Here is a 126610-nt window from a genome sequence, read left to right as displayed (position 1 = left end):
CGGCCTCCCGCGTCGGAGGCGGCAGTGGCGGCCGCGCCCTCTCCTCTGCCAGATCCGGCGGGAGGGGAGGCGGCGGAGGCGGCAGCGGTGAAAACAACGGCAGTCGCCGACCATGGGATCCCGCGGCTGGCCGGCGGAGGCGGCTGGAGGGGAGGCTGCAGCGGCGTGCGGGGGATCAAGTTTCATTTTCATCGACTGGGTTGGGTAGCAGGCAATCGTAGCTGCCACTGTCCTCCGTCCTCAAGCCGTCGGCCCCGTTGCTAAGAGGTTCCCCTCTCCCCTCCCCTTAGCAAACTCTTATTGTGAATGAAATCTGATTCATAAAATCGGAAAATAACGCTATGATGAAATCTGATAAATCTGATTCATGAAATCGGAAAATAATGCTATGATGAAATCTGATCATTGTGCTGTGATAAGTAGGACATATAGCGATAAATTCTGAAATTCCAAAACATGCTATTGTGAAACCATGGGTGGTTTTAGTTCTTTGTGATGGGAAATTGACAAGTACTGGAAGTGCAAGAAATGTGTGCGTGGACTAACATTGGTCAGGTTGCGACATCTGTGCCAAGACAACGGTTGTTTGGTTCATGTGTGTGCAGGTGATCGGAGTCAATCTTAGTCAACGGCGGATCGGGACTAGACTCAGGGAGGAGTTGAGGTCCAGAACGATCAAGGATGCCGGGTGACAAGATTGGACACAAGGTTGCACACGGTGGGCGGATACCGTGTAAGGAGGTCTTTGCAACGGGCTTCACAAGGTCAAGTGTGCAAGCATCGGATTCGCGAAGAAAATTGGAAGGAGAAGAGGACTGTGCAAGGACATGAAGACTGAGTGCATTGCTGCTACAGTAATTCGGCTTACTGTAGCTAGCATGTATCATGTGCACGTGTGCTGCCATGATTGAATGGCACGGAGACCAACAGGAGCTGGCCACTAGGCTTGTGGGCTGGCAGTTCGGTTGGCAGGAAGGCCGAACCAACCCGGCCCAAGCACGTTGCTGACTCAAGATGGTGAAGGCCAGGCCGAGCAGGCCCTAGACATGACGCGCGCGGAAGCGGGAGATCGTACGGCATCTGGAGGCGTGGTGGCCTTCTGTTCGTCAAGGAAGCGACCGGGTCCCACGCGGTTTTTTTTCGCATGGAGCGCGTGGGAACATGGTTTTCGCGAGCGCGCGCAGAAGCGGCTCGGCGGGAGGAATGGCGACGTGGCGGCTTCGGACTGATGGCGCGCAGGCGCGAGAGGAGCGGGCACACGCTCTCTGGGACGCGTGGCGCGGATGCGTTGGCTTGGAGGAGCACGACACGGATCGGTGCACGCTGATTGGCTTGGAGTGGAATCACGCGGATCACACGAGGGTGCGCGACGTGGAGAGCTCGGATCATCGACGTGGCGACTATCCAGGAGGCTTCCTTCGGATCTAAGGAACAATGGACAGCCAGGATTACATCAAGGCTAGGGTTTCACCCTAGGGGTATTTGAGACAATGTCTTAGGAGTCTTAGGCTATAAATAGAGAGATGGATGCAAGGGTGGAGGTGCTCCTTTTGTAATCCTTTTTAGATGCTCGGTGAGAGATTTTCGGTGTGAGTTTGGAATGTGTTAGCCGAGAGGCTTTTGTATTAGGATTAGTTTGGAGTGTGTTTGTCCGAGAGATTTTATGTTTGTGTTAATGTTCCTCTGAAGGTGTATGTTTGCTCCTAGTTGAGCGGTTATTTTGCATCACCTATGAATGAAATGATTTGAAGGATTTCGTTTTTGCTTTGTTCATTTAAATTCCGCAATTTAAATTCCCTTGCATTTTGAACTTTGCGATGATGAGTTTTGCTATCTCCTCCTCACCTCTCTTCTAGTTTTGGGAATTCATTCTCTCTTCTTTTCTAGATCCGACTTCTCTAATAACCGCCGTTCTAGTAAGGATTTTGAGAAATCAGGCTTGATGAGTATTTTTGGGGGCAAGATTTGAATTGCTATATTCACCCCCCCTCTAAAGCTGTTCCTGGTCTTTCAGCTATGTAAATTAATTTCATTAACAAATGTTTATTTTTGCTGGGCATTTAGAGAAGTTTTAATACCAGTCCTCTGGGTCCCATTTTAAAGTGATTGAATACTGGAATGCATAAAATTAGCTAGCTAGCCATGCATCAATTTGAAGATATAAATAGGAATACTTGTTATTTTGCAACAATTAACATAGATCAAAATGCACACGCTCACACAGTACTGTTTCAGGCAGGCATGCGTTAGACCACTAAATACACATTTGTATTTACGTAGATATATTTGATCCTAAGGAACAATGTAGTATTCAGCCGTGGATTCGGTTCGAAGCTGAGTTATCAAGATGGATGTGTAAATATTTTTAGAGCATGTACAATAGCAGACTATAAGTCAGCTATAAACACATATCAAAAAGATAAATGAGAAGAAAGAGGAGCAATGGTTTACAGATTTATAGTCAGCTGCATGTGTGCATGACAGATGAGACCAAATATTACTAGTGTAGTATATGTTTATATAAATTGGCTATTAAATTGACTATAGTTAAATTTAAAGATAGCAGTTGACTATATTATTAAACTCTCTTAGTATTCCTTTCTCGTTATTCGGGAAAGGTGTTGGTTGTGTTTTTATGTTTTCCACAACAACTTTGCCCCTTGCTAATATGTTATTCTTTTATCTTAATAAAGTTTTGTCCCGCTTTCGTCAGGCCGGTGAAAAGAAAGACTCAAACGAACCTGATTAGTCAGGTTTTCTTGCAAGGGAATTAAAATGCCTTTCCTGACCTCATTAATTGAGAGGCCTATGCGGGCATCCATATATTATACTCCCTTCGTCCTTGGATATTTGACGCTGTTGACTTTTTTAACATGTTTAACCGTTCGTCTTATTTAAAAACTTTTATAAAATATGTAAAACCGTATGCATACATAAAAATATATTTAACAATGAATCGATTGATAGGAAAAGAATTACTTAGATCAATATACATAAAGCCTCGCCTTTTTGCTTATGTTTGTCACCTAAAATTTAAATTTTTAACTTTAAATTTGAAGTTGATTTTAGGGTTTTTTTTATCGTAGTTTATTTTTTAGTCTTTGCTTTTAGATCACAAAAAGTACTTATATAAAAGTTTTATTCATAAATTATTTTTCTTTTACAAATATGTTGTTTGGTTTATAAGCCAAACGATAAAGCTGATAATAAAGAGAGATATGCATCTATAAATGATGTCCCTTTGGCAACGACATTCATGCAGCTACTCACAGACTCACAGCCTCCATATATAGTCCATATATGATGGATGCTCTTCCTATCGATTAATTATTATAGCGGGTATATATACATCGGCCTATATACTTTTTTTTTCAAAGTATAGCAACCTTTATCTAGATTTACAATACTCCATCCGTCCTAAAATATAAGCATTTTAAGAATAGTGACAAATCAAAAATTTTTGGTTTTAACTATTAATAAAAAAATAAAAAATAAATTATGTAAAATTGATGTTACTAAATTTATCAATAAACAAATATCATAATATGTAACTATTTTATTTAAAACATCTTATTTTTATAGATATTTTTAGTCAAAGTAACATCTCGGATGCTATGTTAGAGTAAAATTGATGTTACATGGTATGTTTAATATGCGATCTTATGTTGTTATGATTTGATACTAAAGTAGAAGCTTAGGCCTAACTTTTTACACATCGATGTGTACCCATTGAGACGATGACACCAGCCAGCATCAGCATATATACGGTCCCTACCAATAATAATGTAACTGGTATATGCGTTTGTTCATCACCACCACCCTTGACCAAATGTTTTCCACTTCTTCTCTTGCATGTATTACTGGTGGCAGCTGACAAAGCATATATATGCTTCTTGCATGTATATCGTATCAAATACAATCAATACAAGTATATACTTATATATAGAGATAGGAAAGTGTATAATTTTAAGGTTTGGCAGGCTCCAACTATTAAATTTAACTCCAACAGCTAAGATCTGTAGTTGGAGTTGTGGAGCAGACCGAACCCTCCGCTCTACATCTCTAATTTATTTTGTAAGAGCATATATTCTAGTCCGCTTCATTTATTTTTAGGTGGAGTTGAAACATTTGGTTAGGCTTCAATGGCAGGAGATTTTTATTTTTTTTGCCGAAATTATTTTCGCATGCAGTCGGCTTAGGTGACCACGTGCAAAAATCTTGTTTTCATGTGTGGTTGGGCTACAGACACATCTACATCTTACTGATATTTATAGATGACAATCTGAATATATGTTAACTCCCCGTGCACGATATATAGGAATACATTTGTGCATGGTCGGTTGATGCATATATTGAAGATCGATTAAAAGACCAGGGCTTTAGCTAAGTCTGAAGAAGAATTAAGATCGAAGACCACCTGTGTATGTACGTACAAACTACACACATATGGAATCATGTTTGATGACGATGAATCCAGTGACTTGGATCAATTTGCCCTTGATGATATATAAATAGAGAGATCCTCCCATGTATATGCACCAATAAGATTGCAGATAGCCGGCCCCACGTACATATATATGGGGGCACTAATATGTACTAGTCTGTCAAAAAAAAGCTAAACTCTAGCTATGAATTTGGACACGCGTCGTAGTTAGGATTAGACTTTTTTTGGACGGAGGGGGTATATCGTTTCTTCATAGCTAGCTTTAATTTAACCTTTTAGTGCAAAGTTGCGGTGCATTGGGCATTAGCATTAGTGTCATGTCATGGTAAAGTCACTTGCAGTTGCAGGATCCATTCATCGTCCATCACTTTGAGACTTTTGCTGCCTGCCTGCCATTCAAAAGGCCACGTATATAAAAAAGGCACCTGCTGTTTCCTTCGTTGCCATTATCATTCGAATCCATACTCGATCGATCTTCAGGTTAATTATATTAGTTTTTCTTTCTTTTCCCTCCACTTTCCATTGATTTGTGATGTATGCAAAGCTGCCAAACCGCATGACATAGCTATATTACTATGTGGTTGCGAAAATAGATGAAAATGGTAAGGCCCAGTCAAGAGAAGAAAACTTAATCAACAGTGACTGCTAAAAACTAGGGAAGAAAAAGGTCACGTATAATAATATAGTACTACCTCCGTCCCAAAATATAGCTATTTTTGGCTATGGATCTGGACACATAGTTATCCAGATTTATAGCTAAAAATAGTTATATTTTGGGATGGAGACAGTAGAACTCTTGTGATGAACGTGCATGCATAAGTACGAACCAAGATACGTATATATGCATGTGTGCGCGTCGCATGGACTTTGTTTTAGACTTAAAAATATATTGGAGATTAACCACATTAAAAGAGAATTGGAATTCTCCCGGTACACATAGGATTGATATTTCCACTAAATATACACATGTTAACCCCCGGTAAAATCCCCGGTGTAAATTAACTTGCTCGATTAAGGCGGCTCGTCGCCGCCGCCACCGCCGAGATGCAGCCGGCCAGGCGGCAGCGGCCCTAAGCCTGCACCGGACGCCGCTCCGACCCCGGTTGCCACCGCAGCCGCCCGCGTTGGTCGCCCCATGGCTCTCTGCTCTGTCGTTGTTGTTCCCGTCCTGGCGGGCGCCACCAGCGACGAGGTGGCGGAGCGGCCAGACAGCGTGGCCCGGGTCGAGCTCTCGCCATCCCTCTCTCTCCTCAACGTCTCCCTCTCCCCTTCACCCTCGCCCTCTCCCTCCTACCTAGAGGTGGCACGACGGTCGCCGCCGGCACGGCCACCCTCCCTGCCCCCGGTCGCCCCACTGCGACGTGCTCCTTTGCCACCACGCTGTGGCCCTCCACTTGCGCCGAGTCGCGACGCAGTCCGTCTCTGTCGGCTTGTCAGCCGCCGCCTCTGCGCCAGTCGTCCACCTCGCCGGCTCGACAACTACCCCTGTCGGTTGAAATCTTTGAGGGGCTCTTGGGGGCTGCGCCCCCAGCTCTGGAGGGGTGGCATCCGGGCGGCCGCCGCTGCCGGCCATGTCCTTCCTTGCCACTGGCGCAGCTAGGAGCTCACGGCATCCCGCCGGACCTTCTCGACCGGTGTTTTAACTGTCTCTCCACCTTGCACCAGGTTGCCTCGTGCCGTCTCCTGGTGCGTTGCTGCCACTACCGGGGCTTCCAACATCTGGCTCGCGACTGCAAGCGCCGAGCAGCCACGAAAGCCTTCGTTGCCCCCCGTCTAACTCTGTCGCCCGTCTAGAAAAAATGTTTTTTTACTAGTGGTGCCACTACCTAAATGTTGCTGTCAAGGAGACCGTCAAATAGAGGCGTTGGTTCCCGACCTTCACCGCAGAGACCATCGATTGGGGTCGTCGGCTCCTGACTGTTGTCACTGCCGAGACCGTCGATTCGGGGTGCCAGCTTCTGGCCGCCGCCTCCAAGACCGTCGATTCGGGGCACTGGCTCCCGACCACCTCTGACAACCACCGCCACTAGATTCACCACCTGCATGCCTAGCCTCCATGACCAAGACACCGACCAACTAGAAAAGCAAAAAGGCCAACCTACGAGAGGACTCGACTATGGGGAGACCCATAGAATATCATAACAGAGCTAAATTATCTAAAGGAACCACATACACGGAAACAAAGCTAATTAGATGTGGTAGGTTGTGAGAGGATGAGTTTTTCCAATTTAAAATCTTGCATTCACCATCGTTATAGTACATTACTGATTCAGCTATACAAGTATTGTTGGGATGGCTATAAGGAGCTAGCCATCCAATAGAATTAAGATAGGAAGAGCCACATATTTCTGGCCCTTCATTTAATCTAGGCGGAAGGTAAGGAGTTCAGGAATCGAACCCTGGCTGCAACGTTCACAAACGCTTGTGCCAAATCTCAAAGATGTAAACTATGACATTCCATGCATCGATCAGTGTTTATGCAACTCCATTTCTCCGAAAAGGAGCGCAGTATTTAAAAATTAAGCCCAGGGGTACAAATTGTGCCTCAAAGTCTAATATAGCTTTTGCTTGTGAGGAAGACTAGATAGTTACTGTTACTGCTGTAGCATCAGTGCATCACCAAAAAAAAAAAAAAGCTTTCTACAGAACTACAGACCATTTTGAAACCAAATCAACTTTATGACTTTCTTAAATTTGGTTGTTAAACTGGGTTGCATGAAAATTAAAAAGAAAGGATGCAGCGTGGAACTATCTTAGAAATTGCACTTCAGTAGAGGAAAAATTAATATGACTCGCCCTACATTATCATCACACTACTCTTAACACCTGAACTATAGAACATCTAAATAATTGTGTGGAACTTAAAAAGTCACAAACAGTAACCATTAGGTTCCTTTATGTAAGGAGGCATTCAACCCAATCCCTTCAGTCCAACACCTGAACTATTGGGACTTAATTCATTTTCCAGACCAACAGTCCAAAGAGCTTGGGCCATGTCCACACTATGCAAGCAAGCACAAATTGCTTTTATTCGGAAATTTCGCACTTCTTTCTTCACCCTGTATAGCTAAGTAGCAGTGAGCAAATCAAATTTACGTAAAAAAGGAACCTCATGTCAGATACTACTTGTGCCTTAATCTGAAGAACAATTAATTACATAACACTCTAAGAGTGATGTAACACAGAACATCACTCAAAGATTGGACTCACTTGAACAGCTTATTGTGCACAAAATGTGATTCCCAGATCTTCTTTGCATCTCACAATATATAATCATATATTACATACATGCCATGTCGCCAACCTTTACTTTGGTGATCATCATCTTTATTCTTGTTCAAACAGGTCTCTACCCATCAACAACTAATTATACAGGTTATTTCCTTCAATGTTTCTTTTGAATAATTAATTGTATATGGTCTTTGTAGGAAAGATTGTTAATGAACCAGAGAGACAGGTACGCAGCATTTGCCCTTAATCACCCCATGAACGCGGCAGCTCAGACGCAAAAACCCAAAACAAACCCAACATCGGCAATCGGATTCGTGAAATTCCACCCCCAAAATACGCAAACCATCACAAGCCAAATCAAACAGGGGCGATACCCAAATAGCCATATTAGCTAGTTTTTTTTATAAGATTAATTGGAACTATATGTGTCTCAAATATATATATGATTGTCTGAATGGATATACTAGCTAGCATGATAGAAATTTGGAATGGCAGCGATCGAAATGGGTAAGTTAGAAATAGCCAACAGGGGGAAGCCTATCGACCAGAGACCAAGCAACAGAGATTTGAAGCTTACATGGGCCTCCTCCTCCTCCTCCTCCTAGTTGTAGCTCACACGTCTCCACACTCAATGAAGCTTCCTTAGGATCAAAAACAATCTCGTGTTTTGCAACAATCTCATCCTTCTTGTTGTCGTTGTCATTGTCAACTACTTGCTGCTGCTGCTGGGAATTGAAAGCCAGCACTTGAACTATGAGTTGGCCAGCCAGTTCTACCGAAACAACACGCCTTGAAAGCTGAATGAAGCCGTCATCATCGATAGGCATTTTTCCATCTTGTTGTTTTTGAGAATCAAGTAGCACGATTTCTTGATGAATTGTGCTGGCCGTACGGGAAATAAGCCTTCCTTGGAGATGATCCGGCCATGACGATTGCGAACTCGACCGATCAAGCACTGAGATTGCGAGCTCGACCTCACTTCGCTTGCCGATGCAATGACTCGTTGGGCCCGGAAGATAGCCAGAATTCACCACTCCAAAGTTAACAATTTGATCTTGGTCAGGATGATCATGCAGGGTGTTGTTATTGGACTTTGCTTTGAGCTGAACCTCAAATTGAACAGGATTTGGCAGTTGTCTCTAGTGCGATTAAAGAGAAGGTTGCGCCTAGGATCAAGAGAGTCCCTGGTAGCGACGAGGCCATAGACATGAAGTGGCCACTGGAGCTGATGGTCTGTTGTGCTGGTGTTGCGGAGGAGGAGTTTGATTGAGAAGATCTGCAATCTGCTGTCGCAGCCAACAAAACTTGATTTTGGGATGTGTCCAAACGTGTAACGCATGGCCGGATAAGCTGCATATAGGATCCATTACTGTTAACTATATATAAGTCTGATAAGGATTATTAATCGCTAGAATAGAAATTAATTAATCTAGGGTTTTGGAGGAGGAAGATGTAGATACTGACTGGTATCGTCGAAGGAGCCAAAGTTACGACCGTGCCATCTCGGCGGAACATCACAATCTCATAATCCTCCTCCTCTTGGGATTCTTCTTCTTCCACCTCTCCTCGTTGCCATGCAACAATTAATAATCCACAAGCATATATATCAGATCGATCGATCTCAGGGAAGCCGCCGCGCGGGCGGAAACACTTTATTTTTTTGGATGAAATTTGACACAGCCTAAGTCCCTCTCCACCTCTCTCTCAGATCGGATCGGATCGGAAATCTCTCTCTCGCCTCGGACTCCATCACCACCGAACGGAACGGACGTAATTAAAAAGAAACGAGCCCTAACCACATCTACTGGGCCAAGCAACGCTCTCCGTCCAACTTTTTAGAAAATGTCTACTTTACATCCCTCATCTTTTAAACCAGGCACAGTATTGAGGGTGGTTTTGTCGACTTCATCTTCATCCCATGTTGTGTCAACGTGGTGATTACACGACACTCCAATCAGTAAAAAGTGGGAAAGTGATTTCATCCCTCAAGGAGATATCGCCTCGTTTCGTGCATCTCACCTAAATAGTCTTCAACAAATTTCAAAAAATTTGGCAAGATAGATTAATATGAAATATATCACTTCACAAACATGCAAGTTAAAATTCAACTTCTACAAATTGTAACAAAAATAACAAATATAAATGTGAATGTACGATAAGTCGATAACTATTTTTAGTTTAATTTGTTCTTTTTGTTACGTCCTCCGTTCCACAATGTAAGAATTTCTAGCATTACCCAAATTCATAAAGATGTTAATAAATCTAGACACATATAGAAAATATATACATTCATCAATGTATGAATCTAGGTAAGTCCAAAAAAATATTACAATATGAAACGGAGGGAGTACAATCTATGTTGTCAATTTTTTTTTGATAACTATTTAAATGACATGCAAACAACAAGCGGATATCCCCTCGAGGGATGAAAATCCATATCCAAAAAATAGATAGTGTACCCCACAGGTCAGTGGCATTTAATCCCTCACTTGTCTATCTCCCCCCTCCCCTCTAGCCCTTCCCCTTCCAATCTTGTCGACCACCCCTCCCCAATCGGCGAGTCGGTGAGAGATAAGGCTCAACAGTGAAGGAGAAGAGGACAACGTCCACCCCTAGCATGAGCTCATCGTCAAGCATCTACAGGAAGGTGGTTGTTGGCCCCGCTGCCTTGCACCCGTCTCTCCGTTGTTGTGGCTCCCTCGGCTGTGTCGCTACCGTCAGATCTAGACGCCCAACAGGAACGATAGTTTTATGCGGGCGGAGGCCCTCAATGGTCTACAATGCGGCAGCCGACGGGAAAAAAAATCCAATCCTCCAAAGATTTTATGGCAATCCTCCAATTCAAAAGGACCCTTATTCTTTGTTCGCTCCCCATCTCTAGGATTCCCTCTCCTCGTCTTCTTCATTACCATGCTAACTATTAAGGTTTATTTCTTAACATATACTTCCACCATTCAAAAGTGTTAGACTTATTTTATATTTTGGTTTTCCTAAATAAGTTGATCGTATTTGTAATCTTCATGTATATAAGACTTAAATGAAAAGATAAATTAAATATTTGATCGAAATCCGAGAAATCATTTTAATACTTATCTGTCATATGCATACATACACTCTTTGAAATTTTTTTATGTATGAAAGATGAGTTAATTTCTTCTTAGTCTCGATGAAAGTTATAAATTTGAGGCATCTGACCATGAGGATAACATATGAAATTGCTAAACACTTTATGCAAATCATCGCTTAAAGTTTATTTAGTGATAAATCAAACTAGGACAAAAACAAATTTACTTATTTTTTTTAATAAGACGAATCATCAAACATGACGTAAAAAGTCAACGACATCATATATTTAAAACGGTCATGTGTGTATTCTATGTATGTATTCTAGGAGTTGCACCAGCAGTCCATCTTTTAATTTTTTTAAAAAATTTCAATCAAGACATAACATAGGCTGTGTTTAGTTGGATTCAAAGTTTGGATTTTGGTTGAAATTGGAGATGATGTGACTGAAAAGTTGTGTGTGTATGACAGATTAATGTGATAGAAAAGGACTGAAGTTTGGATCTAAACACAGCCATAGCAACCTGCAGCTAGTACAAGCCACAAAGCCCACAACTAACAACAATTCACAGGTAACAAAATAACAATAAAAGAAGATCGATCATGTTCTTTCAAACCATCTATGCTAGCTGGTGTGGTTGCCTCGTATATTTGAATATATGATGAGCAATTGAGCTTAACCAGCAAGGCAGACCACATTCCATGCACCCGACCATTTAAATAGATAGCTGCCAGCAACATGTACCAAATTTACTAATCCATACATAAATATACATTACTTTGTCTCACGTTCCAAAACTCAAGGTAGGCTAAACATGTAGTAGTAAACAAGTCGATAAGATTAGTCAGGTCTAGTTCTAGCATATAAAACCCTGCTCATTTGCCAGGGAAGCGGTAAGGGACCAAGCAACGGTTATTTCCAACTTACAGAAGCCTAAATCACATATCCCACAGCTGGTTGAAGCCCTTTTAGGTGTGAAACTGACCTTATCTGCAGCAGCAACATCCAATAAGCCACCCTTGCTACCATCAACAAGCTGTTTATTATGTAAAGCCAGTACATCAACTTCCAGACCTCCTGCTAGTTCCACAGAAACAACACGCCTTGAAAGCTTAATCACACCATCATCAGGGCAGATGGGCACTCTACCACCATGTGCAGATCGAGAATCAAGTAGCTTGATGGCCTCATCACTTATACTGGCCGTGCGGGCAGCAACCTGTACTCCCAAATCATCCGGCCATGACGACCCATCAACAACCTGGACACTCAACTGACCGAACAAGCAGTGCTAATGCAAACTCAAGCTCACTTCTCTTGCAGCGGCGACGCCTCCGAACTATGAACGGAGGATCTGCCAAAGAATAATCATGGTGATAGACAAGGACTCTGAAATTGAGCACTTTGTCTTCAGACTCACTTGTGCCCTTCGCTTTTAGTTGGATTTCGAATTTCACAGGATCAATTAGCACAACAGCACGAGTTGGCCCTGTTAGCAGCAAAAATGGATCCTGCAACCATCACAATTTAATCAATCAGGTAACATCTGGTTTCTAACAAAATAACAAGGAAGCAGGCCAAAATATTTTTCTTAGTAGATATAGGGCCTGTTTAGATCCCCGACAAAATTTTACACCCTGTCACATCGAATGTTTGGACACATGTATATGGAGTATTAAATATAAACGGAAAAAATAACTAATTGCACAGATTATATGTAAATTGTGAGATGAATCTTTTAAGCCTAATTGCGCCATGATTTGACAATGTGGTGATACAGTAAACATGTGCTAATGACAGATTAATTAGGCTTAATAAATTCGTCTCGCGGTTTACAGCCGAATTCTATAATTTGTTTTGTTATTAGATTATGTTTAATACTTCAAATGTGTGTCCGTATATTCGATGTGACACTGCAAAACTTTACACCCCTTGATCTAAACATAGCCATACTGATAGATGTGGATTAATTAAAACGCATTGGAAAAGGTCCAAATATCCCCTGAACTACTAGTAAATTGATGAGTAGTGTACCTGTTGGGTGAGGATTTGACAGTTATCCCTGGTGCGGTTGAAAAGAAGATTGCGCCTAGGATCAAGCGAGTCCCTGGTGACGATCAGTGGCCAGTGGAGCCCCTCTTCCTCTTCCTCGTTGAGGAGGAGTTGGTTGACTTTGACAGAGAAGATCTGCAGACCGTAGTTGCAGTCGGCGTGCTTTAGGATGGGTTAATGTGTATAGCGCATTGGGGCGAAAGCTACCAATTGAATTGAATTGAGTTAATTCACATTGTTGGAATTAGAAGCTGCATGCTACTTCAGTAGTACAAGAGATGGGATGGGATTATAGAAGAATAATTGACTGACTGGTTGCATCGAAGGATCGGTGTGGATGGGAGTAGAGGGATTCCCAGCCGCGGCGGAAACGGATGATTTCGTGGCCCTCCTCCGACGGCGTCTCGTCGGACAATCGACCCTTGTCCCTCATCCTCATCCTCGCGCTCTCCTCAATTCCGCGCCGCTGCTTGGTTTTCTCCGCTGCCATCGATCCGAGAGAGACGAACCCTATGGTGTGGTTTTCCGATCCGATTGTAAACTCTTCTTCTTTCCTTTTTTTTTCCTTTCCAACTCAAGCATGCCTATTTACATAGTATAGTACGTGTAGCCCAAATCATGAAGTCTTAATTAACCTCTCTACAATAATTACTTATTACTTCACTCTTTTCACGTACGCTAGCTGGTGTGGTTGCTTCATGATGAGCGATTGAACTTAACCAACAACAAGGCAGAACACACACCATATATGCAACCGACTATTTAATTTTAAATAGATGGCCAGCCAGCCAGCAACATGTACGTACCTGTTTTACTAATCGATATACATACATAAGAGCAGGTACAATAGCAGACTATGCCAACTATAAACACATATCGAAAAGATAAAAGATGAGAGAGAAGAGCAGCGAGCTACAGATTTATACCGTAGCACGGTCTCTAAGACACAATGTGTTTATGACATGTGGGACTATATATTAATAGTGTATGACAAAAGGAAGAAGAAATACAAAACGACAATGCCTATAGCAGGTCTTTATAATAGTCTCGACCTCCCCCGAATCTCCCAACAGTAGCGCTCGCCCTTCTTTGACCCCTCTTCCTCTTCCTCCTCCTCCTCTTCAGTTGTTCTCCGTCAGCAGAGGGTGGAAGAGAGGTCGTACGCCATAGTTATAGTAGTAGTTATCGTTGCTTTAGTCGGGTTCTCTTGTTTGTCTGGGCTTTTCCAGTTGCTTTTGCTCTTGTGGTTCTTGAGCTAGTCATCAGTATTGTAATCGTGAACTTCGTTGTGGGATTCAATCCCGCAGGTGAGTCACTACGCCGACAGCGTCCTTCCTGCTAGTTGGGGTGCCTCCAGATCTGCATGAGAGATTGCGTCTTCGGCGAGCTCGTTCCAAGGGTGGAGGCCTTCTTCATCTCCGGCAAAAATTCTTCATGAGGTGGCTAATGGTGTCGAATCAAACCGAGTTGACCTCAACCTCCTATGCATGGAGGCCCCTTTTGGGTATGGTCTTCGGGTTCTTATGAAGTTTCCTATACTTCTTTACATATTTTGCCGGTGCTATGGATCTAGGTTTGATTTTTGGAACTGTTGTTGTTGCGTATTTCTTTGGCATATGCTTCGGTGGAAATCTTCTGTGGTATGGTTGAATTTTATATTTCTATGCTATCGCTTGAACCCCAGATGTGTGAGGCCCCTTTGGGACTATGCAGTGGATCAATCATATGCAGCTCACCTTGTTTCAAGTTTTGCCGGAATAAAACTTGAAGTTGACGTTGCAAGCAGTTGAAGAAGAAGGACACGAGTGCTTTTTTCAATTCTTTCTAAGTCCTTCTCTGCAAAATGTATCTTAAAAGTGTAATTTGCCCATTGTTAAGGGGCTTCTTTACAAAACTAGATGTATCCATGTCTAGATCTTTGCTCGATGCATTGCAACCACTCATGTACTCCAACTTAGCTACATCAATAAATGCATGAGTTTTCAAAACAGAAATACTACAGGACGGGTTACCGTCAGGACGGGATAACTGAAAATATATGTAGTGCCCTATAAACTACCAGTACCCCCTCTACTCTCTCTCTTATCTAGTCCACGTATTCAATCTTATCCTCTTCTTTATCTCTTCCCCTTCCCCTCCACTCCCTCCTCGCTCTCTCTCTCTCTGACTACCACCCCCATGAACACGGAGGCGATGGCAGTGGCTGACCGTGTGGGTGGTGCGTCTGGCGCGGCTATAGCTCGTGGTGCGTCGGGCGTGGAAGGAGCTACCGTCATCATCCCCGCTGGTGGTGGTGTGGTGGTGGCGTGGGTGGAGTGGAGGAGGAGAGTGTGAAGTAGTTTGTGGGGCACGTGCCCAAGCAAATAATGGAGATGGAACTGCTCGCCATGTTCTAGGAGGTGGTCATCATCGACGAAGTCACCGTCATCAAGGACAAGGCCTCTCGAGGTGCGGATCCGTACGCCCAGATCTGGGCTCACGACCCCTAGCTCCTGTGTTGGTTTATTCTTGGGGTTCGATTTGGGGTGTTCTACATGTTATATGGGTGTTTCTTGCAATAATACTTTAGTGGTATCATAATGCTTTGGTACCTATAAATATCGGGCCTGGTACCTATAATTATCAACCTGGTACCCAGGTAACATGTCAGTATGGTACTTGGTACCACGTATTTATACGGTGACATTAGTATTAACATGGTACATACAGGGTATCAGGCCTGATACTCAGATATTATGTTCGCTATTAATAGGTGTCATACATGGTACCGGATAATATATAGTAACATCAACAATGATGTCAGTAACTTAAAAGTATCCCGTCCGAACGACATACCGTTCTCTAGCATTTATATTATATCTCTACTATTATAAAAATTGAAGATGTTTTTGCCGGTATTTTGGTACGTCATCTTTGTATGAGTCGGTTTTTAAGTTCGTTTGCTTTTGAAAATATATATCCGTATTTGAGTCGGTGTTTTAGATCGTTCACTTTTGGTAATACAAAAGGAATCATATAAGAAATCTATTTAAAAAACTCGCATGCTAACTTGAAATGACTAGACTCCTAACTGCAGCTCATGATCTTCTAAAACTATTATAAAAATTGAAGATGTTTCCGCGGTCCGTCATGCATGTTTGAGTCGGTTTTAATTTTATGTTTTGGTTTTAATCTATATATCTTCTCTATCTCTACTATTATAAAAAATTGAAGATGTTTTTGCCGGTATTTTGGTATGTCATCCGTGTATGAGTCGGTTTTTAAGTTTGTTTGCTTTTGGAAATACATATCCGTATTTGAGTTGGTTTTTAAGATCGTTCACTTTTGGTAATACAGAAGGAATCATATAAGAAATTTGTTTAAAAAAACTCGCATGTTAACTTGAGATGATTGGACTCCTAACTGCAGCTCATGATTTTCTAAAAATATATATGTCCAAGAGAACTTGCACAGTGAATTTCATCTTAACTAAACTATATACCAATAATAAGATTAAAATAGACTTCACCCGTTGCAACGCATGAGCATTTTTTCTAGTGTGTATATATATATATATATAAATACGTATAATGCTTATAGTAGATTACTATATGAGATCACCCCTTCTCTATAGATGGCCATAAGGCCTGAGGCCCAACAACATAGCCCACGGCACGACACGACTGGTGTCGGGCCCGTGCTGGCCCGACCTGACAATTGGGCTGTGCTTGGGCCGATGCTTTGGCGTGGTGGGCCGGCCCGGCACGGCACAGTCCAATGAGCAGGGAAGAAAAATAAGTGAGGGACCATAAATAGACTTAATTCGGCCATACAAGGCACAACCAAAATAGATTTATTGCAGCCACATACAACTATAAGACATGGCCTAAAGAGATAGGGAGGGGAAATAGACTCATTCCATGAAGAAGCACAATAGGTTGTGCTTTCGGACCAGCCCAACACGACCCGAATCTTATTAACACGTGCGTGGGTCATTGGTACAACCCATGGGCAGGCTCGGCCCAACGTGTAGGTCGGGTCATGCCGACCCGACTAATCTTGACCCTGGCCCAGTCATGCCTGCGCCGTGCTGGTCCGGGCGGCCCATTTAGCCATTTATACCCTTCTCGTGGAAATGGTTAAAGAGAAGTGATGACAAGATAGAGAGAAGGTGTGGGTGTATGACTGGGCAGTGGGCCCTCCTCTCCTCACTCTCTCTCCCTTGGTGAGTACTACTACGGAGCTCGCTAGCGAGATCCATAGTACTACTAGTCGTCGTCGTCGTCGTCGTCTTCGTCTCCCTCTCTTCCAGTTCCACCCAAATCGCCATGGCTCGCTCCTCCTCCCAGTCCCAGTCCTCCGTCGGCGCCGCTGCCGGGGCCGCCCGCCCGGCCACCGTTGGCCCCCGCGGCACGGCCGCTGCGGCCGCCGGCATGCGCCGCCGCCGCGCCTCCACCGCCGGCGGCTCCGGGGGCTTCTCCGGTGGCGGCGGGAGCAACATGCTGCGATTCTACACCGACGAGGCGCCCGGCCTCCGCCTCTCGCCCACCATGGTGCTCGTCATGTCCCTCTGCTTCATAGGCTTCGTCACCGCCCTCCACGTCTTCGGCAAGCTCTACCGCTCCCGCACCGCCGCCTCAGCCTCCGCCTGATCCATCCGCCCGCGCCCTTTCTCTTGTGCCCTACTTTCTCTCAGATCAGATCAGATCGGATCAGATTACATGTTTTTTTGTGTATGAAGAAAGACAAACCTAAGCTTAGTGGAGTAGTAGCTTTTATTGAGGGATGTATTTGCTTGCTGAGTTCTTGCTAGATCTGCCAACCAATTATACCCTACCCTAGTGCAAGTTTACTCTTGTTTCTTCTTACCTTGTTTCAAACAATTGTGGCTAATTTATTACTCCTACTTGGGCTTGCAAAATGTGCCTCTTGGTGATTTCGATTGCTACAGTGTTACTGTTACTGAAGATGCATCTCAATTCTACTAGTGGAGTACTACCCTTGCTACCTCATCTACTGCTGCTAGTACATTTATTACTTACTGCTTCTGAATGCTAATTTGCAATATTTATTACTATTAAGGAAACAAAATGATATCACTAATTTGCATTTTTTAATTGTGTAAGTCTTCCTGTCTACTTATTAGCTTCATATTAATTTTAGCTCAGGCTTTGCTCCAGTACTAGAGTTCTCTATGTAGCGATTGTTTACTTCTTTTTAATGGGTTTTGTGATGATTTACAACTTGTAGCTAGGTTGGTGCTCTTCCATCTACTAACTGCATCCTTGATAATATCATGGTCCAAAACTACACGTTAAAACCAAGCTGACCAGGTATTCATCCTCACATGACCATAAACATGAGGTAATAGCTTAGAGGATGTTGCTGAAGGATTTGTGCTCCGCGTATGTTTGGTTGACCATTCACTATGCTTTGATTAGGACTTATTAGTAGCTAATCTGTGATGCAATAATTGTCTGCACTGTTTTTTTTTTGGCCTTAGAATAATAGTTGATCTATAAGCATCATGGTATCTAATTGCTGCCTATGTTATTCACGTGTTCTGTTATCTATCTTAAGGCACGCTTGGATAGAGTTCTTTTCCGTTAATCCTTATGGTTTCAGTCAAATTTTAACTAATTTCTGAAGCAATTAGCAATATTCTCTAGTGCAAGTTCATGATTCCCTTACTGTCTCTTCTTACCATCTTTTGAACAACTGTTGCTCATTAATTACTTAGGCTTGCAAAATGTGCCTCTTTGGGATGGATTGCTGGTGTTACTATATTTTTTTTCTTGAGGATGCTTCTCAATCCTAACACTACTTTCATTGATGCATCTTTCTAGCTCATCTATTCCAACTAGTACATTTATCACTTACTGCATCTGTATGCTACTAGTTTGCATCATTCAAGTGAGTAATTGAGTGTCCCTGTCTGCTGATTGGCTTCATAATAATTATAGCTCAGGCTTTGTTCTTGTACTAGAGTTCTTCCTCTATTTGTGGTTATGTAATCTATATCTTGCAGTTTATCTCTTTTCACCTGCTGATTTAGAAATTGTAGCTATTTTGGTGCTCTTTCATGTAATAACTGCATGCTGATCATATCAACATGTATGTGATCTAATTACAAGTTAAAACCAAGCAGACCAGGTATTCATTGTCACATGACCGTAAACCTGAGCTAATAGCTTATATGAATGAATCTTTTCGAGGATGTTGCTGAAGGATTTGTGCTCCATGTATTTTTTTTGTTTGAGCATTCACAATGTTTTGCATAGGAGCTATTAGTAGCTAGTCTGAATGAATATTCTTGGGGATGTTGCTGAATGATTTGTGCTCCACATAACTTTGGTTAAGCAATCACAATGTTTTGCATAGGAACTATTAGTAGGTACTCTGTGATGCAATAATTATATGTGCTGTATTTTTTGCCTTAGAATACTAGTTGACCTACAAGCATCATGGTATTTTAATTGTTGCCCGAGTTATTCACATTGGATAGAGTTCTTCTCCACTAATTCTTCCTTTTTCATTTAAAATTGAACTGAATCGTGAAGCAATTCCCCATCCTACTTGCCTACTGGTCTATGATGCTTAGCTTGTTTGTCAAATTTGTGCAAACTTTTCTTGGTATCAGCTCGAAGTTACAACTGGGTGCTCTTCCAGGTTATATCAACTGTCAAGACCCTGTAGTTTGCGCAATCTGGATTATGTGGTTGATTAGAATCAAGGATAAGAAGTTCTGGACTTTGTGTCCCATGTTCTATTTTTTGGGGAAAAAAAGGGTACTTCAAGATGAAGGCTTGGTATATTATCAAGATTGATATTTGATGATAACAAGGGGGACATGCCCCTCCCAGATGCTAGGAAGTTATCCTCTCATTTTGAATCTTGCTGGTTGCATCCATCTGTTAGTTGGCAACTTTGTATTGATGAACTAGAACCAGTTGCTTCTTGATTGGGATTAGCTGCAGTAGTAGAATTTACATGTATATAGTGATTTCATTGCTTGAACTGATTTATGAAGCAATCCGCCATTGAAATATGGCAGATTGAAATGATGTTTTTTAAAAATATCTGATTGTTGACATTAGGTTCAATCACAATGGTACTGTGAGCAAAGTGGCTTGCTCAAATTGTGGTGACTTGCCTACTGGTCTGAGGCTTGAATTTGTTTTGTTGAATTTGTTCAATATGTTCTTGTTATCAGCTCAAAGTTATTAGGAGCTCTTCCGTGTTATATAACTGTCAAGAACCTGTAGGTCGCACAGTCTGGATTACACCGTTGATTAGTATCACAATGGATGAGAGAAGTTGTGGGCTTATGATCTCGTATGTTTTGTGTTGTGTTCTGTTATGGGGAAAAAAGAGATACTTCAAAATGAAGGCTTGATATATTTAACTGTAACAAAGGTGGCACGTCGCAGATGCTGAAGGATTTGTGCTGCACGTATTTTTGGTTTAGCATTCACTATTTTTTTTATATACATAGGAGTTATTAGTAGCTAATCTGTGTTGCAGTAATTATCTGCACTGAATTTTTTGCCTTGTATAATAGTTGATCTACAAGCGCCATGGTATCTAATTGCTGCCTGAGTTATTCACATCTTGTGTTATCTATCTTAAGGCATGTTTGGATAGAGTTCTTATCCACTAATTCTTATGGTTCCATTCAAATTTGAACTGATTTGTGAAGCAATATACCCTAGTGCAAGTTTATGGTGCCCTTACTGTTTCTTACCTTTCAAACGATTGTGGCCAATTAATTACTTGGGCTTGCAAAATGCGACTCTTTGGGATAAATGGCTAGTGTTACTAGCTTATCTATTCCTATTAGTACACTTGTTACTTACTGCATCTGTATGCTACTAGTTTGCATCATTTAACTGAGTAATTGAGTGGTCTTGTCTGCTGATTGGCTTCATAATAATTCTACCTCAGGCTTTGCTCTTGTACTAGAGTTCTTCCTCTATGTACGATTGTATAATCTATATCTTGCATTTTACTTCTTTTCACCTGTTCATGTGATGATTTAGAATTGTAGCTAGGCTGGTGCTCTTTCATCTAATAAATGCATTCTCATTGTATCAACATATATATGGCCTAGTTACATGTTAAAACTCAGCAGACCAGGCATTCCTTCTCACATGACCATAAACCTAAGCTTGTACGAATAAACTCAGCTGAAGGATTTGTGCTCCACATATTTTTGGTTAAGCGATCCGTGTGTTTGCATAGGAGCTGTTACTAGCTAATCTGTGATGCAATAATTGTCTGCACTGTATTTTTGCCTTGGAATAATAGTTGACCTACAAGCATCATGGTATTTTAATTTGTACAATCTGGCTTGTGTTGTTAAATGTGTAGAGTCTGTTCTGGGTGTCAGCTCAAAGTTACATAGGTCAACTGTCAAGAGCCTGTAGTTTGCGCAATCAGGATTACGTGCGTACTTGATTAGTATGACCATGGATGATAAGTTGTTCTTTTTGTTGTTGTTGTTTTTTATTGAGTGGGAAGACACCCCTATTTCCATTAACGGAAACCAGATAGTTTCTTACAGATAAAGAAAGCAAAAAGGAGCAAATAAAGCTCTCTACATCACATTCAGAGGATTAATTAAGCATCATCTCCCAGGTTGGAGCAGAAAATTAAGAGTCTCAGAATAGCGTTGAAGCCTAAATAAACGAAGTATCTGCTGCTAGCAAAACAAGTGCACGCACCAAAACTCTGCTCCAATTAATCCTCCGATGAACCCCAGCTAGCCGCGGCCCTCACCCATCGACTAAACGGCATGTTGATGTTGCTGATGGTGCCATTGCCGCAGCTGCCGTAGCCGCTGCTGCAGCAGCAGCCGCCGCAGTTGCTGCTTCTGCTGCCGCGGCGGCAGCGGGTACTGCTGCTGCTGGCGCATGATGAGCGGAAGAACATAGCCATCGCTGTACTTCAACACCCACAGGCCATAGTCTACCACCACCTGGGCTGAAGTTGGAGCTGGAGCTGCTGGAGCTGGAGCGACGCCATGGGGATGGGGATGGGGATGGGGATGGCGATCAGCAGCAGATTCGCGTCGGTGGCTCTCCACGCCCCAATCGTGAATCAGTCCATCAAGATGAGCAATGCTTTTAGCTTGCTCATTTTCATCAATGTTCTCAACGACCTCTCTCTGCATCTGCATAAATCGCTGCGTCTCGGCCAACATAAGGCAGCAGACCATTAGTGCTCTCCTCCTCTGCGCAGTTGGATACTTAGCATTTGCAGGAGTGTACTGACGCAAGCAGTAGTAGATGTCCCTTAGGCAGCCAGTGCCGACGCGGTACCTGGGACTGAGTACATGTAAGTAAGAGTAATTAGATACTACTCCACTCCAGATCGATCTTACTAGTAGTATAACAGAAGAAGCATGCAGCAGCATATAGGAGTACTAGGATAGTAGTAGGAGTATACTACTAGTATAAACATGCATGAATGAGCTAGCTAGTCACAATTAATTATTCATGCATGACATGACAGGACAGGACGTACACATCACTGTAGCCATAGCTGTAGTAGATCTCATGAGAATTGAGGAACGATGGGATGATTGCTTCTTCTTCTTCTTCTTCTTCCTTCTTGAAATGAAACCAACCATCTGCGCTGTTTGGGGGTTTATCCTTATTCCGATCAAGCGGTCGGAAGGCGACCAAGTATAAGTCTGTCTCGCGGAAGAGGAGCTGAACGCACACAGAATCGCCAGGGTTCTCCAGCTCTACAATGTGGTATGTTTGACTCTCCTCGGGACGATCTTCAACTCCGTCGACCTCCAGTTTAGGTGGCGTCACAGGCATGCCGTCAACGGTAGTGGAGCAGATGTCCAACATTCTTCCCTGCCTCTTCATCATCAGCCTTTGGAATTCTTCCTTCCCCGCGTTGATTGATATCCGATAGCGATGCTTGTTAATGTCCTGCATCACGTACCATGCATTAACTTTATTTGTATTGTACGTAAACAACGATCAATTAATATAATGCATCGGATTTTACATTAATTATTATTACATACAGTAAGTAACCAAAGTAATCGAAAACTGTAAAATTAATTAATTTACATACAGATACAGTACGTGTGCTCAATCTAATAGTATATGCATGTCTACCTCTTTGTGTTGGCAAAGCAAATCACAAACACACAAATTAAACAGAGATGGTTGTGCCAAGCTAGGAAAGGGCACGTGCTCCTTGGGCCGTACGTGCCCTTGGTCCAACCAGCCCACCAACCTGCTCACGGTGTGTGATTGAAAGGAAAAGGAACAATCGGCCCAATACAAGCAAGCAGCAGCGGATCGCGTAGCTCCAACATGTCCGTACGTCCATGGCGGATTCTCAGTGGAATCCCGGCTGAGAACGAACAATAACAGAGATGGATACAGTAGCGCGCATGCACAAACATACGGAATTAAAAGGTTGCGCTTTTTTTCCTTTTCAATTCCAAAACGAAAATACCGATGCAATGCAAGATTGTGGCTAGACATGTATATGCATGCAACTGATAATGTTCAACACAAACCACTCGTGCGGCGCGGCGCGGCGCAGGCGAAAAAGGTTGTCGAAAATCCTGTCTCAAAAACGAAGATCCTGTTCCATAAGAAAAAAAAGTTCCATCAAAAAGAAAAAAAAACGAAGATCCTGGCTATGCCGGACGTAAATGTTGGATCTTTGGCTTTGGAGGGGCTCAAAATCGAAGCATCGACGCCAGCAGAAACACGAAGAGGTACGGGAGGAGGAAGAAGAAAACCCTTGAAACGAGGAGGAGAAGAAGAAGAAGAAGAAGAAGAAGAAGAAAAGAAGAGGAGGAGGAGGAGATGGAGTCGAGAACCCTTACACTCATGCTCCGCTGCAGGTGCAACCGCACCCGTTGCTCTGCCATCATCCGCGCCTGCTCCAGCTCCTCCTGGTCCGCCATGGCCTCGCGATCGATCGATCGGAGAAGGAGATGGAACTGAACTGGTGACCGCAGAGAGAGAGAGAGAGAGAGAGAGAGAGAGAGAAGAGGAAAGGAAAGGAAAACCCCTGCCAAAACCCCTGCTTTGCGCTGCTCTTCCTCTGCTCTCCTCTGCTGTGGGTGGGTGGGTGGTTTGCCTCGGAAACCAGAAAAATTGAGAGCGAAAGCATGTGCGGACAACACAACAAAACAACATATGACGGGCCGCGGGCCGTGATACGGCCCATTATATCATTTCCAAGCCCACCTCCTGGCCGGGGATCTCTATTAGAATAAGTTCATTCTAGCTCTCTCAATTTGTCTGAAATCCATCCCTAAACCAAAATACCACTTCTTTTTCTTCGAATAGTTGGACCGTTACCGACGTTTTATATTAAGAAGAAGGTGTCTCATTTTAAGAAGCAAACGGGACCAAATCTTACAGTGTCCAGTTAATTAGGGAAAACTGAACGAAAACCACAACTACAACACCACACTAACTAACCTAACCTAAACTATCATGACGGAGCCCAACACAAGGCATCGGCCAAGCTTGTTATAGTAGTGACATAGCAACCCACACATGTTATCGTTGCCGAGCTTGCCGCCCAAGCGACACAGCAGCTTCGACTTCACTGCGATGCTACCCTAACACCAAAAGAACAAGCATAAACGATACCCATGAAGAACATCAGCCCACACAACCAAGGAGCCACTTCCTACACACAGCTAGCATCAACAAACCTTATAAAGAGATTGCAGTATGTCATCGTTGCCAAGCATTGTCACCTCCGACTCTACCCAGTAGAAACCAAATAAGAATGATGAACACCCGCCGTAGAGTAAGAAACAGAACCAAAACAGTGAAGACCTCATCAAACACCATAGGCTTGTAGAGCTTCAAGGCAATGCAGAAGTCTACCAATGGCTATCGTTGCACGGGGAAGATTCTTGGTGCCAGGAGAGGTCAACGCCAAAACGACGCCTCCAAGAAGGTGAACAACGCCTAATGGCGTCGTTGTCGTCATGCCGGCCCATGGCCAGGCAAGGCTTCGCCAGCAATTCCAATCAAAGCTCCACACAACCATCCTGCACAACGGCCATCACCGGACTACCACACCATCCCCTTTGGCGTCCAAGCCCAATCCATGACTGTCGTCGGTCACCACCACGGCTACATGCCCCGCCACTGGCCACAACCATTCCCGCTGCCGCCGGCGTCACCCGCGCCGCACTTGCCAACCAACTAGCGAGGAGGGTTCCGCGACTGCAAAGGAGAGGACGGAGACGAGGGAGCCGACGAGCTCGGGCTCACCATTCTGTCGGCAGTAAGGCGACTGTGGCGGGAGATGGTTGGCGAGGAGGAGGTCGCGGTGGTCCACGGCAGGTGGAAGCCGATGAGGAGAGGACGGAGGCGAGGGAGAGCGGAGGGGAGCCAGCGAGCTTGAGCTCTCCATTCCTCCTGCCATCTTTCTCTTCCGCTCGCCATCGTGCCTGATGACTACTTCTCTTCCTCTTCCCTCACTTCCCCTATACAAGCTCGGAAGCAGCACAACAGCGGGTCGAGGGCATAGGGAACACCAGCGTCAGCGCTGCGCACCCTAGAGTTAGTCGTCCGCTGTCGAGGTCGGTGCCGCCCCGAGGAGCCCCTTGAAGATGAGCGCTGGTGATGGCGCTCGTGGCCTAGGACGGGCCGCCACCCAGGCCAAGGGAAGCAACGGCGGCGTGGGGGCGTGCTGGCCGTAGACCACCTTATGATAGGACGGCTGCGGGGAGATGGAGGGGCCAGAAGAGAGGAGGGAAGGCGACGGGGAGAGGCTGACCTGAGACGATGAGGGGCTATCATCGAACCACGTCCACTCCATCATAGTGCGTGGGAAGCGGCCTTCACGGCCGACAACGACGAGGAGGCGTGGCGACATGGGAAAGAGGAAGGAGCAGGAGGAGACGGAGGTTCACTGTAATTCTTTTTTATTTTTAACTGAACATTCACTGACACGTGGGTCTATGGTTTTTTCTGACTTTAAGTGTCATGTCAACATCACGTAGACGTTACGTCAACCAAAACTACCATCCAAACCACCTTGGGACTTTATTTCCACTGGTTTTAGGAGTTGAAAGACATACCATATCTGGTATTTGTTAGAGTGCGTAGCCCGGCCCACCAACTGTGGGCCACCCAGGTCACATTGGCTAGTCTTTTGTAGGTCCAAGATCTAAAGTTGTGACTCCGGTTGGGCCTGTGGTGGAGCAGGCCCAATGTGACCTGGGTGACCCACGGTTGGTGGGCCGGGCTGCGCACTCTAACACCCCCAACATCTTTGCATTTAGATGTTTACTGTCAGAAAAGATCTTCCCAGGTACGAGAACATGCTGTCAACAAACTTGCATCTATCTTCTTTACATTACGGAGTATTTACATCATGTACAACAGATCTAAAATTTGCAAAAAAATACCTCTCCACCAACAGATCAAAACTGGCTCTTCTCAGGAAGCAGGGGAGGAAATCCTTCTGATCAGCATCGATGACAACAAGGTGGCATTGTAAGCACAAGCCTACTAGTCCTAGCAATGGAATGCAACACGTCCAATACATATTGCAAATTTTGATCAGAGTTAAGGTTCAACCATGACTGATCTGTGTGCAAAAACAAGTACTACTACTACTCTTCTTGACAACAGATCAAAAAAGCAGGGGCTACTGCTCCTCATCTTCTTCTTGACACCCGACAACAGATCAACAATTGAAAAAAAAAAAAGCAATTCCCAGTTGCTACTGCTCCTCTTATTGACAGCAGTGGATCGATCGATCCAAAGAGAGGAGATATCCTCCCTTTCTCTCTTTGGACTTTGGATCTGACAGGTGGGATTAGGGGTAAAAAATCTAAAATATTGTGAAAATAAATAAAATGAAATGATAAAAAAAAATCAGAAATTCATTAGAAGTGAGAAAAGTGTTACTACCAAATATAAAAATTCGCTGTCCCGGTTGTATATTAGAGAAGACATATAGATTATGTGGTAAACAAATTAATGGATTAGGTGATAAATAAATCAAGACACGTGAATTTAGATGGTAAATAGTCAAAATTCTCAAGTGGCTTAGGAAAACTAAAGTCTTTATATGATAACTCAAGTAGGAGCAGAGAGGCAGCCGCGGTTACTATATAATAAGATGCTTTAGTGGCAGGCTGCACATAAGATCAACCTTCATTTCCGAACGAGTACTAGTATTAAGCTTCTCTCCTACTTTCATCGCACGCAGCAACTCGCTCCAATTAATCAGGGGATCTCAAGCTAAGACAGAATAACATATCAGGCTATCAGCTCCCTCATAACATGCTGCTATAAATGCCAACCAAAAGGAAGAAAACACCCTTGGGAATATTCAGACAGAATAACATACTAGCTGCAACTCGACTACTTATCCATACACAGATTCACCGTCTTAATACAATTAGGCAGAAATTATAGGCAAATAGATGACAGCATAGTTCAATGTCTTGCAATCATGTACTACTAGTGTCGATCAACGACCAGAGCGCATTTGCTGCTCGATTTGTTGCCAGGAGCGAATGTCTAAGGGTTGCCCGAGAGCATTTGCCTAAGGGTTGCGAGGAGCGACCAGCAAACAGTAGCTTTCACCTTACAAAACCCAAGATTGAGTACACCACTGCTCCTCCCAGCCTTGTCAGGTGTAAAAACAACCTTGTCTCTGGAGATGATATCTGAACTCTCGTTGGCTTGCGCCACCACAACAACACTCAGCTCTCCCCTTAATTCCACAGAAACCACACGCCTTGAAAGCTCAACGGCACCATCACAATTGATAGGCATTCTTCCATCCCGAGAATCAAGCAGCACAATATCCCCTCCCTCTACACTGGCAGTTCGGCAAAAGACTACTCCTCGCAGATGATCTGGCCATGACCCCTCAGTAACTTGGATACTCTCCATAGTGGCTTCAACTGTTCTAACAAGTGCAGCAGATTTCAACTCAAGCTCGCCATGTTTGCTTGACAAACATCTGCGGATCATGCGAGTATTCTTTGTATATGGGTAAACCGTGTGGTGCATAAAGACCTTCAGGATCAACACTTTATCCTCAGCCTTTGTTGTTCCCCTTACTTTTAGTTCAACTTCAAACGTTACTGGATCAATTACCACAACTGCACGAGATGGCCCTGTTAACAGCAGGTATGAATCCTGCAGGCATCACAACCAGTTGATTATTATTGAAACTTGGTTCCTTCCGCATAACAAGGAACCAGTATGCAACCAATCCATATGAAAGAAACAGTCATTTCCTATGAGGCCATACTAAGGTCAGTTGAAGAGCATATAATCCATCAACTAGGTAAATGCAAGAGCTTTGCTACCAATAAAAGAAAGTATGCCATAATATTGCCTAGAATAAACAAACCTAATTTATGTTTTGCATGCCATATGCTATTCGTTTATTTGCAACAGGGAGTACTCATCTTGGTTATATAATGTGGCAATCCTGTTATGTTTGGCTGTTGGTAATATTAACTAGCATCAGAGGTCAATTTATAGAAAACTGCAGTAGGAAGAGGTGACAAACACCATGAACGGATTATTTCAAAAGGAGTATAGGTATATGTCATAGTGGTTCCAATTCTATCAACTCAGTTTGTACCAATGAATTCTGTGCAAACATGCCTTCAATTGAAAATTTAGGTGCAACCAGCCTACGTATGCACTACTAACTCCAAAAAGACAACACATTTATACAAACAAGTGTACAGAACAGTTAAATCTACTAGTTGAATAGGTTGAGCACTTCAAGCTCCAAGAAAAATGAGAAAACAGCAAAAGGTACAAGGAAATTACAGGATATATACCTCTGGTGTGAGAATCTGACAATTATCCCTTGTGCGCTTGAAAAGAAGATTGCGCCTTTGATCTACAGAGTCCCTGGTGGCAACCAAGCCATACACATGTAGCGGCCAGTCAAGACCATCTTTTGCTTCTTTCACTTGGAGAGAGAAGATCTGCAAGGCATCATGACAAAAAGCATATCCTGGGATAGGTCCCTCCGTATAGCGCATGGAACATACAGTTGCTGCAAGCAAGTAGTAGTAATATTTATTACCAAATAATAGCAGTGTGGATGCTGATTGCACCATGTCCATTATATACTGTTATGTCCCATGTTCGACTCATAAATCCAATTTTAGTTAAATGATTTAAGTGATGATGTGGAGTAAGGTAAACACACATATAGACATTAATCTTGCTGAGAAGGAGTAAGATAAACAGACATGAAATTAGGGGCTATTGCTCAGACAAGTAGCAGCAAGAAAAGCAAAGCAAAGAAAAGCAAGAAATGAAGAAAAAGAAAAGACCGTTAAGTTGATAATCCACTTTAATTTTGGCAGAGTTCATTCATGGTGCTAAGTGAAGAAAAAAACAAATTGGTTCCTACTGATACGGATTATTTGACATGCTTTTGTGCCGACATATATAAGAAATAGAACTGGTAGATCTTATCAAGAGGGCACCTTTTTTTTAGATAACGGATAGCAATCCAGACTCTATATCCAAAAGTGGATTGTGTACAGCCAAAGGTTACACGAGTCCATACACTCCACATCTCATAACCGAGATACACAGAAAAACAAACCAAAAAGAAAATGTTAGAAGACTAGCTTCAAATTTTTCCATGTTACTTGAAACATCGGAGGATGCAGAGATAGCCCACCTTTCCACCTACAAGCCCTCTCATTGACACTAGCAACCACAAAAGCTCCTCCCTCCATCATGAGCAAAGGAAGGGGACAAAACTAGTTCGCCTTGTCGTCGCCAAGCACTGGCCTCATGCCACCCAGACAATCTATACCCCTCAGCGTGAACGCGTCATCAAGAGGGCACATAGTCAGATAATCTATTGGGTCTGGTCCAAATTTGTTTTTTTTTCCTAGTACCATGTTGTGGTTAACAGGATTTGTGCTGTAATGGTTTATTGAGTGTAATTAGGAAACGCTAACACTTGTTTCACATACTAAAAGTCAATCTGTTGACCCCAAAATAAAAGAAAACACAATGTTTTTAGATCTAGTTGTTAATAGAACACGAACCGGCCAGAATTCGAGCTAATGGTGTATATAATATAATGGCGATACGGAACATGATTAAAGGGCATAGATAGATAGATAGATAGATAGATAGATAGATAGATAGATAGATAGATAGATTTGCAGAAACAATCCCTAGTATTTGTTAGATTGCGGAGGAAGAAGTTGAAAGGAAATTAAAGGGCTTATTACTTACTGGTGTCGTGGAAGGAATAGCGAGGGCTAAAGCGATTTTCCCAGCTAACACGGAAGTTTTGCACCGTTATCTGCTCAGCCAACTCTTCATCTTCAACCTCCTCTTCATCTTCCAACTCCAACACCACTGCACGCTGCTCCCCGATCCCCTCATCCAAAAGAAAACTGCCGCAGATCGTCACCGCTTCCTCCAACTTTTTCCCCAGCAAGTGCTCCTCCCCATCCACCAAAGGAAGCTTGATGCTGCTGGCCATCTTCCTCGCCGACTCCTAATTCTTTTCCACCGCCGCCACAGGATCGGAGCAGGATTAGGGTTCCTCCGCTCCCAAATCCCAATCCGCACCCACCCCTCTCCTCTCCTCTTATTATTATTATTTGCTCTGCAAAAAGTACTCCAGGTGGTACAAATTTCATAAAAAAACCCCTCCCTTTTGCGTGCATAGGAGAGAGGTCCCTCTTCCGAACACAACACCCAAAGCCGTTTTTTTCTTTTTTACAAATTGACCTTTTTATAAAACTTATTTAAAGAATAACCCATGTCAAAAAACTAATCCTATATATCTATAAAGTTTATCCCCACTAAGTGTAGTTAATGCTAATTCTTTCTTCTCTCATGAAGCCACATCACCTTAATTATTTTTAGCATTTGGATTATTCATCAAGGGTGTAAATTGCATCTCTTCACATCACCTCAACTGTTTTTAGCTTTTGGATGATTCATCAACGAGTGTAAATTGCATCTCTTCACATCACCTCAAATGTTTTTAGCTTTTGAATGATTTATCAAGAGTGTAAATTGCATCTCTTCACATCACCTCAGTTGTTTTTAGCTTTTGGATGATTCATCAAAAGTGTAAATTGCATCTCTTCCCCCAAAAGGCACACCATACAATCTAATCATTTATAGCCTTTGGATAATTGATAAATGTAAAAAAAAATATATAAACATATGAAAAAAATAGGTAAGAAAGAAAATTTTAGAACTCATATTTATTATATTATCACATAATTCTCCCGCAGCAATGCGGGTATGTTCTTAAAAAAGGCCGTGACAAAAGATTTTTGTGACCTCTATTCACGAATATAATGCGCAGAATAAAAAGACAGCGAAGTACCACTAGCCTGCTGGTACATTGCATTTCCTCTCGCGTGAAGTTACTGAGTTCGAATCACAGTTCCCAGTTCCTAAAGTTGTATGATACAGTTAATTCCTTTCTTTTTTTTCTTTGTCTCTACCTTGTTCTATTGTTTTTCTTTTGAAATATCACAAGTTTTGTTATTTTACTTTAATTTGGGCAAACAAATTGAGAACTTATATTATGATATTAATCATAATTTAGCTCAATAGCTACAAATTTGCAAATTTTTTTAACTTGAAAGGACCACACATTTGCCTTTATTTTTTAAAAAAAATGATAATAAATAGTTTGATAATAATAAGTTTGTATATTTTCAGTCTTAATTTAAAAATAAGACGAATTAAGAATGCACTTGAACTTTCACAAGAAAATTAAAAATTAACTTGGAAGGACCAAATTTGACTACTTCTATCATATAACATATGCCTTAATTTATTAATAATAATAAGTTTGATAATAACAAATTTGCATATTTTCGGCCTTAATTTAAAAATAAAACGAATTTAGAATACACTTGAACTACGTGAAAAAACAATTCATAAGGACTCGAAACCACGACCACAGACATGCATGTCTTAGAAAAAAACCACTAGGCTAAGCATGACTCGTTGTCATAAATCTCTTCCGCTCTTTATCTATCCTATGATAGGTCAGTGCCAGCCAAATTGGCAATTTCGTGCCAGCTCGAAAACGACCTCAGCGCTAATACTTTTGGCAGCGCCATCGTGCTTGGCGCTGATGTCACAGTTTATTTTTATTAGTTTTTGACCTGGGTTATTTTGAAAATAAGTTTTATACAAGGTTAATTTGTCAAAAAAAAAACGGCACCCAAAGAACCTTCTCAGCGAATACAAGTAGTCCATGTGTGTAAATTACGAGCATTTCATGTAAATTTACCTTCTCTTATATGTTTTTTCTCCTTTGAAATCTAGTTGGTTTATAACAAGTTGTTACAAAATCCGAAGCTATGTGTGCCGGTGTCAAAGATCCTTTTGAGAACTAATCTTTATCTCTACTATTATAAAAAATTAAAGATTTTTCTGTCTGAATTTTAATACATCAACCATGTTTGGATCGGTTTTAATTTTATGTTTCCGTCAAATCCTTTCATTTTTCTTACATCAGTGTGCCCCTCTTATATTATTCGAAATGCACGCGAATTAATTTGGGCCCGCACCTTTTCACGCGCCCCTTGCCTCACGCAGTGATCAGGCTCGCGCTTGAGTCCATTTTCCACATGCGCCTTTGCGGGGCCGCCATGATTGGGCTCGCAACGTCCTCGCGCACGTTATTTTCCGCATGCCAAATTGGGCCCCCGACGCACTCGCACGCGCGATTTGCCCTCGCCGCATGTTTAATTGGGAAAAACTAAAAAAAAATGTATGTTTTTTTCATTTAGTGTTTTTGGTAGCCGTTTTTTTAATATCATCCTGGTTTTCTTATCTCATCCTATCCGTTGCACGCCGCCGCTAGCGAACAAAACCCTAGCACCTCCGCTACTTTGATATGTCTCCCGGTGCGTTTTCTCCTCTAATTGATTGCAAAAAATCAATTCCCCACTCTTCCCTCGTCATTTTTCTCACAATTTCCCCTTTCAATTCGGCAATTTCCCCTTTCAATTCGGCTTTAGTTAACGAGATTTAATCTCTGTCGCTGATGATGGCCGACTGGCCTTCTTTATCCTGAATTTTGCATATTCGTTCCGATTTTAGAAAAAAAGGAAAGAGGAGATCAAAATGATCAAAAGCCCTCAACCAATTTTGAGAGACCAAAACAGAATCGACCGGATTTGATGGGGATGATCGGCTCCGGCATACGGGCACAGGACTATCTAGAGGTTGAAGATGGCAGTCGACTGTGCGAGCTGGGCCTGTAGCTCCACCAGTAGGCTGGATCGAAGATAGGCAGGCCGAGCAGAGGGAGAGGTAGCGGACTGGGTTGGGACTGAAAAGGAAGGATAGAATGGGCTTTAGGCCCAAAACCAAGGAATTTTCATTAACTTTTTCAATTATAATGTATAACAATCCTAGTGTTTCAATTCATTGCTTAACTCCTAATAGCAGTTGTATCACTGAAAAACGTTCTTATCCGTTGCAACGCACGCATATTTTTTGTAGTCTTTTAAAAAAGAGTAAAATACATTGTTGAAAACTTGAGCAGATCCATCACTTAAATATGTAAACCTGTAAACTGCATATTCAGATCCATCATCTTGTTTAATGAACTATGGCAGATCCAAACCTCGTTTGACTAGAGATGATCGCCAACGTGGCGCTCCACATAGCATTTTTACATCCAACCTCCTCTACATCATTTTGATGGTAATTTTTCATCCGGCCCCCTCCTCATTCAGCACTACCCCAAGTCTGCCCAAAATCCCCCAAATACCTCAAATCCAGATAAATGCTAGAGCACAAGAAAAAGTGGCGGTACTTACGATACACATGCGTCGGTTCATCTTATCCTCTGAAGTTAATGTCCATCGTGGTTGTCGTGTTGATGATGGAGTCACACTGCACACCTCATATTGAGCACCACCACTCGAGCACCCCGAATTGATGCCTGAATAATCTTGCAACACCGATGATTGTCAGCGTCACCTACCCACTCACCGCTCTCCCTCGGAACCATTGTAGTGGGGAGAATCGGGGTGATTTGGGGGGATTTGGAGTAGTATTGAATGTGGAGGGGTTGGATACAAATTTACCGCCACGTTGTGACGTGGAGGGGGCAAGATGCAAAATTGTTATTGTCGGAGGGTGAATTCCTCAAGCGGGGGACTGTGAGGCCCCCCTTTTTTAGTTCGGCCGGGGCAGTGGGTGAGAATTGAGGATTTGGATGAAAGGTGCACTGTAGAGGGGGTCGAGCCCCTCGAGAATGATGAAACAAAAGGGGTTTATACAGGTTCAGGCCGCTGAGAAGCGTAACACCCCTATTCCTGTGTGAGGTTTATTGGATGAGGGTTACAAGTGCTTGGATCGGATCCAAGCTTGTGCCAGGCTAGAGTTCAACCGAGCCGATCAGGGTTCAATCCCCCCTCTCACTAGGCCTGGACCTCCTTTTATACCTCAAGGGGTTACCACATGGGCCCAAAAGGCTACCTAGGGAAAAGAGAAAACATTCTTTTCATTAAAAACATGTCTTGTGGCATGACTCGGAGGCCACACGCACGTTGGCAGCAGTATGAGGTCCATCAAATCAAGCCGGCTGACTCGGGGGACGCCCGTGTCATTCACCATTTAATGAATGGCGACTTCTCGGTCGCGGGAAACGTATATCCGGGTACGACCGGAGTAGTTGGGCCTGCTCCAGATTGGATGAGAGGCTGAAAAGCCCTTCATCATTACGATAGAACGGGGCATAACCTGTTTCACGCCATCTAACACACGCTCAGGGCGTGAGCGTGCAGCCGTCGTCCCATCAGTCATTCAACCGGTCACGGACCGGTCACAGACCAGTCAGGTGCTCGGCATGCCGCATTAAATGCAGCGTGGAGCGCCCGCTGCAGCCACCTTAAATGCGGTTAGGTGGACGCTGAGGGGCGCCCACCTAACCTCACTCACGTGGCGGCTGCGTGGAGGGGTCGGGGGTAGCCCGACCCCTTGGGTTTGGAGGGGGCGGACGCCGCCCATCCTCGGGCCCGACCCAAGGGGGAGTGCCACGTGGACGCTGGGGGCAGCCTCCTCCCTCTAATCTTAGTACCCCAGGCCCATATATATCACCGATAGTTACCTACGTTTCTTTTATCGTTCATCCTCATTATTTTTTTTCAAGTTTAGATAATAGAAAAAAAATATGACCTCTATATTTACAATAACAAATAAAGGTTAAAGAAATAGTCTCATAAATAAGAAACAACAAAAGGAAAAAAAGAATACGAAAAGACTAGAAGACTAAGCTTTGGCCTTTTGCACCAATTCCACACAGATTTAATAATAAAGTTATCACAAAACTACAAACTACATACTTTATAATTTTAAAGGATTTCATTCCTATAGGATTTTCCCCAAATCATTGGAATTTTCAAGGATAGAAAAATCTGTCATTTTGTGATAATTTTATTACTAAAATATGTAGTTTTACTATACTTCACCTTAAATCTATAGTTATGCGAGAAATTTAGTGTTAGTTTTGTGATATATCGTCCTTAATCTGTAGTTTTGTGAGCCAAAATATTTGTAGTTTCGTGAAATTTATTTATTATTATTTTTGGGTAGGGTAGATTGGATTATTATTATTATTATTATTATTATTATTATTATTATTATTATTATTATTATTATTATTATTATTATAATAGTATATACTCATTTTGAGTTCTGGTTATTATTGAGTAGGAGTATATAGGAGTATAGTGTTTCCTTTTTCTCATTTATTATTATTGGTGGTGTTGATGGGGTCGCCGCTTCTCCACCTCCCATACTCCTCATTTCCTTGTTGCTCGCTTCTTCTTCTTCCTCCCCTCCGCCGCAAATCCTCCTCCTCCTATATGGAGTAGCTTAGCATAGCAGTAGGCCAGTAGCAGTAGCAATGCCGCGACAGATCCTCTCCTCCTCCTCCTCAATCGTCAAATCCGGCCTCTAGCTTGGGTTTGATTGACGAGCATGTCCGGCTCCGACCACCTGTTGGACGCCCTCCTCGCCGCCGCTCGCGCCGCTCTTTTCCCACCTCCACCTTCCCTTTACCGGATCTAATCCCAATCCCAATCCCAAGCCCTACTACTCTGACCTCCATCTTCTTGGAGTTGGAGTAGCTCATTTCATCCACAGATCCGCCCCCTTCACAACGACTACTCCTACATGGAGATGCATCCAACACCCCAAACACCCACCACCGCACCACCTCCTTCTCTGCATTGGCATTGCCTTCCATATATAACCTGCTGGACAACCATGCATCATCTCCACCAATTCCACACCCTACTCAGTCTCATCCATGCAAACAAGCATGCCTTCCTCTCCAACCTGCCTTTTGCCAAGCTTAAGGTTGCCCCACCACCGTCTGCGTCTGTCTCCCCTGCAACTCCAACTCCAGCTCAAACTGGGGACAAGACACTGACACTGCTGCTAATCACTCTCCACGGTAGACACTGCCTGTTCGCCTGGACCGCCTACGCTCCACACTTTCCACGCTTTCACTCACCGACTTCGACTTGATTGACCTGGTTGCCAGGTCCTTGTGTAGAAAATATCTTGTTCATTTTGCATCTTGCTACTTGCATCCATCCATATGTTAGTTGGCGTTAAGGAACTGAACCGGTTGCTTCTTGGTCGGGATTGGTTTAGCTGCAGTGCAGTAGTAAAATTCTACTACATATGTATATGCATATGTAACAATGCATGTATGTGGTTGCTTCCATTACTTGACGCTATATATGAATCGACTATGTAATTGAGGTGGTGATGTGAGATGCAAATTGAGGTGATTGGATGAGATTGGATTTGGCGATATGGAATGGATGGATTCCTCTTCGATCGGTTGTTTGATTCAACGTACTAGTGCTGCTGGCTAACTGTACGTCTTTGGTTAATAATCTGCTGTGCGGTACATGTACGTACAGTGAGTGAATTGAATAAGCAGCTAATCTTCATTAGCAGCAAGTTAAAAGGTTGACATTGATGCATATATATTAGTAGTAACTAGTAATTGGAGATCGAGAATCCAAACACCAAAAAACAGAAGGTGATCTATCTATTAGTAATTTCCAATGGAGTCCTGAACACGGCTGGGGTTGAGCAGACCATGCAGCCAAAACACAATTACGCAAGCATATGCAGCCGAGCTGTACGTTAACTCAAAAATCTAAAGTGATTAGTATGGATCAAGGCATGCCCGAGAGCATTTGCCTCAAGGTTGCGAGGAGTGACCAACAAACAGTAGCTTCTACCTTACAAAACCCAAGATCCCATAAAAGACTAGTACTCCCGGCACGGCGAGGCTTGAAAACAGCACTGCCTCTTGCAACGACGACATTGAGGTTGAGCGACGATGCCATTGCCACCACATCAACAGCCAGCTCTCCCCTCAATTCCACACAAACCACACGCCTTGAAAGCTCAATGCCACCATCGTAGCTGTTGATAGGCATTCTTCCATCTCCAGAATCAAGCAGCACAAAATCCCCTCCATCTACGCTGCCCGTACGACAAACGACCAGCCCTCGTAGATGATCTGGCCATGACCCCTCTGTAACTTGGATACTCACCATAGTGGCCTCAACTGCTCTATCAAGTCCAGCACATGTCAACTCAAGCTCCCCATGTTTGCTGGACAAACATCTACGGATCATGTGAGTATTCTTTGTATATGGGTAAACAGTATGGTGCATAAAGACCGTTAGGCTCAACACTTTATCCTCAGCCTCTGTTTTTCCTTTTACTTTTAGTTCAACTTCAAACGTTACTGGATCAATTACCACAACTGCACGAGATGGGCCTGTTAACAGCAGGTATGAATCCTGCAGGCATCACAACCAATTAATTATTACTAAAACTTGGTTCCCTCCGCATAATAAGTAACCGGTATGCAACCAATCCATATAAAAGAAACAATTATTCCCTACGAGCCCATATTAAAGACAGTCTATCACCAAAGCTTTGCTACCAATAAAAGAAAGTATACTATAATATTGCCTAGAATAAACAAACCTAATTTACGTTTTGCATGCAATATACTATTCATTTATTTGCAACAGGGAGTGCTCATCTTGGTTATACATGTGGCAATCCTGCTATGTTTGGCTGTTGGTAATATTAACTATCATCACAGGTCAATTTATAGAAAACTGTGGTAGGAAGAGTTGACACAGCAGATTCAATGCCAACACCACGAATGGATTATTTCAAAAGGAGTATAGGTATAGGTCATAGTGGTGCCAATTCTATCAACTCAGGGTGTGTTTAGTTTGCGAAAAGAAAATTTTTGGGTATCACATCGGACGTTTGACCGGATGTCGGAAGGGGATTCGGACACGAATGACAAAACTAATTTCATAACTCGCCTGGAAACCGCGAGACGAATTTATTAAGCCTAATTAATCCGTCATTAGTACATGTGGGTTACTGTAGCACTTATGGCTAATCATGCTCAAGATTCGTCTCGCGATTTCAGTTTTTTACCAATGAATTATGTGCAAAAAAGAGTGGCAAGGAAAAAAGATTGCAAACATGCCTTCAATCGACAGTTTAGGTGCGGCCTACCAATGCACTAATAACTCCAAAAAGACAACACATTTATACAAACAAGTGTACAGAACAGTAATAATCTACTAGTAGAATAGGTTGAGCACTTCAAGCTGCAAGAAAAATGAGAAAACAATAAAGGTACAAGGAAATTACAAGATAGATACCTGTGGAGTGAGAATTTGACAATTATCCCTTGTGCGCTTGAAAAGAAGGTTGCGCCTTTGATCTACGGAGTCCCTGGTGGCAACCAAGCCATACACAAGCAGCGGCCAGTCAAGACCACCTTTTGCTTCTTTCACTTGGAGAGAGAAGATCTGCAAAGTATCGCCACAACAAGCATATCTTGGGATAGGTCCCTCTGTATAGCGCATGGGACATACGGTTGCTGCAGTCAAGTAGCAGTAATAATTATTATCAAACAATAGCATTGTGGATACTGCTCTTAGCTATTGTTGTGTCCCATTTTCGAGTCAAAAATCCAAGTTTTAGTTAAATGATTGATGTGACAATGTGGATAAGCACATATATGGAGTACTAGACATTAACCTTGATAAGAATGAGGAGTAAGATAAACAACACATCAAGACTGCTCTGAGCTTGATCCTAACATACCATCTCACAGTTCTACGTACAAAAATGGTTGATCAAGAAAACTGACAGAATTAGGAGTCCTTTTGTGGAAAGGGGAAGACCCAGAAATGTCACCCCAGGACACAGTTTGGTAAATTGGGCGACTGTATGCCAGCCAAGCCAAGAAATTTGGGTGGACTAGGAATTTTGGAGCTACAGGAGTTCGCCAGGGCCCTTCGCCAAATGGAGGTTCCTTGTGATACAATCAACAAAGAACATTTTGCGTCGGCAACTACCATCACGTTGGGTGACGGGAGTAAAGCTACCTTCTGGAACGATGATTGGATTCAGAATGGGAGACTAAAGGATCTGGTGTCAGGTCTGTTCAAACTAGCAAAGAGAACAAACAGGTCTGTTCTAGTTGAACTAACTGACAACAAGTGGATTTCCATGCTAAGGCCCCTAACAACAATTGAAGAAATCAATGAATTAGTTTGGATTGCAGATCTATTAGCTGGGGTTAAACTGCAGCCAGGGATAAAAAATGACATCATATAGAATTGGACACCTTCAGGTACATATATGGCAAAAAGCGCGTACTTGCACAATTCACTGGAACCGTGTCATACTGGTAAAACCAGCCTCTGGAAAGCAAACAACGAACCAAAGCACCAATTATTTGGTTGGCTATTGTTACACCACAAGGTACTGACAGCCGAAAATTTGCTTAAAAGACATTGGCCATGTAATGAGATTTGTACTCTCTGCACTGAAGCTTTTTCGAGGACACCAATCATCTTACTAAGGAATGTTCCTTCACGACCAAAGTGTGGGAAATGATATGCTCAAAACTACAGATCACGGCAATGAACTCAACCTACACTTGTCTGTCAGATCGGTGGAACAAGTCAAGTGCAATGACACCATGTGAAAACAGAAAGGGAGTATTGGGAGCTTTGCTTGTTACGTGGTGGAATATCCGGCTTGAAAGAAACATGAGGGTCTTCCAGGACCAACCCAAGGAAGAACAAGGTGGTTTTCTTGGTGATACAAGACGTAAACGAGCTACCCTTAGCGTTTAGTGCTGATACCCTCTAATGCGAATTTTGATCTGCAAGTTGCTATTCTTGGCGCTGGAAATATCCTATTTAGCATGTAGTAAACTAAAATCTATTTGCTGCTTCTTCTAATGTATTTAGCTGGCAGATCTCCTCAGATCTCCTGCTTGCTACTTTGAAAAAAAAAGAAGATAAACAAACATACAAAATTAGGGATTATTGCTCCGATAAGTAGGGAACCGGCAACTAATTGATATTCCACTTTAATTCTGTCAGAATTCATTGTGCTAGATGAAGGGAAAAAAAAGACAAATTGGCTTGGATTATTTAACATGCTTTTGCGGCCCAATATATATATATGAACCAGAATTAGCGGTTCTTATCGAGTAGGCACCATGTCAAATAATCTATCGGATCTGGTTCAAATTTAATTTTTCTATTATCCTGTCGCGGTTAACAGGATTTGTACTGTGATGGTTTATAGAGTATAATTAGGAAAACCTAGCACTTGTTGCACATGTTAAATGTGTTGCATATATAGTTGAGGACACACTCACACACAAACACAGGTATTTAGCCTGGCAATCTCTTAACCCAAAATAAAACAAGACACAATTGGACCAGCCAGAATTGGAGCACAAATAGATAGTGGTATATACTCCAGAATATAATGGTGATACAAAACAGGATAGATAGATTCGAAGAAATAATCTTTGATTGCGTTGAAGTAAAGAAAGAAATGAAAGCAGAATAAAACGGCGGGGCGGAGGAGGAGAATTTATTACTTACTGGTGTCGTTGAAGGAATAATGAGGGGTAAAGCGATGTTCCCAACTGATACGGAAGTCTCGCGCCATTATCTGCTCGGTCAACTCTTCATCTTCCAACTCCAACTCCGCTACCACTGGACGCTGCTCCTCCAAAGGAAGCTTCCCGCTCATCGTCTTCAACTTTTCCCCCATGGCGCCATAGGAAGCTTCATGCTCCTCCCCATCCACCAAAGAAAGCTTCATGCTGCTCGCCATCTTCCTCGCCGACTCCAATTTTTTTCCCCTCCGCCGCCCGCTCTCCCCCTCCCCTCCTCGGATTGAGATGCTCTGCCAGAATTTCAGGATAGGGGGGATACCGCACATCACGACATGTCACAAGGCCAATATCCAAAACAAATAACAATCAATTTATATATAGCCATAGGCACCAAAATTACAAATAATAAGCCTAAAGATCTCATAACCACCAAAATAAGGTAATATATATGATATAATGTTTTGTCATACAAAAGAAAATTGCATCTTAATTATTTTAAAATTAGCTCTACGGGTACTAGCTAGATCAGAGGCTTTAATAATATCGTTGGAACTAATCCTCATTGCCAGACAGTCCCAGTCAATGTAAATTATCAAGTAATCCCGCAAATAGCCATCTCCCATCCGAAACTCCTAATACGCGATCGCTCGCGAGGCGCGCCCCTACGCGATCACTTTTTTTATTTAGATATTGTTTCCTAATCAGATTAATCAGCGCTAATGACGTTGCTTTTCTGTTTTTACGCAGCTCTTTCCCGGGCGTGGGCAAAACACACGTGCATGCGGGATCAGATCGAAGTTTCTGTTTTTTGCAACCACATCCGATTTCCGTTTCCCATAATCCCGCGCGATCAGCCCCCTTCTCACGTGGCTTCTTTTTTTTTTTCACCGCATTACTTTTTTATTTTAGTAAATTTATACACCTAAAGTTTGTACATCTAAAGTTTACACACCTAAAGTTTATAGATCCAAAGTTTATAAGTCAAAAGTTTATATACCCGATTTGAATTTGAATTCAAATATTTTTTTATATATAGTACACCTCAAATTTACACATCTAAAGTTTATACACCTAAAGTTTATAGACCCAAAGTTTATAATTCAAAAGTTTATATACCCAATTCAAATTTGAATTTGAAATCAAATATTTTTATATATAGTATTTTCTATACATAAAGTTTATACGTGCGAAGTTTACGGTATAAAGTCTATACATAAGTATAGAGTCTATGTACATAAAATTTATATATATATATATATATATATATAAATTTTTTTTCTAACTTGTTGTTTTGTATTTTTTAAAAAATTTATGGATCCCCGTTTACACATAGTTGTTTCCCGTTCTGTCGTTAGTATGTAGTTTCTCGTTTTCTGAACACGAAAACAGGAAACGGAGCAACCCATATGGGCTTTTCCCGATCGCGCGCCCTCGGCGCAGGCGATCAATCGCGTATTAGGACGACCCTCTCCCATCTCCCATTTTATTTCGATGAGATATCTTCAGAATTTCATTAGCTAAAAAAGCTCTCTCGATGGGACTAATCTAGTACTAGCTGGAAAAGCTTTATTGGCTAAGCACTTGAGCAATGTGGCTGAAACTGTAAACAAGAAGGAAAATCACATAATTAAGTATTTATCAATCGGATGATTGATTCCATCAATCTCAGATTTTTCTAGATTGGGAAAACTAGGAGCAAGTACGTACCAACTAGGCGAGGATTTAGGGGGTTTGGTTGTATTGGGGAGAACTTACTGCTCGGCTGCTTCACCTTGAGGCCTCGAGCGGTCGCCGCTCGCGGACGGCGGGGAGAATGACAGGCAACGGAGAGACGCGAACGCGGTCGCCCATCAGCGTCGGACGAGGGAGAGGCGTCGTCTTAATTGGCACATGCCTCAAATCCTCCATCCATCTCTCATCTAATCTCTTTTCTCCGTGAGCTAAATAATGGGCCAGATGATGCCTAGCAGATGGGGCCTGCTCTGCCTTTAAAGGCACCGTGTCTGTGTCACTGACAAGCGGGTCCACACGTTAGTGACCTATCTTTGAAAGTAGAGGAGTCTGATCCCCTCCTCTCCCCTCCCAATCCGCCCCCATCCCCTCTTATGATTTGGAGTACTCGCAAAAGTAGGGTATACAAATTTCATTAAAAAAACATCCTTTAGCGATTTCCCACTTATATATTCCGAAGTGCTTCAGATTTTAAACTAAATTGTTTTTTCTAATTTATTTTTTACGAACACGTAAAAAGGATTGCACGTAACTATATTAAAAGAAATGGAGTTTTTTTATACAACATAACCAATCTCAGAGCGGTCGTTGCTGGTTACAAAGACAGGATTTCGAACGGTATATAATAAATAGCTCAGATACATGCCAAATCAGCTGGTTTGCTATGCTAGCCAAGCACAATATAATAGTAGAAAAATTTATAGGATTTCTCTCATTTTTCAACTTCTACTCCCTTGTTTTCTCTATGCACGCTTTTCAAATTGATAAACGGTGTTTTAAAAAATATATATAAGAAATTTGTTTTAAAAAAATTATATTAATTATTTTTAAAAATTTTATATCAAATACTTAATTAATTATATGCTAATGATGTATTCCGTCTAATTTCATCTTCCGTACACACCCAAAATATTTTCTCAACGAATAAGAGTATACACTTAAAAATATGTAAATTACGAGAATTTCACGTAAATTTATCTTCTCTTATATTTTTTTCCAATGAAATCTATTTTTTTAAAATGACATGTTGTTACAAAATCAGGAGCTCTGTGTGCCGGTATCAAAAGATCCTTTCGAGAACTAGTTTTCTTTTTTTAAAAGAAAAACTTAAGGTGTTTAGAAAATACTTAACAATTATAGTCACAAAATTAGAAAAATAGTAGGTCTCACAAATAAAACGATGTCAACGAGTGATACTCGCAGACCGGATGAGTTAAATATTAGGATACGTTGGAATGAGGGTCTACGTAATATGACATCAAACAAACAAAAGATAAGGATTATACTGGTTCGGGTCTCTTGTCACGTAATAGCCCTAGTCCAGTTTATATGGGATTGATGATGATGAGAACCGATTACAAAGAGAGTAGACGAAGCAGATGATACCGACGAGATCTCCCGGCGACTTGGCTCTGTGTTCTCCGGCTTTGTAAGCTATGGTGGGTGTGTTGGCGATGAAATTCGATACCCTGTACCCCTCCCTGGGGCCCCTTTTATACCGTAGATCATCTTGACCCAAGAAAGACCTGAGGATATCTGATCCGATACAGTATAACAGAAATTCTATCCCTTCCGAGTAGGACTTTTAGAAATCGCTTGACTCATAAAGATATTTTCCATAATTTGGGATAAATCCCAAACGTTGTACATGGAAACGATGCGTGTACGCGAACCTTATCAGCATATTTCATAAGTCGTAGGATAGAAGGTATGCCTTATCCGTAACCCTGACAAACGTGTTTGGTGTTTCAGTATTATTTGATTTTACCGAGAAAATGCATGACGTATGTTACTTAAATATAAGCCGTCCTCCACCATATTACTTCCTACACAACATGATTGCACTATCGTATTTCTTTTATTGTTCATACTCATTACTTTTTTTTTCAAGTTTAGATAATAGATAAAAATCTAGCCTCTATATCCACAAGAACAAACAAATGATAAAGAAATATTTATATTTTAAATCTCATAAATAAGGAACAACGAAAGGAAAAGGAAAATGAAAATACTCAAAAACTAAGCTTCACCCTTATGCTGCCTGATGAATCCTACCACACCAAAAATCGCACCGAGTCGACATTGATATGTAGTGTGAACTCCTGGACCCCTCATCCATGTTTCATTCACATCCGTCTAGCTCCTTTGTCACCTTGCCCTGTAATCGGGCGAATCCAATCGATCCAAATCTAACAATTTCTATCCCTAGTGCCTTCCTTGCCGATACCATCCAGTAGAGACAGAGAAGAAGCCCCTCCAACGCAGCTTGACACACATGAATGGACTTGGGCATAGACATCTCAAATCTAGTGGCACTTAGGCCCTGGATCTAGTGTTATGCCCCATCCGTAGCTAGCATTGACAACCTACCTGTCGTAATCCTGGCAATTAGGTCATCTCGGTTCAGCAACCTTTTTTCACCTATAGGGGTATTTAGCCATTAGGCCATATCCATCCACCGTGTTGCCGGCATGTGTGTTCGAGGAGCCAACATTGAGCACCCGCCACCGCTGACTCCCATAGCCTTCATTGCCGCCTCGACACACCACCATGTTGTCGCCGCCAAGACGCTATTTCATCGCTGAGGACGTAGGGTAGACCATCCGATGCGGCACAATAGATCCGACCTCCTTCTGGAGGGCAGAAAGGCCACCATTGCGGTCGTCATCACCAACACTTGTTGCGGCACCCTGCCTTGCCACCAAACCATTCATGGTCCTTAAGGACGTCAGGCTTGAGATAGGGTAGATCGACCACCTTCGAGCTCAGCACCTATACTAATGCTTCCAGCCCACCATCGCATTGGCGCCACACCACAGCGCGCAAGTGCCCCTCCAGTCCTTGTTTGGTTCCCGCATGAAGCAGTGCCACCGCCGACCAGACTCATCACCATCACCGACGAGGTGGATTTCAAAAGGCGCTACCGGATCTGAAGAATCAAGAGAGAGGAAAAGAGAAAAAAAAGGGAGGAGAAAGGAAAGAGGGGGGAGATGGAGAGAAAGAGGGGAGGGGTAGCGCCGCCACTCGTGTGGTAGCATCATTGACAGCCTCAGCCTAGGCCGGTGTTGTTTTTCGTTCTCCCGTGTCTACTTTAGACTCTACATATTCAAAATACTCATATTACAATTCCCCAATGGCCAATGGGGTTGTAAAGGTAAAATTGTATGAAAAATTGTCATCGATGAAAGGATTCGAATCGGTGCATGCAATGCACAGGTCTGTCTCCATATCCACTTGGATGCATTGACATTTACGTGTGAAGCCTCGTAGGCATTTTGACATATTGTATTGCATGCTGGAGAAAGATGACAAGCTCACATTGTACTATCCGTTTCACTTGAATGGGCCATGCAGCACGCAAATGACGGATGGAAATGACTTGTATGGATAATCAAAATACACTACTTTTAAGTAGGCTAGCGAGATACTTGACCTACTTGTAAGTTGTAACGGTGTACAAAAGAGCGATTGTGACAGTGGCAGACGAATGAAACGTGTTGAATGACCTTTTGCTCACCTTGAGCACTTAATTCTAGAGGTTTAGTTAGAAGACGATATAATGTGAAGAAAAACAAACGAAGTTGTTGTGTCCTCAACTGGATTAGCCCCTCTTTTTGGGCTCATTGTCATCCTCAATTTCCTCTTGTTCACGTGCTCTTTCTCTCTTCAAGTAGAATCCGATTTGCTATTATTTGATTGTTTTTAGGTCTCACAATGCCATCTTGCAAGCCAAACAACTGCCTCGGCACAACCAAGATTCTATCGCTGCGGCTAGGTGGTGACTTCATCGTTGCTTCTAGGCTTCCGCGTGCCCAAGGAAGGGCCCCATGGATGCCATTGTTGGTGTGGGTCAACGACGTGTGTTTTCCTAAGCAGCTTGAAATCCCAGGCACATTGGAATGGAGCGACGCATCTAGACCATGCAGTTGGAGGTCAAGGCGAAGTTGTTTGACAACGTCTGTTGATGGATGTGGATGTTGTGCGGGTGATGCTGCAGATTGCATGGTCTGGGTTTTTGCAGCATAGGTTTATACACGACCAGTTCAGATACACAGAAGATTAATTAGGCTCAACCATTTTACAATGGTCGATGAGATTATTTGCTCATAGAAAAATCTAGGCATCATGGGCCGTGTTTGGAAATAAAATTAGACTCGGCTCTTATATATCTGAGTGGAAACTTGATAGGACAAGAGGAGTAATTGGTAATAGAACCGGAAAACAAAGCATATGTGATGGATAAAAGATGTAGGCGCGACGAACGGAAAATTACCAATTACTCCCTCCATTCCATAATATAAGGCACAACCAATTTTCTTAGATGTTCCATAATATAAGGCATACATATAAGTATGCAATTAACTATGACATCTTCTCTATTAAATTACTACTTTTTTAAAATCCTCTACTCTCATGTTATCTAATTTTATTGGATGCATGAATTATATTTATTAGGATGATCCAAACTATAAGATGATAATAATTATTTCTTGGTCTTTGGGTTAAGGGTGGTTGTGCCTTATATTTTAGAATGGAGGGAGTATTTTCTAAAGTAGGCTAGGTTGGATATTTATTTACTATTACTAGTAGTTTATAGTGTTTGCTTTTTCTCATTTTTTTTTTGTGTGTTGTGTGTTGTTGGTCGGGTCGCCGCTTCTCCACCTCTCGTGGTGGTGTGGTCGGCCGGGGAACTCCCCCCCGCCGGCCGCCGCAAATCCTCCTGCTGCTCGTCGTCGTGAGCTATGTCCGGGTCGGAGTCAGAGCACCCCATGGTGGCCGCCGCCCGCGCCGCCCTCGCCCACCTCCAACTTCCCTTGCCCCCCGCCCCCGCCGGATCCAATATGGATCATCTTCTTCCTCATTTCCTCCACAGGTCTCCCCCCTCTCCATGCTTCCTCCTCCTCCGCACCCAACACAAGCCTAAACCGCCGCAGCCGCAGCTCCACCTCCTTCTCTGCACTGCTTTCGATTCCCTGGCCCATAGCCTGCAGGAGGTCCTGGACAAGCACAAATCCAAGCTACATCTGGACACATTATTCCTCCATGAAAACAAGCCCCATGCCTTCCTCTCCAACCTCCCTTTCGCAAAGATGGTTGGGGTACCACCGCCTTCCTCGCCACCAGCAGGCATCCTCTCCACACCGTCTGTCTCCGCCCACCACCAAGACCAACCTCCAACTCCAACTCCAACTCAAACCGAGGACAATGAAGAGATTGACAATCACTCTCCACCACCACGGATTCGCCTGCTCAACATCCCCGTGGACCGCCTACGCTCCACACTTTCCACACTCTCACTCACCGAGTTGATTGACCTAGTTCCACACCTGGTTGCCAGGTCTTTGCCATCCCCTGATACTCATCCAGACAAGAAGAAACTCTTCTCTGTGCACGACTTCTTCCGATATGCAGAATTTGAAGGTACATACCATCTTCATTTTTCAATCCAACCATATTCTCCCATCACCAAAATTGCCTTATGCACTGTAACATCGTTTGTTAATTATTACTGGCCTATAATGGACACACTTGATTGCTATCCTTTTTTACTCTCTACACCTCAATTCTTTTTAGCAATACTGTACCTCAGTTTTAACAATATTTTTCTTGTCTCATGACATCTAATAACATGATAGCATTGTTGTGTCAATAAGACAGTCACTAATTCTAACAACTGTAGGATAAATGCTGAATTTAGTTTCTTTACCATTCCTGCGATTTTCTTACAAAGATTCACATGGTTTTGTTCAAGTACGCAGATATAGGATAAGGTGTTTTCTCTAACTCAGTATTCTTCTGGTTTTACCGAGAAAATGCATGCAGTATGTGTTACTTAAATATTACAAGTCCTCAACCTTATTACTTCCAGCACAACATGATTGTAGTATCTTATTTCTTTTGTGTGTTCATATGCACTACTTCAGACTCTTCAGACTCTTCAGATTCAGAATATGCATAACACAATTCCCCAATGGTGTACAATCATGTACAGATAACTAGAGCTCCAGATATTGGCTTGATGCTGTTGGTATGACATTGATATCACTGAAATATTATGTCTGATGATGTTACTTTGTTGTTCTATTGGAAATAGATGGAGGTAACTCTTGCATGTTGATATCCTAAGCTCTTTTTTGTTGCTTCTGCAGGAAAGCGATTCTTTGAGGAGTTAGACAGAGATGGTGATGGTCAAGTCACCCTGGAAGACCTTGAAGTTGCAATGAGAAAGAGGCGATTGCCAAGGAGGTATGCTCGGGATTTTTTACGGCGCACCAGAAGTAACTTGTTTTCAAAATCAATTGGGTGGAAACAATTTCTGTCCTTGATGGAGCAGAAGGAGCCAACAATATTGCGGGCATACACCACCCTGTGTTTGAGCAAGTCTGGGACACTTCACAAAAATCAAATTCTCACATCTTTAAAAGGTGCAGGCCTTCCGGCCAATGAAGATAATGCTGCTGCCATGCTGCGGTACCTAAATGCAGATTCAGAAGAATCAATCTCCTACAGCCATTTTCGCAATTTCATGCTCCTGCTTCCTTCAGAGCGCCTTGAAGATGACCCTCGGTATGTTGATGTCTTGCGTTAGAATCCATGTTTGCATCTTGAACCATTACACAATAACCCTTTCCTTCATCTAAATTGAATATCTGACCAGTCATGAAAATAATAACATGTTCTGACTATCTTCTCATCGCATTAGATACTAACCTTTCCACTTAACTCATTTATTCACTTGTGAATGCATTTAGGAACATTTGGTTTGAAGCTGCTACTTTGGTTGCTGTTCCTCCACCGGTAGAGATATCAACTGGAAGTGTTCTGAAGTCTGCTTTAGCTGGAGGTCTTGCTAGTGCACTTTCTACCTCTGTGATGCATCCCATTGATTCAATGAAGGTACACAAACTTGTTACTTTTTAACCCTTTTAGTGTAAACAACTTAACCGATAGCACTGATTCAACAGTGCGTTCACTTGATGGCATTTGTTAGAAGAGGATGTCTTAATGACAGAGCGAATAAAATCCAACATACTAAATTTTAGATAATTATGACAAACACCATCTGCTTCTAGCAGGTTCCATGGGAATATCATGGGATGCAATCAAATAGAAATTTATACAAAGCATACTACTGGCAGGAGCTTTTTATTTGTACTATTTCTTTTTCCAGTTTTCCTCTATGAATGATCGCCCTTCACTCAAGGCATTACCTGCAATGAACTTGCCTTACTTTTTTTAGAAAGTCGATAATGAATTTACTTGCTAGATTTTATGCTAATGGATTTTTTTTTGCTTGAGAAATTTAACAGTTTTATGATATTTCTGATTCAAGCTCTTTATTTTCTAAACTGTATCAGACACGTGTCCAAGCATCTTCTCTTTCATTTCCTGATCTCATATCAACACTTCCACAAATTGGGCTCCGAGGACTTTATCGGGGTTCTATCCCCGCAATTCTTGGTCAGTTTTCAAGGTTAGTGTCGATTCAGAGTTTTAGAGGCAAATTTGAATGTAGGCTGCATATTCACATCCTGCCATTTGCAGCCATGGTTTGAGAACAGGAATATTTGAGGCAAGCAAGCTTGTGTTAAAAAGTGTTGCTCCAACACTTCCAGATATTCAGGTATGCTTTCCTATTCCTTGTGCAAAATTTTGCATGTGCTACTCACTGTGTCATTGGCATGGGTATGTGGAATCCCATACCCACCTTGTCAGTCTCAACAACAGAAAATGTAACCTGTGTCAAGCCCTCTGCTACATTAGTTATGGCTTTTGACCAATCTTAGTTCATCAAGAGCTAATTATTCTCAGAAAATTGAGAGCTGAGTCTAGTCATCATGAAACTTGTCTGCCTCAATGAACTTAAAATTTTTTGACCTAGTATATTGGCCAAGAAAATGTTGCATATATGAAAATCTGATGATAGACATGTTTGTTTTGCAGGTGCAATCACTCTCTTCCTTCTGCAGCACCATCCTGGGAACAGCAGTCCGTATACCTTGTGAGGTTCTTAAGCAGCGTTTGCAGGCTGGAATCTTCAATAATGTAGGGGAGGCCATTGTTGGTACCATGCAAAAAGATGGTCCAAAGGGCTTCTTCCGTGGCACTGGGGCCACTCTTTGCCGAGAGGTTCCTTTCTATGTTGCCGGAATGTGTCTTTATGCAGAAGCTAAAAAGGTATCGTGAGTTCTTATTGTTTCTTTGGACCATACCTTAAAATTGGTTTTCTTCCATCTATATTTTGTTGACTGAAAGGTGCAGTGAGCTGCCTTTGTTTAATGCAAGCGAGAACTACTTGTACTTTGTTTTTATTCCTCCCAATCTTAATGAAATTTGGTCACCGGTTCCTTCTGCCGACCCAGCAAAAAAAAATCTGTTCTGCATATTTGAATTTCATGCTTCTGAAATGGCATCTCAATGGAGTTTTTCTTCTATCCACCTGCCAATCAATGATGTCCTTGGACTGAATTGTTTTTTCTTGTTTTATTTTCCTCGAAGATTGCCCGCAGTAAGGTTGTTTTGTTTTCTTCTGCATCTATTCTTTTTCTCAGATCACTATTTTTCTTAAGAAGTTTAATTTTGTTCGACTGGATATACAAAATACAAAAATATAGTTACGGGGAAGTTGCTGAACCTTTTCTTTTAATGGACTGAGATCTGTATAATACCTAGTTCTGTTGCAATGCCATTAGATTCAGAACTATGCCCTGTGCCTTGACGAATCTAATGATCATGTCATATGCTCTTGTTATTGTAGGCGGCACAGCATGTGTTGAACAGAGACTTGGAACCATGGGAAACTATTGCAGTGGGAGCGTTGTCTGGAGGGCTTGCAGCAGTTGTCACAACTCCCTTTGATGTGATGAAGACTCGGATGATGACTGCTCCACCAGGCACCCCAGTCTCCATGCAGTTGATAGTTTTCTCCATCCTTCGAAATGAGGGACCTCTCGGACTGTTCAAGGGTGCGATCCCCCGCTTCTTCTGGATTGCTCCTCTCGGAGCAATGAACTTTGCAGGCTATGAGCTCGCCAAGAAAGCAATGATCCAAACTGAGAGTGACTCCGCAGACTCTGTACATGAGAAGAGAACCACAGTGGGTTCCAGAGGGTGACAGATCCAAATTCACCTGGTTACTCTATATGGTGTAAAGAAAGGACAAGCCATGCAACAGAAATGTTTTTGCCCTTGTTGCAAAGAATTAGAACCATTTTTTGGCATTGCCTTCGTGATACATATACCAAATGTTAGGTCCTTTTATATCCTTTCCATCCTCCCCAACAGAGGGAAATTTGTCGAATTCCCGTTACCATAGGCCTTTATTATACCACTGTATAGTAGATGACAGAACTACAGGAGTAGACGTGCTGCCCTTTCTTGCACAGTTCACTTCATCTGTTGCTATTTCTTTAGTAATCCAGAGCCTTGATGACATGTTTATTAACCCTCCTCGTGATTAGTTAGCTCAGTTGTGACAAGTCCATGAGTTACACACTGTGAGTTATTTGAGATGTTAAAAAGATATCAGAGACAGCATTGTTACGATAAGCATGAGCATGTTATGATGAAAATATCCATTAATCTAGCATGGCAATTGAACAGGCTCGCCAGGATTGAACCCTTGAACTTCAGCTAACTGCAAAGGTTGATGTCTGGCAAAAAGGATCCCATGAAGTAGCATGTAGCAATATTGGATGGCTAGGTAAAAATAAGACGTTTTGACTTAAGTTTGACCAAGTTTGTAGAAAAAAGTAGTAACATTTTCAATCCAAGATAAATTTATTATGAAAATATATTCAATTATTGATTTAATGAAACTAATTTAGTATTGTAAATATTACTATATTTGTCTACAAATTTAGTCAAAATTGAAACTAATTTGACTTTAACCAAAGTTAGAATATCTTATAACCTAAAACGGAGGGAGTAGATATTAGTAGCTGTAGAAGATAGAAGACAGACATTGACACTATGTGCGATTGTGTAATCTATATCTTGCAGTTTACTACTTTTCACCTGTTCATGTGATGATTTAGAAATCGTTAGCTAGGCTGGTGATCTTTCATGTGATAACTGCATGCTGATCATATCAACATGTATGTGGTGTAATTACAAGTTAAAACCAAGCAGACCAGGCATTCATCGTCACGTGACTGTAAACCTGAGCTAATAGCTCATATGAATGAAATATTTTTGAGGATGTTGCTGAAGGATTTGTGCTCCATGTTTTTTTTTTGGTTGACCATTTACAATGTCTTGCATAGGAGCTATTAGTAGCTAATCTGAACGAATATTTTAGGGGATGTTGCTGAAGGATTTGTGCTCCACCTATTTTTGGTTAAGTGATCGCATTGCTTTGTATAGGAGCTATTAGTAGCTAATCTGTGATGCAATACTTGTCTACATTTATTTTTGCCTTAGAATAATAGTTCACCTACAAGCATCATGGTATTTTAATTAACATACTAGCTGCAACCGTCTTTAACATACAATGAGGTATAAATTATAGGCAGATAGATGACAGCATAGTTCAACGTCTTGCTTCCATATACTCCTCTGTCCCATAATATAAGGGGTTGATTTTTGCTTTCATTGTTTGACCATTCGTCTTATTCAAAAAATTTGTGCAAATATAAAAAACGAAAAGTTGTGCTTAAAGTATCTTGGATAATAAAGTAAGTTACAAATAAAATAAATAATAATTCCAAAATTTTTTGAATAAGACGAATGGTCAAACAGTACAAGTAAAAAGTCAAAATCTCTTATATTATGGGACGAAGGGAGTACTGGTGTTGATCAACGACCGGAGCGCATTTGCTTCTCTGTTGCCAGGAGCGACCAACAAACACGAGCTTCCACCTTACAAAACCCAAGATTGAATACACCACTACTACTCCCAGCCTTTTCAGGAGTGAAAATAACCCTGCCTCTCGAAACGATATTTGAACTCTTGTCGGCTTGCGAGGCCACCACGTCAACACCCAGCTTTCCCCTTGATTCCACAGAAACCACATGCCTTGAAAGCTCAATGGCACCATCACAATTGATAGGCATTCTTCCATCTCGAGAATCAAGCAACACGAAATCCCCTCCCTCCCTCGCATATGATCTGGCCATGACCCCTCAATAACTTGGACACTAACCATAGTGGCTTCAATTGTATCAGCGAGTACAACATATGCCAACTCAAGCTCACTATGCTTGCTGGACAAACATCTGCGGATCATGGGAGAATACTTTACATATGAGGGAGCCATGTGGTGCGTAAAGACCCTCAAGCTCAATTCTTTGTCACCGGTCTCTGTTTTGCCCTTTACTTTTAGGTCAACTTCAAAAGTAACTGGATCAATTAACAAAACTGCACGAGATGGACCTGTTAACTGCAAATATGAATCCTGCAGGCATCACAACCAATTGATCAGTTGATTTGTTAGTTCCTTCCGCATAAAAAGGAACCAGTATGCAACCAATCCATATTAAGTTCAGTTGAAGAGCATATAGTGTCCATCACAATCTTTTATTTCCATAGACTAGGTAAATGCCTGACTTTGCTACCAAAGGAAGAAAGAATGACAAAATATTGCCTAACATAAACAAAATTAATCTATGTTTTGCACGCAATATGTTATTCATTTATTTTCAACAGGGAGTGCCCATCTTGGTTATATATGTGGCAATCCTATTATATTTGTTTGTTGGTAACATTATCAATTTATATAAAGCTGCAATAGGAAGATTCACTGCGAACACCACAATTGCCTTCTTTTAAAAGAAGTATAGGTATACCAGTGGTGCCGATTCTATCAATTCAGTTTGTACCAATGAGTTATGTGCAAAGAAGAGTTGTAAACATGCCTCCAATTGACAGTTTAGGTGCAACCAGCCTGTGAATGCACTAAATCTCCAAAAAGAGAACACATTTATACAAACTAGTGTATAGAACAGTAGTAATCTACTAGTAGAAATTGTAGTAGGTTGAGGACTTCAAGCTCCAAGAAAAATGAGAAACAATAAAGTTAAGAGGAAATTACAAGATATCTAACCTGTGGAGTCAGAAGTTGACGATTATCCCTTGTGCGCTTGAAAAGAAGGTTGCGCTTTTGATCTACAGAATCCCTGGTGGCAACCAAGCCATAGACATGTAGCGGCCAGTTAAGACCATCTTTTGCTTCTATCACTTGGAGAGAGAGGATCTGCAAGGCATCGTCGGGGCGAGCATATCTTGGGATAGGTCCCTCCGTATAACGCATGGGACATACAGTTGTTGCAGTTAAGTAGTAGCATTACTTATTACCAAATAATAGCATTGTGGATGCCCTTAGCTGTTAATTGTAATGTCCCAAGTTCGAGTCATAAATCCAACTTTAGTTAAATGATTGAAGTGACAATGTGGAGTAAGATAAGCACACATATAGAGGCATTAATCTTGTTGAGGATGAGAAGTAAGATAAACAGAAATATGAAATTTAGGGATTATTTACCAGACAAGCAGTGACAAGAAAAGAAAAGCAAAGCAAAGACGAAAAAGATAAAGATCGGAAACTGCTTGTTAAGTTGATATTCCACTTCAATTCAGCCAGAAACCATCGTGCTACATGATGAAAAATCAAATTGGCTCGTACTATTGCGGATTATTTGACATGCTTTTGTATATACAAAATAGAATTAGTGGTTCTTATCAAGAGGGCACCAAGCCAGATGGGTCTGATCGATCCAAATATTTTGTTTTTCTAGTGACCTGTTGTAGTTAATAGGGTTTCTGCTTTAGCGCATTTATTGAGGGACGTTGCTAAATGTGTTGCGTAGTTGAGGCACAGGTATTTAGCTTGCCAATCAATCTCTTAACCCCAAAATAAAAGAGAAAGACAATGTTTTGCTAATAGAACATGAACCAGACAGAATTCAAGCACACTGACACTACCCTAGTGGTGTGTGTATAATGGCGATATCAAACAGGATAGATAGATAAATTTGCAGAAATAATAATCCCTAATTGGCGAGGCGAGGCCACCGAGAGAAGCTGAAAAAGAGAGGAGGAAATAAAAGTGGGCTTACTGGAGTCGTCGAAGGCGTAGCGAGGGCTAAAGTGATGGGAAGTCTTGCACCCTAATCAGCTCGGTCTTCTCCTCATCTTCAAACACCAACGCCTCCTCCTCCTCCCCAATATCCACCAAAGGAAGCTTGGCGCTGCTGCCCATCTCCTATTATTTTTTTTCCCCCTCCGTCGCCACAGGATGGTTAACTAGGGGTGTGTTTAGTTCACGCCAAAATTGAAAGTTTGGTTGAAATTAGAACGATATGATAAAAAAGTTAGAAGTTTATGTGTATATGAAAGTTTTTATGTAATGAAAAAGTTGAAAGTTTAAAGAAAAAGTTGAGAAATAGACCAAACATAGGGTTACTCCCAAATCCCGATCCGCATTACTCCACTATGCAAAAAAGGAAGGAGGGGATTGGACACGGATGATCTGAATCGTTCCATCTGGCGCAACACACAATTTTCATCCCTTGGATTTAATCAATCTAAAAAGTGAGCGAGAGGCGTGTTGCATTTTTTCCCATGGCTTTGCATATGAAAGAATTATTTGGTAGAGAAACAGCTGATAATCTGCGTTTTTTAGAGTGCTATATGTCGATTTTTAAGAAAACCGAGAAGTAAAGACTAGTACTACCATAGTACTAGAATGTGATCGATACTACCTCCGTCCCAAAATACTCGTCCCTTTGAGTTTTTTTCGTAACTTTTGATCATTCGTCTTATTCAAAAAATTATAAAATTATTATTTATTTTGTTTAAGATTTGCTTTGTTATCAATATTTTTATATTTATACTAATTTTTTAAATAAAACGAATGGTCAAACGTTACAAAGAAAAAGTCAAAGTGACAACTAAACTGGGACGGAGATAGTAAAAGTTTTGTTTTTTTTGTGTGTATGTTGTTGGTCCACTCGCCGCTTCTCGGGAAATTTAACTATTTGCCACTTTTAGGTTTGCCACTTATCCAAATGCCCCTCTTAATAAGTTTGTTCTTAATAATTTGCCACTGGAGAGAGATGATTTCTTAACTATTTGCCATTTTTTCCTACGTGGCGTGCCACCGTGTCGTGCCCGCATGGAAAGAAACGTGGATCCCACCCGTCAGCCCCTCTCCTCTCCTTCTTCTCCACCTCCGGGTGTCGTAGCCATCCCGCGCAGTGCCGCACTGTCGCAGCTAGTGAGGATCCAACCGGCGGCGGAGCAGAGGCAACCCAAGTGTGGAGGAAGTGCGTCGCGCTCGCGCCGTCGCAGGCGGCGTGGTGCACAGTGACGCCGAGGGCGAGGCTGCGCGGCGCCGCCGGCCCCAACAACACGGTGGCCTACACGGCGAGCACCGCGCCGCCCTACGGGAGCGCCGGCACGAGCGGCGCAATCTTGGCAACCTCCCTCGGGTCATCCGTGGCCAGCTCGTCGACGCCAGCGTTGCCGTGCTCGGCAACGGTGAAGGTGACCGCATCGTCAGGCTGGAGTGGCGGCGATGAAGGCTGAGTAGCGGTGGAGATGGCGGCGGAGGGGCTCTTCGCGGCGGTGGAAGCGACGGCCGAGGAGGTGTAGCGGCACCGGTGGAGGAGGAAGCGTAGTGGCAGCAGATGGGCCTCTCGCGGCGGTGGAGCTGGCGGAGGAGGCGTAGCGGCGGCGGACGGGGCCCTTGCGGCGATGGTGCTGGTGGAACAACAGTGGTGGTGGGCGTGGTACGGCGCCACGCCGTACCGAAGAGAGGAGAGAGGAGAGGCTGACTAGTGGGCCCCACACCAGTTTCTACCCCTCCGTTGCCATGTTGGAATGCCACGTAGGTAAAAGTGGCAAATAGTTAAGAAGACATCTTTTAAGAGGAGAAAAAAAAGTGCAAACCTAAAAGGGCATTTGGATAATTGACAAATCTAAAAGTGGCAAATAGTTCAATTTCCCACTGCTTGGGATTGGATCCGAGAAAAGGAAAGTTGGCATTAGGTACATGTTATTGACTATCTTCTCATGGCATTAGGTACTAATCTTTCCACTTAACTCATTTATTCACTTGTGAATGCATATAGTAATCCAGAGCCTTGATGACATATTCATTAGCCCTCCTCGTGATTAGTTAGCTCAGTGGTGACAATTCCATGAATTACACACAGTGAGTTATTTGTGACATTAGAAAGATATCAGAGACATTGTTACGATAAGCTTGAGCATGCTATGATGAAAATATCCATTAAACTAGCATGGCAATTGAACAGGCTCGCCAGGATTGAGCCCTTGAGCATAGAACATTCGTCTACTTCAGCTAACTGCAAAGGTTAATGTCTGGCACAAAACGGAACCCTTGAAGTAGCAACATTGAATGGCTAGGTAAAAATAAAGCGAAAAGTACGGGGATTGTCCTGCTCAACTACTGTACCAATAACTAGATATTAGTAGCTGTAGAAGACGGCATTGACACTAGCGATTGTATTGATAGAAGTGGCCATGGTGACGGTCCCCTCCATCATACTGACGATGGTAATCCACATTGTACTGAAGGCCTTCTCCAACATAGTAATTATTTTCGTCCTCATCATAGTAGTCATCATATTCATCTTTAGGATCATCATGGATACCAGCATTGCCTTGAGGATCATCACAGATAATGTTGCGTTCATCCCACAGTGGACAAGAGCAGGTCGCTTTCTTCTCCTTCCATTCTTTTCCACAGGTGTAGCAGAACTCATAGCCGCACCTGCAACAAGCATGAACAGGATGAATGAAACGTTCAAGTGAATCTGAGCATTAGCACATGAGAGGAAGTATCAAAGACTTTGGAGGCAGATCAATGTTGAATTGTTAGTAAAGGTAATAATAATATGAGGATGGCAGACTCAAGGTTGAGGAGAAAACACCTACACGCAAGTCATATGGTAGCAACCCTCTGCTAGTTCAATCATGTGCTTGCATCGGATACATTGACGCCATAGCCGCTGCTGTGCAAGGTTCTGTAGATAGGCATCTTCTAGACGAGCATGGCGGTACCTCCTCTTGTAGTCATAACAAGTCATCTGATGATGCCATATGACCTTACAGCTAATGCAGAAAGAGCCACTGCATTTGACACACTTCCTCAATGTGGCAGCATCAACAAGAGTGTACTTTGAGGATGATTCTTGCATTGGATGTATCAGTTCTCTCATGGACATCAAGGCTGAGCACTTGGGATATGGGCAATAAATCTTGTGAGTTGGAGGAATTTGTGCTTCCCTGATACGCGGCACCATGATCGGTAATAACCGTGGAGATAGGAACATCTTTGAACCCTCCACAGTTTAGCTTGGTAGTGCAACCATCTTGTGGGCAAGCTGGGAGCATCCCATGAAGTAGCTTAACTTTGACATGCTCCTTCATGCAGGAGAAGCAAAAGCGATGCGCGCAGCCTTCAACTGCATGAATCTTAGAGACGTCAGTGTCTTCCAAGCAGATGGTGCAGTTCTCTTTTTTCTCCTTGCCAGCACTCACAACAGCAGCTTTGGCAATTTGAGTATGCAGAGAATCTGTTGCTAATTTTGTGACATAGTTGACTTGGGTTCGTGCAACACACAGGATCTCACATTGCTCAAATTTCTGTTTTGCTGAGAAAGCCTCATTGATCAAATCCACAAGCCTCTTCTGTCTTGGGCGCCATATTCCACTCATCTGCAATCCCAATTCCCAACAGCATTAGGAAATAAACACCAGATTGTATGTATTGTATCTATCAACAATCATGTAGTGCACATCATAACAAGACCAGTGATAGACGAAAAATAATTGAATAATGGGAGAATAGCTAATATGGTCCCTAAAGTTTCGCTCCTGGGTCATTTTAGTCCTTAATCTTTCCTATTGTCCAAACAAGTCCTTTAAATTTATCATGTGGGCTAATATAGTCCTTGGTCCCACCAAAATTGCCACATGGACATGCCATGTCACATTCCTATGCAAAATCTATATAATTTGTCCAATTTACCCTTATGCATAGGAAAATAAAAAACAAAAGAAAAAAGTTTAAAAAAATATGGTACATGTAAGAGCAAAAATATACCTCAAAAGGGTGAAAAAAGAAGTATTTTTTTCCTATGATTTACTACAGTACATGGTTGTGCAGCGGCTTGTTGTCAGTGAGGACGTTGAGGGTCCGGATGCCGAGGGCGAGCGCCGCATTGAGGCCTTCCACCAGCGCCATCGCATCCAGCATCATCCGCCCTTGCTGCGCCTCCACGGAGCACCACCTCCCCCCTTGGCCCGCAGATGGCGACGGCGAGCACCCCGATGCCAGGGTCGCGGTCACGCGGCCCCACCACCTCCCTGCTCGCCATGCCCTTGAACAGCACGCGGAAGAGCGCACCGCCTCCTTCCAGGGGGAGGGGCCGCTCGAAGTAGTCGCCGTCGTGGGCCCACTTGTCCTCCGGGATGGCGGCGAGGTCGCGCGTGAAGAGGGCGTCGTGCGCGGTGACGCGGACGGAGGCGGCGGCCCGGGCGTGGTAGGCGCGGCAGGCCTGGGCATCGCGGTGGTCCTGCTCGGCTCGCGCGAGGTCGGCGGCGTGGACCGCCAGGGCGCAAGAGGCGTCGGAAGGCTCCTCCGGTGGCGGTGGCGGTGGCGCGGGGTGAGATGGGGCGGCGGCATTGGAGGATAGGGAGCCCTGGATGGCCTCGGAGAGCTGGAGGTGGAAGGCGAGGTCGTGGTCGGAGGCGGAGAGGGCGGCGGAGGAGGCGAGCGAGACCTGGTGGTGGAGGGCGGCGAGGTCGTCGGCGGCGGACATGATCGACTCAATTCCCTCTGCCGTTTTCTTCCTTCTCAAAAAGAAGACTCAGAAACCAAAAAAGAAAGGAAAAAAGTACACCCAAGGTCCCTCAACTTCGTCATCGAATTACAAAATCGTCCCCCAACCACAAAACCAGATAACGGACATCCCTCAACTAACAAGACCGATCAATTCAGATCCTTCAATGGTTTTTGACCCCGGTTTTATCCTATGTAGCGGCTGAGTCAGCGTAGGACCCATATGGACCCACATGTCAGTGTGACCACATCATCCTCCTCTTTCTTTTGCTCTCTACTCTCCCCTTCTCATCTCTCTCTCTATTCTGCGATGCCGGCCGTGCGAAGCGGGAGAGGCGTCGGGCGTCGGCGGGCAGCGACGCGGGGGCGGTGGTGGGAGGAGCTGCGGGTGGGCGACGAGAGGAGGAGCGGCACGCGGGCTCCCCCGCCGGCCGCCGCCCACGAGGCCCACGAGGCGGCGGTGGGGGAAGGAGCTGCGGGCGGACGGCGGGGGAGGGGCGGCGAGCGGCCGGCGGATGAGCAACGCACGGGCCGCGGGAGAGGAGGAGCAACGCGTGGGCAGCAGGGCGGGGGCGGCGCCACGACAGCGGCGGCGGCGGCCTTTACCCAGATGAGCAGGTATAGTGGCACCAAGCGGGAGAGGAGTCGGCGGCCTCCGTAGCGGGCAGTGGACGGCGCGTGGCGGGAGAGGAGTTGATGACGTCCGTGCATTCGTCTTTGTTCCGGTGGACCCTCCTCGTCGACGGGCTGTGGGTTGGCATGAACGAGATCTCCGACTTCATCGACCCGCTGCTGCTCGATCCGATCGACGCGCTCCCGTCGCTCGACTGCTCCTTCATCCTCCCCAACGCCGCCTCCTCGCAGGTCCGCCACCTGCCGACGATGCTTGCGTACTACGCGTGGCAGCGCCCATGTCGTTCGAGATGATGGCGATGCCGTCCCACCTCGCGTTCTCGCAGGAGCAGTAGCAGCACGCCACGGTGGCCGCCTTCGATCGGGGCACACTTCGCACGAAGCCGGCCGCGCGGAGCAGGGCGAGGCGATGGTGGACGATGACGACAGGTTCGAGGAGGAGGAGGACGTGCGCCGCTCCTCCCTCGCCGCGGCGACCTCCACCACCACCGCCGCCACCCGCTTACCCCTGCCTCCTCCTTCCTCACGACGACGGCGTCGTTCGTCGACGCTCGATCTCCCTCGTGCTCCCGCCGCCGCCTCCATCCCCTTCTTCCGTGTCATTGCCACCGCATCGCCAGCCGGCCGTCCGACCTCCTCGTCCCGGCAACCTCCTCCCCACCGCAGGCCGGCTTGCCCAGAGAGAGAGAGGAGGATGAGGAAGAGAGAGGAGGGGGAGAGAGATGATAACGTGGCGTCTTGACATATGGGGCCCACGCTGACTCACCCGCCACGTAGGATAAAACCGGGGACAAAACCACCTAAGGATGTAAAACAAATGGTTTTGTAAGTTAAGGGATGTTATATATCTGGTTTTGTGATTGATGGACGATTTTGTGATTAGATGACAAGGGACCTTTGGTGTACTTTTTCCAAAAAGAAAAAAGAAACCGCTGCTGGTTGGGCCTGGGCCGGCCCACCGATTAGCGGCCGATATAGATTTTCATTTCCCGCTGGCAACGCGAGGTTTCTTCTCCAGAAAATTCAACTTCAATTCCCCATCCAACTGAGCTGCATCGCCGCCGTCGCCGCCGCCGCCTCCGCTCGCCGACGGCGTCGTCCTCGACTCCTCCGCCACCCGCCTGCTCCATCTCCTCGTCTTCCTCTTGCCACCTTCTCCTCTTCCTCTCCTTGCAGCTTCCTTCCCTGCCTCCTCCGCTACAAGCCAGATCCATCCCCATCTCCGCTCACCACTGCCCTCGTCCACGACTCCGTGGGTAAGCACTACGGCCATCTTCTCCGCTACATCAGGCGCTTCAACATGCCTATGGGTCCTTTTCCTTTTTTATATATATAATTGCCCCCTTTCTATCTAGTGGAGTATCTTCTTGTGATTTAGATTGATAAACATAATATGTTTGCTCTTGTTTGAGAAAGGCAAAATTTGCACTTCACGTGGACACCAAACATGTAAAAAAAATGGCAGTTCAAACCGATTCCTCTTGACTCAATTCAACTATAAATTGAAATCGAATTCATTTCTTGTGATACCAGGTATCCAAAAAGGACAAACAAAAAGTAAATTTCTTCAATCTCACTGGCACGCTCAGTCGTCAATCCACATGTAAATGGCCTCGCCGTGCCGCATCCCTGCAGCCACCGGTTCCGGTGAGCTCCCCCCCCCCCCCCCCCCCCCCCCCTGCATTTGCACATACTAGGGTTTGCCCTGGACTTTGATTTTCCAGGTATCCAATAAGCTTTACTTCTCTAATAATATCTTCATGGACAGGCAACAAAGAGAACAATATCTCCCAAAATCGACACCATGTCTTGGATTGCCAAACCCCGTGCGAAGGCAAAGGCGCGGCTACCTCTAAAAAGAGGAAGAACAAGCCTGCAGGGGGGTTCAATCTCAGAAAAAGCATCGCATGGAATCCTGCTTTCTTCACTGAACAAGGTACAAGATTTCTTTCACAGCTACTAAATGCTTCCGGCAACTGAAAAACCTCTATGCTTCTGGCAGGCGTTTTGGATAACACGGAGCTTTCTATGCTTACTGGCTCCCAAGTGAAGGCAACTAGGAGCCCTGCCTCTGGATTTTCTTCTACCTTTTCCCCATTGTCTAGGTTTGGAAAATCTAGCAATACATCTGTGCTCAAGGAAGTCGGAGAGAATTCTCATGGAAAATTTCCTTCAAAATGTTTGAGCGCAGAAAACAAGGGAAGGAAGTTGTTTGCTTCCTCAAAAGCTTCTGAGCAGGATGAACGAAAAGCACCCGCGGTCAGCTCATCACATAGCATTTTGCTTACTTACGATTAAAGCTCATGCAATTTCTCGTTCTCTTCTGGACAATTGCAGGGCACACAGGATAAAAGGTCAGCAAAAGCTGTCCAAAAGTCCATTCCACGACCACCTGCAGGATATAAATATCCTTATGGAGATTCTGGGATTATTGGATATGTCTTGTTTTTTTTTCTTAACAGAATCATGCCATTGCCTGGTTAATACTCTTTTCATAAGTTTCACTCTTATTAATTATTGTGCTGTTGTTAGTCTTAACTTAATTATACACCAAAAAAAGTGCCAAACTCAAGTGGTACAGGTCAAATACAAAGGATACCAAAGAAGTCTGAACCTTCTCCTTCTGTGGTCTCTAGAAGTAGAAGTACCTCATCTGTGACAAATGTTCCCAAACCAACAACAAGGCCAGCTACAGGTAATCTTGCTCATAGTCCTCAACTCTACCAATGAAATCTTCCTGACATATAACTTAGGTTTCAGCACTTTTGCATGTCACTATAACTAATTCAGCACGCCACTATTTTTCAGTTACAAGTGAGCGTACACATAAAGTAGAGGGGCTCCCACTTGAATCGAAGACTGAGCGTTCATCTGTAATTAAATCTTCTGGACCTACCATAGGGAAGAACATGGTGAGTGATAGCATCAATTACATTTAATCGAGGGGAAACTCTTAGTACACCTCCGTTATTTGAAGCACTGCCAATTCTATCGCTGCGACTTTGTTGGATACCACTCAAGATCTCAAATCTTGCCCCTATATATGATATTGAATGAATTTGAAAACATCATAACCTTAAAACTACAAAGGATGTTACATGCTTATTTACTTCTACAGGTGCCTACTGTTACTGCCATCTTTCAAGAAACCAATGGTTCTGGGAAATGTGAAACTTTTTCACCATATTCACAAGATAACCCCTCCAGTTCTGTTGTCGCCCCTGCACGAATATCTGCTAAGCCATCTGCTCTCCGGATGCCTTCACCTTCAGTTGGCTTTTTCACTCAGGTGATCTATTATGCTCTTTCATACATATTCACTAATGTTGTTTCTTGTTTTCTCAGTGATATGAAAATAACGTGATATTTTTGCAGCTACTTTGATGTATCAATATATTTCTCTTGCACGTTAAGTGTTTACTTGCATCTAACCAGACGTTACAAATTAATTACCTGAAAGCGCATTAAAAAAATAACGGTGAATGATTTGTATGTAATAATTGCATATGTGGGTTACTGGATGATGAGGTGGTGCGAAAATTGTTTGAAACAAGAGATGGCCATCCTACAAAATGTATGTCTGAGTTGGTACAAAATTTTATTCTCATTCTTGGAGAAATTTTACTTTGGCCATCCTACAAAGTGTATGCCTATGTTTCATGAGTTTTTTTTTTGTGAAAATCTCAATACCTCATTTTTGACTAATTATTTCAGGGAAAAGCTTCTGTATCACATAGTGACAATGCTCAAAGAAATTCAGAAAGGTGCTTTAGTGGAAATATTTCATCACTTGTAAAACCCCCCAGGTATAAACAGCCTGTGGATCCAAAAAGCAGATTCCATCTAACAAAGCAGCTGCCAACCAATTTCTCTGCTGCTTCCAGTCTTCCTGTGCAACCTGCCACTCGTGATCCCAACGTCTTGGCCTCTTCTCTACCTGGTGTTGAGGATACTAACGTTCGTTCACTGAAGCAATCCTTATCAGAAAGTACTGTACCATACTCAGAAAAATCAGGGAATATAAATTATCAAGAAATGCCAGATGATGATTTTTCGTTGGCTGGAAATGGAGCTACTACAGAGTTGAGTTTTAGAGATAATGATGGTGGCAGAAATATCATGCCCAATGAGTGCAGTGTTGCGCTGTCTGTTGGACAGGATCTTAATGCTATTTGCTGCTCAAGCATTGAGCCTGCTGAGGATTCTTGCTTTCTTAAAGTCATTTGCTCCTCGAGCGAACCTACCGTGGGGAGGAACTTGACAACATCTTGCATTTCTTCTCCAGGGTGCACCCCAAATGATCTCAATTCTCAAAGCAAGTCTGACAATGGTGAAACAGCAGTTGACATAGAAAATTCACTTTCTGGAGAGACATCTGGTACAGTTTGTTCATCAGAAGGCAACAATTGCACTTCAGCTACAGATTCCTTGCGAAAATCCGATTCCTGCCATCAGCAGAATATGCTAGTTCAGTCTGTACATTGTACAGATCAAATGCCACAGTTTGATAGTTCAACAGGCATAAAACCATCTTTAGCATACAGCCAGTTAGACTCCAACACTTCTTTGTGTAGTGAAGTTCAGCTTACTTCATCAGAAGGACCAGATATTGATAGTGAAATGGAGCTTGATACAGATGATGCATTCACTGTGGAGGAACCTCCCCTGTTACATGTAGGGGGTGAATGTGACCATGATTACAGGAGTGCAGAATCTTCACATATGAACCTGGCAGCGCCTTCACCTCGTGTAGATCAAAAGGCACTAGCTGGCAATTTGACTGAAAAAGTAGATACAGCTGACGGTAGAACAGAATCACATCACTGTTCGACCCAGGAAAGACGACCTATTTTATCAGAAGAACAAGATACTGAAGATACAATTGAGTTTGACACCAAGTTGTCGTCTTCAGAGGGTGCATCAAGTATAGAGTATGTCTGCATCGAATATTTGAATATACAAAGTTAGTCATCTACAATTATATATTGCATTGATAGCGTGTCATTCTTATATTTCTGCAGGAGGATTAAGTCAGTGGGTAAATCAAGAACAAATACCATAAGTAAAGATCATCTAAAAAACTTGGTACCGTTTACAGAAGAATGGCTTGCTGTCATGGAAGCTTTTGGAGAGGTCAGTTTACTTGCATCATGGACATTTTGAGCTTGTCAGGTTGTAATTTACATGAGTAGGTTGTCGTGTGTCTTACACAACTGCTTGTTTTTGTTCTATTTGTATGGGCCCAGTCCAGTGTTCTTAGGAGAGGTTGAGCTCGGTTTATGCCCCTCAAATAAATTTTATGATATGCAACATGAATTGCCACCTAATCGGCTTACCTGAAGTTTACCTCGCCGTACAAGTTTGATTGAGTCTTCTGCTGTGAGGCCTATACCTGAGTTTACGTATGTTTTAGCAGGAAGTTTTGGAACAGAAGACGGGCGCTGTGCAAAATTCTCCTACCGACAAAGCTGCTCCAGAACCTAGTCCATGGTCACCGGTATGCCTTTCTGAAATTTAGAAGTTTGGGATGAAATTTCTTCAAACATATGTAGAGCGTTTGCCTTATTGTTTCAGTCAGTCAGTTTATGCATTACATGTAGTAAACGAAGATGCATCGCTGGTTCTTTTTGCGTAGGATCAGTTGTTGCCATTGATGGTAACAAAAGTGAAGTTAAGTAGGTTGATTGATGAAGAGCCATTCCTTGTGATGGTGTGATCTCGTGCAGGTTAAACGGAAAGCTCAAGATGTTGGGCCATTCGACTGTACCAAGTATTCCAAGAACGTCAGAACAAGTGACTGATGATACCCCTTGACAGCAATCAAATCGTTGGCCTTGGACTTGTCTTGAGGTCAGAGCACAACACGAAGCCTTGCTCGCAACAAGTTGGTCCTGTTGTTCCATGTAATTGGCTAACCTTGTACATGAGACATTCACAAGCCTTGCCACTGCGCTTACTTGCGCTCATTTTGTTGTTATTTGGTTGCCAAATTTGTAGAACATCGTTCGGACCACGTCCCAGGCAAACGCTTGGCTAACAAATCAATAAAGGGAAACCTCTTGTTCCATTTCGTCCCGGCTCCTCGGTAACAGCGTTGCTACCCCCTATCACTATCAGTTTATGTTTATTTTTGCTGAAAAACAATTTACTATGAAGTTATACATAACTAGCATAGTGGCCCGCGCAGATTGCGCAGCTAGCACCATTATATTTTCTCTCATATAATAGCATATATATTTTCTCATTATATTATTAAAATATATTACAATGACAACATAGTTTTAAATTTTGCAATAACTTTACGAAACTACTAATGTGTAATATTCATATTGTATTTTATATACGTTTTAGTTATTAATTATTTTTAATATCAAATTTTAGTTATTTGTAAATTATATATATTCCTATATGGACTCTAGACTTGTCTTTTAATATTTCTTTTTTCAATTCTGAATTTTTATTATTTCTAATTGTATTTGTATGTGGACTCTAAACTCATCTTTCAATATCCTTTAATTTTTAATTTCAAATTTCAATTACTTCTAAATTGTATTCCTATATTGACTTTAAACTCTTCTTCCCATGTTTTTCTTAATTTCGAATTTTAGTTATTTGTAAATTGTATTTTTATACGGACTCTAAACACTACTTTTCATTTTATTATGTTTATTCTGAATTTTAGTTAGTTTTAAATTCCTATATGGACTCTATACTCTACTTCTAATATTCCTTATTTTTTTAATTCCGAATTTCTATTATTTTCTAATTGTATTTCTATATGGACTCTATACTCTACTTGAATTTCAGCTATTTCTAAATTGTATTTCTATGTGGACTTTGTTTTTTCTTTTTCTCCGATTAATGTGAGAATTTCTAGGCCATAAGAGCGAACGTGAAGACTCCTTTTTCTATTTCTTTAATAATATAATAGATGAGCAAGGGAAGCAAGTAGCTTCATGGACTGTAGGAGTAGTACATAAAACATATGTTAAGATTTAACATTATCATTAGTAGTATATATTAAGGTGTTAGTTGAGGCCGTCTTGGAGGCGCCAGTCGGTGGCGTAGTAGGAGTTGGGGAGGCCGAGCCAGAACTTGAATGCCTCCGCGGCGCGCTTCCTCTCCCGCCTCCGATCCTGCCTCGCCTGCGACGCGTGCTTGCTGGTGAACATCCGCGAGTGCAGGTCCACGTACATCCTCTTGTACTTGGCCTTGTTGGGCTCCACCCCCATCTCCTCCATCCTCGCCACCATCTCCAGCGCCTTCCTGAACAGCGCCGCCCGCACGCACACGTCCGCCAGCGCCTCCACCACCTCCCCATCCACCTCCTTCTCCTTCTCCTTTATCTCCTCCCACAGCAGCAGCGCCTCCCCCGGCCGCCTCGCCACCGCGATCCCCTTCGCCAGGCTCCCGTACGTCGCCACGTCCGGCTGCACTCCCCGCGCCTTCATCCTCTCCACCACCTTCTTCGCCGACTCCAGCAGCCCCAGCCTGCAGTACGCCTCCACCAGCATGTTCCACGCCGCCCGGTCCACTGCCACCCGCGGGTCCTTCTCCATCTCATCGAACACCTTGTGCGCCAGCTTCGGCTGCCCCGACGCCGCGAACGCCTTCATCAGCGTCGTGTAGCTCACCGCCGACGGCGCGATGCCCCACTCGCGCATCTCGTTGAACAGCGCCACCGCGCCCGCGCTGTCGTCCGTCAGCACGCACCCGTCGATCAGCGTGTTGTACGTCACCACGTCGGGCTGGATGCCCGCCTCGGCCATGTCCACGTCGAGGAGCTCCTTGGCCTTCCCCGCCTGCAGCTGCTGGCAGTAGCCCTTGATGAGGACGTTGTATGTCACGCGGCTGGCTGCCACCCCTGCTTGCCCCATCTCCTCCAGCACGGCGCGCGCTCGCTCCATGTCCCCGGCCGCCACCAGCGTGGAGATGACCGTGGTGTAGGTGACGTGGTCGGGGCGGCTCGCTGGCGACGTCTCTCCCTCTCGCCGCATCGCGCGCAGCATGGCCACCACGTCCTCCACGCGCCCGGCGTTCATGTACCCCTTCATGAGCGTGGTGTACACTCTGGAGTTGGGCGGGTAAGCCTTGGGAAGCAGCGGCACCTCGTCTTGTTCCCACGGCTTGACGATGTCCTCCAGCACACAGCTCTGCTGGTCGTGGCTGATTATGTGGTCGTCCGCGACAGCCCGGAACAGCAAGCAGATGTCGGTGCGTCTTTCGCGCATGGCCTGCACGATCCTCTCGGCCGTGGGGATGTCGCCGAAGCCGACGTAGGCGGCGACGAGGGAGTGGAACGTGGTGGCGCAGGGGGTGAGACCAGAGGAGAGGATCCGGTGGAGCACGCGCGCGACGAGGTCCTTGCGGCCGGCGCGCGCGCACATCTTGATGAGGACGTTGTAGGTGAGCGCGTCAGGCGGCGCGTTCCAGGCGGGCATCTGGTCGAAGAGGTGGCGGAAGCGGATGCAGTCTCCGGCGTCAGCGCAGGCGCTGAGCGCGGCGTTGAAGGCGGCGGTGTCGGGGAGGGAATTAGTTTTATTGTGGTGGTGGCGGAGGTGGTGGAGGAGGGCGTCGAAGAGGCGGAGGGCGCGGGAAGGGGGGAGGCGCGCGAGGGCGGCGGTGTAGGCGCGGCGGTCGGGGAGGAGGCCGCGTCGGAGCATGGAGAGGAGGAGGGAACAGGCGAGGTGGGGGTTGTTGGAGCGGGCGGCGGCGGAGGAGGCGAGGGAGAGGGAGTTGGCGTCGAGGAGGTGGAGGGCTTGGCGGGCGCGGAGGCGGTGGAGGAGGGCGGAGGCGCGGGAGAAGGAAGAATAGGAGAGCTGGGCGAGGAGGCGGGAGGAGGAGACAGGGGAGAGGGGGAGGGAGGGGTTGGAGGCGAAGAGGTGGTAGGCGGCGTCGGTGTGGCCGTCGCGGAGGAGGGAGAGGAGGTGTGCGTCCAGCTGGGCGTTGGCATCTGCAGTGTGAGTGTGCGTGGAGGAGGAGGAGATGGAGGATGCAGCAGGAGGGGAGGCGATGTTGCCGGAGCCGGAGAAGAAGAATGATCCTAATCTGGGGGGATTGTAATAGTGTTGCACAAGTGCATTGGATGAGCTGCTCATTCTCCGGTGCGGGTGGGGGTGGGGATGGCGACGATGGAGCTGGACTCACCCAAGCATTGCAATTGCAACTGCAAGGGAATGGAATTCCCACCAAGTCGACTCTCCCTCCCCCTGAGCAGGAAGGAGGAGGAGGACCGAGAGATAGGGAGAGGCTGATAGTAGATGACGCTGACGTGTCCAACTCTCCGACTAATACTCCTGGCTGGCCTGCTAGTGGCTAACGTGCCCGTTTTCATAACACACACATCCGTATTCCATCCCATTCCGCCCGGCCCAACATGCAAATTACCCATCCCAAGGCCTATGGACGAATTTTTTTTTATTAAAATATTTACAGAAATAATTTTTGATTTGAAAATTTTACAAAAATATTCGTCCATAGCCCTCTGGCGTTTTTTCCGACGTGGCAGACGGCCGTTGGCTCTGCCATAACGGCCAGCCACCGAGGGCGCTGAAATTTTACAGGCGGCCCCCTTGCTGCCCTCCCAGCAGGCGGCCCTAGTGTTGCCCCCTGGGAGGGTGATTTTCTACTATGCATGGGGCTCTTTCGCAGGAGGCTCCCTGCATGGGAAAAAATCGCCCTCCCAGAGGGCTAAAGGGGGGCCGCCTGCAAATTTCCCCTCCCTCGGTGGCAGACTGTCACGGAAGGGTAAACGACTGTCTGCCACGTCAGCAAAATCGTCAAGGGCGATTTTTAAAAATTGCCTTCCCAGAGGGCGATGGGCGACTAGTTTTGTAAATTTTTCAAATAGAAAATTATTTTTTAAATATTTTAATAATAAAAGAGTGAATTAATTAAATTCTTTTAAAAAATATAGGAAGAAACATAGGACGAGATGGATGATGAGAGAAGGAAGAATGGAATCCGACGACCCAACATCTAGGGCAACGGTAGCTCATTCGGTGCTGGTGGGGCTTAGGCGACACCCATGATGTCTATCCATGGACAGAGAAGAAGGGGAACCAGGGGTCACCAGGGAGGAAGAAGAGGGATAGCTAGGGTGAACGGGACGTTGAGAAAGCAAGGACAAAGCAGCCCGGGCTGCTTGCCGGCGTGGGGAACGGCGTCTCGCCTATCATGGCGCATGGCTTCAATTGGAGCGAGAGGTTTGTTGCGGAATCAAGTGAACCAGGTTGGAGAGGATAATAAGTGGATAATTTATTCGTTAGTTCACACTTGCTTGCGTACCTGTGCGAAATAACATTTCCAGATACATCTATCTCGTATGTACATATGAGATCATAATAGAATATATCAATAGGGTTTCTCCCATACTAATTATTTTTCCACGATCTGGTCCGGGCCGGTAGACCACTAGGATTAATTAAATCAATGATATATATGTGAACGAAAATCACATGCATTCCTTGATTGCTTTGGTCTGGTTTGATGAAACATATAGATTCATGCAAGGCAAGCAAGTTGTGTTAGCTACCTTTGCATGGCACAGTCTGCGCCCATAATTAAAGGCGAAAATGTACTATATCGTGGGTATGATTGCCTCATTTTATTTATTTCATCATTGTTGGATCAATTAATTGGATCTCCATCTTGCCTTAGCTTAGCTTGGAAGGCTAGCTAGCAACCAACCTACATGCTGCAGTACTCGCATGATGATGATCGATATATATATATATATATGCAACTAACCTATTGTTTGTAAGGCCGTATTACAAATTTACAATGCATTTGCACGCATGTCGTTCGACTTTATATATACGAGCTTGTATATATCCTTCTTTTTTTTCGAGGAACAGACGGCAGGAGTTTCTACTGCCGGAATTTATGAAAGAAGAGAGTTGGCCTAGTTAATAAGGAAAACCGGGCTCGAAAACCGAATAAGCACGGTTAATTAAACGGGAAACCGGCAAAAACCTATACAGAAAAGGAAAAGAAAGCAACTATTGATACCTCACAAAAGTCGTCGTTACCGAGCTTACCAAAGGCAAGCAGCTTCGACAACATAATGAAACGAGGTCTCCAGAACCACCAAACATCCTCTAGTGGAGCAGAAACCTTCTGAGCGAAGCCTCAAACAAGGGAACAACATCAAGGATGCTGTCAATGCCTGTTCCGAAAGGAACCTGGTTTTCATCTAAAGGAAGAGAGAGCCAGCATGACGATACCTCCAAGGAGTAAACGGCGCCCATAGGCATCGATATCATCAACCTAGGATAGCACTGGGCAAGGTTTTAACGCCGAGGCTCTCTCAAAATGCTCCACCTCCAAACCCTCGCCGCGTTGCCAGGACGTCTGTTGAGGGTCATCGTTGCTGAGCTTGCAAGACAAGCAGCTCCGACTCCGCCTCAACAGTCAATCACACTGCAGCTCGACCAGAGACCACCTCATACACAGGAACCCAGCTGCAGCAAACCTACGGCGCGGCCGACGACCAGCGAGACAGGACGCTGGAAACCAACTCCGCACGCCACCCCTACCAAACCAAGGAGCTCCCCAGTATTGACTGGAAGCAGCCTAGCCTAAGAAGGGAGGAGCACCTAAGAAGAGGGGAGCGGGCGCCACACCGCCAGTGAGCAACGGAAGAACAACCATTGAAGAAGGGGAGATTTGGTAGCTGCATGCCTGCCGCTTCACTAAATCACTATCAATATATCATCACATCACGTACTACCTCTGTTAGGACATCCACAATGTACTTCAAAACCGGTCCATAGTCAATAAAATAATACATTCAGCTACCTAACCACATTGTGGAAGTAGTCCATAAGAGAGAAATAGCAAAAGTCATCCATAAACATATGGGCTGCCCATATAGAATAAAATATATCATCTGTCTCTATTTCCTCTCTCCTCCTACTACTACTTACTAACTATATACATTGTGAATGTTGCAATAGTTAAAGTCCACAAATGTAGGTCTCATCTATACGGACTTCTTTAGCTATATACATTAATGTTGCCCTTACAGGATTGCAAAGAATCCCAACATTGTAACAGAGCGAGTGTATATATATATGTATATATATATATATATATATATATATATATATATATATATATATATAGACACACGTAGTAAACGCATATTATGTTCAGAATCAAATCTAGAAGTGATTTTTTTTGGATGGAGGGAGTATTAATTGTTAGGAGGGTAGTAGCTTTGTTTCCTTCCTTAATCTTCTCGTCCCCTGCAGATCGACTCGAGTGGGTTGTGTGTTCATTATATATCTCTTTTTCACACACATGTACGTAGTATGATATACATGTATATATACTCCATCTGTTACTGTTAGCACAATATCGTACCAGCAGCTAGCTGCATGCATGCATGATCCAAGTAGGTTGTCCTTTTTCTTTCTTCATTCATTCTTTTAGAATTGCATATATATAATTGATAGTTTGGTCAACCTCTTCCAGCTTAGCTTTTTAGCTGCATTGATGATCTATATATGTGGGTCCTCTGGCTACTGACTTTAGGAAAAAACCCAAATTGAGCCCTGTCCCAGTCTCACACCGAATCCATGCATATATTGCATTTTCTCGCTTCGATCATATGGTTCGACCAAATTATAGCCCAATGCCCCAACCTTTTGCTTTTCATTAATCAGCATGTTGCAGGAAACTAAATTATATTTCTAGACATAGAATTCTAAACTTATCAAGGTTATCCATTCAAACTGTAAAAATGCTAACTTCCAACTAGCATGTGCATGTAAATTTAAAAAGTCAAATTCCTCACCAAAAGCAAATTTATATCCTTCTGAAAATGAATATATTTTGCCTTTTTTTTCCAGAATGGTTTAAGAAGAGACCATCCAATGGTAGACTGGGTGGAACTTTTCATGAACCGGGTCTGTTTTGCGTTGGATTCTAGGGTCTGTTTTACAAATAGTCCAGAGGCAGTACTAGAACCACCGAATATGAAACAGAGCCTCATGAATCATGATTGAACGATTGCTAAACTGTAACATGCTTAACAACAGACAAACTGAACTGATGGTAGTTTAATGTAGTAGTTTAAAACTTAAAGTTGCAGTTTGTTAGAATGTTCTTGTGCAGCAGCAGTAGTAAGTAGTTATAGAAGATGCTGTTTGGTTGGTGGTAGTCCAGTTTGTTGTAGTAGTTGGAGAAACAGAGGTCCTCAATCTTCATGGTAGTGTTGGATTTATTATACTCCTAAGTGAGAAGTCCTTTTAAAGTCTGAGCTTGGAGGTTAAGCTAATTACTCTAGTAGTTACATACAGGAGGCACAGTTACATACCAAATGAGTGATGACAGAGTCACAGAGATGTAGCAACAGGTAGTGTAGTGGTCCACTCAGCTCCGCTCCATTCCAAAGCGCAGCAAAGGCAAAAAAGGCAAAGCAGGCTCAGGCTGGCCTCTCCTCTCTCTCACCTTTTCCATTGCTTTTCCTCTACATCTGCTGCATGCTTGCTTGCTTTCTTTCTTGCTTGCTTTTCTCCAAGATTATTACTAGTAACACAGAGACAGAGACAGAGGGTGCAGAGGCTGGCTGTGAGTGAGAGCAGGAGACTGGGATTGGGACCCTCCTGTCTTCTTCTTTCCCCTTCCTCCTGCTCTTCTTCTTCTTCTTCTTGGAATACTCCTACAATTACAAGGTGCGTGCTAGTGCTTGGTTTGGTATTCTCTTCACTCCCCTTGCTGTTTCTGGTTGAGCTCTTTCTTGCCTGTGTGTGTGAGAGAGAGAATTGGTGATTGCCCCTCTCCCAGCCCCAACTACCAACAATATTTCAATCCTTTTCCTTATTGTTTTAGGACTTGTTCCAAGGAGGGAGCATATGGATTGATTCACCAGCCCGCACCCGCGGCTGTGCTAATCAATCCATCATCAATACAGATGCCGTCTGCTTCCGCCGCCGCCGCCGCTCTTGTGCTCCTCTTCCTCGCCTTCTCGCTCTCCAATGCTCAGCCTGGTCAGTCACTCTCGTCTTTTTCTTGGAACTCACTGATTACCACCCTTCTTTACCATTCGCTGCACCCGCTTCAGCTTCAGGGCAGGGAAATCAAATCCATCTCCAAATATAAATCTCTAAAAGAAAATCCCATCTTTGATTTGTTGCATGCAGGTTTCATCAGCTTGGATTGTGGGGGAGACGATGATTACACGGATGGCATTGGGATCCAGTGGACTTCTGATGCCAAGTTTGTCTCTGCTGGCCAGAAAGCGAACCTCTTGCTCCAAAATCAACAATTGCAGCAATATACCACCGTTCGCTCTTTTCCAGCAGATAACAGGAAGTATTGCTACACCATGAATGTCAGGAACAGAACACGTTACCTTGTTAGAGCAACCTTCCTCTACGGCAACTTTGACAACAGCAATGTCTACCCAAAGTTTGATCTCTCCCTTGGACCGACCCCATGGACCACCGTTGTCATTGATGATGCCACCACCCCAGTCGTCCAGGAGGCGATTATCCTCGCTGCTGCTCCAACACTCAGCGTTTGCCTCTCTAATGCCAGCACTGGACAGCCCTTTATTTCTACTCTCGAGCTTCGCCAATTTAACGGTTCCCTTTACTACACCACTGATGAAAAACAGTTCTTTCTTAGACTCTCTGCAAGGATCAATTTTGGTGCTGAAAGCAATGCATCAGTCAGGTATGCGCTACTACTGCTGCATAGCACCACTGTTCATACTTTCGTTACAATATCTGGCTAAAGAATTTGTTGTTGATGATGTTTTCAGGTATCCTGATGATCCATTTGATAGAATATGGGAGTCTGATTTAGTGAGGCGAGCAAATTACCTTGTCGATGTTGCTCCGGGGACGGAGAGAATATCAACTACAAAACCCATATTCGTCAGTACCAACGAAGAACCACCTCAAAGGGTCATGCAAACTGCAGTTGTTGGCAAAAATGGATCCTTGACCTACCGGATTGATTTGGAAGATTTCCCAGGAAATGCATGGGGAGTCTCATATTTTGCAGAAATTGAAGATTTGGCCCCAAGTCAAACTAGGAAATTTAAGTTAGTCATTCCAGGCAAGCCAGAATTCAGTAAACCAACTGTTGATGTGGAAGAGAATGCTCAGGGAAAGTATCGTCTATATGAACCAGGCTACACAAATATTCCACTTCCATTTGTTTTCTCTTTTGGATTCAAGAAGACTAATGATTCGTCAGAGGGACCTATATTGAATGCCATGGAGATCTACAGATATATAGAGATTTCTGTGGGATCTCAAGATGGTAAGCAATTGTCTGTCTGTCTGTCTGTCTGTGTTGTAGAATAAATGGAAATATACACCTACTGTGTTATAATTTGGGCTTCTGGTTATATTGACAGCAAACATTATGGCCAGCTTGGTCTCACGGTATCCAGAAGCAGGTTGGGCACAAGAGGGTGGTGACCCTTGCTTACCAGCATCATGGTCTTGGGTGCAATGCAGTTCTGAGGCAGCACCTAGGATATTTTCAATGTAAGATGATCCTGTCAATCTGCCTTCAATTTTGAGTTTTTGTGCTCAATATTTGAACATTTGAGATCTAAGGATCATTTCTTGCAGCTCATTGTCAGGGAAGAACATTACAGGGAGTATCCCTGTGGAATTAACGAAGCTATCGGGGCTGGTTGAACTGTAAGATCAGAATAGTTTATTTTTTGCTCTCCCCTCTTTGTAGTTGGCTTTTTTCTGATAAATTTATTTCTTCAAATTCAGAAAGCTTGATGGTAACTCATTTACTGGTCAAATTCCTGATTTCACTGGATGCCATGATTTGCAATATATGTGAGTTTCCCATTATTTTGATAGTGCATCCTGGAAACATTATTCTTGTAATTTAGCACTTAGGGTGCTTGTGTCTGCACTGCAGTCACCTTGAGGACAACCAATTAACCGGTGCATTGCCACCTTCCTTGGGAGAACTACCTAACCTGAAAGAGTTGTAAGTTATACGCTTCAGTACACTTTCTTTCCACCCCCATGCTATTTGTATTGCAAGTGCAGTAAATATGAATTTGTGCTGTTATTTTGTTCTTATGATCCTCAAGACCTCAACATGCATCATCGCTATAGATTTTATCTCATTTTACTGCTTTATTCATTGTATTGAAACGAAAATACCTTACTGATCCAAGCCTTCACAGGTATATTCAGAACAATAAGCTGTCTGGAGAGGTCCCACAAGCGCTTTTCAAAAAGAGCATTATTTTCAAGTATGTGTAGCTTTTTCTTTAAGCATAGCTTAATCATTTGATATGAGCAGTGCATACTTTTGTGCCTATATGAACTCCAGTGTGGCTTAGCAAGCTTCATTTACCTTCGATGAAAGTATATATTTGTTTCCCATGTAAATCGAGTACCTAACTTGTGCATAGGATTGTGCTGTTTGTTCTGATCTGTTACCTGTATGCAGCTTCTCAGGAAACAGTGACCTTCGCATGGGACACAGTAACACTGGCCGCACTATAGTAATTATTGTATGTGCTGTGGTTGGGGCCATTTTGATTCTTGTTGCTGCTATTGTTTGTTACCTGTTCACATGCAAAAGGAAGAAGAAATCATCGGACGGTGCGTATTCTTTAGCTCATTGGGCATATCTGGTATGGTGTATGGTCGCGTAGTAATTACTTTGTGTCTCCAGAAACTGTTGTTATTGCGGCACCAGCAAAAAAGCTAGGCTCATTTTTCAGTGAAGTGGCCACGGAATCGGCGCACAGATTTGCATTGTCTGAAATTGAAGATGCTACTGACAAATTTGACAGAAGAATTGGTTCGGGAGGGTTTGGCATAGTATACTATGGAAAGCTTACAGATGGGAGAGAAATCGCAGTCAAACTTCTCACAAATGACTCCTATCAAGGCATCCGAGAATTCTTGAATGAGGTATGTTTCTTTTCTTGCCTTATAATATTTTCTTGAAATATAAATCACATACACAGTAAGTGTTAGCGTTCGGCCTAAAATATGAAGACTATTAAACTATGGCTAAAAATGGATGACTATTCCCGTTTGGCCAAAAATTAACCTTGGGCCCAAAAATGGTTGACTATAGCCTTCACCTCAATTACACAACTATTAAGTCTTTGGTCCAAAAACACATGAGTATTAACCTTGGGCCCAAAAACAAATGAATGTTAGCTTGGGCCAAAAATGCATGATTGTTTAGCCTTCAGCTTAAAAACACATGAATATTACCTTCGAGCCCAAATCACATAAATATTACCTTCACTCAAAATGTCATGAATATTATCCTTGAGCTGAAAAAACACAAGAATATTTGCCTTTACTCCAAATACACAGGTGTATTACTTTTCCACCAAAAAAACATACAAGTATTAACCTTGGGCACAAAATTTCATTAGTATTGACCTTGGGACCAAAAGTGCATGAATTTGGGCTTCGTCTAAAAATTTCAAGAGTGTTAGCCTTGGGTCAAAAAACACATGAATATTAGCTTTTGCCTCATAATTTCTTTAGTCTTAGGGCTAGTTCGAACCAGCAGTTTGGCTGCAGCGGTTCGCAGCTCGGAAACGGGGCATATCATTAGCACATAATTAATTACGTACTCCCTCCATCCAAAGGTGTTAGGCTTTTTTTTTTGGTTTTTCTAAAAGAGATGATTATATTTGGAGTCTTCATGTGCTAAATTAATTGTTGACAGGAACCCAAGCAACCATCTTAATATTCATTGGTTGCATGCATATAGTTCCTTGATTTTGTTACATGGGAGATGAGTTAATTTCTCCTTTGTCTTGGTGACAAAAGAAATATGTCTTACATTTGAGGATGGAGGGAGTATTAACTATTATAAATTTAATAAATGGATTTATTTGATTTTTTTTAAAGAACTTCTATATATTTTACAAAATGCATCGTTTAGCAGTTTGGGAAGCGTGTTGACGGAAACCGAGGAAGTTGTTGTTTCAAGTTGCTGAAAAGAACTCAACCTCAACCTTAGACCTATAAACACATGAATGTTAGCATTCTGCTCAAAAAAATCATGATTATTAACCTTGGGGCTAAAAATGTATGGATTATAACCTTTGACCCCAAAACAATGATTAATAGCCTTCAACCCAAAAATTTTGTGAGTATTAATTTGGGCCAAAAACATATGAATATTATTAGCCTTTGGCCAAAGTGCACATGAGTATTAGTCTTGGGCACAAGTATTATAGCTGGGGCCAAAAACACGCGTTACAACTTGCCTTCAGCCCAAAACTTCGTGAGTCAACCTTGGGCCCAAAAGTGCATCTATATTAGCCTTTGACCCAATTACTCATGAGTAGCCTTTAGCCAAAAACAGATGAATTTTAACCTTTGTGCACACAGTTTAATGAGTGTTGACCCAGGGCCCAAAAAGGCTTTGTGTTCGGCCCAAAATGGGCTGTTTTTCACATTTTAACAGTTTAAGATATAAATAGAACTTGCGTACCTATTGCTAATTTTATCACTGCTTGGTAGATTGAAACCTTGAAGCTGAAGCTGAAGCCCAGTATATTCTGGGACACATTCATTTCCTACTTAATTGATAGACCTACACTAATGGGATGTGACCATGTTGCGTTACATATACTTTATAACCTCAATTTATTTTAAGTAGTATAAGATATGAACATTTTCTATTTGGAACATCCTATGGACCCTCACCCTCTATGTAGACATCCCTCATATATCCTTTTCTCAAGGTCTACTGGAAAACTCAGCGTGCATACTTTTTCTTTGGGTGGTTACTGCGATCCGTTGCTTAGTATAGTATCTGACGGACTTATGTTTCAGGTAACATTGCTTTCAAGAATTCATCATAGAAACCTGGTGAGCTTCCTTGGTTACAGCCAGCAAGATGGTAAAAATATACTTGTGTATGAATTCATGCATAACGGGACGTTAAAAGAGCACCTCCGTGGTAAGTTCCTATGGTCCTACCATCTGATGATAAATCTAGTTTGCAGAATCAACACCAAATTGTCGTTGTGTAGAGAATGATTCTTCTACAAGTAAATGTTCCATGCGTAGTTATATTTTAGAATATTAGGGTCTCCATGATTTCGTATGGTATCTCATTATCTCCCCCCCCCCCCCCCCCCCCCCTCATACAGTAATTATTTTGAGAAATTTTTTGAAGTCATATGCATAGTTTGTGCAGTGGTTTCCACGATTTTATCGGATTGGTACTTTTCACCTGATATTTCCCTAGATAATACAGCAAATTCATGCTTGAGTTTTCTTTTTCCAGTTTTGGATAAGGATTCGTGTTCTGAAAAACTTATAGGATCTTCACTGATGTATAAGCCTTTTCTTTTCTGTTCTGATGTTTACTTCTTTCCAGTCTTAACTAAAAACTGAATACAAACTGTCAAGATTTGAGAAGTTTCCATGCTACACATAAATCAAGGCTCAGCTGCGGCTTTGTCTACTTGTCTAGCTCGTGCATGATTCTTTGACACTGAGGCTCAGGATTGACATGAACTTTATCTTACTTTGACAGGAGGCCCTGATGATGTAAAAATAACTAGCTGGGTCAAGCGTCTTGAGATAGCAGAAGATGCTGCAAAAGGTTTATCTCCCTCCCTTCCTCGTGTACAATTTTCCTGTGATTATTCTACCAACATGCATTTCAAAGATTCTGAAGTCTTTCATTTCCATGAAAAAAAAATAAAATATCAGGAATAGAGTATCTCCACACAGGATGCTCCCCAACTATCATCCACAGAGACCTCAAGAGCAGTAACATTCTCCTTGACAAGAACATGAGAGCAAAAGTTGCAGACTTTGGCTTGTCAAAACCTGTTGTCGACGGGTCTCATGTATCAAGTATAGTTAGAGGAACAGTTGGATATCTGGACCCAGAGTAAGGCCATGTCTTTCCTGAAATTTATGAAGTCTATTCTTGTTATCAATGGCCTTGCAAATTGAATTGCTATATACCTTTGTAACATCTGATGCCAAGTGTTCCCCAAGCTCACCCTTTTTGCGTGTGCTCGTAGGTACTATATCTCGCAGCAGCTAACAGAGAAGAGTGATATGTACAGTTTTGGTGTCATTTTACTTGAGCTAATCTCAGGCCATGAGCCAATCTCAAATGACAACTTTGGGCTCCACTGCCGTAACATTGTTGAATGGGTAAGAAGTAGTAGGTCTTATGATGATACATGAACTTTGCATTTAGTCTTTCTTCCTGATAGTGAATTATCAAAGATATCCGAGCAATTGGCGCGGACAAAGATGCTGAGTGAAGAGTTGTGAATTGGCAGGCTAGATCGCACATGGAGAGTGGGGATATCCACGGCATCATTGATCAGTCGTTAGACGCAGGGTACGACCTGCAGTCAGTGTGGAAGATTGCGGAGGTGGCGACGATGTGCGTGAAGCCCAAGGGGGTGCTGAGGCCGTCCATCTCGGAGGTGCTCAAGGAGATTCAGGACGCCATTGCCATCGAGCTGCAACGGGAGCTGCCCTCCAGCATTCACCACCTCATGTCCAAGACGTCTCCCTCCGAAGCCGTCAACACGACAGGCAGCGTACAAGACCTGGAGCAGAATGCTTCGTTCGATGAGCTGCTCATGCGCCCAGGTCTCAGGTAGAGGTAGCACATACGGATTACGGACTCTTCTAATGCTATATTTCTAATATTCGTTGATAGGTTAAGCAAGCTGTGCATGACTTGTTTAGATTTGCCACCGAGCAACAAATTTTGGGTGAATTTGTCCTTGAGCTTCTTCAGGTCGTCGTGCACTTTTGAATTTGTCTTTGGGTGAATTCATTCTCGTTCATTCTTACATTGGCTCTCGTTCTCTTGTCCCCCCTCGAATTCTTGTATCAAAAACGACCAAAAAAACAAGATCGATTCATAATACTGTCCAACGTCTGGGTTTCCACAATAATTCGGTTATTAGCCGAACACATGATATGATTACCGGAGCGTTTCCTTTCAGATTGAACGGTACAGGCCGTGCAGCTCAGGATGCATCCGAAATCCTGAATGAAACTGCCATCCTAGTGGAACAATTCCAAGGAAAAAGGAACAGAGATTTTGTAATGAATTGATATTATTAACAGCACACCCAAGTACTCCTCGACCTTGTTTTTGATTCAACACCAAACAACACCCAATTCAGCATAAGCTGGCCTGGTACCATATAGCCATTTACGTTTGGTTCAGCAAACCCATCAACAAAATAATCTCATGTGCACCACAAAAGCTACTAGCAACGAGTAACGTATCATGTACAAAATGACGCTTTTACTATGCCAAAACCAAGAAAATATTTCCACATGACGGCAAAAAAAAGAAGAAGCAAATGCTAAACGGTTTATATATTCTCGAGTCAGCTTCCACCACAAGTATATATAAACTTGAAGGACAACCTCATGGATGCATCTGACATATATCCTTTCGCCCAAAACAGAACCTGATGACCAAACGAGGCAAATGGTGAGTAACTTGCCAGCAAATTCCAGAACAAACACAGCAACAAATTCCAGAATAAAATGGAAGAGACCAAGCACAAACAGTACTAACCAATGCAATAAGAAGATAACTCACACCACCTATTCAGGACAAGGGGTAGCAAGCCATGCATATAATAATATAGTAAAAAAAGAAGTGAATAGAATGGTGAAACACAAACCTGGTGCTTGAAACGTCTGGTTACACACCCAGTTTCATGCTGGTCCACTTGAATCCAATGCCTTTCAATAAACACTCATGCGCCAATCCACAAGCTCAACAATCACCAAGTTGAGTATCTTGAGCCTGTGCAACCAATCAATTTCAAGAACTGAGAAATGTGCAAGTTAGCTGGGTAATAGGTCAAGTCGCATCTCCCAAAGATAATCACAATCCAAAAGCTCTGTTATACAGATCATTTGAACCCAGCATGTGGAAGTTGTTTGCTTCAGTTGGATATAACATCCTTGACATGTCAGGCATGGAAACATTATTCCCTTGTCTCAAATCACCCCAGCCATCCCAATGACCATTTGTAAGATGTGAGCTTCTAGGTTGTTGGAGTGACATCTGTGTGTAAGAGGATAGAGAACCATGGTTCTGAGGTATAAGTCGGGATGCAAGATAATTATCATTCATAGGGTTGAATGCATCTTGAACATGTTCTGCAAATCCAACATTTTGATGGGAAGGCACGTTCTGCTGCATAAGTAATTGAAACCTTGGATCATTTGATGTTTGCAACTGCGAAGGAAAAGTACGGGAAGTTTTCATCTCCAACCCTGAATCACTTATTCCAGGCATCCGCCCTTTACCCACAGCCAATATAGCAGGATCAACAAATTCTATATCACTTGTTTGTCTAGCTAACTGTGGTTGATAATGGCTAGTATTTATACCCAAAAGATCATCAAATGGGCGAGTTTCTGCAAAACATTGCAAACTTATTAGAAACTGAAATTGTTTTAGGAGAAGCAGAGAGAGAGAGAGAGAGAGAGAGAGAGAGAGAGAGAGAGAGAGAGAGAGAGAGCAAACCTGAGTATGCCGAACCATAGATCTGATTAGACCCACCCTGAGAAGAAAATCCAGGAGGGGGATTAGGCCCATTATGAGATGAAAATCCTGGAGGTGGATTCAACCCCTCATGGGATGAAAATCCAGAAGAAAACCCAGGAGGAACTCTTGCTGGTGCTGAAAATCCAGGAGGCGCGGATACTTTAGGCTTTGATGTGCCTGAAAAAGCATTTTTTTTGTAAGTACATAGAAGTACCATGGTGAAAACATCAGTTACTAAAATGCTTCAACATAAAAATACAGTGCATTTTATACTTAATAGCTCCACAACCCAATCACATATGTTACAAGATTGCCAACATTGAATTAAAAGAGGGGAATGGGTGCACAAACATTGGATCCCTTCTGTATCCTAGCGAACACATCTATTTGTTTTGTGACACATTAATATTACCTCAAATATATAAAATAAATATTAAAATAAAAACATTAACTGCAGTACTAAAATGCATCTCACTGTTCATTAAGAATTTAATAAACAAGCAGCGTAATATAACTTCATACTACTCACCGGTAGCTAGCATATCCAACATAGTAAGAGAGTTGCTCTTTGCGAAACCTTCCTCAGGAGATTGAAATGCAATGCCACTCTGATAAATGTTTCCATGAGAATTCTGGGATAGCAAACTGAAATTCTGCTCACTTTTATAATTTCTCATAGATGAATCTAGGAAGCTTCCTTGATTATCTTGTCTAGCAAATGAAAATCTAGACTCACTATTGCTGGTTTTTGTTTTCCATGAAGGTGCATCAAAAAGCACATCGTTCTTTTCAGATGCACTAAGCATCTTAGCAAAATTGTTAGCCGTTGAATACGACTCATCCCATGGATCAAACTCCAAAGACAAAATATCAGCAATTATGCTGCTCTCATCCTTATTTACACTTACAGCCTTGTCAAAACTGCCTATGTTATCAATTCTCACTGCACCAACTGCTCCAGGCTGATGGTTTTTCATTCTAGGATGTTCAGAAACCTTACCAGGTGCATATATAGTCCCTAGCCCTTCTTGATGTCCATTTAACATGGTAGAAGTGCTGTCAACTGAAGATAACAGCCCAGGTTGCATCATTGTGGAAGTTCTATCACTTGTTGATGTATGGTTAATTTCTTTACCATTCCACAGTGAAATAGGAGACGTGTTAGGGAAATGGACATATGGTGAAGACGAAGCTTGATCAGCAGCATCCAGCACTCTACCATGAGATTTATCAGTGGCTACTGCATAACTTTCTATGTCATTTAACTGAGGAGACACACTACTCTGGATATCTGAACACCAATCATGATGCTTATCTGAACTAGGCTGACATGTAGAATCATTACTGTCAGCAAGTTTCAAATTCTGACTAAAGGGCACCACAACTGAAGTACTTAGGATTGCATCCGGTTGTTGGTTTTCGGCAATACTTTGAACCCCATCTTTTCTGCTTAATGTTACTGAAGATACTCCAACAGACAGCCTATCAATATCCGTGCTCTCAGATCTAGTATCTTCGGTTGCTGTGTCAATAGCTGCTTGATTAGATTGGTCCTTTCTAATTACCGAAGTAGATGTTTTAGAAGCCATGTTGGTTACTTGGTAATCACCATCACCATCCTTTACTTCTGATTTAGAAATCGATGGACTTGATACACAATTTAGAGGACTTTGCCTGGTACTGTTTACTGCGATGTCTTTCTTTGGTGATGTCGTTGACTTCGATGTAAGATGCCCTGATTCAGCTGGCTTTGAAGAAACTGAACATTCAAACTTTCCATTGTCATTTACAACCTGCTTCTCATCACTTCCTTTTGACATGCCATCTGATGTGACATCATCATCGTTCCAAGCTGAAGGTATGGTAGAGAAGTCTATGTCAAGCGATGACTCCAGTGATGTTACAGCTTGGGTTTCCTTTGCAATACCAGGCTTATATGGCTTCAAGGTTTTAGACAAACTATCTCGTCCTTCCGTCATTTTCGGAACTGTGCTTGTGTCATCATTCCATGAAGAAGGTAGTTTTGTACTTGAAACAGTCGAAGAACTTGAGAATGAATTACTTTGAGGATCTGTTTTTGATTTAGTAAGAGATTGTGACGATGCCACCCCAGTTGCTGTTGTCCTGGTATTCAAATCGCGATGCCCCCTGCTCATACCAAAAAAATTTTAGCAACAAATTCACATTTTAAAACATATCATGAGACCCTAAGCAGCATCATACCATGAAGCAGCTGGTGGAAGTGTGGATCTCCCAGAACTACTGTTTGGAGGCGAAAGCCTGGATTGATTTGCAGTATTCTGTACAAAATAAGACCAGTTAATGTAGCAGCATGAAATCAAACAGAAATGAGCATGTCCAGTGTCCCAATGGATTTTTCAGTATAAAAAACATACAGTTATTCCATTCTTGATTGGATGTTTAGCTGCAACCACTGCACTATATGAGAAATCTTCTGCTGGAGGAGGTAATACAGTCCCTGCGCGTCTTTGAGAAACACTAGACGCCATTTGGGGAACCCTACTCCTGTAGGAACGAGAGATGATGAGTCGAAAGCACCAATCAGAACTACTGAAAATCTTAGCATTTAGCAAAGCATAATAATTCATGCATAGTATAGGGCAAAGTTGATAGACTACAAATTCTCAGAACAGAAGAGCATTATATAGTAACAGTAGCAGTAGGCTTGGCAGGGGAAAAAGTACATATGGCTAGGACTGGCACAGTGCCTTTGATATAATAAAACAGATGCAAGCATAATAAGGAACAGTGGAACTTTCCACACATATGTTCAACGAGCTCAGCTTACCTTGTATATGCTGAGATTATCTCATCTTTAGTGAAACTATCTTCCTGGCTTCCTACATCATGTAAATAGAGACAATCTGGATTTCCACAGGTCTAAAAAAAAGAAGAAAAAAGCCCTCAGAAGGATGGCAGTAGGTAGAGTAATGGTAAATAAAACTGCCAGGATGAAGCAACGAGTATACCATGTTCCGCAGCCATGCATGGCAATACTTTGTAGTACCAAAGCACGCTCTGCAACAAACCATTAACTATTAGGTTAACTGCGTTATGTAAAAAAAACTGCTGCAATAAGGCTACAAAGCATAGAGGGTGACCTTAACACTTTCCCTTCCAAAACAAAATTGTGTACAGCTTGAATACACCTGATGGCCTCTTCTTCTTTGGCATATGTAATATATCTGAAAACATCACAATAATGAGCCCATTTTCAACACACACAGTGCATTCTATATACAATCTAAGTTTCACATTTTGGAATCTACATGGATCCAGTCGATGCTGAGGATTCCTAAGAGAAAGATGGAGCTGCATTCAAAGAACTACAAAGTGCTCAGACAGGAAAATTTTGATAATCCTTGAGGTAAATTCTATGAAATACCTGACATCTGCATATGCAAAGGTTCTGAGCTCAATCAGACTTATGATGTAAACATACAATTAGTACATACCATAGTTAATATAATAATCATGATATAACTGAAGCAGTCACGTTTGCATTTATCTGATTATTCAACACTAGAAATCTACATCTTTTGCTTTGGTTACTAGGCTGCTAGGTGTGGCATTCACTGATTCACAAATGGATATGGAAATTAATGATCCTTAGTCAAATCATACTGTTAAGTAGGTAATATAAATCTGAAATTAATTGCAAGAACATGGACATATCATATTTGAATTAGCCATCATTTTCATCTATATTTAAGCATAATTTCTCAACAATAAATCACCTATGCTTAAATGCTCTAGGCTTGGAAAGTACAGGAGAGCATAACTTGAAAACACCACTTGTACATACGGTAAGATATATCTAATCACTTGAAATAATAGGTCATGTTTATCCATGAGAGAAACATCATAAACATGTGGCATGAGATTCACATAAACATACACGCTGATACTGTTGTTTGTTGGTGCCTGCTGGGAAGGAGCCCCAGTCGGCCGAGAAACTGAAACTTTCAGAACCTTGCCATACTGACCAAAGTATTCCCTGCGCTCAAGTATCTGAAATAAAAAATGAATTGTGTTGCCAAGGTGAGAAACAAAATATACACATTACTCAGTTGAAAAGAATCTGTCTGCGCACAAAATGGTACTCACGCTTTCGTTGCATAAATTTGCAGGTAGTCCAATTATGTACACGAGGTTTCTCTGGATAACCCTGACGCTAGCAAGATGTTTCTTAGCTTCCACAGTTACCGCGGCCTTTGACTTGACCTTTTGGGTCTTCTGTTTCTTGTCCACATTCTTCTCCACTACCGTCCTATTTCCATTAAAAGAAGCATAAGTACAAAATTTCCGATGCGATAGACAGGTAAAAGAAGTTGCTTATGGCGCTTTGCAAACCACAATTCACGACAACTGGGTGATGTTCCGTTTTGTTGAACTGAAGACCCTAAGCTCTTGTGCGGCCATCTTCGCATGTCAGTGCAGTTAGTGAGGTGAAAGGAAAAAAGATGGTTTGAGATGGAGGGACCTGTCACAAGTGGCAGCCATCTTGACAATCCTATCTTTGTCATAGCGAGTGCGGCATGCGGGGCAGCGGCCCTCAGTGTCCTCTTTCTCAGCCATATCAATGATGTGGTGCCAGCACCAGACACAAATCTGCAGTGGAGATGCAAAAGGGAGGTGAATGGAAGGGGGTGTGGAGAGTAGAGTGGTGGGGAGGGGAGGGAAGGGAAGGGAAGAAACCTCATAGCCGCATTTGCAGGGCTTGAGCTGCTGGTCAGTGATGTCCATGTCCTCAGCACAGAGCGGGCAGGTGCGGTCTCCATCGTCGCTCATGGTCATCCTGCGGGAGCAATTCAGCGGCAGGAGACAAGAAAGAAAATATTATTAGTAGTACATGAGATTATTTGTTTGTGGGAATAACAATCTGTAGTAACACGGTGTAATCAATCAATCCGTAATACTAAGAAGCTACAAGAGAGAGAAGCTTCCTATCATCAAATCGAATAAACGAGAAAGTGAGGGGTGGGGGGGGGGGGGGGCAAGCGAAGGGGCTGATCCTATCAAATCGAGGATCCAATCCAAAGAGTCCATGGTCCCAAGTGGATTGATTGGAGCAACAATCAGAAAAGGGGGGGATCAGGGCGAAGTACTCACATTCCGATGGGGGAAACCCTAGGTAGGTGGTCAAAACGGGGGCGGCGGTGGGAATCGATCGATCGATCGATGAGGGGGAGGGGGTGGAGCGGCGGCGCCGGCGGGTGGATGGATGGGGGGGGAGTCGCCTACGATGGCCGTGTATGGAGTCTCTCTCTCTCTCTCTCTCTCCTCCGCTGCTTGCTGGCTGGTGTCGTCGTGTTCGCGTATGGTGGTGGTGAGGAAGGAAGGAACGAGTAAGGAAGAAGACGAGGGAGGGAGGGACCCGGATCTCCTCCTCCTGTGCCTTCCTCTTCTTTTTTTTTCTTTCTTTTTCTTTTTTATTTTTAAGTAAGTTGCATATTCCAATATTTTCATTTTATTGCTACCTATTGTTACCACATTTACATTTTGATCTGGTGGTTCACATGTTAGCCACTTATCTTCTTCCTTCCTACCTCATCACCTCTATTTTTCATTATCTTGTGTGCTCCCAATAAAAACATATATGTGTTGCTCCTGACCGCCACGGTGTTGTCGTCCACTATGAGTACAAAATCATGCTACATCAAGAATCATCCATTGCGTGCTATTATTGCTAACTCCGACTCACTTCCCTTTTTCCAAGTCATCGAGCCCCCCTCTCTCAACTTTGTTCCATGGTTTGAATTGCTTGTTCGCTCGATGACTAGAAAAGGCATCAACTATGCTATCTCCAGGATTTAGAACATAACATTGCTTTGAAAGTCCTTTTTTCCCATTCATATCTCTTGTCCTCCCCATTGCCTATGTTAACCGCTAATATTAGTAGAGATTGCGCCCGATCAGAGGCCAGCGCATATGGATTTCAAGCATGAGCACCACAGTGCCGGGGACTTCAACTCAAAATAAACATTGACGCGGCACATGAACATAGCTCAAGAGGCCACCGGCAACACAAAGCTCGAGCTCAAAGTGTGGATGGCATGGGCTAAGCGAGCAACTCTAAAGTATGGGTGACAATGATGGTGGCAAATATAGGAAGCCAGAGGTGAGGGAGAGATGAAAAGATGGAGATAACGAGTCTAAATTACACTAGAGGTAAGATTACCTAACCCAAAGTAAAAACATTTGCTAAAGAGTGATCCAATATGAAACTTTTGTAAATATACCTAGCCATTTTGCAATTAACTTTTTTTCCAAGTGAGGGGATCTTTATATATGTTCAGGAGTACATGTCATATTTGAATAGTGCTCTGACCTGGGGCTCTTGTCTAGACTTGTGCATCTATCTATAGGCGTACGAAATTGGACGCTCGGGAATGATGCTTTGCTCAAGCGTGATTTGTCAGGGCATGATCCAAACATGCACTATGTGTTAATGTATAGTAGCTACTCTACTTTGGCTAAGTACCTAATCAGGTAATAGTGTCAACATATTGCATTAAGATGATTGCAATGATTCAATTATATCCAACTATTACCAAACATCTTATTAGTTGTCACATAGTGTTGACGCAAAGTAATCATATAATAATCCAAGTTATATTAGGATCAAGGGCATGTGTACATCAAATAATCGATAAAAATACAAAATCAAACACAGTTTTTATAAAGTCTGAAAAGCTCTCTGTCCTTACTAGAGGAATCCTTATATAGCATAATGAAGTATCTACATTATATTGTTTTGTCACACGAATAAGGATTGTCTCGTTACATGTTCTTTCGTTCTCGTGTTGCATTATCTGCTAAGCTACATTATGTGTTACAAATGTTGAAGCTACCTCACAAACCCACTAGTTGTTCTCCGAAAAGTGAGTTAGTTGTTAAATAAAAAGATATGATTGAGATCAACAGCGAAATGATAAAACAGACTGCACGGATCTACAGCGATCCCACGGCATTTAGAGATATTAATATATGGGCAAATAGTTAATTTTAAAAGCGTAGGGCTGTTTTTGCAAAAATTGGCTGACGTGGTGCGCTATTTCTCCCGCGATCCCATGGTATTTAGGGCCCTGTTTAGTTCACACCAAACTTTCCCCCAACTCCCAACTTTCCATCACACCACATCACATCCTAAACTTTTCTACACACATAAATTTCTAACTTTTTTTTCCAAACTACCAATTTTCCCCAAACTTGTCCCCAATTATATGAATTAAACATAGCCTTAGAGAGATTAATTAATTAATACTATTCCGAAGAGAGTTAAGGGATATCCCCTGGCCTGAACGCGCAAATTAATCCGGCGGGCGAGCCCCTTGTCTCCCTCTCCTCCGCCCACCCCACCGGCGATGGCACACGGCGGCGGCGAGGAAGAGGAGGAGCGGGTGCTGAGCCACGGCGACGTGGTGCTGCTCCGCTGCGACCTCACCATCCTCCGTGGCCCCCACTTCCTCAACGACCGAATCATCGCCTTCTACCTCGCCCACCTCGCCGCCGACCACGACGCCGACGACGACCTCCTCCTGCTTCCCCCCTCCATCCCCTACCTCCTCCCCAACCTCCCCGACCCCGCCTCCGTCGCCGCCGTCGCCGATCCCCTCCGCCTCGCCTCCCGCCGCCTCGTCCTCCTCCCCGTCAACGACAACCCCGACGTCTCCCACGCCGAGGGCGGCTCCCACTGGACCCTCCTTGTCCTCGACAACTCCAACGCCGTCTCCGGCCCCCGCTTCGTCCACCACGACAGCCTCCCACCCACCAACCTGCCCGCCGCGCGCCGCCTCGCCGCCGTGCTCCGCCCGCTGCTCCCCGCCTCCGCGATCCCGCTCATCGAGGGCCCCACGCCCAGGCAGACAAACGGCTACGACTGCGGCGTCTTCGTGCTAGCGGTGGCCAGGGCCATCTGCAACTGGTGGCTCACCCGCGCCCGCCATTCCGATTCCGATTCCGATTGGTTGGAGGCCGTGAAGAGGGAGGTAAACGACGACAGCGTCAAGGCCATGAGGACCCAGCTGCTGCAGCTCATCCATACCCTCATCCAAAACACCACCACCACCAACCAACATTCGTGCTAGCTAGCTGTTGCTCTTTCACAACTTATTTGTAATCTTCGTGTTCTTACTGATATTATATATATATGGTTTTCTGTGAGCACAGCAAGAACAACATGTACAAATAGAACAGGTCTTGTGTAGTAATCTTTTTGCAGAATTTTGGGTCCAAATACTCTTTACTGTTGGTTATGGTTAATGAAACAATGCTATTGTGCCTATTATTTGAGTATAAATGGTTGAATCAGTGTTGGAGCTCATAGCCTTATCTTATGTTCTGTGATCCATATAGAACAACAACAGCAACCAACAGTCCTAGCTATTGATTCATTCTGTGCTGCTCTTGAGAGCTTAATTGTCTCTGTGCTCGCGGTGATTGTTTTCCCCTGAGCTTGCAACAAGAACATGTAGACTATACTAGGTCTTGTGTAAGTAAGTAGTAATCCATTTTGCAGAATTCGTCAGTTCAAATACTCTTTATTACTGCTGTTTATGGTTAATGCAACAATGCTACTGTGCTTATGCTTGCAAGTTACTTGAGTATATGGTTGAATCAGTGTTGGAGCTCATGGTCTTATCTTATGTTTTTGTGATCCACAGATTAAATTGGTACATTACCTAGTAATGTTAGATGAGCCGAGTCATTGTATTTGCATTTGTTAAACTGCAGCAAGGAGGGCAGCTATCCGGCATCTGCCAGTCTACCTACCACTTCCGGACCTAACAGTCATACATGCATCCTTAACTATCTTCCTTTTCTCCTCTCCTTATCAGCCCTTCAACTCAACTTCCTTCTCACCCTTCGATTGCATCTACCAGTCTCTGCCTGTCACAGCACAAGACTTTGGGACTTGGGTATGTGAACTATGATTCTTCTTCCTGTCTCAATTTTTGCTTTGTACATGCACAAGAGGAAAACAAGTAAACATCTTGAAATAAAGCATTATTACTTCAGCATGTTCTGCATGTTTTGTTGCTTGGTCTCAACCAGGCTTCAAAATTCAGCTATAGCTTTGCATAAATTCACTTTTTTTTCCATGCATGCTATTTTGTTCCAGTATCACTCTTCTCTTCTTTTTTTTTGGTCAATTCCTCAGTTTCACATCTAGCTCACTATGAGTTTTCCTCTGTTCTCTTTTATTCATTCACCACGTACAGGTAGCAGCAGAGGGGAGCACATCCATGACTTGTGTTGATAAATTTTGTGTTATTCTACCTTCTTTCTTTGTCATTTCACTTTGGTACATAAACTGTGCTAAAAATTTCACCAGTGCGATATGCAAAGCCACAAGAAGGTTGCTGCTGTGAAGCCCGTGGCTTCCAGGCCTTCTTCCAGATTGAGGTCCTTCTCAATGCTCCAGGAAGACTCCACTGCTATTGATTCTCCTCGGGTTACTTCCCTGGAGGAGATTATATTAAGGCGTCCAAAGGCAACGCGATTCACACACCCATTGAGTAATTCATCGACAGAAATTGCTGCAACCAGAGTCAGTTCGACACGAAATTCAACTTCTCTGTTTCCTGGAAAGAAATTTCATTTTCTTTCTGACAGTTAAATAATTTTGCACCTTCTTTTAAATGATGCTTTTTATAATTATACATCTGTCCATTAGATTATTTTGAACCTACCTTTGACATGATCATATGGTCATTTTCTAACAACATGCTGAACTTTTTAGTTAGAAGACAGTGGAACACATACAACATGCGATCAAAAGAAAGCAGATACAGGAAAAGGGGCCTGTTGGGACAATTTGACAGTGTCCCAGAGTGTCAGGAAGCCAAATGTCAGTGCGAAGAACAGTTTGTCCTACGATGGCTACAGCTGGAGGAAGTATGGGCAGAAGCAAGTGAAAGGGAGCGAGTTCCCACGGAGCTACTACAAGTGCACTCACCCAACATGCCCTGTCAAGAGAAAGGTGGAGATGACACCAGATGGCCGGATTGCTGAAATTGTATACAACGGTGAGCACAACCACCCCAAACCTCATCCTCCAAGAAAGCCAACATCATCAACAAGTGTGGAGACTCTGGTTGCCACTAATGATGCTGGATTAGAAAACAAGTTAGAAGGATGTGACCAAGCTATTGGTTCTGATGCTGTTGTTGAAGCATTAAGAGGTGGTTGTCACTGCTTGGATGGATTTAGAAATGGTAATGAGATCAGTGACTGCAAGAAAAGGTATGCTTATGCTGTAATTTTCATTCAAGAAAAGGTATGCTTATGCTGTAATTTTCATTCAGAACTTACTAATGTTTTTTTGTGCCAAAAATGTGCAAGTGGTTGCTTAAAATATCAAGAAGCATATTATGATATTTACGTTACAGACCCACAGCCTCCTTGGAGGACACTCCTAGATGATTGCTGTGAAATTGTCGTGTGCCTAGGCTTTTCCGTTTTGGAGTGAGATTTCATGATGGTTCATGTAAGAGAATTCTGGCACAACCGCATAATATAATTAATTTAGGTTCACATTTGGTAGCTGAATATGTTCAGGAAAAGCAGTAATGTTGATAGCTGAATAGGTATTGATTGGCAATGAATTCATTCACTGTAAAGTTGACAATCTATGTCGTGAAATTCATGCACTTTGTAGGACCTTGCTAACTAATCTATTCAGAGGAAAAAAAAATCAGCAACATGAAAATAGCTGCCCTAGAATGCCTCATCCAAGAATTGTTCCATGCCACTGTATATCAAGGTTGAGGTAACTGCAAACTAGGAAGGACTGCCTTGTTAACTTACTGATCTGAAAAAAAGAAAAAGAGATACAGATTTGTGTATATATGTCCGCTCAAAATTCCATATGCTGAAGAACACATGCAGTCGTACTTGCGATTGTCTGTGCTTGTTTGGAGTTAGTACACTTGTTTAACCCCTGAAATGTAATTGTCGCTTCACCTTTTGTATTTTCTGTAAGAAAATTGTCAATCAGTGCTACCTAGTATAGGTTTGTGTCATTTGTTGCTACAATGTTAAGTGCTTGGATGTGCATTGCAGGAGTAATTAGAGATGCAGCACGCGCGAGTACGTGGATGATAAGAGGGAAGGCATAATCTCGAGATCAATCTACTCATCTTGGAACAATACCAGTAGCATTGGCAGCAATTATTGGCATGTTAACGTGGTATACTCCTCAAACAAAACAAAAAGGGGAATAATGTCAGTGAACTGAGTGAGGTGTTAATAGGCAATTGCTAGGCCTCCGAAATAGTGTGCTGTCACTCTACTAGCTAGATTAGGCATAAATTACCAAATGATACTGTGACAAAACTGAAATGTAACCACTCCAGAATCTTGGTTTAACACATTGTTTATGTGCAAATTGGTTTTATCAAATGATACCGCTGGGAATTGTTGTTGGCAACTAATAAGTGAATGCTGCTCAAAGGAGTTACAAGAGCAGGAAACTGGATTTGGAGAGAACTGCTGCTGCAGGGCAGGTTTGTATGCACGTTGTAACAAGAATTCCCGATGTAAGCAAAAGCAAATTTGTTAGAAACTACACGCAACTAAAATTATACGCACAAGAACAAGATTGTCCAGCAGAAATCAAATCCCATATATGGTGCATAAACAAATGAGCTAGGAGTACAGTAGGCATGATCAACACTGAGCATTCTTCTACGCAAGCGCACAATCCCACCGCAGCAACCAAAACGATACAAATGGCCCAAGGGGGTCCAAGCAGCGCAATGGTGAATTGGACCCATCCCACCTTCCGATTTTACTCAGCACCGTCGCCTGGATGCCTGGAAACAGATATTCTATGATCAGAAACAAATGGCCAGGCAAAAAGGGAAGGTGCAAAGAAGAAAGGCAATAGTTCCAACCTCCAAGAAGTCGTCAGATTGCGAGCTTTCCGGTCTAGCTGGACGTTTTCTAGAGCACTTGATGCTCGCAACACTTCTTCAGAGATATCATCAGCATCATATCTCCAGTTGTATTCATCCTTCCTTGCATTGGAAGCCGAAGACCCCCCTCTTCGGTCTGAATGTCCAAAGCGCTAGCTTTAGAGGAGCACTCTAGCATAAAATAAACAAACCGAGAAAAAAAATTATAATTTACCTGACATCTGTGACGATGGCATTGGCCTGCGAGTTGCAAGGAAATGTTACCTGTGTTTTGAGGAAACAACAAATATCTGCAAATTGAATAGCTGAATAGTAGTAAGCTGTTACCTTCCCATAGGAGGCAAGCCTGTAACTGAAGAAGACGATGGTGGCCTCCTCATGTTCCTATGTTCAGCATTTAGAGCCGGATCCGACTCGGAATTGATTATTCTCCTACCAGTACCAGCCATCCTTGTTTGAGACAAATTCTGCTCAATGTAGCAATTCAAGTAACCAAAATCAGGCAATATAAGCAAATAAAGATTAAAACTAAGATATGTAAAAATGCATTTTCTTTTAGAAGAGTAAGAGAAAGAGAGAGTTTGGGGTTATGATAGGTTCTACACCCACCTCACTCTAGATTTTTCGTGGTTAAAAAATATGTAGCCTTGTGTGTATTATTTGTAGAAATTCCATAGAAAAGTATTGTATATCTGTATACAAGTATACATAGGTGCTCATTTCGTCTCATTTAATCAAGTGAATAAGTTTTAGGGATAATTATTTATCTATTGTATTTTATATTTTATACATAGTATAGCTAGTTGAAATCTATGCAACACAAGGACATTTTACTAGTATCACTAATAGAAGTGTTGATAGTTAATTCATGGGCTCAAGAACAGCGAAAGAAAAATGTGGATATCTTTACTTACTCTTATAAAAGAGAGTAGTGGTGGTGGTGAGTGGTGAATCTGCCACCCCTCCCACCACCAACTCTCTACTATTTGAAAAAGAAAAAGGTCAAGTAGGACCAAAGGGTCCACATGTCAACCACCTCTATTACCAATTCCTTACATTTTATTAAAAGAAAAAAGTATGCAGGAAATGATGGTAATAATGGGTTAATAATAATTTTCTTTAATTAAAATCCTGTTGCAACGCAGGGATTTCAATTAAATCAAAATTCCATAAACAGAAAGATTTCCATATACATTTATATACTGTCTGCCTGAGATTCTGAGTTAGCAAGAGTACCTCATATTTGAGATATCCTTCAAGAACATCTAGAAGCATGGGGCCACTTTCAGCACTCCTGCTCCCTTCAGCTCCGCTTTTGTTAGAAAAATCCTTTAATTCATTCTTCCAGAAGTCCTTTGGCTGATTTACAAATGCAACAGCCAACAATCAATAGCAGCATTAGCAGATGTTTACTTTGGACATATTCATCCAAGATTTATGAGATATGGCAAACTGTTACCAGATTACATTCAGGCAGATAAACTTTCATCGTGTGACTTAGCTGGGCCCACTCCAAGTATTCACTTACAAGTGCTGTTAATAACCTACCTGAGAGCAGTAGAAAATGTTCGACGTAAATCAATTATAAACGAAGAAGAAACTATGCAGCAGAAATGAAAGGCAAAGACTAACTAATCATCAGCAGGATAGAAAAAATGTTCTTTCATAAGCGTAGAAGCGAAAGATGAAGCGAATAAAGATGCTACTTTGGCACAATGGTGGCATTTTGGCAAGCTGCAAATTCACAGAATGGTATGAAAACAAATCTCCAAAAAAGGAATCTAGAGAATCATATATATATATCAGATAAAATTATTTTTGAAGCAGCATGGGAAAGAATCTGAACTTGTGGGTAGAAAAAAAGTAAAATAGAACACAAACCTGATGGTGAAGCATGCAGCTGCTTAGCTCGGTCATTGCAGCTACCAAGCAAAGCGGGATTCCCACCATCATCATTCTCCACTACCCTATCCTCCTCTTCTATGGCCTCGAACACACTTGCTCTTAGCTCAGCCTATTCAAGCAAGAGTGCAAGACAAGATCACGCCTTATGGTAATAGGAGGGTTTTCGTATGTAATGTAATGGCTCTTGAAACTGAAGAGAGCACATGGCTTTGATATAGCATAGCCTGGCTTCAACAGATGAGGAAAAGTAGAGCTATCCACTTCCTTCCTCAAGGATAATACTATTATCTAAATTTCGGACATAGATTTAACAAAAAAATTAAATAGCAGATGTCTAGAATCTTGGCACATGAGGAATGGCATGTGTGTAGATCAACATTTCGCACTCTAATTGACAATGCAAACAAAAGTAGGGCAAGCGTGAGATCCCTTTTTGTTTAACAAATTGAAACCTAAATAGAGCAGTAGACTTTGTCAAGACGAGAAAATTCCTTCAACAAGTGCAGAGCAAGTGCGGCGCATGGAAGTCGAAGGTGAGAGGAAGCAATAAACAGTGAAGAGAAGCAATTCCGGCGGGCCGGAGATTGAGATCCGCAAGTAGTGAGTCAGATCCGCAGAAAGGTGAGCAAGAGAAGAGAAGAAGAGGGATGGGGGATTTGTACCCTGATCTTGGCGAGGACGCCCTTCTTCTCGAGGGTGCGGGTGACGAGCGTCTTGAGCTCCATCATCTCCCGCGCGTAGTCGTCCATCCCCCCTTCCGCCTGCCTCTCTCTCTCTCTCTCTCGGAAAACGAGGGGAGGCGGCGCCGGAGCCGGAGAAGAGAGAGAGAAAGAGGGGGGCACTGCGGCTGCGTCCTGTCTTTGACAGACAGGTGGGCCCCCTCTCTCAATCGCATCTACTAGGGAGGGGGTCCTTGGGTTTCATTCCTGCTTCAACATTCATCTTCTTTTTCTTTTCAATTGTTTTCATTTTGGTTTCACATGAGCGTTAATACATTTTTCTCTTTTTTTAAGGGGGCTCGAGGTATACTTTAAAGAGAATCTATTCTATGAGATATACCATACAAAAATATTTTTGTAGAAAGTAAAGATGCCTAAAAGAACATGAAACTTATAGAAACTTCCATGTTGTGTAAGGATGTCACATAATTTTTTTTATATTTTTTTAAACTTCTAATTAGATAAATCAATCCTCTAATAGCATTTTTGTTTAAATTGCTCAGCCCAATGAAATATTATACAACCATCGACGAAGTCATCGATATATTATAGAAAGAGACAATGTCGGTGGCAAATCGTTAAACTGGGAAAGCTCAATAGCATGGAGTAAATTATCTCTATGCCGAGTCAAAGAATTAAATCCAACATAAAAACAACTGAGCGTGATTGTTTTCTCATTTTGATTTTACACTAGCCGCATTAAACATTTTTCTCTTTTTCATAAGGCTCGAGCTATTTCAATCGAGTTAAATGAAAATTCTTTTTGAAGATTAGTATATATAGGTTTATATAATTGTATTGTGCCTGCCAAACATACTTCCTCCGTTTGAATGAAAATATATAGTGCTACTTTTGGATATGATATTTGACTATTTATTTTACTCAGAAATTAATGCAATTTAGACAGTTTGATTATTTGATATTATCTACTTGATCATAGGGATAGATTATATATTTTAAGAAATAAACTTAAATATTTTAAAACAAGTGGTCTAATCAATACAGAAGAAATCTTTTAAGAATTTTTTTTTGAAAACTTAGAGCAAATAATCGGTGACGATAATCTAGTGAAAACTTTCTTTCTCCAGATCGGACGGTAATCAATACCACTTCAGAACTTATTGCGCGGGGGGATTGAAGTGAAGTGATATACTACGTCTTTCTACTCTCAAGTGAAGTGATCCTCTCAAAGAAGACATCTGAAGTGAAGCGGCCATTATTGGACAGAGATCCGCTGCAATCACCGCAAAACATATTTGCCGCTTCCCAAGTCAGCCTGGTAACTACTACTGAAAGAGGCCACCGATCCCCTAGCCACGCACACATGCACTGTTTACATCCTTTTTTCTACTCCTGTTTTTGTAATACAAGCTCTCTCATCCGTTGTCCTTGCATTATCTTAGAACTTGAGAACCTGCTTTGGTTGGCTTCCATGTTTGCCGAGTGCCTTATCAAGAGCCAAATGGAAGTCACTGAAGGGCGTCAACTCCATCCTGTACGAAAACAATTCATTTCTCCCTCATATATGATAGGACCTACATTTGTTTCATACTGTGTAATCCAACAGCAATTCAAGAAGAGAGTAGCATTACGTACTCGTATTTAAGTTTGCCCTCGTGCACCAGGTCCAACAGGTAGTCTATCATTGTTCTAGATTCCTCTGCCTTATCTGAACTCATCCACTTCTGTAGCCAGAATCCTCTTAGAGAAAGATCCTACTTAACAAAATAGCATTGTGTTAAATACTGTCTACGAAAACCATGCTAAGTTATTGACATAAACGACATGATACATGGTAGCACAAAGAAACGATTGGTCTTTCAAACTTCCATGCAGGGTTTCTTCTTTCGGAACTACATGATGTTTCAAAACTTTATGATATAGTACTTCACAGGTGATACTTTTGATGCAGAAACAAATTCGTGTGTTCACTGATCAATTGTCTAACAGAGCCGCCCCTATGACTTGTGCTTATGAGAGAAACAAGCCCCTGATTCTAATTCTAGACTAGTCTAATATTACGATGCCAGAAGCTTCAAGCAGTAGATTGGTATAAACATTTAGAGTATACAACTGGAGTAAATTGCATATGAAATTAGAAATCCTGTCGACAACTGTTAAGGACCAAGATCTGATGTACTAACCTTAAAAATGAAAGATGAAGTAGAAACAGTAACAGGTTTCTTGGACATTCCACCATATGTCACCATTGTGCCACCTTGCCTAAAGAGAGAGTTTATAAATATATGTGGAAGACAAAGATGGTTCTAATCAGAATTTTGTTCATGTTTAAAGCACTACCTTAAAAATTTCAGTACGACAGAAGCAGCATTTCCTCCAACACAATTCAACCCTAATGCAGGTTCTGGCAAAGCACCCTGATACCACAGTAAACAAAATAGCAGCAGTATAATGAAACAGTTGAGATTGTCCTGTTCCTTACTGTTAATTTTTTAGATAATTGTTTAGTGCGAGGCACTCCCATTAATTAAATGAAACAGCACTGTAACATTTAGCAGTGAAGCAGCAAAATAGCTTCAAGTAAAACTCATGACTAAGTTTAGTTAGGAGCCCAAGCATTCCAAGTTTCTTTTTGTTTGATCAAAAGGGTGGGTATCCCTCCATTTCTATTAGCAGAAATGTAAAAGCGTCTACAAGGATCATCCATGTGTGGAAGCATTTCCATAATACAGGGGACTGGTTCAACAGTATCAGAGTGAGTAAATACAATTTACCACATTAGTTCATATATTTATTATGAAAAAGGGTGGACAAGTAGGTAGTTTGAGGTTGAATTAAGAAACGGAAATGCAGGCCTGTAGGGAGAAGTACCAATAAGCTTTTGATATTCTTGATGTCTAGCTGGCTTTCCGTAAACACATGATCTGCTCCAAGCTGTTTAAGTTTGTCCTTGGCCTCTTGTGAACCAGGCCTATAGAACAAATTATGGAGATGCTAGCGTAGTCATCATCAATTGGGTAGCTTGGATGCAGAATGAGTTGATGTAGTGTAGGTAGGCATACATACCTGTCCCTTATGATGTTGATGGTGTGAAGACCATGCAGTTTGGCGAGCTGAATGACGCACTGGCCGACAATGCTGGTAGCGCCATTCTGGACAAGAGTGTCACCTGAAACAAACGTATCCAGGGCCAGGGGTGAGACTTAATTACAGGGAAAGAAAAGAGAAGAAAGCAGTGACAGAGAGACCAGGGGCGAGGTTAATGAAGTCGCGGAGCATCCTGAGCGCGGTGAGTGGGTTGACGGTGACGGTGGCGGCGTATTGGGGAGGCACATCGGAGCGAACCCTGTGCCAGGCGGTGGCTGGGTTGACGATGTAGGTCTGCCAAGTGCCCAAGGAGGGCGGAGAAGGGATGACCCAGTCGCCGGGGGAGAGGAGCCGGGAATCGACGGCGGCGCCGAGGGCGTGGACCTGGCCGACCCCCTCGTAGCCTGCGACGGCGGCGGGGAGGGGAGGGCGAACGGGGTAGACGCCCTCCACGCGGTTGAGGTCGGAGGGGTTGATGGGGGCGGCCAACATCCGCACGCACACATCGCGCTCGCCGATCTCCGCCGCCGGCAGCTCAGCCACCCTGAGGACTTTGTCGGGCGGACCGTGCTGGTCGTAGAGTACGGCAGTGGCGGGCGGGGACGTCGAGGTGGAGGTGGAGAGGCGCCTCGCCCTCGCCGTTAGTCGCTTCGCCGCCACCGGCAACAAGCGAGCTGCCGCTGCCATCCCTCCACACTGAGTGCTCTAGAAAGTACTAGCAACAACAAGACAAGATGAAGTCCATAACATTTTGTTATGCAAGTAACGGATAAGTTCACTTTAGATCCCAATTTTTGTCGCCGAGTCTTCCTAGAACGCATATAACCGGATACAACGCATCCCCAACTTATAAAACCAATGCAAATAAGGTCCATTGACAGTATTGTCCCTGGTTTTAGCTGATATGGCGCCCATGTGTCTCTTTTAACTAGGTCTTCATCACACGTGGCATTGACGTGACGCTTACGTGTCAGTTTGATCTAAAAAGAAAAATTAAAGGAGCATATGGGCCCTGTATGTTTTGTTTTAATTTGTTAGTTTTCAATTTTGCTCATTTTATTTTTTTTAAAGATCAAACTGCCATGTCAATGTTACCTAGGATGAATACTTAGTCATAGGAGCCATATAGGCGCCATCAGGGATGACGCCATGTTCACCCTGCCGAGTGCACAGGCACCAGGGAAAATTTTAGTTTTTAGTCATTAGCATCTAATTTTTACCTTTTGTGCACTCCCTAGAAAAAAAATGCGTGCACCACCTTCAGCTGCCCAGCAGGCTGCAGGCAGCCCATGAAAGCCAAATTGCTTACGTGCAGCCCAAACTTCAGCTTAATTATACTTAGTCATGTACTACCAGATTTTTCATTTTGGTAAGCATTTTTTGTCATTGTATATGTTAGACTTAGATTTCTATTACATGCGTAAATGAAGTGTGCACTCAGGTCCTTCGTGCTCTAGATTTGCCCCTGGGTGCCATATCAGCCAAAACCGGGGACAATAGTGCCGAGGGATCTCGTTTGCACTGGTTTTGTACGTTAGGGATGTGTTGTATTCGGTTTTGAGGTCCAGGGACGAATTACAGACTTGGCAACAATTTTTGAGGGACTTAAAGTAAATTTATTCATGCAAGTAACATGGGAGAGCAAAGCCCAATTGCAGGCCTACCAATTCGTTCATAGACCTCAAATAAGCGGATACAGCATCCCCGACTTACGAAAACGAGTGCAAACAAGGTCTCTCAACAGTATTGTCCCTGGTTTTTGCTGGCATGGTACCTATATGGCTCCTTTAACTAGGTCTTCATCCCACGTGGCATTGACGTGACGCTTACGTGGTAGTTTGACCTAAAAAGAAAAATTAAAAGAGAAAAATTGAAGACTAACAAATTAAAACAAAACATGCAGAACCCATATGTCAGTCAAACAAGTAAATAAAAAATAGTTAGACCCACCTAAAGCTCATCAGTCTCAGCCGCAGAGACCGCCGCATCTGGTCTTGATTCCTCCTTTCCCTTCTACCGCCGCCGTGGCCACCGTACTCCCCACCTTCAGTGGAGGTGGAGCCCTCCTCCTCCTCATCCTTGCTGGAGCTCCAGCCGAAGTCTGACAATGAGCCGTCCCATCCTTCTCCTCCTTCCTTCACGTTGTCGTCGTCATGGCAGTGTACACGGCGCACGCGTCTGGTGCTCCGCAACGTGCGCCAGAGGTACCACGGCATCCCCACCATCGCGTGGCAGCAGCAAGAGCACGCCGCCATGGCCATCTTGTAGGCGCTCTTGAGCATGCACTTGCCATCGAGCTCATCCCAAGAGCAACTCTGATGTTGCCGAGACCACCTCCGCTGCGCGGAGAGGGAGGAGGTCAAGGACAACACGCAAACTCGAGGTCAACGAAGAGGACTTCAACTCCAACTCCTGCTCCGCCGCTGCCACCGCCGATGCCGCCAACACTGTGGCAACCTCACTCACCTCCGCCGGCCATGTCATCCGTGTCTACTTCTATGACATCCTGGCCTAATTAGGACAAAGCCTATGTGGCCCATGAGAGCTATGTGCGCATGTTTAATACCATGAGAGCTATGTGCGCTAGTTTAGCAAGGGTGGAACTAACTTATAAGGCCTCTTCCCTCCAACCATATCACTCCAGGGTTAACCCTTTTACACGAAGCGAGGACGAAAGTGTAAGTGGAGTGGTATGTGTAAGTGGACCCGCCTGTCGGATGGGCTGGCTATGCGGTTCTGGAGGGAGGACCATTACATCTTCCGCCTCGAAGCAGCGACCGCCTACACGACACGTTGCCGGCCTCCCTGCGCGCCACGGCGAACGGCGTCGCCATGCTCGTCGACAATGCCTTGTCAGTAAGTTAATTAGTACTTGAATTTGTACTGAAATTATATTCTCTGGGAAAAAAGACTTTGAATTTGTACTAAAATTATATTATCTCGAATAATCCGTGTAAATGGTGTGATCAAATTGCAATGCATGACATCCGATGAGAAGAATAATCCATGTAAATGGTGTGATCAAATTGCACGCCTTTTTGACGGCATCTTTTTTTAGGGTTTTAATCTGTTGTTCTTGATCATCGATCATCTAGTGCCATTTGCTCAGGAACGTGGGACGCGTTATGCTTCATCGACCACCTCTGTGCCCTCAGCCTGGGCAAACTCATCCTGTTCCTTGTCCTCTCCTACGTTAGTAAGAGTTAGTTGCGGCGGTCACTACTAGCGTTTTCTCTTTGAATTCATTCAAATTTCAAAGAGAGGGGGAAAAAATCTCGTCTTAATTAATTTCTTCTAGCTAAAGATAAAAAAGGCCTAAGATTGTTTAATAAGGCCTATTCAATAAAATGTTTAATAAGGCCTAAGATTGTTTGGAGAAAGATAAAAATACCAATAATAAAAACGGAAGTCAAGTTTACCAATATAGCATGTCTTACGGGCACTCGGCGACTCACCGTTGCAGACTGCTGTCGAGGTCTCGAGGCCGGAGGCGGCGAGGGCGCGAGGCGTGCAGGCGGCCGCCGGGCGCGAGGTGCGGTCGTGCGGAGACGCGGAGGCGGCGAGCCGGCGTCCGGCGACTCGGCGAAGCGGCGAGGACCGAGGAGGCGCGAGGTGCGGAGCCGGCTATGGCCTGTGGGCGGCCGGCGACCGGGCGACGGCGAGGCGCGCCGCGCGCGCGCGCGCAGACGGCTGGTGGGCTGGCCGGCTGGGCAGCGCGACCGGCGGGCGGCGACGTCGCGACAGCGAGGACGGGCGAGGCGCGCGGGGACGGCGAGGCGCGTGGGCAGGCGGCCGGGATGGCGCGGCGACGGCGCCGTCGGCGCGTGGGCGTGGCGGCTGGGATGGGAAGGGGAGGGAGGTGAGGAGATGAGATAGGGTTAGAGAGGAATTGGGCTTTTTTTTTTTGCTATTGGGCCAACGGGCCTGAAATGGTGGGTGGTGGGAGGGTTCAGTTTAGGCTTCTTTTGAGTTTTGAATAGATATAAGCATTATTCCTTTTTTTTTCTATATATACATATGGAATATATACTTCATATATGTATTTTTTTTTCCAAAATCTTGGGTATTCATTTGAATACCCATGAATTGAAGTGGTCCCGCCCCAGCACATCATGTCCTAACCAACGTCTAACTTGCTAAACTTGGCCATGTCGTGTTCTTTTGGTCTTGGTTCACACACGTCAAACAAGTTCATACATCCAAATGAGTGTTTTACAAGTTCATGTACTAAAATACACCCACTTGACAAGTTTACGTACCGTCAATGCAATTTACTCTTTTTTTCCTTTACTCACTATACTAGACTACTATAAACTCAAGTCAAGCTCATTACTGTTCACTGGCACACATTGCGCTGCATTGCATCTTATTAAGATGACGGATCGCATACTAGATTCAAGCACAACAAGGTCTGTACGATACATTACATATTTACATGACATAATCTTAATCTTGGCCTACACACGCAAAGCAAGCAACAATATATGTCCCTCTCTTTTATTGAAGATTATCATCAGGGTCTTCAGAACATATCCATGCGGTTATCTGTCACTAGTCCCTTCTTCTCCATGTCATCCTTGGAAAATAGTGGGATCTCCAACTTTGGAGGCGCCTACAATGAATTATTGATTTCATTCACACACACACATTCTACATTAGGATCTCATCATCCAAATTAAACACTCATGTATAGCAGCAGCAGGATATAGCTAGTTACGTTACCGTGGCGCGTATAAGAGGCCAATTTATACCACGGAAAAAGGGATGTCCTTTTATCTCATTGGCTCCCTCGTAGGACCCTAGCCTGTTGGCAGGGTCCCTATGTAGCAACCTATACATTAGCTGCCTCGCTGCTAGGCTGACCTGAAAACTCAAACCGATTTAACTTCTCCAACTTAAAAAAAAATGACGCTTGATTTACTTACCAATATACTAGCAGGAAATCTAATATCCTTGTGCAAGATATTAGCAAATGTCCGTTGCCTCGTTTTTCCTCTAAAAGGTGTATAACCATACAACATTTCATATAGAAGAATCCCTGAATCAACAAATAGATTCATTACCACCACCTCATAACCATAACCATGTCTGATACAGTAATGTAACCATGCATGATATGATAATGGTGTTCTAAACTATTTTCACCTTTTAATTTTCAATACTTTATTTATTCACAGTAATTGAATAGACTACAAGGACTGTCTAACAAGATAACTATATTGTTGGTGGAAGAATTACCTAGAGCCCACCAATCAACAGCGCTTGTATGGCCAGCTCCTGTAATAATCTCCTGCAAACAGACAAGGATGCACAGACTCAGTACCAAAGATGAAATATTGGGAATGAATAAAAGCTTGCCAAACAGTGTAGAACAGGTAAGTCAGAAGACCATATACACGTACGGGCGCAATGTACTCCTCCGTGCCAACAAATGAATTGGATGCTCGCATAGGTTCAGCAAAAAATATGGGGTAACTCCTGTTTTTTCTCCCTTTTTTCTCATCAGCATCTTCGGGAAGAAAGACCTACCAATAACATAAAAAATACTTATTGTAACTTGGGATGATAATGAACTTATTGACATACATGCTGAAGTGTACGATAGATTGAAAACAATATTACACTAGTATAATAATATGTGCTATCCCTTGAGGATTAGTATACCGTTGTTAAAAAAAAATACTTACCACACGATGAGCAAAGCATGTTTAATGAGTAAAATGCAACGCTAGTACCGCAACTTGTGAGGTGGGTGCAATTTAGTCACGCATATTGTAAAATGCTTAAATAAGCCACTCATCTTGTTTTAGGGGGTGCAAAGCACATAAAACATGTGTCTTGTGGGTTGTTCGCAATGAAGTTATGCTCTATGTTAATTTGTTTTTGCAAACATGGTCACACGATCCATAAATAAGAGAACGTGCAATACCACCAGTAGTAAAATCCAATTAAAGATGAATTTTGTTATTGATTGACAAGCACAATATGGTCGTGTTCATTGAAAGCGGGAGTGGTAGCATATACATGGAAAAAAATGAGTATTAGTTTGTAATTTTAATGCTTGCCTTGCCAAATGGCTAAAAAAAAGCATGATGTTAGGTCAATATGACCTCCAATTCAAAAACAAATAATCCATGTGACAATGTATTTGGTAAGATTTGCACCATCGAAGCAAGATGAGTTACTTATTTGTGCAATTTGCAAGATGAATGACTAAACTGCACCCTCCTTGCAAGCAGTGATACCGCAAGTGCATTTTACTACTCATATTTAAATCAAATGTGGTTCATTTTTTCATTAGCATATTATAATTGTGACGTTTTATGATTCTTTTTGGAAGAGAAAGAGGTTCATGAATTAATATTACTTTTATGAGAAGAGATTTATCAAATTATTACCTGCGGTCTGCAAGATGTTAGACAAGACAAATCGAAGTCTGTAAGGGAGATGTGCCCATCTCTATGAAGTAAGATATTCTCTGGTTTTAAGTCTCGGTATATTATACCTGAAGACAAAGAAGGAAATAATACACATTTAGAAGTAGTGTCCTCCCCCCGTTTTAAATTACTCGTCATTTTAGGTTTGTCCTAAGTCAAACATTTTAATATTTGACATAATAAGATTGATATTTTTTAGATCCACCATGACAAATACTTTCATACTATATACTCCCTCCGTCCCTAAATATTTGACACCGTTGACTTTTTTAAACATGTTTGACCATTCGTCTTATTTAAAAATTTTTGTGAAATATGTAAAACTATATGTATACATAAAAGTAGTTAACAATGAATCAAATGATAGGAAAAGAATTAATAATTATTTAAATTTTTTTGAATAAGACAAACAGTCAAACATGCTTAAAAAAGTCAACGGCGTCAAATATTTAGGGATAGAGGGAGTAATTCACTTGTTAAACTACATGGATTTCTAAAAAAATAGCCAAAGATAAACATATTTGATTTAGGACAAATCTACACGACTAGTAATTTGAAATGGAGGGAGTAACTATTTTCCAACTAAATATCATGAATTGTCAAAAAGAGACAAGACATCTATTACCCGCCAAGTAAATGCATGGATATCTTGTGAGGATTCAACTGTATTGAAGAAGTGCTATTATGGTTCAATATTTATGTATGGCATGCTGTCAAAGTGGATAAATTATGAGTATCAAGGCCATGTTCTTTTTATGTAAAGTTGATAGGCATCCTTAGATATATTGATGATCATTGAAATAAGAGAATTTTTAATGCACGCAAGTTATCAACAATGATGTATATGTACCTTGGCAATGTAGGTATTCTAGTGCAACAACCACTTCGGCAGCATAGAACCTGTGAACAATGAAATAGTATTATACAAATGCTTATTGTCTTCTCATACAATAATTGAATCAAACAAAATCACAACAGATCAAAGTAGCATGTCTTTGCCGCAATGATTAGCACATATGCTGCTAACGTGTGTTCAAAACAAAGCCACACACATCATCCCATCAGAACTAAGCGAAAACAATAGTTTAAATGATGACCTGACTGCATCTTCATGTAGAACCTTCAGAGGTTGATTATCTAGAAGCACAAAGAGCTCACCACCCGGGCAGTAGTCAGTAATGAGGCATATATGCGTTTTTGTCTGCCATATATTGAAAAGGAAAATTCATCAGAAAATACCACATAAAACTGATGTACTGCAAAAAGATTTCTATAGCTATGTTGGGGTATTAAGACTAGATAATAGGGATAGCTTCCACATTATAGAGTGAAATGGAAATGATTATACATAAATAGGACATCTTAGCTAGATTATTGATAGAGCAAACCTGAAATGATGCATATAATGTTGGAAGGAATGGGTGATCTAATAGATCAAGGATTTGGCGTTCAGCAGTAGCTCTGTGAACCTAGAGACATTATAATGTACTCAGAGACATAATGCAATAGACATAGTATAAACAATGTCTTTTATTCACAAAAAATGTATACATTTTAAAAGGTGAAACAAGCATCAAACCTTATTGCGGTTAAGCATGATACTTTTATCCATAGCTTTCATGGCAAAGTATTCTCCTGTATTCAACAACTCTACCAAGTGTACACTGCAATTTCAATAATAATACACATTGTTGAAACAACAATTGTAAAATGAGTCAAATGTATTAGCAATAAAAGGCAACAATTCAATGTTTATCCAATTTAACCAAACCATGAAATGATTTACCTTCCAGTGTCACCAGATCCTAATGGTTTTATTGGCCTAAAATGTTTTAAACCAATACTTTCACCACTCTCGAGAACCTACAAGAGATATTAGCTATTAATATTCTGTAAAGGCTATTGTATTATACAACAGTATAAATCTCCTGGCTGTGATGGCATATAATAGAGTAGGCAAATAACCAGTGTTCTATAAAGGCTGTTGTATTCTACAACAGAATAGCGATGAGATTAAAATGACACTTTTAAAACATAGAGGTTGACATGTAAATCACTCTCCCATGTTTGTCTAGATAATGATATATAACTCTTCCAAGTTTGTCCAGCTAATGGCACTTACAACCCCATTGTTTGGCTTATCTACGGAATAAGCCAAATGACATATTTGCAAATGAAAAGTAATTTGTAAATGAAGCTTTTATATACGTGTTCTTAGCGATCTAAAAGCAAAAGCTGAAAAATAAACTTCGATGAAAAAAACCTCAAAATCGGCTTCGAATTTAAGGTTGAAAATTCAAATTTTGGTTGATAAGCATAAGAGAAAAGATGAAGCCGCTATATGCAATAACCTTAAAGTGATGTTTGCGTAGCGAATTCAGTGAACTATAGTCAAATCATACCTTTTGGATGGCTCTCCATGATGCAGTATCCTTCATATGTGGATTTGGCAGGACTACTTTTGAGTGGTTAGCCCATAGATCTTCCGGTCTCTGAATGTGAGCATGGGTTACTGTTAGAACTGCAAGCACATATATGATGAATCAAAGAGTGATGCTTTAATGCTTTAATCTGACCAAATTAGCATCCGGCAGTTCCTTTGCAGCCTCATCGATATTATCTGCGGTTTTCTTAACCTGGCACATAAACATTCCAGTTTATTTTTCCAACAAACTATGCTTTTATGCTTTCATAAAGTTGAAGGTCCATAGCAAAGTTTAGTAAACATTGAACTGTTTAGTTCATCCGGACCAATGCAACAACTTTTGTTTATCCGGACCAATGCAACAACTCATTTACTCATGCAGTGTTTCTAGGCTTGCCTTGTCCAATTTTGGTGCAATTAGTCACTAATATTCACAAACAATTTGGCAGCATTGACACAGTAATCTAATGTGAGAAATTTAATCAAAATTCACTCACTCATGGAGACATAAAAGGGTAAATTATGAGGAAAAATGAAACAGCGTGTTAAAAAATGGAAAAGATAAGAGAAAACTACTAATTATTTCCAGAAGAGAATGCTAATCACGTAGATTTTATAATATGTGAGATGTATCACAAGTTCTGTAGAACTAGTTTTGACTTTCGGGTATAGAGCATTTTTGCAATTCCAGTTAGGCTGAGTTCTTTTCTATATGTTCCCAACCCATCTCTCTTGTATTCCATGCGCACGCTATTCAAACTGTTAAACAGTGCGTTTTTTGTAAAAAGTTTCTATACGAAAGTTGCTTTAAAAAAATCATATTGATCTATTTTTGAAAAGAAATTAACTAATACTTAATTAATCATATGCTAATGGACCGCTCCGTTTTCCGTGCGCAATAGCTGTGTTTCCAACTCTTGCAAATGAACATAGCCTTCGTTCTTAATAAAACTCCAGAAGCATCAGACTACAAAACATGACAATGGGACTGCCCATATCTATTTGTATTGCTTTTGTCAGTTGCACAAATATGATTGTTCAAGATACAAACCAGCACGACTCCCTCTTTTGCAGCATCATCCTGAACATGCTCAGTTCCATCCAATTGAACCCCAATAAAGTACTGAACATCACCCTGATCCACAGGCAAATTGGACTCATGTCAAATTACATGCAAAAGAATTGTAGACAAATATATTGAATAACTCAGCAGAAACTTTTCCCATGTCTGTCACTATAGTACCTTTTGATCACGCATTGGTTGCAAGTGAAAGAGGTTCCAAAACTTTTTCCCTGTCCAAGTAATGAAGGGAAGGTAACTTTACTGTGAAAAGACAAATCCTATCTTATTATAAAATTGATGTCCACTAACTCCTAAAACACAACATGCAAGTGTGCCACATCATCACTCACAAGTAATTATCATCTAGAGTATTTTAAATCACATACAAGTGTGCCGCATCATCACCCAATAGCAATTATTATCTAGAATATTTTAAATATCATGCAAACATACCATATCATTTACAATTTTGTTGTATTTTTAGAACTCAATATGTAAGCAATGTCAAATCATTATCTCCACATCATTTTCACCTTATTTAAACATATATGTCTACCATTTCTATAATGTATAGCATGTATTCATGCACATATCCCGCAACAAAGCGCGGGGTATCAACTAGCTAGTATATTTATAAGTTGAGAACAAAAACATGCAGACAAGTGATGAGTAGCCTACCACTTTTTGTATAATTTATGAGCTGAACTGTAACCTCTGCCTGGTTATCTATGGCATCTCTTATCTTCCTAACTATTGCACGATCAGTTTCAGGGCCTTGAAGAAACCTGCACAAAGGGCAGAAGAAAGCACCAGGCAAGTTGTTCACTAGTATTTTACATGAAAAGCTAACTTATACCGTTAAAGTGCAAAAGTTTTACAAAAGCCTGAAATTTTCTATAAAATTTAAAAACCTTCCAGTAAATTGTGCAGCAAAAGGGGCAAGATGGGATCATCATTACCTGCAGTTTCTCCCTAATATTTCTTCACGGTTGTATTCTGTCAATTGCAGAAAGCTATCGGATGCAAATATCTGAAATATGAACCAAAACATACATTCATGAAAATTTAATATCCATATTAATAAAAAGAACAGGTGCGGTGTAAGAGGTAAAAGAGATTCCATATGGATCTTACAATGGGATTATCAGGCAACCTTGGATCTGTGATGACAAAATTCTTCTCAATACGTTCAAGTGTAGTAGCCAAGTCTATACCCCTCCTCATTTCTTTCCTCCTAAACTCATCTTCAAAGCTCTCAGGTCTTTCATCATCACTATCGATCAGTGGATCTTCATCTCTAGGTTTCAGCATGTTCTTCTCTACACTTCCATGGCCCATACCAAGAAAACTGCATGTACAAATTAAGTAAGACAAACAAGATAAATGCAAACAACATGTTATATAATTTGACTTGTATGCATACCCCATAAATGCACGCAGACCAGATTTTCTAGTTCTATTCACTTGATCAGGTACTTCATTGATCTTCTGAAGCGAGCTCCTTGTTCCGCTACGAGAATTTCGGCGAGATCCACTTTCAGAGCTTCTCTTACTAGGAACTTCGCTCATTGACATGCTTAGGGATTCTTGTGATTTTCTTTTTAAGGTGTTATTGCTTGATTCTGACAATGAGCGTGGATTTTTGAGAGCCAACAAGAGCTCAGACACTGAGCTACGGGCGTGATCCTTCTGTCGAGCTGTAAATATTAATTGTTGATTTTTTTCTCTTTTTTAGTTTGAAACCAAAAGTTGTAAATTTCCAAGATCTTATGGATAAAACCCTTTTGTAGCAAAAGATAAACATTTAGTAGTACCATCGTATTTGATGAGTGATTCTGAAAGTCCATTTGGACGAACAACAGTATCCTTTTTCCCTTCAGTGTATTTACTAACTTCCACTTGCATCCTGGAATAACAATGCAAACAGCCAAATAAAAATATGGTGCTGAAATGTAATAATCTGTTTATGTGATGTATGTAATTAATGTGATGGGAAAATAGCTGACCCGATGAACTTGAGGAGCCTGCCGTCCTCATCCTTGATAGGGGCAATGGTTAAGAGGTTCCAGAATGGCGTGCCGTCCTTCTTGTAGTTGAGGATGCGGCCACAATAGTTGGAGCCATTCGCGAGGGCTTGCCTGATCTTGTCAATCTCATGGGGGTTGGTGCCAGAGCCTTGAAGGAAGCGGCTGCACACACAATTGATTATTAATTGAATAATTGGATTGATGTGTTTATGTGTGTCTGTGTGAGGATCGAACCAGTTCCTGCCGACAACCTCCTTGGAGGTGTAGCCGGTCATGTTGAAGAAGCCAGCGCTGGCGTACATGATGGGGTGGTTGGGGCGGGTGGCATCAGACACCACAAACGTCTGTTGGAACGCTGATAGTGCCGCCCGTAGCTCCTCCGACACCCGTGGGATGGCGGCGGTGCTCTGCTGTTGCTGTGAGGTGTCCTCGGAGCTGGTGCGTGCGGAGCCAGAGGAGGGTCGTGTGGAGACGCCCTGGGGGAGGCCTGTGTGGTGGTCGGTCTGGAGGACGAGGCCCCACTCTGCTGCCCGCTGCTGTGCCACCACATTATCCTCTTCCCTGTCGGGAATAGCAAGGAAGGGGGAGGCGGACTTGGCGGCAGCAGCAGCAGTGCGGAAGGAGGAAGCGGATGAGGGGTTGAACACCTCGAGTGATCCCCGGGAGTCACGGGGCAGCTGGTAACCCCTCTGCTGCTGCTGCTCCTTTCTCTCCACGCCACCATGGCCTCCTCCTGTGCCTGCAACAGTATATCATTTTGTTTGCCCTTTAAAAAAAACTTGTGCAACTTTTACTAATGCTTCACTATGAAGTTCAATCCACTATCAAGCATGGGAATAATGAATACATAAGGAGTATTGAAATCATTCAATAATAGTTTGATAGAGATAAGTTAGCACCGAGCATTATTATAGAATGACGATTTTATCATATGCTCTGTAACTATGAGTCTACAATAAGGCATTAGTAAAAAAAAAAAAATCAGTGCACTAGAATCTTCTCCTGCAATGATACATTCCCCTCTTCATAACAGCTACCATAACCCCCTTTCAAATTGCCTTGGGTGTGCCCGCATCTATAACTATACTTTCTATGTAGTTGATGCCCACTAATTCCGAAAACTCAACATGCAAGTGTGCCACATCATCACCCACTAGCAATTATTATCTAGAGTATTTTAAATCACATGCAAGCGTGCCACATCATCACCCACTAGTAATTATTATCTAGAGTATTTTAAATATCATCAAACATGACATATCATTTATAATTAATTTTATTGTATTTTTAGAACTCAATACGCAAGTAATGTCAAATCATTACCTCCACACCATTTTTACATTATTTAGACATATACATCTATCATTTCTATAATGTATAACATGCAATCATCCATATATCCTGCAGCAAAGCGCGATGTATCAACTAGTTGACATTATAATTAGGGGCAATTGCTTATTTGACCCTGTTTTGAACTCTAACTACCAATTTGACCCTACTTTTTAGGGTTTGCTTATTTGACCCTCCTTTTCAAAATTGAAGACACGGTATGACCCTATTCCGATAAGGGCGTCTAATGGTGTTAACTGAAGCACAAAATGTCTCTTCTGCCCTTACTCATTTGACCCTATTACATGTGGGACCCTGCTGTTAGTTCTATCTTCTCCAATCCTCTCTTCTCTCTTCTCCTCTCCTCCAAGGATCCACCACAGGGAGAGGCGGACGAAGAGCCGGCGCCGGCCCTAGTGACGACGACGATGACGATGAGGAGTGGCGGCTACAAGTTCTTCTCCTCTCCTCCACGGATCCACCACAGGGAGAGGCGGCGAAAGTCGAGACGGCGAGCCGGCGCCGGCCCTGGTGACGACGACGATGAGGAGGAGGAGTGGCGGCGGCGAGTCTGTGCGGTGGATCTCGAGCGCAGTCAGCGGATCCGGCGCTGCCGCTGCCACCTCCTCCCTCCATACGAGCGCCTGTGCCGGCGTCGGCCATGCCATCGGCCCGCTCTGCCTGGCCTGGACAACAAGCTCCCCCTCGCCGGCGGGCTGGAAGTGGCAGGGGTGGACTTCCTATGGGTTGAAACTACACCGGCGCCGCCGCAGATCTGCACTCGGCGCAGCCGCCCTCCCTCTACAAGTTGACGGCGGCGCGGATCCCCTTCCTCCACGGCCGGTCGCCGCCGCCGGTGCTCCCTCCCTCCACCAGCGGCACCGCCGTGGATCCGTGCTCGGCGCAGCCGCCCTCCCGCCGCGAGTTGACGCCGGCGTGGATCCTGTCCCTCCACGGCCCCCTGCCGCCGCCGGTGCTCCCCCCTCCATCAGCCGGCGCCGCCGCCGATCCACGCCGGCGCAGCCGCCCTCCCTCCGCGAGTTGGCGCCGGCGCGGATCCCCTCCCTCCATGGCCCACTGCCGCCGCCGGTGGTCCCTCCCTCCACCAGCCGGCTCTGCCGCTTACCTTCCCCGCCACAGCTCCCTCGCCGGAGAGAGAAGGGATATGATAGAGAGAGAGACCGGGAGAGAAAAGGGTTAGATGAGGATACAGTTGGAGGGTATTTTAGTCATTATGAAATGTGATTTTATTTTTTCTCTTTTTTTAAATGAACTCTTAACGGTGTTGTAGAAACAGGGTTAGATGGAGTGTTCATTTTCGAAAACTAGGGTCAAATAAGCAAACTAGAAAAAATAGGGTCAAATGGGTAGTTAGGCTTCAAAACAAGATCAAATAAGCAATTGTCCCTTATAATTATCGCCACTCTCTCTCTCCCTAACCAAACACCTAAATAAAGTTTTAAGTATTCACTAAACCATTTCACATATGCTACCACCTCATATATAATCATTGTCTTAGCTTTTTTACGTAGCTGGAATTATATAGTTCAAATCATCTTATCTGTAACATCTTCAAATCTTCAGTGTCCAGAATATATTCCATGTATGCCTCTATTTCATTGGAATCTTGCAAGATGGATTGGCTCTGGTGAAACCGCAATGGACGCGCCTAAGCTTATCCACTTGTACATGTCAAAATCGCATATTCTTTTAATAGAAAAATCCCTTTACATCCCCAATTTTCATCAAGTCTAACATTTATTCATAAACTTCAAAACCAGACATTATTCATCCCTCAACCATTTACTTTTCATCTTTTGACCGATTCAAATAGGATAAAATATATATTAATTATAAAAGTTAGTAAATGATTGAGAAAAAATCTAAAAAAATTATGTACATACTTTTCAAAAGAAAACGGTATTAAAAACTAAGGGATAAATAGTATCCAATTTTGAAGTTTAGGGATGATTTTTTATTTTGACGAAAGTTGACATGTAAAATGGACTCGTCTCTCTCTTTTTCCTTACTTTCAAATGATTATGAGTCATTCATTGCTTCCTATCCAATGAATCTGATTCTATTACACTGCATACCTTAGAAATTTAATTTGAAAAAGTAGTTGGAATATATTTGAATTCTATGATAAATTCGCACATCATGTATCGTGTTTAAATAGATGAATCCGTAAAGCTACCTTAGCAAATTATCAAGTATAAAATACCCAAAGAATAGGAGTCTATAATTAAATAGATTTGAATTGTATTGCTTAATAAGTACTAGATTATCCTATTTAAGCCAAGTAAAAAAAGTAGAGATGGGAGAGAAAATCTACCAGCATCTACATATACATATACAGTGGACACTGCTTAGGTCTGGTTAATATTAATTAGTTTATCAAAACCTCGCGCGAAGTTAGGTCATGATTTTGATTTTGAGCACATGGGGATTGATCATTATTATTGTTCACTTATCTCCTAGTCACGGTATGTTAAGATATAGTAATATGGTACTCCACTACAGTAGGAGTACTACAATTTACTCCCTCCGTCCCAAAATAAGTACAGTTTTACACTATTCACGTTCAACGTTTGACCGTTCGTCTTATTTGAAATTTTTTCATGATTAGTATTTTTATTGCTATTAGATGATAAAACATGAACAGTACTTTATGTGTGACTAAATATTTTCAAAATTTTCACAAATTTTTCAAATAAAGCGGACGGTCAAACGTTGGGCACGGATATCCACGGCTACACTTATTTTGGGACGGAGGTAGTAATTAGTTGGAACCTTAATAAGGAGTAATATAAGAGCAGGTACAATAACGGACTATTAGCCGGCTATAAACATATTTTAATGAGATAAAAGATAAGAGAGAAGAGCAGTGTGCTACAGATCTGTAGCCAGCTGCAGCACGGACTCCAAGACGCAATGTGTGTATGACAGGTGTGACCATATATTAATAGTATAGTAAGCAACTATTGTATGGATTGACTATAGATGAAGTAGAGCCAATAGTGAGCTATACTATTAAACTTGCTCTAAGGGCACCCGTAATGGTTATCTATAGGCTCTCTACAAGAGATCAATGCTAGCATATTTTCTTACTTGGAAGAGATTAAATGAAGAGAGAGAGTAAAGCTATCTACTAACCTGGAGATAGTATATAGAGAAAAATGAGGCAATGTATTAGAGAGCTATAGATACCATGTAGATATACTATTGAGGTGGTTTATTATTAATCTAGTCTATTGCTGAGATATACATGTTTAATAGAGAGCACCTTACTTTACCATTGCGGGTGCAATATATAGTTGTTGAGTCCTCATTCCTAGGAGTAGTATATAGTGTGTTGATTGATGCCACCAAATAGCAGACAAGAGGCAAGCATGACAAGTTTTCGTCTCGCCAAGCTAGGCATGAATGCAGTTAACTAATTAGTTAATTAATCTCTGGCTGTCATCCCTTCACTTGTGTGGCCTGCATGTGTACTACTGCAGTGATCTTATCTACTCGTAACTGTAGCTTTCGTAGCTGCTCCGATCGATCCTGTTCACTATTCCCCTCCACTTGCACTTGTGGAGTAATTATATATATATAAAACGCAACACAACCCTATATTAAATAAATACGGATCGAGTATGTATGTAATAAAAAAGTTATACACCACACCGTGGAAATAAAGAGACGATGGAATTGGATTCTCTATGCGTACGGTATGATGGAGGTATGAGTATATTCATCATGCATGCATGGACCATACATATATGCTCTGATGCTCTAGTGCTGGGGATCGATCGGATAGACATATAGATAGATAGATATGCATATTGCTTTGATCGATTCAGATGCTCGCCCCTGCCTGCAGCAGATGCAGGTCTTGATCGATCGTTTCTCTACTTATATTTATCCATCAGATCACATCAGTTTCTGTACTAGCTTGTCTGAAAAATTAATTTTCACCGTTAATTAATGATGATATCGATGGAGATGGATCGATGAGGAGTGGGTGCAAATTAATAAATTATTAATTAAGAAGCTAATTAGTTAGTAAAAGGGACAACACACAGAAACGTCGTCGTCGGCTACCTAGCGCTATTGATATCGATAGATCACTGAAGTAGTATTGATCGATCGATGTACTACGGGACAGGACAGCATGTTGTACTGTAGTAGAGCGAGGCACGAATATCTACTCCGATCTGTTTCAAAAAGATTTATTTAAATTATAGAAATGAATCTGGACAATCGATCGATTATGCATGGCCATGGGGAATCGATCGATCGACTGATACAATAATCTGGCTAACCAATACATGAGGACCATATCGGATGTATTGGGCGATTATATTGGATAAGGCACATCCATCGATAATCCTGCACTTTATTTCTTTCCCTCACCCTGCGCCCGAGGGACCTCCGCCTATCACTCTCTGCTTTCTAGCTCTCTCTATTAATTAGGAGTATTACTGCAGGCAGCACACTAAACACTCGCTAAGTACATTAGTTTGAGTACTTTCTAGCTAGTAAATCCACAAGTACTATTATATACCAGAAAAATATTTAGTACTATTTACATATTAAGTTATATGGAGTATATATGCATGCAGCAGAGAGCTGGCCTCAAAATCACCCTGCCCGTCAGCTTAATTTATATAGAGAGAGTAGGTTAGGTAGTCTGCATGCTTGCTTAACGAAGAAAGAATTGAACGATTGAGCAAATTAATTACTTCTTTCCTCAAAGTAGTGATTAAGCTACTCCAGCTAACTGCTTATAGTATATTATTAACCGATCGATCAATCGGTCCACAAACGTACTATCAATCAAATTCAGTAAATTCAGCATATATAGATATAGATATAGATAGAAATTAAGATACTAGCTAGTAGTACATACCTTTGGAAGCCATGGATGAAATAAGCGAGCGAAGAGCCTCTGCTGGCCTAGATGAGATGAGCCTCTGCTAGCTCTCAAGTCGATCTCAACTCAAATTAATTAAGCATCCTTAATTGCCTCCCAGTACTTGGATTCTCCTTCTTCCTCCTCTCCGATCCTCTGTCTCTCGATCGATCTCTTGGACTGGACTGGCTAGCTACTGGAGCCTGTACCTAAGCTCTTCTTCTCCCTCTTCCTCTTATAATTAAATTCCTCTTCTTTTCCCCCCAGGCCCCTCTCTCTATCTCTCTATATATAGTCCCAGCCGCCGCCGCTCAATTAATTTATCGATCTTGTCTTGAACAATTCAGTATATCCCCGATGGATCCATTTATGAATTAATTATTAATCAGATCGATTCACTTCACTGCTTAATTAATTATACACTCACACATTAAAAAGGACATATATACAGGACAAGAGAGGCACATGTATATGGAGTGGGCGTGTCCACAATTATTATAGCTAGCTAGTAGCGAGGCGTTCTTTATAAAACTTTCTAGTATTATCCACATTCATATAAATATTAATAAATTTAGACACACATATATATCTAGATTTATTAACATATATATATAAATGTGGGCAATACTAGAAAGCCTTATAATATGAAACGGACGAGTATTAGTGAAACCAGCCGTACAGCATGGACACTCCATACTCTACTGTACATCCATACTCGATCACGTTTCATCTAAAAATGCATAACTTATCTAGTGCTTATAGTTCACCAAAACAAAGCCTCCTCGATTTAGTATTTACTTTAATTTTATTTCAGAAGATCTTTTCTGTGGAAAGGCGAAGATCTAGACCACTCTAACCTGGGAGATAGCCTGATTAACTAGCAAATTGTCTGCAAACCGAAGGTTCTGGGAGGGGCTGGTCTCCTGGAATTAGAACGCTTTTCCAGGGCATTACATCTTCATTGGTTATGGCTTAATTGGAAGGAGGAAGAAAAGCCTTGGGTGGGCATGAACCTGCCCTGTGACGAATCCGGCAATAGAATCTTCCAAGCTGCAACAACTATTTCGGTTGGAAATGGCGCCAAAACAAGATTCTGGCATGATAATTGGCTACAAAATCGCTTCCCAAAAGACATTGCACCAAGATGTTTTAGCTTGGCGAAGAGAAAACAAAGATATGTGCAACTTGAACTTACAGACAACAAATGGCTAGCCTCTTTTAGACAATTTACTTCCGTGGAGGAAATTCATTAGCTCGTACAGCTAGGAGGCTTAATTCAATTGGTCTCGCTATCCCAAGAACCGGATGACATTACCTGGAACTGGACTGATTACGGTTCCTACACAGCCAAGAGTGCACATCTCTACCAATTTGAAGGTTCTTTTGCAAAACTTGACTTTCTTTCACTCTGGAAGGCTCCAGCGGAGCCCAAAATGAGATTCTTCGGATGGCTTGTCCTTCATCAAAAAACCCTCATTGCACAAAATTTACTTCGAAGACATTGGCCGTGCAATTGGAATTGCCGCCTTTGCACTTGTGCTTTTGAAGACACAAACCACCTGCTCAGTGAGTGTATTTTTACCAGACAAACTTGGAGTCTAATCTGCCAGTTTCAAAATCTGGGCCCTTTGGCTACACCCCCCCCCCCCCCCCTCATGTTGAAACTTGGTGAACTGGAGCCAACCCTGTGGGAAGCAAAGATCAAGTGCAGGCGATCAGAGGCTCGTTACTAACTACTTGGTGGAACATATGGCTAGAAAGAAACAGAAGAATTTTGCTCACAGTAGGTGAAGTAGCACACCTTATTAAACAAGATACTGACTTGCGCAGGCTAGCTTTCAAGCCTCCCTGATTCTCCTTTCTTCTTAAGTTGTATTTCCTCTTTGTTATAGTTCCTGTAAACTCTGTAAACTCTTTGCTAGGTTTCGGCCCTTCCCTAATTTAAATTCCGGCAGATCTCCTGCTGTCGTTCTCCTCAAAAAATTTGGAATTATAAGTATACAAACTCGTACTTAGTTTAAATAATTTGCAGCCTCAATTTAGCTTTTGCATGATCTAACAACTTTTAAATTCATAATTGACAAATATTGAGTTGTATGCATTCAATTTATAGCTAGTGTTAATTAACCCTACTTTTTCCATGATCAAATAAATCTGAAATTCACAATTGAAAAGTTGTGTATTCGGTTTGGAGCCTCAATTATACTTAGCTTTTATGATTCATTGATTCCAAAATTAGTATTGAGTTGCATTCGGCTTGAAGTCTCAGTTATAAATATTTCGTGAATTTATAATTATAAAATTTGCCATTAATTGAAGAAATTGACTTTTACCTGGTTTGGAATGCTAATTATAGCTGGTCTATGATTTAATAATTTCATAATTCGGAAGAAACAAGTATTGAGTTGACCTCAATTTGGAGTCTAAATTTTAGTCTTTTCATGGTTAATAATTCTGAAATTCATAATATACTTGGTTTAGAGTATAATTTATATATTTTCCACGATTTAAAATTCTCAAAACTGGAATTAATCACTGCCTATTTGTTCTCTTGTTGGACTCCCAATTTAGCTTTTTTCTTAATTTAATAATTATAAATTTCAGAAATAATAAGTAACAAGTTGTATATAGTTTGGACTCTCGCTTTGATATTAAATTAAAAAAAAAGAATCCACTAGACTTCCAATGTTCTATCCTATTTACACAAATTCTCGATATGATGCACTACCACATAACAACACATTAGTGTCCCCATCATCAGTGCCAGCGATGAGGGAGGATCGAAGAGAGATGGGGATTCGACAGCGACGATGGTGGATTGAGGGGGCAGACGGGGATTCAGGAGATGGCACGGCGGTGACAGTGGAGGATGGCGCTTTGATGGATCGGTGATAATGATAGTTCTAGGGTTTTGGGTGTTTGGGAGAGAGAACCGGGATAGGAGATGGCGGGGCGACATTGGCGCGATGTGTTGGCGGCATCAGGGATGATTGGGGTGAGGATGGGGATTTTGTGAGTGATTATCGGATGGGCGGAGTGAGAGGGGGTGAGCAGCTAAGGGGAAACATGGGATGGTCTGAGGTGTTGGATGCGATGAATTTGGATTATCGGATTTGATGAATGAGGTTTGTAGGACTGCAGTTGGTAAATTATATGGTAGAAATGAAGCTACCATGTCATGGTCTTCATGATTCTTTTTTGAACTCGGTCTATTCTGGATAAGCTTTCCATCGACTGATTTTACTTTTTCCTTAACCGAATCCACTAAAGAATTACCAAATTCTAGCGCTAATAGACCCTTCTTCGGCACCAGCCCAAGCTTGCGCATTAGATTGCGTTGCGTGTGCGAGACCGTGTGACTCGGGCCGGCGGGCGCGAGCTTGGCCATAATCCTCTTGCTGAGTTTCGGCACTACCCCTACGACCACGACGGTAGGCGCCGGAGGTAGGGGTAGTGGGAGCAACCTTAGGGGCAGAGGCCTAGAGCAGCTGGCGAGGAAGGCGCGTAGCACGGCATTCTCCGTGTTCGAAGACGGTAGTGAGTGTGTGCCATCAGCCGGCCCTCGAGATCGGGAACGACCATCGGCACGTCAAACAAGATCCAGTCCCTCGTGACCGAAGAGTAGTCAGCTGACCACAGCGGCAGGGGACAAGACCGACTATGGCAGAGAACGGCCGAGTTTGGATAGTGGAATCCGGTTCGACCGAAGCGGTGGAGGTGACCTTGGCACGACCAGTGCCAATGGGCGTCCGCCTGCTGCGATGGCATTGCCATAGGGAGATGGGTTTGGCCATGACATTTTAGTTTTATCGTGATCCAAATATATAATTCAGGCATAAATACTGCATCGTGGTGCCAAATACCAAATTAAGTAAAGAGAAAAAAATGTTTTACGTCTGTTTTAATTAAAATGACAAATTTAAAAGTAAGACAGATGGCTAGTTGGCTACTTTGTATCTGTTTGACATATTCTAAAAAGCACGTTTTTAAATTTTACTATATTATTAGTAAGATAATTATTATATTATGCATTGAAGTACTCTGTTGAATCTATAAAACATAAACCCTTAATCTCTCTTTTAAAAAAACTTTTGTGCATTACTAATCCGGTGATATATTCATACATGCAACAACTAGACAAATATAATGGAGCTGCCTAACCAATTGTGAGACAACATGGTAAGAATATAATACTGTAGCAGCGCTAAATCTCATCGATCGATTGGCCATCGCTTTCCATGCCAGGTTGTCGGCCAATTTGGCTTGTTCACTTGCCATCCATCGCTCCATGCATGCATCTACATTATATTCGATTCATATACCTACAATCCTACATTCATCCTTATCTATTCTTTGAGATAGAAGCAAACACATTAAATCGTACCCATATTTTTTTCCGAAGGAACGTAGCTCTTGCAATTAAGATAATTAGTTAAATTTACAAGAAAAACCATTAAAAACTCTGACGCTATCAAAACAAACCAACCACACAATCCCTGAGAAGATGAACCTGCTACACCAAAGCACGAAAACGCTGACTCTATCACAAGGGTGTCATCGTTGCTCTCCCACATTCAAGTGTCCTGAGCTAGCAAAACAGGAAGGAAAAAACTTGAAGGCAATGCCCCCAAGAAGGTAACGCTGATAGAACAACAACATCGTCTCATACAAAATTGATCAAGGTTCGAATTTGGAGAACTCCCCTAAGGCAACAGAAGACAAAGGGCCATAGCAACACATCCAACAAGGTTAATGGAGGAGGAACAAATCGAACACAACAAATGAGAAGATGGAATGGAATGGAGTGAACTCACCTTCAAAACTGCTAAGAGCCCTTAGAAACCCTAGTTTGATTGTGGGAAATGAGAGAGAAGTGTATGGGCACGGGTAGAGGGGTATTTCACTACCTCAGCACCAACAAGCTTGGCATTGAGGTTGGGGAGGTCATCACAGATGCGGGTGGCGCTGACCTTTGCCACATCAGCTTGTAGGCCCAGTCTCCTGCTCGACGGCCTGTGACGGTCGTCACTACCTCAGCTAAGCAGCGCTGAGGTGCTAGAGCTCAGTGCCATTGGCCCTAGCGCTGATGTTGGGGGTCCATTTTTTATGATAGTTTTCGGCTAGACCTATTTTGAAATAAGTTTCAAAAAGGAACAAAATGTGAAATTTTTTATATCTATCAGTGTCACGGTGAAATTGAAATTGAAAAAAAAGTCTTGTGCCCTTGTGCTTGGAGGTTCATCGAACCCTGAGAAAAAACATGTGGGAAAAAAAGAGGGGGCAGAGCACGCACACGACTTCATTACGTCGCGCGTTTGTGCCGGATAGGAATTTTGAACCATAAGTACCTGTCCAACCAGCGTGAATAAAGTAGTCTCTCTCGAGCCTCGTTGTTGTTGACTGTGCATATATATAGAGAAAGGGAAAAAGGTATACTTTAACTCCCTCAACAATGTTCCGAGTATGACTCATGCCCTCCAAACACGAAACTAGGTATATCGACTACTCCAACTATAAGTACAGGTGCAAACTATGTCCCATGGTGGTTTTGCAAGTGGTTTTGACTGACGTGGAGGTGTTTACCAGGTCTTCATCCTACCTGGTGTTGACGTGGCTCTTCTGTGGCATTAGAATTTAAAAAATATGTGGGACCCATATGTCATTGTTGACGTAAAACACGGCGGCCTGGGAGATCTACTTAATTCCAGTGTAGGTCCAAGGCTAGCCTCGAGTGTGTTAAGGGCGTGCCGGCTGGTTTGATCTTGAAACCAGCAAGGAAAACAATAAATAGAGTGAGTCAGCCGATAGCCAATCCGCCGATAGGCCGATGATGTATTGTTAGTGATCCCAGCCGATGTAGTTGAACCAGATCGGCAATGGATTGAAATATAAATTAAGCACAAACCCTAAATATGCCTCATCGGCAGTAATATCATCTGTTTGGTTTATCAAACGTATTTTAGAGGATACTATAGAAATAGCCAATGGGACAATATTTAGAGCAAGATAGGTAAATAAAGATAATTTACTAGCTAATACTCTAGTACAAGCTTTTATAAACAAATCAATCTATAGAAATATATCAAATAACAATCAACTACCAAGTTTGCAAACCCGGACGATACTGATCTAGACTTGATATATTTATTGGAGTGATCTGTCTATATAAGTGATAAATATACATAAAACTAGTAAAAAAGTATGTATATTTGGTAAGATTGGTTGAAACTCTGATACTATCCTTAAATATGATTAATTCCAGGTTAGTTTTTAGGGTTCAAAACAAGACTAGGGATGATGCATCGCAAAGTATGTAAAGAAACCTAAAGTCTAAACAATCAAGTAATTAAACGCTTTTCAAGATGGTGGATGTCTTAGCTAATCTAATCTAGTAAGACGATTTAGCCGATATCGGCGAGAACCCTAAAGCGAGAACTAGCTGATAGGGCTAAATCGAGATAGTAAGACTAGATTAACTAAGACATATGATAGCAGATGGGTCATGATAAAAGGACTAAAACATCTAAAGCGGCATAATAGCACCGATAGCACAAGCCATCGAGACTTACCTATTGTTGTGAGAACTCGCCAAAAAGAAGAACAAATGGGTGGCAATGCACCAAAGTTGTATTGGATTTGTTGTCTTCTATTACAATGATCTGGGGTCTATATTTATACCCCAAATACAAGCTTAGGGTGTGTTTAGTTCCACTCCAAAATTGAAAGTTTGACTAAAATTGGAAGTTAGAAGAAAAAAGTCGGAAGTTTATGTGTGTAGGAAAGTTTTGATATGATGGAAAAGTTGGAAGTTTGAAGAAAAAGTTGGGAACTAAACAAGGGCTTAGTCCATTATAGACATGACTCAAACTTTCCTAAAGATAAAATACAAACAAGACCGCACGACGGTCTCTTACCATATCTCTAACAAAAACTGACATAAATACCCTAATTAATAGATACAATTGCCTTAATTGAGCTCTATCTATAATTGGCGATGGCGGTTATTCGAAACTAGGCCAAAACCGAGCCCAAGTCATATCGTATCGGTCATTCTCCATATCGGCTAAGCCAAGTCTGTACTCCATTTCCAGCCGATACAATACCAGCCGATGCGTAGTCCGACTCTAAATCTAACTCGATCTTGCACCAAATTTGCTTCAATTTTGTTCCTTCCTCTCCGAGTCTGATGCAAATTTCCGTTGTTAACAGTCATTCATACAAAAAAATATATGTGTTCCCACATGTCATCCTCCCTCCTTTCTATCTTTGCCTCGCGCCATCGCACCCACGAGCTCGGCGGAACCGCCTCTCCCCTCTCTCT

General features: G+C 42.6%; 12 protein-coding genes and 4 pseudogenes across 22 annotated transcripts; 5 read left to right on the top strand and 11 right to left on the bottom strand.

Moving 5' to 3' along the window:
• Positions 1–11471: 11471 nt before the first annotated feature.
• On the bottom strand, positions 11472–13386 carry LOC127755621 (uncharacterized; annotated as a pseudogene).
• A 3563-nt stretch (positions 13387–16949) lies between these two features.
• On the top strand, positions 16950–17691 carry LOC127753778 (protein transport protein Sec61 subunit beta-like). The gene has a single exon (XM_052279203.1). The coding sequence runs from the start codon at positions 17099–17101 to the stop codon at positions 17420–17422; it is 324 nt and encodes a 107-aa protein (XP_052135163.1). The 5' UTR covers positions 16950–17098; the 3' UTR covers positions 17423–17691.
• Positions 17692–19817: 2126 nt separating this feature from the next.
• Positions 19818–22597, bottom strand: LOC127753777 (uncharacterized). The gene is made up of 2 exons (XM_052279201.1): positions 22296–22597; positions 19818–22096 (listed from the first exon to the last, which is right to left on the bottom strand). Exons 1-2 carry the CDS (start codon positions 22595–22597, stop codon positions 21556–21558), a joined length of 843 nt encoding a protein of 280 aa, XP_052135161.1. The 3' UTR covers positions 19818–21555.
• Positions 22598–26985: 4388 nt separating this feature from the next.
• LOC127755295 (uncharacterized) lies at positions 26986–30392 on the bottom strand. The gene is made up of 3 exons (XM_052280947.1): positions 30026–30392; positions 28597–28817; positions 26986–27937 (listed from the first exon to the last, which is right to left on the bottom strand). Exons 1-3 carry the CDS (start codon positions 30276–30278, stop codon positions 27311–27313), a joined length of 1101 nt encoding a protein of 366 aa, XP_052136907.1. The 5' UTR covers positions 30279–30392; the 3' UTR covers positions 26986–27310.
• A 6429-nt stretch (positions 30393–36821) lies between these two features.
• LOC127754177 (uncharacterized) lies at positions 36822–42686 on the bottom strand. 2 transcript variants are annotated; one of them, XM_052279653.1, is made up of 4 exons: positions 42537–42686; positions 40765–41071; positions 38512–38732; positions 36822–37620 (listed from the first exon to the last, which is right to left on the bottom strand). In XM_052279653.1, exons 2-4 carry the CDS (start codon positions 40997–40999, stop codon positions 36985–36987), a joined length of 1092 nt encoding a protein of 363 aa, XP_052135613.1. In that variant the 5' UTR covers positions 41000–41071; positions 42537–42686; the 3' UTR covers positions 36822–36984. The 2 variants fall into 2 exon arrangements, with proteins under 2 accessions (XP_052135613.1, XP_052135612.1); XM_052279652.1 differs by lacking the exon at positions 42537–42686 and having other exon boundaries at positions 40765–41157.
• Positions 42687–47132: 4446 nt separating this feature from the next.
• LOC127755249 (calcium-dependent mitochondrial ATP-magnesium/phosphate carrier protein 1-like) lies at positions 47133–51957 on the top strand. The gene is made up of 7 exons (XM_052280907.1): positions 47133–47933; positions 48662–49079; positions 49265–49409; positions 49871–49986; positions 50058–50136; positions 50457–50690; positions 51271–51957. The coding sequence occupies exons 1-7, from the start codon at positions 47255–47257 to the stop codon at positions 51625–51627; spliced, it is 2028 nt and encodes a 675-aa protein (XP_052136867.1). The 5' UTR covers positions 47133–47254; the 3' UTR covers positions 51628–51957.
• Positions 51958–53487: 1530 nt separating this feature from the next.
• Positions 53488–55711, bottom strand: LOC127754565 (uncharacterized; annotated as a pseudogene).
• Positions 55712–57972: 2261 nt separating this feature from the next.
• Positions 57973–60302, bottom strand: LOC127755602 (E3 ubiquitin-protein ligase RSL1-like; annotated as a pseudogene).
• A 1675-nt stretch (positions 60303–61977) lies between these two features.
• LOC127754730 (uncharacterized) lies at positions 61978–67093 on the top strand. Of its 3 annotated transcripts, none has more exons than XR_008012883.1 (13): positions 61978–62211; positions 62489–62602; positions 62724–62891; positions 62958–63214; positions 63293–63361; positions 63506–63650; positions 63764–63867; positions 64074–64244; positions 64670–65886; positions 65977–66088; positions 66369–66452; positions 66682–66858; positions 66953–67093. XR_008012883.1 is itself a non-coding variant. In XM_052280296.1 (13 exons), the coding sequence occupies exons 2-13, from the start codon at positions 62563–62565 to the stop codon at positions 66754–66756; spliced, it is 2364 nt and encodes a 787-aa protein (XP_052136256.1). In that variant the 5' UTR covers positions 61978–62211; positions 62489–62562; the 3' UTR covers positions 66757–66867. The 3 variants fall into 3 exon arrangements, 2 of the variants coding, with proteins under 2 accessions (XP_052136256.1, XP_052136254.1); XM_052280296.1 differs by lacking the exon at positions 66953–67093 and having other exon boundaries at positions 64670–64761; positions 64840–65886; positions 66682–66867; XM_052280294.1 differs by lacking the exon at positions 66953–67093 and having other exon boundaries at positions 66372–66452; positions 66682–66867.
• On the bottom strand, positions 66775–70278 carry LOC127754731 (pentatricopeptide repeat-containing protein At3g09650, chloroplastic-like). The gene has a single exon (XM_052280297.1). The coding sequence runs from the start codon at positions 70051–70053 to the stop codon at positions 67984–67986; it is 2070 nt and encodes a 689-aa protein (XP_052136257.1). The 5' UTR covers positions 70054–70278; the 3' UTR covers positions 66775–67983.
• A 4011-nt stretch (positions 70279–74289) lies between these two features.
• LOC127754937 (probable LRR receptor-like serine/threonine-protein kinase At1g67720) lies at positions 74290–81708 on the top strand. Of its 2 annotated transcripts, XM_052280548.1 has the most exons (16): positions 74290–74634; positions 74792–74949; positions 75103–75637; positions 75726–76231; positions 76329–76461; positions 76549–76620; positions 76702–76770; positions 76856–76927; positions 77130–77198; positions 77399–77553; positions 77627–77868; positions 79765–79891; positions 80474–80542; positions 80653–80836; positions 80973–81108; positions 81240–81708. In XM_052280548.1, exons 2-16 carry the CDS (start codon positions 74874–74876, stop codon positions 81567–81569), a joined length of 2775 nt encoding a protein of 924 aa, XP_052136508.1. In that variant the 5' UTR covers positions 74290–74634; positions 74792–74873; the 3' UTR covers positions 81570–81708. The 2 variants fall into 2 exon arrangements, with proteins under 2 accessions (XP_052136508.1, XP_052136509.1); XM_052280549.1 differs by lacking the exon at positions 74290–74634 and having other exon boundaries at positions 74641–74949.
• Positions 81709–82016: 308 nt separating this feature from the next.
• LOC127754936 (uncharacterized) lies at positions 82017–88888 on the bottom strand. Of its 2 annotated transcripts, none has more exons than XM_052280546.1 (14): positions 88625–88888; positions 88211–88310; positions 87866–88123; positions 87620–87782; positions 87411–87523; positions 86614–86697; positions 86482–86530; positions 86301–86392; positions 85888–86017; positions 85715–85791; positions 84021–85639; positions 83471–83668; positions 82617–83361; positions 82017–82397 (listed from the first exon to the last, which is right to left on the bottom strand). In XM_052280546.1, exons 2-13 carry the CDS (start codon positions 88291–88293, stop codon positions 82823–82825), a joined length of 3405 nt encoding a protein of 1134 aa, XP_052136506.1. In that variant the 5' UTR covers positions 88294–88310; positions 88625–88888; the 3' UTR covers positions 82017–82397; positions 82617–82822. The 2 variants fall into 2 exon arrangements, with proteins under 2 accessions (XP_052136506.1, XP_052136507.1); XM_052280547.1 differs by having other exon boundaries at positions 87996–88123; positions 88625–88885.
• Positions 88889–90613: 1725 nt separating this feature from the next.
• Positions 90614–94977, top strand: LOC127754415 (uncharacterized; annotated as a pseudogene).
• A 140-nt stretch (positions 94978–95117) lies between these two features.
• Positions 95118–98251, bottom strand: LOC127754414 (protein TONNEAU 1a-like). The gene is made up of 8 exons (XM_052279931.1): positions 98001–98251; positions 97315–97447; positions 96893–96981; positions 96670–96792; positions 95761–95900; positions 95648–95673; positions 95413–95569; positions 95118–95331 (listed from the first exon to the last, which is right to left on the bottom strand). The coding sequence occupies exons 1-8, from the start codon at positions 98085–98087 to the stop codon at positions 95307–95309; spliced, it is 780 nt and encodes a 259-aa protein (XP_052135891.1). The 5' UTR covers positions 98088–98251; the 3' UTR covers positions 95118–95306.
• A 790-nt stretch (positions 98252–99041) lies between these two features.
• Positions 99042–104923, bottom strand: LOC127754412 (enoyl-[acyl-carrier-protein] reductase, mitochondrial-like). 4 transcript variants are annotated; one of them, XM_052279928.1, is made up of 9 exons: positions 104561–104923; positions 102770–102948; positions 101267–101810; positions 101085–101187; positions 100890–100989; positions 100359–100435; positions 100202–100280; positions 99654–99772; positions 99042–99550 (listed from the first exon to the last, which is right to left on the bottom strand). In XM_052279928.1, the coding sequence occupies exons 2-9, from the start codon at positions 102779–102781 to the stop codon at positions 99457–99459; spliced, it is 1128 nt and encodes a 375-aa protein (XP_052135888.1). In that variant the 5' UTR covers positions 102782–102948; positions 104561–104923; the 3' UTR covers positions 99042–99456. The 4 variants fall into 4 exon arrangements, with proteins under 4 accessions (XP_052135888.1, XP_052135887.1, XP_052135889.1 ...); XM_052279927.1 differs by lacking the exon at positions 104561–104923 and adding an exon at positions 103056–104554; XM_052279929.1 differs by lacking the exon at positions 102770–102948 and having other exon boundaries at positions 99043–99550; positions 101267–101820; positions 104561–104921.
• Positions 104924–105256: 333 nt separating this feature from the next.
• On the bottom strand, positions 105257–119611 carry LOC127754411 (phototropin-1B-like). 3 transcript variants are annotated; one of them, XM_052279926.1, is made up of 23 exons: positions 119287–119597; positions 113292–113796; positions 113037–113219; positions 112845–112936; positions 112454–112727; positions 112165–112378; positions 111990–112060; positions 111709–111815; positions 111211–111260; positions 111019–111102; positions 110119–110178; positions 109945–110034; positions 109329–109405; positions 109122–109206; positions 108931–109011; positions 108640–108743; positions 108393–108442; positions 107504–107610; positions 106508–106630; positions 106344–106395; positions 106031–106143; positions 105828–105968; positions 105257–105717 (listed from the first exon to the last, which is right to left on the bottom strand). In XM_052279926.1, the coding sequence occupies exons 1-23, from the start codon at positions 119297–119299 to the stop codon at positions 105628–105630; spliced, it is 2766 nt and encodes a 921-aa protein (XP_052135886.1). In that variant the 5' UTR covers positions 119300–119597; the 3' UTR covers positions 105257–105627. The 3 variants fall into 3 exon arrangements, with proteins under 3 accessions (XP_052135886.1, XP_052135885.1, XP_052135884.1); XM_052279925.1 differs by having other exon boundaries at positions 105823–105968; positions 112165–112727; positions 119287–119611; XM_052279924.1 differs by having other exon boundaries at positions 112165–112727; positions 119287–119606.
• Between the last annotated feature and the right edge of the window lie 6999 nt (positions 119612–126610).

The sequence above is a fragment of the Oryza glaberrima genome, chromosome 11 (genome assembly GCF_000147395.1).
Source record: "Oryza glaberrima chromosome 11, OglaRS2, whole genome shotgun sequence".
NCBI classification, from domain to species: domain Eukaryota; kingdom Viridiplantae; phylum Streptophyta; class Magnoliopsida; order Poales; family Poaceae; genus Oryza; species Oryza glaberrima.
Note: the sequence above shows the minus strand (reverse complement) of the source record. Positions and strands in the feature narration are given on the sequence as shown.

What these genes read in the sequence shown, in the direction of transcription:
- LOC127753778 (XM_052279203.1), top strand. Translation starts at nt 17,099, where the DNA reads ATGGCTCGCTCCTCCTCCCAGTCCCAGTCCTCCGTCGGCGCCGCTGCC.
- LOC127753777 (XM_052279201.1), bottom strand. Translation starts at nt 22,597, where the DNA reads ATGCCTGTGACGCCACCTAAACTGGAGGTCGACGGAGTTGAAGATCGT. An exon ending in AGCTATGGCTACAGTGATGT is followed by an intron (nt 22,097 to 22,295) that starts GTACGTCCTGTC and finishes ACATGTACTCAG; the next exon opens with TCCCAGGTACCGCGTCGGCA.
- LOC127755295 (XM_052280947.1), bottom strand. Translation starts at nt 30,278, where the DNA reads ATGGCCAGCAGCATCAAGCTTCCTTTGGTGGATGGGGAGGAGCACTTG. An exon ending in CTATTCCTTCCACGACACCA is followed by an intron (nt 28,818 to 30,025) that starts GTAAGTAATAAG and finishes ACTTGCTTGCAG; the next exon opens with CAACTGTATGTTCCATGCGC. An exon ending in GTCAGATTCTCACACCAGAG is followed by an intron (nt 27,938 to 28,596) that starts GTATATATCCTG and finishes TGATGCCTGCAG; the next exon opens with GATTCATACCTGCTGTTAAC.
- LOC127754177 (XM_052279652.1), bottom strand. Translation starts at nt 41,107, where the DNA reads ATGTGCGGTATCCCCCCTATCCTGAAATTCTGGCAGAGCATCTCAATC. An exon ending in TTATTCCTTCAACGACACCA is followed by an intron (nt 38,733 to 40,764) that starts GTAAGTAATAAA and finishes ACTTGACTGCAG; the next exon opens with CAACCGTATGTCCCATGCGC. An exon ending in GTCAAATTCTCACTCCACAG is followed by an intron (nt 37,621 to 38,511) that starts GTATCTATCTTG and finishes TGATGCCTGCAG; the next exon opens with GATTCATACCTGCTGTTAAC.
- LOC127755249 (XM_052280907.1), top strand. Translation starts at nt 47,255, where the DNA reads ATGTCCGGGTCGGAGTCAGAGCACCCCATGGTGGCCGCCGCCCGCGCC. An exon ending in ATCCCATTGATTCAATGAAG is followed by an intron (nt 49,410 to 49,870) that starts GTACACAAACTT and finishes AAACTGTATCAG; the next exon opens with ACACGTGTCCAAGCATCTTC. An exon ending in TTTATGCAGAAGCTAAAAAG is followed by an intron (nt 50,691 to 51,270) that starts GTATCGTGAGTT and finishes TTGTTATTGTAG; the next exon opens with GCGGCACAGCATGTGTTGAA.
- LOC127754730 (XM_052280294.1), top strand. Translation starts at nt 62,563, where the DNA reads ATGGCCTCGCCGTGCCGCATCCCTGCAGCCACCGGTTCCG. An exon ending in CCCTGCAGCCACCGGTTCCG is followed by an intron (nt 62,603 to 62,723) that starts GTGAGCTCCCCC and finishes CTTCATGGACAG; the next exon opens with GCAACAAAGAGAACAATATC. An exon ending in CTACCATAGGGAAGAACATG is followed by an intron (nt 63,868 to 64,073) that starts GTGAGTGATAGC and finishes TTACTTCTACAG; the next exon opens with GTGCCTACTGTTACTGCCAT.
- LOC127754731 (XM_052280297.1), bottom strand. Translation starts at nt 70,053, where the DNA reads ATGAGCAGCTCATCCAATGCACTTGTGCAACACTATTACAATCCCCCC.
- LOC127754937 (XM_052280548.1), top strand. Translation starts at nt 74,874, where the DNA reads ATGCCGTCTGCTTCCGCCGCCGCCGCCGCTCTTGTGCTCCTCTTCCTC. An exon ending in TTCTGTGGGATCTCAAGATG is followed by an intron (nt 76,232 to 76,328) that starts GTAAGCAATTGT and finishes TTATATTGACAG; the next exon opens with CAAACATTATGGCCAGCTTG. An exon ending in GCCGTAACATTGTTGAATGG is followed by an intron (nt 81,109 to 81,239) that starts GTAAGAAGTAGT and finishes GTGAATTGGCAG; the next exon opens with GCTAGATCGCACATGGAGAG.
- LOC127754936 (XM_052280546.1), bottom strand. Translation starts at nt 88,293, where the DNA reads ATGGAGACCGCACCTGCCCGCTCTGTGCTGAGGACATGGACATCACTG. An exon ending in TTGGAAGGGAAAGTGTTAAG is followed by an intron (nt 86,531 to 86,613) that starts GTCACCCTCTAT and finishes GGTTTGTTGCAG; the next exon opens with AGCGTGCTTTGGTACTACAA. An exon ending in GTTGGATATGCTAGCTACCG is followed by an intron (nt 83,669 to 84,020) that starts GTGAGTAGTATG and finishes ATGCTTTTTCAG; the next exon opens with GCACATCAAAGCCTAAAGTA.
- LOC127754414 (XM_052279931.1), bottom strand. Translation starts at nt 98,087, where the DNA reads ATGGACGACTACGCGCGGGAGATGATGGAGCTCAAGACGCTCGTCACC. An exon ending in AAGGATATCTCAAATATGAG is followed by an intron (nt 95,901 to 96,669) that starts GTACTCTTGCTA and finishes TACATTGAGCAG; the next exon opens with AATTTGTCTCAAACAAGGAT. An exon ending in GCCATCGTCACAGATGTCAG is followed by an intron (nt 95,570 to 95,647) that starts GTAAATTATAAT and finishes TTGGACATTCAG; the next exon opens with ACCGAAGAGGGGGGTCTTCG.
- LOC127754412 (XM_052279928.1), bottom strand. An exon ending in CTTCATTAACCTCGCCCCTG is followed by an intron (nt 101,188 to 101,266) that starts GTCTCTCTGTCA and finishes CGTTTGTTTCAG; the next exon opens with GTGACACTCTTGTCCAGAAT. An exon ending in GTCGTACTGAAATTTTTAAG is followed by an intron (nt 100,281 to 100,358) that starts GTAGTGCTTTAA and finishes CTCTCTCTTTAG; the next exon opens with GCAAGGTGGCACAATGGTGA.
- LOC127754411 (XM_052279924.1), bottom strand. An exon ending in TAACATCTTGCAGACCGCAG is followed by an intron (nt 106,631 to 107,503) that starts GTAATAATTTGA and finishes TGTTATTGGTAG; the next exon opens with GTCTTTCTTCCCGAAGATGC. An exon ending in GATTTCCTGCTAGTATATTG is followed by an intron (nt 105,969 to 106,030) that starts GTAAGTAAATCA and finishes TTGAGTTTTCAG; the next exon opens with GTCAGCCTAGCAGCGAGGCA.